At 36.3% G+C, this 139369-nt stretch overlaps 3 protein-coding genes across 3 annotated transcripts; 1 reads left to right on the forward strand and 2 right to left on the reverse strand.

The window, feature by feature from the left end:
* Nucleotides 1-5270: 5270 nt before the first annotated feature.
* On the forward strand, nt 5271-8663 carry LOC102218792 (heat shock protein beta-1-like). Its single transcript, XM_005803860.2, has 4 exons — nt 5271-6132; nt 6501-6564; nt 6760-6880; nt 8107-8663. Exons 1-4 carry the CDS (start codon nt 5832-5834, stop codon nt 8533-8535), a joined length of 915 nt encoding a protein of 304 aa, XP_005803917.1. The 5' UTR covers nt 5271-5831; the 3' UTR covers nt 8536-8663.
* A 680-nt stretch (nt 8664-9343) lies between these two features.
* Nucleotides 9344-21957, reverse strand: hspb8 (heat shock protein family B (small) member 8). The gene is made up of 3 exons (XM_005803859.2): nt 21289-21957; nt 17183-17246; nt 9344-11055 (listed from the first exon to the last, which is right to left on the reverse strand). The coding sequence occupies exons 1-3, from the start codon at nt 21713-21715 to the stop codon at nt 10881-10883; spliced, it is 666 nt and encodes a 221-aa protein (XP_005803916.1). The 5' UTR covers nt 21716-21957; the 3' UTR covers nt 9344-10880.
* A 629-nt stretch (nt 21958-22586) lies between these two features.
* On the reverse strand, nt 22587-83106 carry srrm4 (serine/arginine repetitive matrix 4). The gene is made up of 13 exons (XM_005803858.3): nt 82245-83106; nt 49889-50026; nt 40121-40210; nt 39015-39095; nt 38903-38929; nt 38609-38659; nt 36840-36926; nt 34573-34735; nt 30077-30402; nt 28524-28715; nt 28332-28433; nt 28061-28216; nt 22587-26438 (listed from the first exon to the last, which is right to left on the reverse strand). The coding sequence occupies exons 1-13, from the start codon at nt 82460-82462 to the stop codon at nt 26186-26188; spliced, it is 1884 nt and encodes a 627-aa protein (XP_005803915.2). The 5' UTR covers nt 82463-83106; the 3' UTR covers nt 22587-26185.
* Nucleotides 83107-139369: the final 56263 nt, after the last annotated feature.

The following is a 139369-nucleotide window of genomic DNA, read 5'->3' on the forward strand; positions in this document are numbered from 1 at the left end:
GGTGTGGAAATGCCACAGCTATCACGTTTTAAAGTGAGGCATCTCGTTGAGTCCTGCCTCTGTTCGTCCACAGCCCTCCCTCCAGCCTGCTGTCTCTCTTCATCTTCCTCCTCAGCCCCTCCGTTTTCATCATCATCCCCTTGTCCCCCACATGCGTCTGCTGATGGATGAGCTCATTTACTGCAAATCTCTTTCGAGTCAAAGCGGAACACTGCTGCTGCCTTTCTGCTACTTCAGTGGGAATAGAGATCTCAGCATATGAATACTATATGTGCGCACACAAATGCACAGACGAAATTCATGTTGCTCTAAAAATTGGTTCTTAAAGAAAATGTTCTGCCAAGTGGCTCTAAGCGTGTATTCAGCAGCTCTGAAAGAAGCAGTTAAGTATCACATTTGTTCTAACAACACTGTGAAGGGCTGATATAAATGCAATAACACACAACAAAAGATGGGAATTTTTTCATCTTCCTTTGTAATCTACAGTACTTGTGAATTGACAAAAATCCTGAGAGCACATTTCTTCAGGGAACATTGTTTTATGGTAAATCAAAGCTTTGCTCCGGATTGTTCGATTCATCCTAGCGACAATAAAAAAAGTATAACTCTGCTTTCCAAAAAATATATTTCTATAGATAAGCTACTCTATTTTGATGCGTCACTTTTGATACCCACCACCTCTCTTTATCCTCCAGGCCAGACAGCCGGTTTCTGCAACTGCTCCAGTCTCACAATAACTATGACGAATGCAACGTCCACAGGAGCAAAGCAGCCATTTGGCACTTCATTCCCCTTGATGCATTATCAACTAATATGCCATGGATCAGTGGCAGCTTGTCTGAAGCCTCCTGATTTGGTGTAACTGGCCTCTGCTGAGACCTCCCATGAACAAAGGTGGCTGTAATCATATCACAAATGGCAATGTCCAACTTCAAATGTATTTGGTTAGTGTGGGAGATCAGAGACAGAATCTCTTTTACCAATTAGGAAATAGGAAATAAGTATGTTTTACTCAAATCACAGAGAGGTTTTTTTAAAAGTAAACTAGTGTTCCAAGTGTACCTTTTCTTTTATTTGATTACAAGTCCAAAGAATCTTTTTCATCTAAGGAATAAAAAGAATCTGCAACACAGCCGATGTCCTCGAGAATGGAGAATGATCCGTATCCATTGAAACGAGAGGATGGATGCATGAAGCCGGTGGAAAGTGGGGGTAGACTGATGACTGAGAGATAGAAGCCCTGCCATGAAATGAAAGGGCTGACAGACGCGAAGAGATATAAAAATATCACCGGAGAGGGATTCAAGAGAGAGAGAGAAAGAGAAAGAAAACAGGAGTGACCATCAAGGCTCTCTGATGGTTAGCAGCTGCCAGCTGGGAAGAGATGAATCACCAACAATAAAACATGTATGGCTGGGAAAGAGAGCGTTTAAGGTTTTGCAGAATTAAAGCATTTTTCTGGGGTGAGATAAATAAAGCACCAAGGAGCTGTGAAGTTAATCCTGATTCAAGGCATCAAAATGATTTTATAATGATGTGTTTACATGGGGTGGCAAAACCCATGTGAGAACACATTCTGAGGTCTCTCAATCTCATTCACACGTCTTCAAACAAACCAACAAGCTGTCATAAATCTGACTTTAGTCTTATTTATTTTAAAGGGTAGCTAAGACAAAAAGATTTTCAAACTTATTTAGGAATAAGTTTGTATTTTGTTTATGGGTCTACAAAATAAAGGTTGCAGTCATTTCACTTTAGTCTGCTTTAATCGAACTCTAGTTCATTTGTCTCAAAATTCTGGTTTGTTTGGTAAGATGTGAATGCGCAAATGAACTAGAGGGAGAAATGGCTTGAGGCCCTTTACCAAAGACGAGAGAGAAATCCTACATAAATTCTGACGCTACTCCATTTTTATTTATATTTTGTGAAGAAGGAAGTTTCACTCATGTCTTCTTCAGAGGTTTTTGTGTCGCTTCCTTCAATAGTTCTTGGTGCAGCGCCATCACAGGCAAGAGAGGGAAAAAGTTTTTTCAAGTAGTTTGACGCAGTGCTATGTGAAAGTGAACTGCAGGAGCTGAAAATCTAACAAATGTACAATTTTCATCCCCAGAGTCTTCTAGACTCTATTCAAGAGTAAAAACATCCCTAGTGTCTACTTTCCCGTAACTTACCAGCTGTTTCACTTTTACTTCAGTCAAATCTACATGAATTGTGATGAAGACTAATTTAGCTCTTAATAATGGGAACTAGCACTAAAATTTCGACCTCTAAAAAAATACAAGACAACTAATTTAGTGACAGCATATAGTAAACCCTCATTGAATACTGATCCAGCATTCTTGGATTCATCTATTTGTGGATTTTTCTGTGGAATGTAACTCCAAATTATGTGCAGAACACCCAGTGCAGATTTATTTTTGTACAATATTCAAAATAATATAGCACAAGGGAATCTGACAGTTTGCTAATTTGTATAAATACAAATAAAATAGCATTTTCAATACTAATTTGGTATTAGATTGAGACAAGCATGATAATGGCTAACAATGAAATAGCCGGATTTCTGCCTAGAGTTTTGTGACAGTATATGTAAAAGTAAAAAACTTGGATTTGAAGAGGGGAAAGGGTTGCAGGGGAGTCCTTAGTTTTTCACAAAATATTGTGAAATCAGCATTGTGCATCTATTTAGAAAACAAAAACCCAAACATAAATTTTATGGCATTTGGCTTCGGTGCCAAATGTCATAAACTCAATTCCTGGTACCAGCTGGTACCAGGGAAAACACCAGGACAGGAATATGTAAAACTCGAGGATCATTAGAATCGCTCTGCACCAAGCATCACTGAGTTAGAAAAAATTGTTTTATTATTTCACAACACTCTGCTAGCAATTGTAGCTACTCCTTAAGCAATTTTCTGTAAAACAGTAAAAATATTAGTAGAATTGTACAGCTGAGTAAAAAAAAAAAAAGCAAAACAGACCATCACTGTAAAAAATAGATGATGTAGAGTGCTTTGTCTTGTCTCCCTCCGCCCCCAAATTTAAATCACCCCATTACATTAAAGTTATACTGAAAAACTTTGATTAAAATGGCTGAAAATAATTCAGGTCATATGTTTTTGTTAGAATCACCTTATTGTGCGATCAATCAAAACTACAAGTAGAGATTTATTTCAAAATCAATACTAATTTTCTGTTTCTGTTTCATAAGTCCAGTGGCTCATGCTTTATCTCCTGATCACCGCTTTTCTCATCCATGAAAGAAAACTAAACCTTTTGAAGGTAAACATTGAACCCAGATCTTTACTTTTCAATAAATATGAATACACACAAGTACCTGAGTGTTTTCTAGATCGACCAGAACTCTTGTCACTAATTAACAAGAAAACATTGGAGAAAGGAAGCAACCAGTGGCTTATTTTTGTCTGTAACCTTCATATGCTTCAGCAGGAAGTGTAAAAAATGTCTTTTTGTACTTCACACAGCTGCAGGCGCAAACATTCACAACATTTATCTAAAAATAAACCCCACTAAGCGTGGAGAACAGCAGAGATAAGAGGAGAGAAGGTAGGGGTAAAAATCTGAATTTTGAATATAAATTGGTACATTAACTATCTGATTCAGTTAAAGGGACAATCAGCAGCTTCCTCAACATTATCTTTTCATGCTCAATTTTTAAAATATGACTTGGCTGCCCTGAATGTCAGAAAGTCTTTATTGCCAACCAGAAAGACGGTTTATACTTTTATAGTAAGAAAAGCAAGTTTTTGATACAATTCTATGAGGAAACAACACAATATAAATCTATAACATAACACAAATGTAAAATAAGTTCATACGATGCCAATGAAAAATGTACATACACTCATCAATGGCATGAATTACTTTGGGGGTTTGTGCACAATTAATTGTAATTGATGTTTTTATGGACAAAGTTTATAAGTTTGAACTGCCAAGACTCAAACCAATCATAGAAAAGGATATTGCTGGAACGTCAGTGTTACTGTCCAAGTATTTGGTGTCAAGAAATGTATATGAAATCAATCTGGGACTTTTAAATGTAAGAAATTGCAGGGAATAATTAAAGTTACCCTGAAACTTCAATTAAGAGCAAGATTGTTGAAACATGGACAGAATTGAGTGTCATAGCATGTACGGTAGAGGCAGAGTTTATGTGCAGAAAGATGCTTTTTTGGGAAGATTTAATAAAAAGAAAATCTACATGTCTTGCATGAGGTTAAATGGACAAGGAACACGGACATGGCATTAAAATAGAAGAATCCAGCACTGAAAAACAAAATTCAGAAGCCTAAATATCGAGGAAAGGTTGTAAAGTGACAAGAGAACCAGAAAAACGCATTAGAAGAAATGTGGTACAGTTGTGGCAATGAGGAAGTAGGGAAACTGAGACAGAGGAGAATTAACACAGAGGAAGCTGAACTGAATCTCACAGTAATCTAAGAAAAATAAATTCAAATGTACAAGAAACAGAACACAAGAATAAAGAAACAAACCAAAGATAAGGGAATAAACTAGTATGGCAACACCTTGACAACGATAATAAGCACAGAGAACTGAACTGAATAAATGACCTATGGAACATAAATAACCCTAAAGAAAATGATCAAACACAAACAAACACTCAAGGAATGTGACACTAACAGGATAACAAGCAAGCATAATTATAATATGGAGTCGATAAAGCAGTGGGCTTCTGGAGAGTCCTCAAACACAACCATAAAACATTATGAACCAGGCCTGAAAACTGGCTCCATTCCAGGAACTACACTAATTTTTAAGATGTTTATCATTTCTGATCAAAGGTGATTAAAAAAACAACATTTTCTTCAAAGAGAGAAATTAATGCACTACAATAACAATACCTTAAATAATTTTGGGAAAGCCCAAATTGTTATGATCTATCGGATTTTGTAAGTTTTAATTGATTACATTTAATTTACATGGAAGCACATTTTTAAAAATAAAAATTCCAAATCAAGGTTAAAATTGAGAAAAAACTCAGAAAAAGAATCCTGACTTAGCCCTGCAGAGCATATCCTAGAGAAGCAGTGTTTGGGTCAAGCATTGCACAAAGTGTCAGAAACATCTGTTCCATCTGTTTTGTGCTCCAATGGAGAGTATGCCAAGATATCAAAGCACACAACTCCAAAAATGAATCACTGACACATCTGTCATACTTGATAAAAGCGGGAACAATAATAATCCTGTTGAAACGGCACAGAAAGAGAAAGATTGGGTTGGAATGCAGCTTTGTCCACTCAATACACATGCGCTACAGACACTGTGGCAAACCGAAATCCAGCCTTTTCAGCCTCTGGCAGAGGTATTTTATGCTTCAGACAAACTGCTGCCACTTTGTCCTTTGAGGGGTGAAACACATGGACAGTGTGTGTGTGTGTCTGTGTGTGAGGCTGTAAGACTGGCTCATGACCAGGCTAAGGAGCGAAGTCATCGCTGGCGGAACAGATTTCACTGGGATGTGACAAGTATGATCTTCGGGAAACAGATGCAGTGGTTCAAACACACCCCGGCCACTGTGAACTTCCTGCTATTTGCCATCACATCTTTAAAAGTTACAAATATAAACTATTACGTTCTCCCGGTCAGCAGGAGGTAATCGTTTACGATCCACGCCCATCACCTCATGCCTGCACACCCTGCTCTATATAAAACCCCTATGTACATTTCTCTGTCGGCTCACTTAGCTTTTGGGCACTTCCTTTATTTTTGTTTATCTTTAAATTCACAATCTACTCTCTGCCATTTAGCAAGGCTTACTTTGTTAAGTGTATCCATTTGAGTGAGCAGAAATGTCCTGTGGGGAGTATGACAGGGTTGGCCCTCTATACCCTCTGAGAAAATGGGTTTCCAGTCAGGATGTTGGCCTGCCGCCTTTCTTGGAGACTGGGGATTCTCGTTGGATCAAGAAGGGCTTGGCAGCCTGGTCCTGGCCGGGTTGCTTACCAGCGCCTCTGTTTGTGCCCTACATCTCTGAGCCGATGCCTCATTCCGGTCAGAAGGTTAGCAAGTGGAGGGTCAGCATGGATGTGTCTCACTTTTTCCCCTCGGAGATCTCCATCAGTGTCAGGGATGGATTCCTGGAAGTTGGAGGTACTGCTCTGTTAATTAACCCCTCTGAAAATGTCTGGCATAAGTGTTAATTAGTTTTACTCACAAGGCAGATTTTTAATCCTGATAAAGTATTAATAATCTTATCTCACATCATCATCTGATCAAGGAGAAGAGTCTTCTAAAAATACTTTCCCCGCACTTCACAGAATAAACGACGTACATCTGAAACCGCGATGGAGAAAAAGCTGAAAGCTACAAATTTAGAAAGCCGCTTAAATATTGTGCTTGGGGAAATTAAAATCACAGCTCTGTGGAAGAAATTAATTTCTGTGCTGAGTGGTTTCTCAGTGTTGGTTGATTATTCTGTGTCCTTGTGTACCTCCCTATAAACACTAATCTTTCCCCAGGGAAACACGAGGAGAGGCCTGACGAGCATGGATTTATCTCCAGATGTTTTACAAGAAAATACAGGTAGACAAAGAAGACGCAGGCATTAACCTGCTGATATTTAGGATTAAGCCATCACTGATGTTGATCCCCCTTATTTATTTTATTAATAATTGATTTCTGAAATGCTCAAGCAAGAAAAAATAAAAGAGATCTATATCTGTTTCAGTGTTATCAGTGTTTGGTGTGGTGATCTAAACAAAAGTTTGTGATTTGAAGGCTTCCAGGTCAAGTGAATGTTACCAAACTTGAGTCCTCACTCTCCGTTGAAGGTTTCCTGACTGTAGAAGCTCCACTTCCTGAAGCCTCAGCTCCTGCTGACATCGTCATCCCAATAAAGGTTATCAAATATGGAACATCTTTAAAGCTTAACAAATTGTAAAATATAGTTTTCATTTCTTGAATCTTGATTCTGAGAAGATAAAAAACTTGGATGAGCTGAAAACAAGGCCTAAGAATGGAAATAGCAATAATTAAATCTTATTTGTGGAAGTAATTTATGTCAAGAGTTGCAATATAATGTATTGTGCAAAAATGACAAGCTGCAATTAGCTTGAGAAATCTGTTGCCTAGCAACATTAACACAAAAAGCAAGAAAAGTTATGCTTTGCCAATTTGTTCCCTGCTGAAAAAGTGCTTTTTGGTAATAAATCACATACTGTTATAGTGAAAGCCTGTTATTTTGTTTTAAGTGGTACCACATTTCTCAGGAAAAGTGTGGGTTTTCATGGCAACAAAGTGCCATAAAAAGATTTAATGGCTTTCTTTCCAATAAGCACTTGTTGGATTGAGCCTGTTTCTTCTCGTCAGAGTGACCAACATTCATCATTTGTGGCTGACTTGCGACAACTGCCACCTGAAACTGGGATGTCATCCCACAGCACTGTTTGGCCTCATTGTTTCTAGGGTGTTCTGACTTCCAAAAGCCCCATCTGTTCACTAACTAACTTCCTAAAACCTGGCGTTTTTCACGGTCTTAAACTTCCACAGCGGGTGTTGGCATCCTGCCAATCTAAACCTCGCCATATAAAACTTACAACTATTAGCAGAAAGGTGCACAGATGCTGTAACACAGTGATATTTACTGTTAAAATAAAAGGTAAACATATTACAAAGTTTTGATGTGTTTTCACTACTGACCTGAAATATAGTAAAACAGGCTTCAGCAGTGACAGCCGAAATGCCGCCTTTAGCATCCAGATTACGTCTGAGGCAAACAGGAAGTCCGCCCTAAAACCAACCCGGAAGCAACGCCCCCCAAACAAAGGTTCCTCTTCGTCACTACTGCCCCCATCTCATCCTCAGGAAAGCAATGTACTGTAAATGCCATGCAAAAATGAAAACGAAACATAATTTGTTCATATTTAGAAATAAGTACAACAAATTGTATTTGAAAAAATATTTCACATATTTCACAACCAAAAAATAATAATGGTGACATTTTCATGCGCACACACATATCCTAATACTGTGGTTATTTAAATCGAGTTTTTTTTTATTATTACAATAAAGCTGTAAGCAACATATTCACTATGTATTTATTTTTATATTTGTCTGCAAATTCAGGTGGAGGCTGAGGGCAATGGAGAACCAGAAATAAAACAAGAAGATCAGCAGGAAGAGTCTCAATTAGAGGCCTGCAGTGATCAGGTCCTGCCCAGCAGCACCACAGCCGGCCTGGAGCAGGGAGACAAGGGAACCAGAGAAAAGCCAGCTGGACAGTCCCATTCTTCACTGCCTGAGGAAGATAAATGCTTAGAGAGCATCCAAAAGTCTTCTGAGCACCACAAAGTCCCAGAAAGCCAAGAAAGCATGGGTACATCCAACCTACTGGAACACAAAGAGCCAGTCGTGGATGAAGAGATCCAGGTGAAGGCAGAGGGAGCCGAGAAGCTCGCTCCGCCTGAGGAACAGGAGCTGGGATCAGCTCCACTGAGTGACGTCCAAAGCCAGGAGCTGGAGGCTGCTAACATAGAGCAACAGCACACCGACTAAACACAAGCATTAGTCTGCATTGTCTGCCTTAAACCAGCTCCACAGATGCCTTTTTGCCATTAGCTATAGCGCCATTAAAGCCTGCTGTGTTTGGAGCTCTAATAAAGTAGCATAATGTGAAAGTTAAATTTGTGTTGATCTATTACATCTACAGTTAACCACTAAAAACTACATGGTACAAGATTAAAGTAACTTAACCTCATTATTATTATTTTTTTAATCAGAAGTTGGTTATGACGTTGATGCAATTCTATTTGCACATCTTTTTCTTTGTCACTTTCACATCAGTAAGTTGCTCATTGAAAAGCACAATTCATTCGCGTTTGCCGTTACTATAGAAACAGCATAAGTGAAGTAAACACATGTAACCTAAAAGAAGTAAATGTAACAGTTCATGTGAGTGCAACACATCACACAATGTCTTTGCCAACACAGAACCAATGAGAGTCTTTTTGTCCTTTCAGAGCGCAGCTCCAGTTGGAAACTTTTTAAATTTGCACCAATTATCCCCCGTCGATTCCAGCACATAGAGAAGATTACATTATTTTGCATCACACAATAGGCAGTGGAACAGCCCCAATTTTTTCCCATCCTCATTCAAAAGCCCTGGCAGGGCGCATGAGTGAGTTGGGTCCATCCTGAAGCCAGTGCACAGCGGTGCCTATCTGAGCCAGCACTAAGCCCCTCTCTAAGCTGCCGCCCAGTTCCTATTGCTGTCCAACAATAACGTCACAGGTTCTCCAGATCCCTGGAACAAGGCCTGCAACTGGCATTGTTTTTTCTTTATTTTTAAAGAAAAACACACAGATGTAGGATGGATACTTTAATTGCATTTCTCAGTAAAAAGACATCAACAGAGAGGATTGCAGAAAACAAACTGCTTTTCACAAATAATTCAATTGTCCATCAAGCAATCATGCAATCATAAACAGAAAAATGCTCACTTCAAATTAATACATCAAACAATTTTTGCACCAATTAAAATGTATATATACAACACAGTATTAATGCATACAAAGATGGACCGTCCAGGTCCACTTTGTGATAAAGACATTAAGGCACAATCTTTCCGTTTCACTAACAGTTCCATGTTAAAATGGATGAATTAACCTTCTACTCAAGGATTTCTAATACACCAAGCTGCACACGCAAATTGTTAACTTACAACCTGATTTCAACACCCCCTGCAGTTCGCATTTGTAAACAGTATCATCAGTAAGTGGGCATATTATAATACCTGATTATATCTGATTATGCAATGAAGGCCTGTGGTACCTAATAGGGAGGAAAAAATCTGCTAAAGAGGTGTATACAGGTATAAATGCTACATTAATGCATTAATTTAAATACATTAATGTAGACATTAAAATACGTTAATATATTACCTGATTAATATGGGATTTTACAATATTGAGATAAGAAAAATCAATTAAACTAAATATGTAATCGATTTAATACATATCAGAACAAAGTTGAACAAGCTGAATTTTGGGTATCCTTAGGGTTTTTGGTCTTTTCAGATACTAAAAAGCATCAAAAAGTCTCTTGGTGTTTTCAGACTTAAAAAGTTTCATAAACCTTAGAATGTGTTTCTAATCGGTCTACAAACAATATTGAATAGTCCATGTCAGATATGATGAGTCTGACCTTTTTCTTTTCTTTTATCTTTTGAATGCTACTGATCAATAAGGCGCCCCTGACAGAGTGGCACCGTTGGTGGTGAGCCATATTGCTTATAGAAAAACAATATGTGGAGAAAAGTGTTACTTTTTAAAAATTGTTGGTATTGTTCAGTGCACACAGCGCAATTAAATCACATCACTAATGTTTTTTTCTTCAATTCATTTACATTTTATTATAAAGGACAAATTCTTCAAATAAAAAGCAGACATAAAATAAATTATAAATTATTTATTGAAAATATTTATTGTGTACATAAAGAAATAAAAAAAGTCAACCAATTTTCTTTATCTTTCTACTTATTTGGATTTTGCATAGGTGTTACAAAATAAATGTCTCAACTGCGACTTATTGATGATGCAATTAAATATTTTCTTATGGAAAATAAATGTTGTATGACTTGATAGTCTTAGTTGTACTCGAGGAAGAAAAAACCCAGAATATATTACTATAACATGCCTGTCAGGAAGAGATTTTTGTTGCATGAAAGTACTGTTTTATGAAATATTAACACAGACATCCAATGGGAATTCCCTGCCCTAATGTATTTCAGATTTTCTTCTCTAAGTGTTTAAATAAGATGATAGTTCAGTGAGCAGTTTTTATCTCAAACTCATAACTGATTATGCAGATTTATGTGATCATGTTAGTCGGGGGGTGCCATTTTAGACTGCTGGGGCCTCTTGGGGTTTAGGAGCCTCGACTTCCTGAATTTCCCCTCCTGGGGAGTCTTCACTGCTGAAGAGGTAGTACGGTGGAGTCTGCCGAGCCTCGATGATGAGGACACCCTCAGGCGACAAGGAAGCGAAGACTGTCAGGGGGTCCACATCGGTGGGGATCCTGAAGAAACAGAAGAGAGGGAATGTAAATGTGAGGGCATTTTTGGTTTAAGTTTGTTTACTTGATAGAAAGCTTCTGTGTATGTTTAGAATGCTGCAAGATATGTGGGAGACACAAAAGAAGCCGAATGGGGCGGAAAAGATGAACAGAGCAGGGAGTTCGTACAAAACTCTGTGACATTTCTTTCTGTGGAACCACTGTACAAACATTGTTCAGCACTGCAAGACTTTATTGCAACTTTGTCAATGCCCATAAAAACAACCTCCAGTTTGAAGAATTTTTAGTGCTGCACGTCTGAAGAAGATTGTTAAAAACGTTCACCGTGTCCTTGTTGGCTTTCACGGATTTTAGATGCTACAAAAATCTCTCATCCAGTAAATCTAGTTTGTAATAAAAATTCATCCTTGTTCAACCACTGCAGATAGCAAGAAAGAAAACAACTGCAAATTTCAGGAAATTAGGTCATCTTAAATCTAGATAAGTTAAACACCTGCTCATTTTCAGGACTGTGTGTTCTTCCCTCATCTACAGCTGTTATTTTCCAACGACAGAACTTAATAACTTGCTCTGAAAATAAGGTGAAACAGAATTGCAACATCGAGAAAATACTTTATAGTCTAAAAATTTACAGCAGACCAGGGTTCGATTGTAATGCTGCATACATAAACTCTAAAATCTGCTGCAGCTGCACACACAAACTTAAACTCCCCTCTTTGTCAGCCAGTATGGCCTAATATGGATACGGTAGGTGTGCTTGGTGAGCAGCCAACTGTTCTTGGGAAGTTAATATAAACACCGGGCTGCCATCAGGATGTTCAGCAGAGGAGGCGCCCGATCTACCCTCCGTTTAATTAGAGAGGACCCTCCACTGGTTTTCCACTCCTCTGTGAAATGCAAGTCAGAGTGGGCTGATGAACCTCAGACAGAGACATCACGTCATGTCTATTTCTGTGTTCAGATACCACATACTGTATTCCACTGAGATGTGAAGGTCCACTTCAGAGACTGTTTTTAAGATCAATGTTATCGTCTAAAATAAAATAATGATGCTTCTATACTCCGTACATCAACAGGGTTATAGCTGATCCTATTTTTGACAGCTAGGATAACAGCAGTCCCAAAGAGATAAAATGCAACCCAAGGGCAGTGGAGTGTCACTCGGGAGGATAAATGGGGGCCCACAGGCTTGACGACAAACACTGAGAATTGATGGGAAATACAGCAAAAGCACTGCAGCAACTGGAACTGAATATTGTTACTTTTTGTGAAAAACAAAAAAGGTTTTCCTATTTTCACAAACTCTGAGTCTGACATTTTGTGAGGTAAGATGCGAAAAACACTCTAACAAGCTCAGAGGAAAAACACTCTGTGGACAAATAAAATTCAAATATATGGATATAACATCTGAATAACCTGCAGTTTGAGCTGATTCCAATGTCCAAACTTTCACAGTAGGTGGTACAATTTGACACATTAACAGAGGAAAAAGAGAATCATAGGAAACAGTTAATATGGCACAGAACTCGTGGTCAGAGACCAATAATTCATTAAAAAATGCACATTTTGTGCTTTGAGAGACAGACAGCTAATAGCACCATAAACGCAGATATAAAGTGATAAGCAAGACATATTTCCTCAGTTAAGGCCTCATATCTTCAAATTGCAAACAAGCTTCATGCAGTCACTGCTAGTTTAAGATGAAAATTAATAATGTCAATAAAGATATCTAGACAACTGTTAACATTTCATGTTGTGTCATTATTGATTAAAAAAAAACCCAAAATATGTAACTCACTAGTTACTTTCATGCCTTTTTTAGTGAGACCCTTGGGATAGACTTGGGATTGAAAAGTGAATATAGATAAGGTCTTATCGGTGCTGATCTTGTTCAGTTCTCCCTTCTTAACAGAACATACTGAGCTGTTCACTATCCCATCTTGAAAGAAGCCACTATTTTTTGGTGGAATACCTGCTTTTTCACATGCCATCTCATCCGTTATAATTAGGACTGGACAACATGCCAAACATATAATTACAAATTAAATTGCATTAACTTTGTGATTTATCAAAATTCAACATGTAAAGACAGGAAAAAAAAGAAGACCAGTTTCTGAGTGCAAATGATGCAACTTTCAGGCAGAACTCCAACTTTCCTCTGCTTAAGCTCTCAAACATCAACACACATCTGCTTAAAAACATGTTCCCTTGACTGTCTTTTCCATTTTGAAGAAAGGCATAGAGAAATTGACCTCTCTTTATCATCATATTTACACCCCCAGAGAAACAGGAAGGGTGTAGGATATAACAAATGATTCAGTTAGATACTTCTTTTCAAGAGTTGCTAGTTGTGCCATTAATTGTGTCACATATGATATACAGTAGTTCAAATTTTCTTTTCTTACAGCCATACCAAAGTCAAAAGTTGATTTTTTCCCTAAATATTTCAGTGTGAGATTATACTGCTGCAGCAAAAAATAAATAGGAATAAGCCATTGCACACACTTTTCCACAGGCCTCAATAACAATGCAGAGCTCTTTATCTTGTGTACAGTAGATTTTATACCTCTTTCAATTATGTGCAAAAATACTATAGTCTGCATAAAAACTTACAGCCTAATATTACTATTCATAGACTCACTGTAGCATACACTCTGGTGGCAAAACAAGATGCAGCTATGAGTTAAATGAAGGTGGGTGTGAGCCAGTAAAGAAATGCTAATAACCTTTATGAGTTTACACACCACCCTCCTTCACCTTTCTTCACTCAGCCAATTTCTACAAAGCAAAGCCTTGACTTCTGACAAAGTCAAATGACTCTGGTGGTCCGTGATGTCGGCCCCGAGCACAGACCTCATCTGTCTCAGGTTTGGGGAGCGTGTTTGACTTTGGCAAGTGTACAGTTTATCTCAGGCATTGATTTTGTACAGCTGCCAGAAAACCATCAAGCAAGCTTTTACCTGGCAGAGATTCTGAACCCCGGAGAGACAAGATACAGAAACAGAACAAGGTGTGTTTGCATGTGAGTGGACCTATAACCTCTAGCAGACATTTCATCCAGGGTTATCGCGCATCTTGTTGAGACACTGTTATGTGTTGTTGGGGAAGTAAATGTCCCGCTACCTATGGCCCCAGCTCTGAACATTTTTTGGTTAATAACTGATGTTCTTCTTGCTTGTTTGAAACATGTTACACACAAACTTCATGGTTTGACTTTGGTCTAGGGCAGGGGGATCAGTTGATGTTGATAATTATTGATTAGCTTTTTTGTTCTAGATATCTGAAATACTGCCAAACTGGTGACATGGCCTTTGCTATTTTAATTAAAAATACAGTCTCCGCTGTACTACACATGTAACTCAAAAGTGCTTATCAGGCTATGTGTACAGTCTGTTTAGCCAGTGGATTTATGCATTGGGGGAAGTTATTTATACATGACCTGTTATAATCCCATCCCCCACTTCTCTCTCTTCCAACCTCTTAAATATTTAGCCTGTCACTGACTTGAGGTTCTTATTAACTCAGGAGCCATACTCAGACCCAATCTGACGAAGTTCCAATTTTATATATGAATAGCACAGGGCTGCGGGGCACCTGCTTAATTAGCTAGTAGAATATTAACAGAACTTAATTGACGAGCCTGTAAAAGGCTGATTCACACCAAGGATTTGGCTCCCGTGTTTGAAGTCCTCTTACTGTACAATTAAATGGGGCAAGATGCAGAGACAGCCAGGTTGAGGTAATTAATTGCCTGTGTTGCCAGTTTGGCTTGAAGGAACATGAGTACATTGTGGAGGAATCTCTCAATCTGCACAGACTTTTTAGAAGTCTGTGCAGACTTCTAAAAGTCTGCACAGGTCCTGCACAGGTCCTGCTCAAAGAATAACGTAGTTTAAATAATTGGTTGCAATGTTTCTTTGCTTTGTCATCTGGTCTTAAAGCAGAATCAAAGATATCCTTCGTTCTTCCCTTAGAGCAATTCTTTGAAAAAATTCCTGTTATATATAATCATATAATGCCCACCACCTCTCGACCAATGGCTGCTGGAAATAGGAACTAGTCCCCCTGCGCCACCCTGCAAGGATAAACTGGTTTAAACAATGGATGGATATTTATGGACTTTATGGACTTACAGCGTAGCTATCTTTCTTACCAATCCTTAAACTAGGCATAAGAAATTAACTTAATGAATGTATATATGTAACCTTTATTTAACAAGGTATGTCACATTGAGATTAATAATCTATTTTTTAAGAGAGACCTGACCAAAACTTAAACTTAAATCTTCATAAAGCAGACACTACATTGTGGAAACACCAACTGTATTATAACTGATGGATTTTATGTTGAAATGCAGCTCAGAAAATTGTAGGTGCAAGTTCAAAGGTTTTGCAGCGATGTCAGAGGCAGTGTCCCCAAATGAACGGAAGGACTGTTTTTCTTGAGCTAAGCTCCCCATGAGTAGGAATCATGTTACTATCCTGTGAATCTGAGGCTGTAGCATACACTATTTGATCTCCAACATAGCCAAGCTACCACAGATTCTTCAGACATGTTGAAAAATTATGCTACATGAGTGAGAAGACACTCAGATAACCCATGTTGCACATATGCTTCACTGCTGCAGAATTTATTCAAACGCTTCTCCAATGTCGCAGAAACGACCCAACAGATAATAACATGAGGGAATCTTTTGCAACACTATGTGCATAGTGTAGGAAAGAAGCAAGTGCCAAAAATTTGATTGCCCCTGCAGCCACACACTTGTTTAGCCCCTATTATTTCTCAATAGGTTTTCTTTAACAACCAAGCAAGAAAATAAATGTGTATAAAACCTTTAATTCCAGATTATAATTATCTCAGAAAATCATCTGAGGGGGGAGTTGATCCTTAAATATGAAAAAAAAAACTCAAAGCAAAGAAAAACAATAAACTGCAGACAATAATTTGCTGTAAAGCAGATAAAGACCACAACTTTTACACCTTTGATCCCAACATACATGCAGTATTCCAGAGTTGTTCAATCCCAGTGCTTTAGGAGTCAATATCCTGCATCTTTTAGATGTATCTCTGCTCAAAAATAGGTAAAGTTATTGACTGAATTACCTCCTCAACATGCCAGCAGGTTTGTAGAGTCCTGCATGAACCCTTCATCTGATTTAAGTGTGCTGAACTATGGAAACAGCTAAACAGCTAAAAGACACATTATACTGTCTCTGTTTGGACACACCAGCAGCATACAAATAGTACAACATCTAAAGGAACACATATCCTTTAGGGACATCACAGGAAATATAATTTTAAAAATCACACAACCTTTTTCTGACACTTAGACCCACATAATCTGTTCTTCGGAGCAACAACATACACAGTGTGCAATAATTAATGACAGAGGCGTGTCATTATCCTGTGACATTTTTTTGCCAGCTGTGATTTAACCTAGAGCCCTTATGAAACTTTTCCATTAGTAATACAATTGCAACCATAGAGAAAAAAGGAAACACAAATAAATTATGTCTCAAATCCCTTCACTGTCCAACTGAAACTTTGCACTTTCTGAACATTCAGAAATAACACAGAAAAGACTTTGGTGGCAAACAATATTAAAGAGCAATATTTATCTGACTTCTTCAGATAAAACTAAAAGTACACTGAGAGGTTGCATTTTAATTTTAAAATATAACAGGTTCAAAGAAAATAAATATGATCCACATCAAAGTTTGATTCTTTCCACATTTAGATATTTCCATAAATATCTAAATTCTAACAGTTTCCTTCAGTTTTTGGCAAGAATTGCTAAAATCTTACAGGAAAGATATCTGATTAAGGAAAACTAAAGCCAACATTGTTTATTAACTTCAGCATTCACTCAGTTTTATCTGTCAAACTGTGATATTTTTCAGATAACTGTTAAATAAAGTCACTCTATAAGTCATTAAAGCTCATCAACCTGTTCTCCACTAAATTGAGCCATACTTTTATTAAGGGAGGGTAAAACCAATGGGTAATTACTGCATTTTTTTCTTTTTTGTCATGCTGTGAAGTATAACTATAGCCAAACCCTCTTTCTTGACAGTGTGCAGACAGAGAGCTCTTATCATTAAAGATAAACCTTCTCGGTTATACTCACTGTATCTTCTTTGTGAAATTCTTCGTCACAATCCCGCCTTCCTCCTGTTTTTCTTCATGTTTTCCTGGTTGGGGAAAAACAAAGATCAGCAAGCTTGAAGATGCTAATTGCCCCCAAGGTCGCCCTCTTGTGGCACCACCGCAACATTGTCCAGTGATTACACAATCTCATGGACCGCACATTGGAAACCCAACACCTGTGACCATTTAAATTTCAAACATGGACGTCAGTGAAAGAGGTGTTGATTTAACTGAAGTTCACTTGGCACACACACTGTTTCCATTGCTCAATCCCTGTTCTGCTGTTGTTTTAAGCCAAACTACATCAACCCCGTTTTCTTTGATTCATTCTCGGAATGACTCTTCTGCAGACACAGACGCATCTCCTGCTGGGAGGAACATGCAGTCTTGGACAGACCCTGCTCCACCTTCTCCCTGTTCATTATAGGCAAACTGCTTTAGTTGACCAGCAGCTGCTCCTCGACAGCTAAAATGTCAACGCTGCTGGGAGGAGTGTGGCCTGTCACTGCACTCAGCCCCTTTGAGCACTTCAGGTTAAAGTATGTGTTACCCTACACCCCCGCTGTGACGTCTCTACCTGCTAACAGAGCTGCACTTCACTAGAAACTAAGGCAGAAGCCCCTGAGGAGGCATGAGTTATGATCATCAGTGAGGTCATAGTATTATTATGAAGAACTCTGCATGACTTCAGATGTAAAACTCATCCCCAGAGAAGGTTATTCAACAAGATTCTTCCTCCTCAATGTTTCCCGAAATGCCTCACTCTGTGTTTAGAGAGAGGGTGTTGCCAACATTCACAGTTAAAGAACTGATGTTTGTGGTTGTAAGTATGGCAAGCTCTCACTAGTCTAGCCCACTTAAGCACTTTTGTACACAAAACACTTCTTTGAAAAGGAATCCATCGGTTATGTTTGTGTCTTTACTGGACTTAAGACGAAACACAAAAAAAACCCCACACTGATTCAAAATACAAATAGAAAGCAATGGTCAAAAGTCTGTTACTCTTAGCGTGCCAGACTTCTCCAAAGCAAATGCTTTCATCCTTTCAAACTAATTAGTCAACATTCAATCAAAAGGCAAACTGTAATTAGCTTAAACAACTTGCAAGTCCAGATGCTTATCTTCTTTAAATAGCAGTCGATCAACTGTAATGCACGGAACGAAACAACTCAAGTCACAAAAAAATAGCATATTAGCATTAAGTTTCAGTTATTTATTGGGCTACTATAACCATAACAGAGTCTGTATTTTTTTTTTACACAGTTCTAATCCAATTTCATGCCAAACATAGATGCTTAGCAGATTATCTCCTAGGATGGATGGATGGATGGATGGATGGATGGATGGATGGATGGATGGATGGATGGATGGATGGATGGATGGATGGAACTAACAGTTATTTTTGGACAAAAGATATAAAAGATTGAGCTTTGCTTGGTTTCTTAAAAACGATGATCACAGTTTTAAGGATCAAGCTATATTTTAATCTGGAGGACTGTTTTGAACTACATACTCCAAGAATTTATTCTAGAAAAACAAAGTTTATAAATCAAGCATCTTTGGTGTTTTGAAAAGTATTTCAGTCCTGTTTGGGGAACTACATGCTTTCAAAACCTTACTGGTGCTTCTGATTGTTTCAAAAAAATTTGTGGAAATAGAATCGAAGATTCTCCTTTTACATACTACCCATTGCTGAAATGCAAAAAAACTGTAGATAGTGTTCTTTCTTTATCAATACCGACCACCAAAGTTTATGAAAAGGTGGTTGGGTTTCTTTTTTAGAAGGTAAAAGGAAAAGCGTATTAGGGACTAAAGTGTTGAGCACTTAAATATAATCAAGAGAAGTTCATCTCTGAAAATTGTGTTGTGCTTTAAAAAATAGGCACTTTGCTTGCTTCACCATCTATTCCAAACTTTCAATGAGATTTATTTTCGGAGTGTTGACTAATTCACTCTGTATGTAATGTTGCAGAGCCAAGAACTATTAGTTGAACAAACACTTGAACAGAGTAATTGAGAGCTTGAAAGCTCTTTCAGTTCCATATTTTTAATTCAGTTGATTTGAGTTAATTTTGCTAGGAAAGACAATTATGTCCAACATTGCACTTCACTCTCCTTTGTCAAAATGAGGCAGAACAATTGTCCTTATTTCTGAATTGAAGCAAACTCTAGATTATCTTTGCCTTTAACAGACTAAAAACATCTTTCCAGTTTTATTGCCTTCCCTGCCACAGATTTAGAACAGGTTGAGCAGACATAGGGCTGATAGAATAACCCAACTGACACACCAACAATGTGTTTATAAAAAACTCACAGCTGAATGGTCAGGAGGAAGGCAGCTGTCCTCAGTGCCCCCTTTAAGCCTAGGTATCCCTGGAATGAATCTTTTAAAGCATCAACAGGAGGAGGTTTCTGCAACTTACTCCCGCAGTCAGGGAGAAAACCTGTAGGTGTTTTGCTGTGTTACAGAACTGGCCCCCTTTTCCTTCCAGAACATTCTCTGAGTGACGTCAAGCTTCCCATCTTATTGTAAACAGAGACTGTTGTCACAGGCCTTGCCTTAAATCTAAATTGAGCTCATGAGCGGCTGAGGGAGTGATTCTCCAAGAATCTGAAACAGGTGTCCGAGCTTTATGATCTGCCAAACCACTTCCAAGTCCCAGATTCCAGAAACCTGTCTTCCTCTTTTATAGAAGGACTCAACAGTAATGCAGAGATCATTTTATACCAGTGAGGCCTTTTCACTTCCCGCACAGAGCCACGAAGCTTCTGAGAGAAGTCATAAGGTTGTTAAGGTTTCATTCAGAGCAACAGTTTGTTTTGGCCTTTCATCTGGGTGAAGACTGCTGTTTTTTTAGGTCTTATTTCATACATTTTCTTAGAAACAACTTTAGTTCTTATTTCTCAAATTTAATGTTTTTTTTTCTGATAGATTTCTTGAAAACAAAGTTTACCTTAAAGTGGTGATTATAGCTGCAAAGTTGAAAAGGCATTTCAGAATTTGTTGATCAAGTTCTATTAAGAGGTTATAAGCATCTTTCGTGCACATAAATCTAAATTTAATATACCAAATTAGTTTTAGCTCACCAAGGAAGTGGAGAAGCAGTACATCTGCTTCAACTTTTACAACTTCAACCTCAAAATAATCCAGTTTTTTTGCAAATGCTATTGGATTACCTTTAAGCCGTTGTCACAAAGTAATTCTTGCACAACATCTGTACAACAATTACGTTTTGTAGAGAATAAAAATAGGAGGCATTACAGCAGTGTACTGAAAGCAGAGCACTTAAAGTGTTTCTGGTCAAATTAACTGTTTAATAGGAAATAGGTCATTGTGAACAGGAGCATGGTAACATTCACATAAACCGTTATGGAACACAATTTTTAATCTGTACACTTCTCTATTTTCATATCAGACAATTACTCTGACCAGAAACATATTATGTCCTGTTTGCATTACGTTCAATACAAACCTGATCACAGTTTAAAAGGTCATTTGCAGAAACTTCAATGTGTGGACAGAGTGGTGGTGTTATAGTTTGTCTTATCCAACAGGCCCACAAGGTGATCAGAACCACAATTAGTTGAAACAAGGTGTGAGACGAGGTTTTTAGGAAATTGTAAACCAAAGTAAATTGCACAGATTTAAAGATTTTGATCAAAATGTTACTAATTCGGAAAAACAAAATATAACATAAACTAATGCAGTGGTTTAAGTGTGAAAAGTTCTGTTCAAGAATTTGACAAGTAGAAAAGGATAAGAGTTGGTCAGGGTTCAGCCAAGAAAGTTATAAATGAGATATTGATTCTAACTTTTTAACAAATCTTAATTTCAAAATTCCTTCCTCTACATTCCTGTACTTACACAATAACTCTGACAGTTTTCTACATAAAAATATAATTTCACTATTAAAGGTGAAAGTTCGTCACAGTGAAGGATTTACACTCTTATAAGCGTCAATATAGAGCAAAACTTGTAATCCCTGAGCATAAGATATGACAGTTCCAACCCACTGGTGAAAGGTTCATCTCCTTTTTTCAGCAAACCTTTACCCTAAACCATTTAGTTGGTCAGCATCATCTCACCTGAGACCTCTACAAAACCGTCTCTGGTCTTAACGTTTAACTCCTCTGGCTTGAAGCTGTGGACGTTCACGCACACCTTCCAGGGCTCGCCACCTGTGGTCGTGGGGGAGCTGCTTGGGGACGGCTCGCCGTACCTGCTGGTGTAAAGTGCGGGGCCTCCCGTGGAGTGACGCGTGGGGAACCCTGTGCGTAAACCGCCGCCAAAGGGCGACTGGCCGAGGCGCGTGCTCAGTCGGCCGGGCCGAGCCCAACCGGGCCAGTCCATCCCGAGGTCGTCGGGGAAAGGCGGCATCCCGAATTCATCCTCCATGAACCGGGATGCGAGCTGATCCCGGAACGGCGACTGATCCCGGAACGGCGATTCTCCAAACGGGTCTCTAGGAAACCGCTGCCGGTTTCCCATCGTGTAAAAGTCACCTTCTGCCATTTTCAGCCGACTTTCGACTCGCAAAAGTTCTTTGTTTGTAAAGTAAGTTGAACCTTGCACTCGAGTTTACTTTGGTTCTCTTATCTCTGCCTATGGTCAAACTTTACGCCTCCCGTTAAGCACGCACCACCTTTACGCAACGGCCTGCGGCTCCGTTAACTCCAAATAAGACTTCCAGCTGCTACAACTTTGAAGGAAAATTATTTCTCTCCTCTGCCTTTGGCTTTTATACTGAACTGGGACCTCCCAGCCGGCTGGTGCATAAGGGGCAAAAGACGAGAAAGTACTGGGAGGGTCTGGACAGCGTCCACACTGCAAAAAATATCACTTCACCACTTCAGTACCAATCGTTAAAATATTTTATTTGATGCTAAATAGTAGACAGTCTGAACCAAGTCGAATTCTTAATCCTTTTAAATGAATGAAATTAATTACACAACTTTAAAGGAGGATTTCAAGACTTTGTCAATGTATATTTTCTTACAGTGGAGACGCAACAGCTGACAGGGGACCAGCCTACTTTTTACCAAACTGAGTTGCATACAGTACACATGGTGGAGCCCCCTCCGCTTGATGACTCACTGATCTTTAATAGAAATGATCGCAGAGCTTCAGGTCCATTGCTCTGATGTCACAACATTGATACAACAAACAGACTGAGTCAACTTCGAGAAGACGGGAAGTGTTGACTCTGTTCTTAAAGCAGAAAGCAAGACTGCGATGGCACTTCATCAGCAGCAGGACTCTATATGGTTACAAGGCGTTGGAAATGTAATTATAACCCTTGAACATTTTCTCTGGAGTTTGTGTTTTTTATGAGACAAAGTGTGAAAAATTTCAACGGTAATAAAGACATTTGGAAGCCACTGTATATTATGTTGAGGTTCCAGTTGACACTTTATTACAATATGGACTTTACATTGACACACATGCAGTACAAAAAAATATATGATTTGCATGTTTGTAGATATTGAAAATAATAATAAAAATGCATCATTTCACAATGAATCACTATTGCTATAAGAGCTTGCTTATGTTTTTTTTAATACCCCAAATCATATTCAAGTACATTTAAATTGCCATTTGTTGATGCATTGTATTCTGAATGTTTACAATAGGCCTCCAATTGTGTGCTGTAAATAAATAAAAAAAAACACATTTTGTATTATTTACACAGTGCCTATTTACAACAAGGTAATTTCATATTCAGACTCCTGTTTGCACAAGAACTCGGAGAGAGGGCATCGCTGTCTGTCCAAGTTTATTAACACAACTGTGCAAATCTTCCCCCCAGCATACAGGTTCACATCTGCCACCATCAGCTTGTGGTATATGGATTATATTTTTGGCGCCAACTTCTTTTCTCTTCCAGCAGCACATTTCCCTCATTTGTCCAATTTAGCTGACATTTAGGGAAATAAGCTGAGAGAGAGTTGAGTGCATAGAGAGCAGCAGTCTTTCAGGCCTGGAGCAGACAGGATGAAGGAGCTGAAACCATTAAGAAGCATGACCCTTAATTATAAGCAAAAGCTGTTTTGGAGTTGGAGCTGCCATGAAATTAACTTTGAAGGAACAGTGTGACATTTTGGAGAAAATAGCCTGTTTTCTTTGAGCTGGTCAAAATATATGGTCTAATGAGGAACTGGTCTATGAAAGTACAGTAAAAATATCTTGAGATGATTAAGCGACTTTGTCAGGAAAATGAGATAACTCACTATCTCAAGACAATAAACTAATTATTGATAACAATCTGTCAGGTTAAGTCTGGGGTGAAACAAAGGATGGTTATGTGGAAAAGCACCTTGTCATCTCATATGTGATGCTATAGGCTTGACTTTTCCAAATCAGGATATTTGAAGTAAATATATCATATACTCTACCAGACAACTACAAATGGGTCATCACTAAGACAATGATCAAAAACACAAGGCCAAATACACCGAAATGGCTCATCAGGCAAAAAACAAATTCACAAAATTTCATGGAGCCGGTGGTTATATTCTGTGTTCATGGGCTGAGAAACTCTGGATGTGTTGTTGGTCCGTCACAAATATTGTATTAGACACAAAGCTGGGACAAGAACGGCTTCGATTGAAAAGGTTGCTGAGCCTTGTGTTAGAATCAGGAGCATCAGTGAACAGGAAAAACCCCAAAATACTGCCTAATAATTACCCTTTGCATGTCCAATAATTCTAATAGGTGAGCAAAAGTTAAGTACTGTAGACTCTTCAAATGTAATCATTGCCAGCTTCTTTTTCTAGTTTCTGTATTCTCATCCTAGCTTAACTTGCAAGCTCATAACACAGATGGGGAAAAGATAAGATTAAAATTGAAGTTTCAATATATATAACATTTTAGAATTAGTGAAGGCTTCACTGAATGTGGGATTTTACTCTACAGAAGATTATTTTGATGTTCTCAACCATCAGGGAGTCAAAATGTATTTTGAAAAGCTGAAATCAACCCAAAACTGCAAATATTTTCCATTCTAAATGGAAACTAATTTAACATTTCGATTTACTGAGTTTGCTGGACATCTAATTGAACCTTTGCATATATAGAAAAAATAACATTTTACAGAGAAAATGTGTTACAGTTGTAAAAGAAAATAAATAAGAGATAGCAGCATTACATACAACATCTGACAACTGCAAAAAAAGCACTGATACATTTTAAACAAGTAATAACTATGTTTGCTTATGCACAATAAAAAATGGCTTACAGGTTTTGTTCCAGTGTCGTATAAATCTGAAAGGAAATAAAATACTTGTGTTGGACATCAGTTAAATCATTTACCTGATTAAAATAAAGTTTAAGTGTGAGTATGAGTGAAAGTAATCCTCTGATAACTCTAAAAAAATCTGTTACAACCAGGTGGTTGAGTATTTTCATAATTTGTAAACAGTGCAGGTGTGTTTAAATGAATCTTAGTCAAACTACAGCTGCTCTGTGAAAACATCCAAACAAACGGCATCGTGAAGGCAAAGGAAGGAACACATTTATCTGAAAGAGAAGAGAGTGTGTAAAAACTGCAAATCTAACAAGACCTGATCATCAAAGACACAAGAAGCAGGGAAGAGGCAAATGGTAAATCGTGAGGAGCTGCAGGGATCCACTGCTCAGATTTGAGACCTTTTGACAGGACAAATATTAATAATTCTCTAATCTGGCCTTGATGTAAGAAGGAAGCTACTAATTAAAAAAAAATACAAAAAAATCCAGCTTGCAGTAAGTACAAGTCATGTAGAGGATTCAGAAAACATGTAAAAGAACTGATGAGACCAAAACTGACCTTTCGGTCCTATGTGTAAAATACTATCTGTGGCCTAGAGGACTAGCACTGCGAGTCCTCTGGAACACACTGTCCCTACGGTGAAGTATGATGCTGGTGGTGTGATGCTGTGGTAAGGCTAATCTACAGCAGGGACAAGACAGCTGATCAGTAAATCCAGGAAAATCTTCCAAAAAAATCTGGTAGAGTCTGCAAAAGGCTAAAGATTTTCAGCTGTTGAAATCAGCTTTACATATTGGACTTTATATTGACATGTTAAAAAATGACTAACCTCAGCTGATACTGATATCAATATTATGCATCCCTAAACTTTACTATTATGTGCTACTTTGTTTTGGACTACCCAACTGCTAATCCCAATGAAATACATTCATATTTCAGGTTGTAATGTAACAGAAACGGAAAAGGATCAAGAGGAAGAAATAGTTGTTGAAAATCTTCCTGCAATCCCATGAAAATATGATCGCCGATGTATTTTAGACAGACATTTTAAATTGTTTTCCACTTGATCAGAGGAGAAATTAAAGTGACATTTAAGCTGACAGGCCGTTTGCTCGCCGTCAGGCCACCTACGCCGAGGAAACATGTTTGTTCTTCGTCTTGTGAAGTGCTGAGATCAGAGCCAGAAGCCTTTTCCTGATTCCTGATAACGATCCCTGTGAAGCCGTCTGTGAACGCCGGGATCAAACAGCTTAAATGTTACCCCTGTACTTCATCTGTTGGTGTAAAATCAGTGTCACAAAGACCCGACAGAACAGTTCATGTTTGCTGCCCTGCTAAACATCAGGGCATAAACTAAATGGAATAAGTAATTTCAGTGCTTCATGGGCCTGGTTTTAACCAAATGGTTTTTTTCCACATTAATACATAATAACATATTAAGTTAATTCTAAGCATTAAGACACAAGAATTAGAGAGAAGTGCACAAACTTGCATCTCAGTTGGACATATTCAACATGGACGTTGGTTTGACAAATACGGAAATGCAATTTCTCTTGCTGGTGCAAGAAGATGATGTGCAGGAACAAAAAGTAAAAATGTTTATGTTAGAGCAGAAATATCTCAATGACAGATGGCCTTGAAGAAATGCTGGGATATTTTAGTCCAAGCATCAGTCCCTACAGCTTCTGTTCTGACCACAAATACAAATGTAGTTTCTGTCTCTGAACAGGAAAACATTAACGCCGGGCTTTCCTTCGCTTCTTCAAAGAACCCCGACTCCGGCTGCGACTGTGGGACCCAAAGATGGAGTTCCACGATGAGCTCCGGCTGTAGCTTCTGTAGGAAGAGTAGCTGCGACTGCAACTGCGACTGCGGCTGTGACTGCGACTGCGGCTTCGTGTGAAGAGGCTGCTCCATGACGACACGCTGGTGGAGCGGCTGCTGGCGGAAGGGCTGGGTCTGAAGTAAGGTATGGGTCGCTTCCTGGCACTGTGGAGATTTGGGAAACAAACAGAGTAGCAAACAGAAGAGTTCATGCTGGCCTGCAGTGACCCAGGTCTCTTGACGTGCTTTGTTTGTCCCACACATGGTGCTGAACATTATATAACAACCAGTTTCGCTTCAGTAACATATTGCTCAAGTCTAGTAATTAATTCAGAGGCAACTGTGTAAACCTGAGTTATATTGTCATAGTTCATTTAGCAAAAGGTTTTTCCTGGTATCCCTGCCAAGGAAGCCATACTTGTTTACTCTTTAACTTTGCTGTAATGAATTTTGCCATTTAACACGTGTAATTGATGTCGAGGGTGTCTGCGCATCCTGAAAAAGTCTTAAAAAGTCATGTACTTAATATTAAGGCCTTAAGCTGTCTTAAATTAATAAAATAAAGTGCAAGTAGGCCATAAATACATTCATCACAGGTCTTATATTTTGTTTTGGCAAGAATATTTACTCTAATGTAATTTGTTCTTGGTCTTTTTGGTCAGGCAAAAGTTTGAGTCCACTGCTCAGACATCTTTACAGTGCTCTGTGACTTGAGGCGATTGAGACTACCGCTAACTTGCTGCTAACACACGCTTGATAGCTTCTAGCTAGCTAGTGTTTTTGCGTCTATCATGGGTAAGTGTAAATTTGTCACCAGTTAGCTGGACGGTATTTGATTTTGCCACTGGCTTTATTTTCACCACTGTAGATGAAAGTGAAGTAAGAAGCACAAAGCCACTGCCAAGAGCCACAAACAGACCCCAGAAATTTTAGTTTTTGTTACGCTTGGTTGTATTACAATAGGATCCCCCAACCAATCCTTGTATTGTATTTATACTTTATTTTTAAATTTCATTAAAAATACCACCTTGAGTCAGAGATTGGGCTATGTTTAAAAAAAAAAAGTGACTATTGCACAAGCTAACCTTGGGGAGATTTTATATTTATTCATTTTCCATTTTTGCAGAATTGTTTGCACTGTAGAATAATGGAACTAAAAATTATTGCCTTTAAATCAATCAGAAATTGACTTAGAAACCTTCCCGGGCCGCTATGCTAAATTGGTGGCTGTTGTCTTAAGGCCTTAGCATTGCATTAAGGCAACCCTTTATACGACAAAGGAGCAAACTCAAAACCCTCTGCTTTCATAGTGGTTGTCATGGTTACTGGTAATCTGTTAATAAAAGTGGATATGATCAGCATCATGCGGCAGCTCTGGTTTCTGCTTATTCCTCAGTTTTTTTCCTATAATTCTTTTGCCAGCAACAGATATTTTATTTTTCCTGTGACTAAATGATGATTGATGTAAAAGGAATGCTCTGTTGTAACACCAAGTTTTAATAATACAGTGAAATATTTTGTTTATCCTGTACTTGTACTATATTTTTTCCTAAAGGAAGATTAAGTACACAAAAACAGAAAGCCGTCTTATCCAATAGTAAAACTTTATTCATTTTTAAAACATAATTTGGATTCAAATTATGTTTTTGTGTTTTCTTTTATGTGATTTAATTTCAAAGTTTGCATTAACATGTAACGTGTCCATCTAAGCTGTTAAAACGATGAGATTTTTTGGCAATGAAAATGTGCAGGAATAAAGGATCAGGGCAGACTAAAATCAGCTGTACCTTGTGATGCGGCGCGCTTCCAGATGGCTTGGAGAGTCTCTCCTCCTCTTCCTCATAGGAGAGTAGGACTTGCGTCTTCGTCTTTTTCCACTAACCTTATGCATGTGCTTCAGATTTGTCTCTCTGGAACTGGACTGCCGCTTCCTGTCTCGTAGTCTGGGGAACCAGATTCAACAGTGTGAACATTTAATTACCAACGTCAGCGTAGGTTTATTTCTGTACAGCGCTTAAAAAGAGACATTAGCAGCTGTAAACATTTAGTAAAACTCACCTATCAGCACTGTATTTGGAGTAGCTTCCTCTGGAGCTCAAGCTGACCAAGCTGCCTCTTCGCCTCACATCTGATGAGTTACTCAGGGAACGAGAGTACGAGCTGCGGCAAGAGAGGTGAGCAAATACTGAAAGTACTATCTCTGGTAGAATCCTGCTGGACAGCGTGTAATTGCGATATTAGATAAAGTACCTGCAAGAAGACATCGAAGGGCTTCGAGAATAGCGTCCAGAGTACCTGGAAGTCCCTGAAGATCTGCTCCTACTGCTGGAGGAGGACTGCGTTTTCCGCCGCTTTCGCGACGACCTGCTCCTCCTCTGCGCACATCGAGCTGCCTTCGGGCATCTCACAACTTCTTCCTCACATCCCAAGGTTATCTGCCCACTGCAAAGAAAGCATAAAGACATTTTAAGGGTTGGGAGTGATCAATCGTTAAAATGAGGTTTTAAAATTAGGTTCTATTAAAAGGTTGCAATAAGTTCTCTTACCTGCACCTTGATTTCTACGCCCAGTAAACAACTCTAGTCTAGAGAGTTGTCATAACTTCTTATGTGAACACTATTTTATGAGGTTTTGAGCTATGGTCATGCTCGCGTCAGAGGTGTATTTACAAAGAAAACTATGATTATTTACACAGAAAATGGAGATTGGAGAACACCAATAATTTTCTGTGTAAAGCACAAGGCAACAAAACATGTAGAGTGCTTTCAGTATCTTTTATATGAAGATGGTAAATAAAGCAGTGGTATTTTAGCTGCTGTTTTATTGAGTTTTATGTCACATTACTTTTCTAACAGACAGTTACTCTGAATGCAGTCGTCTTACTTGTTCCATTCTCAGTGTTTCACACTGGAAGGTCATTAATGGCACACAGCCTCTTACCTTTACCTCCCATGTAAATAATGATTGGTCTTATTAAAAATAATTGCACAATGCAAAAATACCCACAGTTTAAAGGCTAATAAAATACTGTTTGCAAAAAAGCAACTGTGATATTTTTAGAACTGCCTTTAGCATTAGCCTGAAGTACCAATTAATCTGGATTAGCACTAAATGTGGACGGAAAGAGAGCCATTTAGTGCCTGATTGCTTTTTAATTGAAAATCACTTCAAAAAATGTGAGCTACCTTACTTATCTGGTAAGTGCTAGTAAAGTAACCAGATATAGAAAACGTCAGAAACATACACTAAGTTCCAAAAATACACAGTAAGTTCTACAAAGTATGCTATGACTCCCTGGCAAGTCCCTGGTAAGTTTTAAGATAGCAACCAGCAAGCTTTATGAAGGTAAAAATACAAACAAGAAACCTTGCAAGTTCTGAAAACTGAACTCTACATTTTCAGCAAGTATCTGTAAGTTCCAGGAAAGTATCTGGTAGGTTTTGGGGAAATTACCAGTAAAATTAAGGAACATATTAAGTTAGTTCTGAAAGTTTGCAGCAAGTTATAGAAAATTAACTGTTAAATCCTATTAAAGTCCATTGTAGTTTTAAAACAGAAAGTGTTAAGTTCTGGTAGAATAATTTATAAAGCTGAGAAAAGTTCCAGGAAAGTACCTGCTAAGTTTTAGTAAAGTACCTGGTAAGTTCTTTAAAGTACCTTGTAGGATTTGAAAAAAAAAGCCTTTAATTTCTGAAAAACTGTGCCGGACTGGAAATTTCAAATGACTGTGAACACAGAATTTTTTTCCCCAAAGAATCATGGACACATTTTAATTGGTAATACAATCCAAACACAATGTTCACCTCTTGCTGTTTCCACTGAAAACGGTAGCAGAGAAGCCATGTTCCCCATACGGTTTGCATGAGGAAGCGTAGCTTGTCACAGAGTTCCCTGAATCGGAGCCGTTGTCTCTGTCAGCAAAGCGTTGCTTCTCAGGAGGTGAGGTAAGACGTTGACAGCAGTTCCTCTGGTTTTCAGCGACACTTGCTCGAGAAACACCAGTTTTGCTGGATGGAGGTGAGGATGTGTCGTTACCAGAGTCGTAGTCACGTGTACCTTCAGCGTGACTCGAAAAACCCTGAGCTCCTTTCCCATTTAAAAGCTCGCTTCCAGGCTTCAACGACAAAATCTGCGAACAGACAAAGAGGCAACAGCTTAAACCCCAATTTGCATGGAACAGAACCTGCTACCTGCTTTGATTTACTCTGAATACACTAGTGCAAAGGCACATATCCCATTGAAAGCACAGTAGAGATTTATTTTTTTCTTGGGACAAAAAGCTTTGAAATAGAAAGATATCATGCAAATTTGAAGCATGCGATTAACCTCGAAAGAAAGTTTGAACTCAACTAAAGTCGAAGAAATCAACAAGAAAACTGTTTTGTAAAAAGAACTGCACTTAAACAATTATATGGAAGGGAGAAGAAAATAGCAGAGAAGAACAAAAGAATCTATGTGTGAAAAAAAACTACCAGCTCTAACTCCAGTGAAGAGGAAAACAGAGTAAACAATAACCCCATTGAAAAGCCTCATTTAAAAAACATTGAACAAACATCACAAAAATGGGTTTATATAGAAAAGAAAAGGATTGCAGACTAAGAAAGATCCCACCAGTCTAACTAAGAAAGCCCTCAGAATAGGACAGATGATTGCTTTTCTCTCTCCTGTAAGAATACATTTTAAGCCTTCAGCGACCTACAAGTAAATCCCTGAATCTGCAGATAGCAGCGACTTACCAATCAAGATTTCCTCCTTAAGTAGGTAAGGTGTAAAAAAAAAAGGGAAGAGCGGGCAACATAAGTGCATCATTAGAGTCGTAAATTGCATAAAAAAAAGACAATAACCCTCTCTTCAAACTCAGAGCCAGTTAGATTTATGTTTTTTACATCGTTTTGTTGTTTTCTGGGGGTGGATATGCAGCTCCCTCCACACTTGGCATGCTTCATAAATGCACGTAAAAACCCTTCAATTACATCACTTTCTCTTCTAGTAGCATCATCTCAGAATGAGTAATTTAGAAGAAACAACCTTTAATTTCAGAATATTTAACACGCAGAACAAAAAAAAAAAAAAAAAAAAAACATTTTCAGTTTATTGGTAAAAGTCATCAGGTTTTAATTTCAAATGTCCATGAAACCATGTTTTCAAAAAGGTTTCCAGAGTTAAAAAAAGGCCACCAATATGACATCATCTCCTTTACTTAACGGTATTGAGTGTTTTGGTCTCATTTGAACAAACAGTAATTGGTCCTCCAAAAAATCTCTTTTTCTCTGTTATTGCTTTATTACTGCAAAGATTCTTGTCACTATTTCCTGATTAATACACATCTGCTTTACCAGAATGGTACGTTCTTTTGTCTTTCCTATTTTGAAGAGTGACTTCCGGAAATGGGACTTCTTTGTCACAGGAAGCAGGAAGTTAATAGAACAATCATCTTTTACTGACACTCTAGTCGGCCTTCAGAAGGAAAATTTGTTATGTTTATTTCAAAAACAAATAAGCTTAATATATTTTTTAAATATAGAACTTTTTTTCCCCACTGTACATTGTTCAAAGGTTGTATTTCTCTAAAGCGTTCAGACTGACAATATGTCTCTGCCATGAAAAAAGTTGAATTAATTTAAGGCTATTTGCACATTCAGTGCCTGGAACAGCTGCTAGTTTTTTTATGTATTGCAAAATAACAACAGATGCAAAAAGTTGGTGCAAAAAAAAAAAAAAAAACTTTATTGGGCCCTATCTTCCAGAAGGTTTTTGCAGTCATCAGTCAACACAGCATCCACAAGGGACACATAAACAAATCTTCTACCATCCTAAGAGTTTCACACAATCTGTTCACACTTGGGGCTAAAAGGTTTCACACATTTTAAACATAGACATTCTTCTATCAACACAGATGCCTTCCAGAAAATATTGACTCTTTTAAAAATCCCTGAGTTGTTCTTTTGTCAAAGATAACAAATGGCCATTTTTAAAAATAAATTTCAATTTATAGAGTCTGTAAATAAATGCATTTAGCTAATTAGATGTGTTTTTTTTATCTACTTGTAAACCGCTTATAAATATATACAATCACTATGGTGTATTACTGTATACTTCAGTGTGTAAAGTTCCCTTAAAGACTACAAAATAAATGTTGGCATGATTGGATAAATGAATTAATTTACTGAATTTCAATTAAAACCATTTGGTGTGTAATTAAAACATCCATATTTTCAATTAGCATAATTTAATGATTGCTGGGGAGAAATTAAAGATGTTTCATGCTTCACCAAGCAGGAGACAATTGGTTTAAGGACATAGCTGTTATTATAAGGCTCTAAAGAACCCTGAGAAAATTCAACATTAAGCAGCAGAACAGTTTCCAGCTGCTCACTGTGAGATTTAGGTAAGGATGGACTAAAGATGTTCTAAACTAGTAATATTTTTATAATTTCAATCAGAATACTGTTAGAGAACACCAAATTTAAGGCTTAAGAAAAACGTAAAAAACACTTTATTTAGCTTTGGGGATGATAGTTTCTTTCTTTAAAAAAAAGAAAGAAACTATCATAACTGCAGTAATAAACTTTTTTTTATTACTGCAGTTAGCATTAGCTTTTACTGAAGCAGAAGCCATATTGGATTTTGAAGAGGCAATTGGTGACAAACTTTTGACTTTCTACATCATAATCTTTATTCAGGAGGAGTTCTAGATGATTGTTCGAAATTAGTTCATTTCCAACTTTTACGTACAAAACATAAAAGCATGTATACATTAGACTGGTATTTGAAAAGCTTTACACTTGAAGGGAAAGGAGGTAATGGGGTTGCAATTTCCCTAGCAGATTTTCAGTATACATCATAAGAAGGCTTGTAAAGAAAGTGACTCATTATTGTATCACCAAGAGACGTTTGTGGAAAAAACCCCACCTGTTTTTATAAAGTTTTTATTTTTTTAATTTCGAGGATGTTTCAACAGTTAAGAATCAGCTTATCCTCCATCCATGGTTTAGCACTGAATACTGAGGAGGAAAGGAGAGCGCACACATCCAATGCAAAAAAAAAAGAAAAAAAAAGGGGGGGGGGATTAAATGATTGCTTGGTTTTGAAGAATACAGAAAATTGAAATAACTAGCACTCCAAAAACATATAAAGGTTTTAACTGTTGTCAGGAATGCTAAAAAAAAGAATGTATTCCTGACAATTGCAAGTAGCCGAAACGTGTACCTTTTTTACCTACATTAAAACCTTTGGAATGCTGGTTATTTCCTTCTTCTTTCATTTTGTTTGGCACTGAATCTTCGCAGGTGGTGAAAAAAATCAAATATTTGATAAGAAACCATATAAAACAACCTTGGTTTGAATTGAAAAGGTTGAATAAATGAAAAGTTTCAGTATTGTCAGAGGTGTTTCAAACTGGACCACTAAACTTTTTACCAAAACCCAAATAATTGTGAAACTATTTAATCTCTTACTAAAACTTTTTCTCTTCATGCCAGATTGGACCAAGGACTAACAATTGCCTTTTTCCCAGTAAAATAAAGGGAGAATCTCAGTATGTCTCACTGTTTAGAGGCTCCGTCTTCTATTAGACTAAATATAAATAAATATTTGAAAATGACCTGGACTGAACCTTCTACAGCACACACTTTGTTTGCAAACTATAGTAATAACCAACAGATAAAAAGCCTATACTTATGAAATCAAAGATTTTAGTCACTTTGTTCAAACAATATCTGCAGTTGGTGACACTGTAAAAGAAAAACAGATGGCCATTATGTTTCTGTGCTGCCTTCTAGGGTTTAAATTTGTCGCATATTTCTAGTTTTGGTAATTTGACTATCATTTATCACAGGTATATAAACATCTTTATATTTATGCATTTCCCACGTGGTTTATTTGCATGTTTTTTTTTTTAGTTCTGTTAAATCTTTATGTGCGGCTGTGAAATCCACTCCTGATGTTTTTAAATGCTTCAGGACCATTGTGATTTAGCACAGTAGTAAACGTAAAACACATCATTACTATCCTCCGCACCACTTCGGCTTCACACCTGTGTTGAAAAGCTTTCCTATATAAAGGTAAACAGCTTTTACATGTGATGCTTTGAGATACATCTTGCAATTCACACCTTAAACAGCTTTGTGTAATTGCACCATAAATATAGAAATCTAAAGCAACTTTAACGTAGTGAATTTTGAGATATGCATGTGAATATAGCTTAGAAAACAAAAAACATAAACAGTTTGACATGTCCAGACCAGAGGAACTAATTTGAACCTGCGGCAGCATTGTAAAACTTGGAAACTGTACTTACGGTGCCCGCTGAGAGGATGGAGCGATATTTAGGAGCCGTTTTACACACAGATTTAGATGCATGTCTCCACTTTGCTTCGGTGGGGTTCAGCGCTGCTCGGGTTTCCTCTCCAGCCCCTCCCATGGCTCTGAAAGCCTGACGAACCACAGACTTCTGCAGGTGTCTGTGGGGAAATGCTTTGGTTAGTTGACTCTACAACACAGAATTATGTTAGCGATGCCTGCGACTCGTCTTAGCTGACAAGCGCATTTGATGTTAATGAAGCATATATGAGGGTGCAGTTGTTTTTGTGGTAAAACACAATGTAATTACTGTTACACAACCGAAAAAGAAGAAGAGTTTCAGTTGTATTTTAAGTACAAGTTGTGAGATTTTAATTAAAAGTGTGAGGTTTGATTGTATTTGTCCCCAAAATTGTTGGCAACCACCGAGCTTTATAGATTTTGTTTTCTAATTATTTTAGCTCAGACAACAATAAACTTGTTTTACCTCATTTAAAATCTAGGTGTGTTTTAATAATAATGAGTTTCTTGTCGTGTTTTAGTTTAATTGTGAGGCCACCTTGTTTCCGTTTTCTGATTTGAATGCTAAATCAGTGCTAACTTCACCTGCTGTGTAGCTCATACATTGCAAAAACACAAAAAGCATTTTTTTAGTGCAGTTTCTAGTGCAAATATCTTAGTACACTTGAAATAGAGCAAAACTAACTCACAAGTAACTTTTTGGCAGGACATAGGAGCTTGCTTTAGGTCAGTATATTTTCCGCTGGCAAATCATTTAACTTATAAAAGGTAAAAATGTCCAATTATAAGTGAAATATTCTGTTAGGGTGACAGGTATTTTTTCATCAATATTACGGAATTAGTTACTTAAAACAAGCTTCAATGTCTTGCTGAATGGCTTAGTTGTAAATTAGTTTTGTCTTATTTCAGGTATAGTAACATATTTGCACTAGAAACTAGGCCAAAAGTATTAAGGTTTTGAGTTTTTGCAGTTTAACAAATAAAGTTATCCCATAGGTCTAAATTAATTATTATTTCTTTACAAGAAATCTTCACAGCTTGTTGTACGCATGTACTTGTGATTATTTGTCTAACAATAAGGCTCACCACCCAGGGTGGCATCTCTTTGGTGGCTGCAAATGACTAAGAAAAAAACATTATGTGCCAGTTGTGCCTGCAAAGAGTTCAGTGTTTCTTTTGGAGCATCCCATCAATTAAGGTCAAAGGTGGTTTAACATTTAAAGTTAATCTATTATATATAAGTGTAATATTCTTCTACTAAGAACAATCCAAGCTAATGTAAGTATATATGAATGTTCATTCATTGTTTTGGAATATTTTGTATTTATTTTTCTCAAACTTGTGTAAATCATTATTTTGAACCAGATTTTGTGATGGACTCATTGCAATTTGTTCAAATGTGTTTAAAACACACATGTTTCATATGTAGGGTGTTTAACTAGGAAAATTGTGTGTGCATTGCATTTCTTATTTTACATATTTTATTTTGGGGCTTTTAAATGAACATTTTGTTGCTTAACTTGCAGGATATGTGGCCTGCTTCACCTGGCAATGGAGCTTACAATAGAAATCCGTCCAGTTCTGCAATAAAGGGCGTTAAACCTTTTGTTAAATTTAAAATGTTCATAACTGTCTACTGTCATTTGAGAAATAAATACAGTAAATGTGAAACTGAGAGATGAATGCTACTGATTATCATACTACTTATTTAATACACGCTGCCTCACTATTTTGTCTCAATGTGTTATATATTTATAAACCTCTAGCATTCTCTTTTATTAAATACTGTACTCTATGTGAGTCCTGCCGTCTTCCCTGAGTTTTTATCCTGAACTCATTAGTCAGATTTACTGTTTTAAATTTTACATAAAATTTTACTGTTTTACATTTCTTATTTACAATACAACAATCTGCATCAAACTGGAGTTAAAGTGAAAGAATTACCCCTTTTATCCAGCAATTCCACTAGCAATTACTCAAATGTAATCAGAAAAAAAAGCCACACCACAGAACCTCTTACATATCACCGAAACCCCAATATTTCACTCTATTTCGTCCTAACTGAGTGAATTGATCAGAGAAGTGAATTTGTGGCCATTTTCTGTGAGGTCGTGATAAGAGTTGGGTATACTGGAGCAGGAGGAAGTCACCTCTGTCTTATCAGTTTGTGCTGCAGTGAGACCAAGACGCCTCACGCTGATAAGAAAGAAGTGTTGGGGTTGGAGGGAGAGAAGGGGGCCCTACCTGTCCCCCGGGAAGGATCTGGAGGAGGATGCGCACGACTCCGACCTCCTGTAGTGTCGCCTCCGACGTGAGGAGTGAGTCCGTGAACTGGTGGAGAGCAGAGAAGAAAAGAAAAAGAGGAGAAACGAGGGCTGAGAGTTGAAACAGAGATGAAACAGTTTAGAGATACTAAAAGAAAGCGGAGTTGTAGGGAGATAGAAAGGAGTTATAATAAGCAGCTATTTAAATTCTATGCCATGAAAAAGCTTAAACACCCCTTGAATCTTTTTCACAATTTATTTAGTCACAACTGCGAACTTTGACAAAAGAAAACTATATCTAGTTTTTAAATCTTTTCATTACAAATAAAGATTTGAAAAGTGCGGCATATGTGTATTTAGTATGGAAGAGGGTAAGGACACTGAAAAAAACAACAACAAATTCTGACTTTTTTCTCTGAATTTTGATTTTTGATTTCAAAAGATCAAGTCAAAATTCTGAGAGCTGTTTTTCAGTGCTACTAGCCCTCTTTCATAATTAAGGAGTCCTTATTTTGATCTAAATAAAATCTAGTCCAACCATTTTCCTCCAGTTGATGGAAAGATGGTTGGAAATAAATACAGGCTGATTGTGAAGGAAGATTTGACACTGCTGTGGAAGTTCACCTTTTAGCAAAACAATAACCCAAAACATTCAGCCTGAGCAACATTTGAACAGTTTACTTGAAAGGATAATCATGTTGGAATGGTTAGCGGGAATTCAGACATTAACCCACTGAAACAATGGATGCTATTAATTCAGCCTCACTCAGTCTGAGCTGTTTCACAAAGAATGTCGGGGAAAGATTAGATGTGCAAAGCTGGTAAAGACAAACAGCTCTGTGTTTACACAGGGAGACAAATACAAATGCCACATTTTAAGATTTTTATTTGTAAAAAAATCAAAAACAGTAAAACATTTTTGCTCCATCTGCATTTTCGCTCTATCTGGGTCTGCAGCTGATATACCTCTGAGGATCTTCCACATTGGCTCTTTATAACTCTGGATAAAAATGATAAAAGACCAACTAATGTTTTTAAGAATAAATACAATAAAACATGAAGATTTTTCAGAAGGTTTTCATTTTTTATAAGGAATAATTGCATAATTTAAAACTATTTTTGCCATTGGGTTCAAAACTATGTGATTTTGACAAATTAGCTATTCTCTTTTTACAATATTTACGCGTTTTCTCTTATTTTAAAACCTAACAAAAGTAAAAAGAAAAATAGTAGTTCTTTAAAAATAACAACATATACTATATAGTAGATATTAGTTTAAAATCACAATTTTTTCATATTTGCAGCTCTAAACAAGTTTTAGTTAACTGGACTGGTCATTTGAATTGTAAAGATTGAAGATCCTTGTTCTATTACCTAAAATACCAGTAAAATATATTAATGTTTGTGGTTTTACTGTGGAAAAAATAAGTCAATTAATTTATAAGGCACTGCTACAAAACAATAATCTGGTTGAAAGTCAAATTAGGAGAAACTGCAAAATCACAGCATGAAATTGGCTTCAGTTACCCCCTTTTGATATTTGCTTTACTCTCTTTGTGGCTTCGGTACTTTTCTCCGTGAGGGTTTGTTTTTATCGGCTTGAAGAAAATTTCAAAGCTGCATGTGTCTTTGGTTCCCCTGCGGTGCCCTTACATAGTTGTAACATCTATGACAAGCCACAGAGGAAGGAAGGAAGGAAGGAAGGGAAGGATACTCCAGATGATTCTGATGCAACAATCACAGACTGACCTTTTCTTGTGCTTGCGTTCATCCTTCCTCTTACGTTTTAAACTTGAAGAGCTGGAGGGATCAAAAAGAGCAGAATAAGCCGGAGGTGTTTAAGACTGACAAAGCCTTCACAGTCAGCCTGCCTTCTTGCTGATACACTAAGAATCAGGCTTTAAGGTGAAAATCCAGTAATCCTCCTGCATGCATGCCATTGTTACACCACATTTAAAACAGCAACGTATTCTAGATAAGTAGAATTTATTTTACTACTACAGGCAATACAAATATTAATGATAATACTAAACATAAAAATACCTGTGTTTTGACTTCTTAGAGGTATACCTGGAATGTAGAGAAAGACGATTTGAGTCACTTTTAAAAAAAATAAATCCATACTAACAATACTGTGATAATAAAGAAGAAATACCTATGATGCTTGCTTTTCTTAGTGCTCTTCTTCTTTTTCTTTTTCTTCTTCCTCGCTGGTGACAGACTGTGTGAAGGAGACCTGAAGGGAAATAAATGGTAATAATGAAAGATAAACATGAATTCTAATACTCCTTAATTAAGTTGAGTTTAATTCAGTTCACATTAAGTTGTTTTGAATATCAATATTTTACAACAAACCATTCAGTGGCATTACAGAGTTAGATTTGTGTCCATTGGAATCTAGATGAGTTCAATAAAATCATTTTCAAATAGATACTTTTTAAACTCAGTTTAATCTGATTAGATGAAGACAAACTGAACAAATTTCAGTACATTGTGTTTATTTCAGTGCAGTTCTGTTTACACCATAGTTATTCCTAATACATGCACCCGATTTCCATGCAATTTATCTTAAATCCAGTAGTAGGCTACAATCCAATTGTTTTCAAATTAATTTCCTATTCCTTTGAAAACAGGGCTTTAAAATATTTATAACAATAGTTGGAGCAATTTAATACATTTTGTCCTAGTTCAATCATATCATTTTCCAATTTAATACTATTTATTAAAAACAGACTAGTTCAAGTATAAATAATCCAGTTCATAATTCCAAATCCATTGTCCATTGTATGCCGATTATTTCAAATGAATTCCAGTGTAATCTCATTAAGTATAATGTAAGTCATTGTGGTTAATCAGACAATTAATTTAAAGTTGGTTCATTTAAGTTAAAACCAGTTTCATTCAAATTGAGCATTTCTACAGTTTCTTTAAAGGCAATAATTGAAAATAATTTGAAGTACCTGCAGTTTATTTCATTACAAATGATTGTGGCGCAATCTACAAAGATAAGTGAATCTAATTTTTTATAATTTATATATTAATTTATTTCAGTTCAGTCCAAATAGAGAGTGAATACAGTGCAAGTCACTACACTTATAAATTAATTTATATTATTAGTTTGATGCATTACAGTAAAATAGTATTATTAAAATGCATAAATACCCTCAAATCTTTGGTTTCATGGATTTACTGCATGTTCATTGTATTCTGCTGTTTCAAACACCAAAGGACTGCAAGAACTGGCAAACTTTTAAAACTCACCTCCTTCTTTTTCTCTTCCGCTCAGACTTCCTCTTCTTCTTCTTCTTCTTCCCTTTCGCCCGAGGGGAGAGGACACCATCAAAGGAGGGGCTGTGGGGCCGAAACAGAGGAGAAGGAAACATCTGCAGTCACTCATGAGACGTGATGGATGATGTTCAGCACCAAGAAGCCAACAGAGACTAGTATTGCAGATTAATCTGAACCTATAAAATAATTACAAACCCTCAAAGAAAAAAAAATCAGCTATTTATGTACATTAGAGCCACTTCAGGTGGTGTTCAAACAAGAAGTGCAGTCTTTAAACCTCTGGAGTAAAGATTTGTCCAGTTATAATAGGACATTGTTGGATTATGAAAAAAAGAAAAACCTGCTCAGCTGGTAACTTTTCTGGCTTGTTTCATTTCTGTCAGCTTGCCAACTCCATGATTTTTTCAAATGTGATGGCCGTTAGGTGCATGTTTCACCTGATTTAGCTGCTTATACTGAGATCCTAAACTGTAGAACCTAACTGCATTTGGTTTCTGTTTAAGGCTGTAATTGATCTCCATTTATCTGTCCTTCTGCAGACTGCCTTTTTTAAAAATACGATCACTTGGACTTTTTAGATTCTTCATGAGTGTGCCACTTTTCTAACATTTTCATTGTATACATTTTCATAGTTCTCCACATTTAATGTCTACCACTGCACACTGTCTTCTGCCTGAACACACATTTTCCTTCAAATCCTTATTATTCATCTTCCCCACTTTTACTCTTTTTTTGGACTGAATTTATCATTACACAGAAAAAGAAAACTGTCAAGTTCCTTCATGTGGTCAGATTGATTAATTTCCAGATGCCCACCTTTTCCCTCTGTCTGAAAGTGAGACATCTGAGAAAGGAGATGAAGGGCTTCAAAAATCACCGAAGGCTTACTGAGCGGTCCTTTCAAGGACAGGAGCAAAGGCAGTTCGTGAGCGAGCCAAAAAAGTGATGTGAACAGAAAGGAGATTACATCACAATGAGGCCTGAGAAATTGTCAAGAATATGGGATGATTTTAAAAGGACATAAATTGTATCCTCTGTGACTGACTGATGGAAACTCAGAGTCTTCTCAACAACATAAACACTCCTAAAATACCTGCTGAATGTCTGATCTCTAATATTTTAACCATTTTACATGAAGAGAAATCGTTAGTAATCACAAAACACAACGACGTTTAAGAAAATCCATCTTTAATGGATGAGTGAGACGGTCCTTTAAAATTTTTATAAGGATCCTGAGGGTGAGAGGATCAAAACGTTTGGCAGTAGACCCCCAAAAATCTTCCTCTTCTTTTAGCTCTAGATTCATGACAACACAAGCAGATCCTCAATCCAGATTAAGGAAATTAAAGATGCAAAGTAACCATTAAACAGTATCTGCACAAGAATGACTTACAGACAAAATAAACCCCACGTATGCTCCACGTCACAATCTTGTTTTTCATGACTTTGCAAGGAAGCATCAAACATATGATGATAACTTTAACGTCTAATTAGAAAAAAAAAGATAATCTATACAGTTGTGATGGTATTCTGCATTGCTATCATGACAAGGAGTCCCATAGAAAAAAATGTTTTCTGCATGGATTTGTTTCTACTTTTTACTTGAAACAATGGACCTTACCAAGCTCCGCCCACAACCGACCCACGTGACCGCAAGTCTCACAAGCAAAGCCTCGCGATTACTGCATCATTTCTACCAGATTTTCACAATATATCAGCTACTAAATGGACAGAGGAACTAACAAGTTCATGTCATCATCTGGGAGGAGGTTACTGGTTTCTCACTCACAAGCTGGTTGCAAACCTGAGGTCAGCAGGTGTCAGTCAGTTATTGTAGAATTGACATTTGGTTTGATGACGTCAATATGAGAAGCTACAGACTGACAGGAGGAACCAAAGAGCTCTGGAAAGGTAAAGGCAAATCGTCTGAAGCTGGGATATAATTCATTTAATTTCACATAATTATCGCGGTAGAAGCCATTTGTTTATGAAATATATTTGTTCTATTTGATGTTTGTTGTGAATGACGTAAACTCACAAATGATCGAGGTAATTAGTCCAACGTTTAGAAACAGCGGCTGTAATGCGCCACAGCAAAGGTAAACAAAGGTAAAATAACCCGAACAGGTGATCAACTCAAAACCGCTCCTACCTTTTTACGCTCTCTCTTTGTAGTTTAAGCACACCTGTTACCGTGGCAACCGCCTGCGCCCCGCAAGACGAGCAAAGATTACGTTAAAAACATAACATTCAGTCCGTTACAATATCAAGTTTCCAGGCTTGATATTTATTTCTCGATTATTAATCAGCGCTTACCTGAACACAGCGATGGTTGATTGACTAGCTGTACTTGGTGCTAACGTGGCTAACACGAGTAACAGTTTAGTCCAAAGCCTTTTCTGCTAAAATAAAATCTTTAGTGTATGTCAGATACAGACACATTGCATATTGATCTGTTTAGCTAACGTAAGACTGTGTAGCAGACAGGCTTCAGGGTGTAGAAGTTGTATCAGTTCTGCCATTATGCTGTACTTAGCTAACGGGAAGCTAAGTGTGTTTGTGAGACGGCCACGCACGTGACCACGTAGAATGGGCATCAGCCAATGAAACGCGGCCCCTCTGGTAAGGTCCATTGAGCTTCAGTCTGGGAGAGACGTCAAACCGTATGTGGAGATGCTTTCACTGGTGTTCCTCCTAAACTAGGAACAATTAAATGTGCTACACCACTAGTTCCTAGTTTAGGATATCTATCTATCTATCTGTCTGTCTGTCTGTCTGTCTGTCTGTCTGTCTGTCTGTCTGTCTGTCTGTCTGTCTCTCTCTCTCTCTCTCTCTCTCTCTGCCTGTCCACCTATTTGTCAATGCTATTGACAAGCTGCTGTATTTTGATTACAGTGTATGGAAAATGGCATTACCATGTGAAATAAACAACAAATGCCTTTATAATAATATTTCCAGGATTTGTCAAAATGTGTTTGACAAATCCTATTACTGCTCATTCAAGAGTAATGCTGCAATTTATTTGCAATTTTAAGAGAAAAATACCACTTTTTCCTGATTTTAAACAGGAGTGTTGGATACTGTAACATAGTGAACGCCTAACGGAAACATGCAACCACTAAACTCTAGAGACTGTGTGCCAGTTTCGCTGGATCCACAAGAGTGTCCTGTAGTAATAAATGGCCCTGCTTGGCATCGTCGGCAGTTCAGGAGCATTAGGAACTGAAATGCATTAGACCTGATTAGACTCAGCAAGCCAAAGTACCCTCTCCTGATAATGAGAACGCTTTGTCACTCATTAACACTTTGACCATTCTGGCCTTGTAGTGGGAGAGCATTTGCATTTCTTCTGGCCAGCAGAAACGGTTTCTCTTGATGAGATGGAGGGAGCAAGAGAGCAGTCATTTTCCAGCTATGTAGGAATCGCAACTCAGCGCAACAATTGTGAATAAAAATTGGGATTTGAGGACATCTAATAAGAGCTCAGATTCATTTACCTACGGAGTATTTTTATTTTTTTCCCCCAATGTATTGAAATACTTTCTAAACATGTCTTTATATGTAAGCTACACACTTTCCTTGGGATAAGTTGTGTTTCTAGGTTTCTGTCTAATGAGGTTTTTGACACTTGAGGTTTTTGACAAATAAATGCTTTAACTGATTCGCCTCCATTTTTGTTTTTTTTTTGTAATTTGGTGCAAACTGTTCCCCAACATCTTCACCCGCCACTGTGCTAATCTGGTCGAAATATTTCATGACTGATCGAGACTCAGCTCTTCTATATCTGACAAAAGAAAAATCACAAATGAGGTTCCTCAAGTGTCTATTCTCTGACCTCTTTTACTCAATATTTAAATGTTCCACTTGTTTACAAGATATGATTACGAAATCAGGCACGATTTCCTAATCATATCTGATGACACAGTTGTATCCAGATTTGGGTAGTAACTAGTTACATTAACTCAACTACACTAACTTGAGTAACTTAAAAAAAACACTTTTAGTGGTATTCTAACTATGCTGTAATTTTTACTTTTACTTGAGTAATTTAATTATGAAGTATTTCTACTTTTACATGAATACAATTTCTGGATTTTCTACCCACTGAATGAAGAACAAACATGTTTTAATCCAAACTTCACCAGACAGATTTTTTTTTGTCTGATTTTACTTTTTTGATATCTATATGAATTATTGTCATTCTCATTCTTAACATATTAAATTCCCACTTATGTCTATTTTTTAAAACATATTTTTAAATGTTAAATTATTAATATTTTGATTAGTTACTCAGTACTTGAGTGGACTTTTTACCAAATACTTTATTGCTCTTAAGTAATTTCTTGGATGACTACTTTTTCCTTTTACTTGACTTTTTAGGTCAGAAAGGCAATTGCTTACAGATCAGGATTCAAGTTAACTCAATAAGGCCAAAACGTATATTAAATATGCTTTGAAGGTTTTGGCTAGTTTGTTATATTCTTTAAAATGTTGTCAGAACAAAGGGCTTACCTTGGAAACAGAACACAGAAAAACTGAAGTTTGACTTTATTTTTAGCATGTTTCATTATTATACTGGTATTTTCACTGCTTTCTGTAGAAAATCAATCAGGCACCTGCAGCTGATCAAAATAATGCCAGCAGAGTTTTGGCCAGCAGCAGGAAATAATCCCAATCCTTAAATTACAACACTGGCTTCTTGTTTGTAAAGTGATTTAATTATAATTCAGGTTTGAAATGTACTGTAGACTCCTCAGGTCACCAGAGATATGATTACGAAAAAAATGAAACAAGGCAATACATCATGTAGTTTCTACTCCACAATACAATTTTCCTGAAAATATGTGCAGAAACTCCTTAAAAACAGGAGAATAAAGTGTTTAAATATTGTTGTTTCTTTGGTGTATTTCTGGTCTTTAATGTGATTTTCTCTACCTCGGTTCTTTTTATAAGGCATTCTGAAATGCCGAGTGTACGCTTTCCCTGAAACCTGCCTAATATTTGCTCATTAAATCTGACATGCTGTCTTTAGAAGAAGCGAAAATCAGTTTAATTTTATAACTAATGTTTGATTTCTCCGCTGAGTTGAGCTGCTGCGATCCAATTAGCAAGATAACAATCCGAAGAGAAAGTGCTTTTCCCAACAGATGACGTTTCTTTCTGGCAGCACTTTGTTATTGAGACAAAGGGTTTGGAAATTTATGTAGTTAATTAGCCATTGAAAAACATAAATAAAAAAACACAAACACAGTATTAATCATGCACTATTTGTAAAAGCTTTTGGGAAAAGCATGATTCTTCTGCAGTGCTTCCCGGAGACTTTAGCCAGTGAACCTGCCACCTTGCAGTCAAAGGCATTGGTGGAAAAAGAAAAACTTATATCTCCTTTTATTTTTTTATAACGCCACAAGAGATGTCCAATGTATGAATATACACACAGATTTATTATTACACCCAATTATAAATTAAATTAAGTTTTTCCCTCTATTATTTTTAATGCATCATAGACTAACAGGCTTAGGAAACGGACTTGAACAGAAAGGCAGGTTGTTGTTGGACAAATTTACAAATGGTTGTGAAGTGGTGAGCTGTGCAGTGCTGGCTGCAGGTGTTTAAGCAACACATATAGATGTCCAGAGTAGTTCGCTCTGAGCAATTAGGAGAGCCATAAAAGGGAATACTGTGACTGTAAATTTAGAAATAATAATTATTATGTCTATGTGTTTGTTGGGGAACTGGCTTCTGAAAAGGGATCAGGTAAAGGTTCAGTTTATTCACTTTAGACTATTTTAGTTTTTCCTCACTTAACTTTATTTTTTAAAAGTCTATTTTTTTATTGGACAAGGCTACAGAAGGTGAGGTAGAGTTTGAATCCAGAAGTTGCTTTGTTTTGATAAAACAAAGTATTACCTGAGCTCAACTAGAGTGCAATTACTTTTGTAATGTTTTTTCCCTGGAATACACTAAGACAGAAATGAAAATAATTAGATTAGCACATTTAATTGCCAGGATTTTCACGTTGGATGCATTTATGTTGTGTTGCATTTCATAAATTCACCTAAATTATCATCTTCATCTAATTTTAGTTTATTAAAAACATTTCAAATGTAGGACAAACATTAAATAACTGGTAAAGAAGATTTATAAAACATTATATATATATATATATATATATATATATATATATATATATATATATATATATATATATATATATATATAGAGAGAGAGAGAGAGAGAGCAGTACATAGCAATAAAACACAGCTTCAAAACAAACATGTATATTTCTCTTGGATTGCTTGTTGAGTGAAGTAATGTTTTTAAAAACTGGACACAAGCAGCTATGCTATTTGGTGAAAAGAATCAAAACAAATGTACAGGTGAATATCAGTAGATTAGAAAATGATTCAAAAGTTCATTTAGTTCAGTAACTCAGTTTATTATGTGAAACACATTATATAGATTAAGTTTTTATTTCTGTTATTATGAACATTTCTGCTTATAGCTACTGAAAACAAGGAGATTAAAATATAAAATCAGACAAGCTGAAAATATCCTCATCTTGTCCCATATTCTAATTTGAATGTTTTTAAATTTGAAGATTTACAGCATTGTCCATGTTAATGTTCGCATAAATGGGGAGAGCCTTTTATTCCCCAGCTGGAAGAAGTCTGTTTTGGATTTCTCCAGTCTGATTTTCTGTCACTTTGATTATGAGATCAGAATTTCCTTATGTTTATGAAAACTGTCTGTATTCTTAGAGATTAGACACTTATTGTCTACTCCAAAAACCCCACGTCACTCCATATAAGCAATATGAAAAATGTGTTGCTTAACAAAAACAAAAACAATCATGTGGTGAGACATTAAAGGCTTTAATAAAGAGTTCCATTTTACAAAAATGTTTAGCTTGTAGAAAGGTTTTACAATATAAACCCTTGAGTTTGAAAATGTTGTAAAAAAATAAAACGCCCTTTCAGGTGGAAAAATAACTAATCAGAGGTTACATCATTAAAAAAAAAAGGCAAGGCCGTGATTTTTCATGGAACTGTTCCAGATATGCTGTGTATGAAAAACATAATGTTTTCTCTTAGTGGTTGAACGCAGTGAACAGTCGGGTTCCAGACCACCAGTAATTTCTGGGTTGTTGGTAATGGAGCAGCAGACGGTTGATGGAAGATGGCCCTAAAACATTTTGTTTCCTCTAGTAGTATGTTTTGGACACATAGGGGGCCATTGTAAAGATATTACACACTGAGTGATGTGGCCCAATTTCCTGCCTTCATACCAGGCACAGTAGTTTGTGAAATAAGCCACAACTGTGACCTGTTAGGAATTTTAAACACACAGACGTCACAGAGGAACAATTTGGTGATGACGCAAAATCCCATTTCTCTCTTCGCACCCAGTTCTTTTCCCTTACATCCAGCTTTGTAAAATCACAAATGTTTATAAGAGGAGAAAGTGTAATTTTCTTAAAAATAGACATTTTTCAGAGCTACTTGCACAAAAAGTTGGGTGTATGAACAATTTTCTGGAAAACTGTTCTAGTTTTAAGTGTTTTTTTTTGCCTGCGATTTGGTATTATTGTCAATCATGCGTCATCGAAAAGATAAGGTGAACACAGTCATATTTCTTAACAAAAAGGCCTTTTATGGCCACAGAAGCCATTATAATGTGCACTTAGCTGGTAAATACTGTGCCTTCAATTGAGATGATCTTAGCAGGAGTTAATGGTGGCTTTCTGTGTAAACTGGGTAAGAATTAACCTCCTTATGCAAGATTAGAAGAGCATGATTTAATGGAGGTAGAGGGTGTGAGGGATAAAATGTAATGTTGCAGGAATTATATGCTGCTATACTGTGACATGGTGTATGACTTAGACTGGCTTAGGCATATATTTTCTCCCCAAAATGTTGCTATTTTATAATTTAATTTTGATGTATAGTGTCTGTTTTTGTCTCAGAAACTCTGGAAAATTTAGCAGTCATTTGGTTTCTCCTTGGTGATAATATTAAATAAAACTCCCACTAACGTCTGTTTACATACAAGGAATTTGTAACACCCACAACGAATCATTTCTGCGAAACATTTTCTGATTTTACCATGAAACATGAACCATTTCTAGAGATTTAAATAAAATTTCACTTTTAAACCAAATATTTGCCAAATTAACCAGGTGTCTTTGAGCTGTTTAGACATTGTTCAGAAATGGAAACGCTAACATAGTGAATTGAATTAAATACAATAATAATAAACCAATATTGTAATCCGACCATTGTTAAATTATAAGCTTCAAAGCATGTGAAAACCTTGTTAAATCCAGTTATATTGTATGGTTTTCTGGTTTAGGAGGCATTTTAATATTTTTTGTTATTATTTTGACAGAAACAATGTTAACTATTTTTCAACTGCAGTCCCCGGACACAAACACAACATACACCAAACAATTCAAATACAACTATACCCCAAAAAACTAGTGAGAGATAAAGTTAGCAAGTGTAAAAGAACGTTAGAAATATCTAAACGTCTTTGATATACAGCAGCAGTATGATTATAAAATAACACCAGAAATACATACTGAGAAGTGTTATACACTTTCAAAATGTATATTCATGCAGTTGAATTAATTATGTCTAGTTTTTTTTTCTCTTCACATATTCAAAGCACCAACACCACATGCTGAATTTATCATTGTTCACTTTTCCTTTAGTCAAAAGGCAGTTTTGAAGTGTGAAAAGCATACATGAAAACACATCAATCACATTGGTATAAATCACACAGAATCACACAGAGAAAAGTGTTAATTCCCACAGTGTTTCATAGTGGAGGCTTTCGAAGAAGTCAAGGCCCACTGGGACCACTTTTCAGCCAAAATGGATGCACCGCAGAGCTATTGCATTAGGCAGCTGAAGGTGCCAAGTATAAAAGAAAACAAAAATAAAAAAAGGCTTCAAGAAAAAAAACTGTTAAGTCGCATTTTTAAGAGGAGCAGAAGCTGGAAAAAGTTTTTTCCTCATACTTTTGGGGTTATGCCAAATAACTCTTAGTTATTTAAACGCATACGAGAGAAACTTTATTATCAGACGCCTGCATATCTCTGTGTTTTATTCATTGTAAAATTTTAATACCAACAGTTGCTGCAGGATAAAATTCACTGAGCTTTGTTACTGATGCAACCTCAAATGTGCTTCACACATCTCAATGTTCCTCCTGCTGTGCTGCTGCAAATGCTTTGAAGCTTTTATATTAATGAAGAGGTCCTTACCTCTGATTAAAAGAAGAAGAAACTAAAGGAAAAAGAAAATGAGCCTTCCAGGTTAAGATTTCCCTAAAAGAAAATCCTAATGATGCACAGTAAAGTTTGACACCAGATTCTTTCTTTGTGTCCTTCGGGGTCGACCTGATAAGACTTTTATGTTTCAATCCACCAGAATATAGAGATTATTCTGCTTTTTCTCACTTAGAGTCGGGCCCTGAAGAAATTCTGTGGATCTGCAGAAGTGGTTTATCATAAGCACTGTGATCTACAAAAGCAAAGCAGAAAAACAAAAACAAACCCCTACCATTCATCACCAGCTTCGCGTCTCTCTCATCAAAACTCCTACGTCTTTAACATGGATTGATTTCTAAGTCCTCTTATCTTTTCCCCAGCGCTTGTTGTTTGAGCTTAGGAAACCCTCTTGATGATTTTTGAAGCATTTCATTTTAGCATCAGTGAGAGCACAGAGACTAACTCACATTCTGGCCCTGCGGTGACTGTGGTGTTTACGTCCACTTCCTTTGATGCAGCCGTTCCTGTCTGCGCTGTCCACCCTCATGTCAGCAGCTTTCCGATCGTCTGTCTGAAGCGGCTGGTAGGATGTTGTTGTTTCTGAGCTGCACAGGAAACAGAAAAGAAAAAAAAAAGAAAGAACAGACACATTTAGACAGAAACATTTTTTCTTTGCGCTTCAGCAAAATGTCAACATTTGTGGGGTTTTTCTTAGTCTCCACAAGCCTAAAGCTTATATCAGACAACAGTGAAAAAGAGGATTTAGCTTGCTTGGTAATAGTTAATCCCTCCAGTTTACTAGCCATATGTTTTAGTCCCCACCTTCTCCTGCTGGAAGCTAATCTCCAGGAAAAACTGAGGTCATTTGCAAGTCAAACTGATACGTCAGTTGAAATGTAGTAATGTACATGCTTCAGCTGCCTTGACATTTAAGTATTTTTGTTTTTTGTTTCCAGGTAGAGGTGACGCAAGTTGTAGCAATAGATTAAATTCTTCACGTCTCTACTATGTTTTTTTTTTTTTTAATCAAACATAGCAAAAAACAATATTTGGACAGCAGGTTTTCTTTAGCTAGCAAAGTAAAATCATTAAATATTCCACGCCCTGCCCCCTTTTTTTGTAGTTTCAGTGGTTTAGCTGAATGCATGATGTAACAGTTGTTAGAAATGCTACCTTTCTGGGTTCTGGGTTTGAATCCCAGATGGTTGCTTTTTGCATGGAGTTTGCAAATTCTTACTAAATGTATCAAAAATCAAAGTAAGGTAAAACAAATTATTTCCTGCTTCTACGTATTACTGCAACAACCCTTCCACAAACAATGTTCATCCACAAATGATTTGATAAATTGAGTTATTTGATGTGGGCCCGCAGTTAAAGCCCTGATAAACATTCTCTGTTTTAGTCGCGAGAGATTTGACGGTAATTACAAATTCTCCTCTTCGGCGAGTGACTTCAGTCTGATTGTAATGAGAAGATAATCAGAGCAAGAGATTAGTCCATCAGCACCGTCTCCTCCACTTCCCGCCGCACCGAGCAGGCAGGAGCCGTCGCTATCTATCTTCCTCGCCTTCATTTTCGGGGGCCTCTCAGAGTCAGAGGAAGTGCCCCCTGACAGGGATCTAATAATGTAAAATGGCAGACTGCGTGCTTCGACATGATCCAGTGTGGGGAAGGTGTTAGGGGAGATAAGACAGCCACCAGAAGGATGATTAGTCTGATCAAGGAGGCTGATGAGGAAGACAACCTTTAAATAAAATGGTGATAGGACAAATTTCTCCTTGTAGGAGCAAATAAACGTCTGAAATGATAAAAATGTGTTTAAGTAGATAACATAAGTATTTAAAGAAGGTATAAATAAGTATCTGAATAATAATTTATTGAACATATGCTCTAAAGTACCCTGAAAAAAGAATGGAGATCCAACTTCAAAAAAACATGTTAATTGGTTGTAAGAAACTTTACAAACTTAATTTATTTACATTTGTTTACAATGATAACTTAATAAATTAACTTGAATAAACTTAATTTGACTAGTTGTGACCAATTAATGCAATATATTTAAGTTAAATCGCCTCCTCGTTTTTCACTGTATTTTTCTGAAAATGGATGTGACAATTAGTACAACAAGCTGAAAGAAAATAACTTAAGATTAAATGAGTGGAATGGAGTGCTATTTATTTGGAGGCATTGACTGGAAACATTGTAGCACAAACAGCTATTTACAAAGAAATAAAATAACCTCATTTGAAAACCTGCTAATGAATATTGTATTTCAGCCAACAAACAGTTTTAAATGTTTCACCCTAGTTCTGTAATGAGCTTGGTAATGTTGACTATTATTGCAATGCATTTTTCAGATAATAAAATCTGCAGGTATGTTTTTTTTAATCTCATGATCTAAAAAAAAGTTGTATTAAAGATTTTAAAATCCTATTTGCAAACCATTAAACATCCATCCATCCAGCCAGCCAGCCAGCCAGCCAGCCAGCCAGCCAGCCAGCCAGCCAGCCAGCCGGCTAGCTAGCTACAGAGCTAGCAAGCTAGTTAGCTGCTTCTAGGAAATCCCAAGGAATTAAGATTATCACATTTCTCCAGAAAGATTAAATTCAAATATACTTATTAGTCCCAAAGGAAAATTAAAAGATGTTGTAACTCCTCAGAGTTTTAAGCCAAATTAGTTGTAATTGACAATAATTACCTAGCAAGAATTAAAAAATTAATCAACTCAAAAAAGTGAAGAAGACACGCTTTATTCCAGCCTCTCCACACTGGTATAACTTACTGCACCACTCATTAATAAATACTTTTGAGAGAAATATTGTCTACAATCTTTTCTCCTCACATACTCTGTTAGCATTTAAATTTGATTAATTTAGTTCGCATAAAACTGTAACGATAATATTCTATAATATTGAATATTCCTGTTAGTTTTTCCACAATACTGGGAAAAATGGGACCGTGGAATTAATCATCTTGAAAACTGTTTTATTTGATTTTAGTGAATATCAGTGCGTGGAACAGCTCCACACCGATTTGTTTCACTTCCTTTAAAATACTTTTTTTTTTTCCAGCTCATCATAATAGCAGCTATGAAAGAACAATAAAACACTATTTTAAATCTTTTCTGATTTACTGTTAAAAGTGCTGTTAGCATTACAGGGGGGAGGTTTAATTGAATGTGGACGTCTTTGTTTGTTCTGCATGAAGATGTTTAATTATGTTAGAGCCAGTAGAAATAAAAGCTGCTTGCTTCCTGTGAACATCTGGACAATATACACACAATTATCTTGACACAGAAGAAGAAAAGGCAAAACATTTGCTGAGACAGGTTTGCTTTGTGTAGCTGAATAAAGACAGAATGGAAAGTGACCCAAAGGTTTCTCCTTTTATTTGACTTCTTTCTGCTTTTTTGTTATTTGCGACTAGTTTAGGAGTAGCAGTTGATGACTTCAAATGAAATCAATTTCAACAACAACAAATGTTTGCCCCTTCAATCTGGCCTTAGATGTTTATACCATGAGCCTTTCAAAGCCATAAACACTTTTTTGTATCTGTTCAGCAAATCCCTTTCTTTCACCTCTCCCTCATTCGCACACCATATTTTATACATCCACTTCCTCCAGTCTCTCAAGCAGCTAGAGGTATCGGAGGGGTCAATGCGAAGCACGTAGCTGACAAAAAGGCTTTAAACGAATGCAAGTAGGGAGCGGATTAAATGACAGCTCGCTTGATGAGGAAGAATTATGTGGACACTAATCCTGGAAAATCCGGGCAGGGTTTGTTTACCATGAAACAGCTTGAAGCAGGTAAAAGTGAGACTGTGGGATCAAGTCAGCCCCAATCCGCAGCCGAAATGCAGCTCGACAGAAATGTGTGCATGGAAAAGTGCAGACATGGGAAAACGTTCCACTTTCTGACTTTTTGACCCCTTTCTCTCAGAAGATGAGTCACGCTTAACTAGCACACCTCCTTCTGTGATGAGGAATTCTTTGAAAAAAGAGAAGTGATCATCCTGTCACTTCCTCTTGCTCCAGTCTTTGTCACAAGGGCAGAGTCCACCTCCTCCCAGTGTGATGCTCCTCTCTGCTTCTTCCCTCACCGCTGACGCTGACAAAAACAGATGGCTCAAAATCACGCGGCACACAGGACAGAGAGAGTGGGATTTTTCACCTCAGTGTGCGCTAACACCTAACCTAGCAAAACGTGCTGACATGTCATCACTTTTGCCAAATATATTCATACACTTTCAATTGACACTAGAACGTGTGATGTCCCTGTGCTGCATGAATCAACTTTCAGTTAAACCTAAAGTTATTTGTTTTCTTATTTATTTAATACAATACATTTCAGTTGTCGAAGGTTGAAGATTTTATTATCAGTCCCATATGAATCTACTGAAGCATTAATAGGTATAAAATATTTCCATTAAATATGTTCTCTAAAGGTTTTACCCCTTTTATTATTCCATGTTAATAAAAAATAAGAACCTTTTTCATTTTGTAGGATATCTGATTGCTTCAAATGGTTGTTTTCTTATTCCTTTTGGAAATATTCGCACTCGGCTTTCAGAAATGTACTAATATTGATGCTGTTAAAACAGCTGCTGCTTTTAATGAAATATACAGATTCCTGAATATTAAGAAAAATCACACCATTGAACTGATTTAGCAAATCATTTAAACAAAGGCTTCTAAATAATCAAAACTGCATTCATGTTTTAAATTAAGATATTTGAGTTACTAAATGTTTTTATATGGTTGTGATATTGTTTTTATAATTGCAACTAGTAAAATTACTAAGCTTTTTTTTTTATTTGCTGGAAATGATGTACGTGTTCGTCAGCATGTGTGTCAACTGTCTTTCTTTTTTTTGTTTTACCTTTAACCTGCCAGGATACTACAGATAAAAAATAACCCTGGTGGCTAAATCTGGTATCATGTTGATTGTTATTCCTTATTTAATAAATTTAAATTAATTTCCTTGTAATCTGTGCAAGGTTGAATTTAGAAAAGTTTAGAATTTTCAAATCTCAGAAAGTTTTGATGCAGTAGAATCTAATTTGTTTAGCAAATACATAGAAAACTACTTTAGCCATTTTTTTTCATAGAAACAAATGTGAGAAAAGTATAAAGATATAAAAGGATATAAAAAACACTTATGTATGATATACAATTGATTAGCGAGATTAATTCATTCTTTATTGATCGTCATACAGGTAAAATTACTTGGTTTTTTTTAATGTTTTTTGTGATGTTTCTAAGATTAATGAAAAGAAATGCTAATAAAAAGCTAATTAAGAGTATCTGAAGCTTGGATTCGCTGCAGGATCCAGCATTCGGAAATCCATTCAAGTTTGTGTCTCTGTTATCCTGGTTGCCATGGCATCCACACAGGTGCTCCATTGCCCTGATTGAGGTAGTCAAGACTCCTCAGGCCCATGAGAGCAAGTGAATAACAAACTGTGGCAAACAAGTCAGGAAACGCACCAGAAAGGATCAATACAACCAACGGTGAAGCGACAGCACAAAAAGAACATCTGGCTCTGGATGAATCAGATCTCACACGGTGGAAAATTTATCATCTGAACTGAATCCTGTGATCTATTTTCTTTTAGTAAAATTTCCAAATAATATGCAGATTATAAACCAATTTAAACTTGATGACTAGTTCATCCAAAAAACACAAAACAAATGATGACTCTTTTACTTAAACATTGCTATACGCAGTAGAGTGTTCCTCAGTCTAACAAGCTAATTATTCAAAAAAGGTTGCCAAGTTATCCGAATAAACATAGCTACGTATTTATAGACTTGTCGCACCTCCAGCGTCAGACAATGAAGAACGAGCTGTGGAGATTTAGGAAGGATTCATGTTAAGACGCTAAAAGTGAAGAACTGATGCACATATTTCTTTTTCTTCACTTCCAGTGGTAAGTTAAGTATTCCCCAGCCACTTGTGTGAGGTTGAGGGAGGCTAATAAACTTTTCATTATCCCTGTCAGGGAGATGTGGAACAATTGATCATCGTTATTATAGGAGTGATGATAGTTGAGATAATTACTAGGGAAAGAGATGATCTACAACCACAATTAAAACCCCCAACTGGGTGGTCCCAAGTCAAATAGCTTTAAATTACAGTCAGAATGTTTGTCCAAGTTCCAGATTAAAGTAAAGAACAACTTCATCACTGCTAAAAGGACGCGTGTAATTAAAGCAACACAAGGAAAATGAGACACATCTCTCACTTTGCTGGGTCTCAAAATCTGTTGAAATAATTTAGTGTGACATTAAAGTGGATGCTTTTAGGTCAAATGCAATTGATTACAAGTTAAGAGATTTTATTACAGTCATTCAGCTCAAGGAAGAACAGAGTGCTGCAATTAAGCAGAGGCAATCAATTAAGCATCTGACTAAAAGAGTCAACCACAAGATTATTAAGATTATCTTCAGATCTTGTGAAAAATGTCAGTAGGTGTCAAAACATGCTTTAGTATCAATGCTTGACATTTAGAAACTGGTAACCATTTTGAAGGCTACAGAGTGGCTGTTAAGGCTGTTGCCTCTTGGTAAAAAGTTCAAATCCCAGCTCAGGTATTTCTGAGTGGAGCTCACAAGAAATCTTTGACAAGTTTCAGTCTGCTATCTCAAAGTTTCAGTCTGCTTTACTTCAGTAAAGATGAAGTAATTTACTGAAAAGTTTCTACTTTTCTCTATATATGATGTATAATATGATCCCAGGTGACATTGGGAAACTCACAGTAGTGGTTCTGGTAGTTTCTCACATCTGATTTTGATAAAATATCAAATAGTACTTTGATGATCCAGCTCCAGGAAGCAACGGGTAAAGTGCTTTCACTTTTCTCGTTCCAGCAGAAAAGTTGTTTTTGAAAACAGATCATGACGACTGCAAAGGGCTTATCGTATGGGTCACCTCAGGATGTAGTACTGGGACCTTTTCTTCTTCTTTTCTTCTTTGTCCTCAATTATAGTACAACCAGACTGGTATTTTTCCTGGAATAGATTAATTGATATGGAACAAGCTTCTCTAAAACTTTGCAGTTTGGGCGCTAAGTTTGTTAAACATGGAGGGTTAGGCGTGGTTTGGGAATTAAGGTTACTTCTTCTCTGCTGGGGCTTAACAAACAGTCTTAAAAGAAATGGGGACATGGTAATATTTATAACACGAGATTGAAAAAAGCTGAATCTTTTTTTAAAATGATGCAGAATTTTGTATTCAGCTTTAAAATAGAAAAGAACAAACCGGATCCTCTCTAGTCAGTACAGAACGCTTGTTAGAGACTTTTAACAAATCCCCAGAAGAAACAACACTTTATTGCCTCTTTGTTACTTTGGCTACTGGAGCATTTTACAGTGCACTTTAATGCTGTGCTGTCAAGCTGCAGCATATACATCTGACCTTTTCAAACTCAACACCCCTTCCTCTGCTCTGATATCTTGTGGTCAAAGGTGGTCTGTAGTTTCACTGATATATTTTAGGACAAGAGGAAATAGCAGCAACCCTCAGAGTATGAGAAGCATCGCATTTGTCTTTACACTGTCTTAGGATTTGGGCTGTATGAGTCTTTGGAGATAAAGTAAGACAATCTAGTTTTGTTTTATATTCTTACTGTAGAGATTTATGAAGAAAACCTATTAAATGTTCTAAAAATTTTAAATTAATAACAACCCCGTGTCACATAGAGATGGTTGAATCATCTCTTTGTGAAATATGCTTGGGATCTTCATCTTTTTACCTTCCACTAGTTGCAGTACGCCACAATCAGGAGTGACTTTGAAGACAAGTGAGATTGGTTTATTCAATTATTGTGTCCTGATGATAAACTGGGAGCAACATAATGGCTTGATTAATTTCCTTATCACGGTGAGCACAAAGAGTAATTACAACCAAATCCACGGCTTGGTGAACCACACATCAATCAAATTAAAGCAGTCTCCGCTTGGCAGCAATCACTTTCAAAGACAACAAATGAATTTGTTGAATTTGTTTTTTAAGTCAGTACTTGAAATTAAGTATTAAATCACACCAGACTGACTGGGATTTTCTAATATTTGTGGTTAGTGAGCAGGTTAATTGATTTAAATAAGAGCGCACTACTCCCAGAGTGCTAGTTATATATAGGAGAATTGCACACGTCAAGTAGGAGATGAACCCCTTAAGAAAATAAATCCTATGCTTTTAGCCAGTGAATTACAGCCAAAGAGCTTCACTTGACTTGGGCAAACCTGCTGGATTTCACTGGCAGCTGTCGGTGTTTGCCTTGTCTCTGTAGAGCTAAAAATTAAATCACATCCACAGTGTGAGTGCTCAGATTTACAAGTGCTGTTTGCACTGTGGCTCATTACAGGAGCCACTACAGGCACAAAGCAGCGGGAGAGCAAGCAGGAAGGAATAATGATGTATGTTAGCAAATATAAAAACATCTTCATATGATACATTGCTGCTGGGAAGAATGCATTATAAGGGTAAAGCGTCTTGTTTGATTTTAACGTGCGAAATACATAAATATAGCTGTGGCGGGAGATAATTAGAGGGTGCTGCTTGCTTTTCCAAACAAGATGACAGCATTTCCTGTAGGTTGTTGCTTATCTTTCACACCAAACAGAGGAGTCAGCAGCAGCTGGGCATATGACAAGAATTTTAACAACATCCAATAAACAAAAACATGTACAAATAGAAACAAAATTCCTGCCAAATGCTTAATTAGTATCTCTGCCAACACTTCATTGCCTTCATTTCAATGCTTTCACTTTAAGTAGTGTCATTTTAATGATCTTTGGTTGAACTTTATAAACTAAGAACAACTAACATGATCTATATTTCCCCACATGTCGCCAAGAGCTTTTACTGCTGTTTTTTTGTATCATAAATCTTACATGTACATCAATTTCCCTGTTTCTGAACTGAGTGTGAAGTTAGGTGTGAGTGTGTGTAGGAGTGAGATAGTTGGGTATAATTAACAGCTCATGAGCCGCACATTTAAATCTTCTTTCCACGTGAAGGAGATCACTGAAGAAGACTACTGCAGATAGCAAAAGTATAATGTAGCTAGAAATAAAATCATAATGCACCTAGTGATTAATTAGCCTGAAAACTATATTGGGAAGATGTTTTGGTCTCAACTCCGTGGCTGGTAGAAAGTTCCTGGACACCTAAATGATGAAGTCTAAAGCTGGATTGGTCGCCATGTTGTTGCTGTGGAAAAACAAATCTGAATAAATTCCTGTGTCATTTGTCAAACAGGCAGCTGACAGATGGGTTCAGAATTAGACGTTTCTGCTGCTTAATTGAAAATGTGAAATTAGGACAGAATTTTTATTTTTTTTTCTAGAAACTAAACAAATAGTATCAACTTTTGCAGCACACCTCTCCCAATTAATTGGGAGTACAGGCAGGGTATAAAACTGCCATCTGGATGTGACTTAATCAGCCAATTAAACAAGCAATATTTCCAGCAACTGCAAAATAAACTGTAAATAACTTTTTCCATGACACTGAAGCTAATTTAAAATCTGCTTTGACAGACCAGCAGCCACATCTCTGTGTATTAAGGACCTCCTGAGCTGCCGTTTCTAACTCCAGCCTCCAATTATCCCCCATCACATTTCCATGTAGTTGCTCTGAGGGAATAATTTCTGGCGTTAACTAAATGGTTTCTCTGCACACCTGTCTGAATGCAAGGACCTCAACGGGCAAACAGATTGGGACCCATTGCTTCGCCATTTCAGTCTCCCTCCTCTGGCTTAATGAGCTGCCAGGGCTCCACCTTAATTTGTGTCAATAAACACGTTGGGTTTGCTGCCGGCCCTGACAGGTAGCATTGCTGAATGGGACAATCTGCACGTCGCTGCTGGAGTGGAAGAGAGGAAACTTTCACATGAGTTCAGGTAATTAACAAAAACTGTGAGAGGAAGATGAAACTCTTCCAAATCATCCCTTTGCTTTTGAAACTGCGAATCGTTTGGTTTTTCACATAAATTATTCACAACGCGTGTGTTATCTTTACATTTCTCAAGTTCCATCTGGAACATAGTAGAAAGAGTCAAGTGAACTCAAATGGATTATTTAGGTTTAGCTTTGTGAAGCTTTACAGATCTGGGGATCAGCAGCAATACTTGAAGCTTCCTTTATCTTGAATTCAGTAAAAGTAAAAATTAAAATTTCACTAACTTACTGTGTATTTTTACAAACGTTTTGTGTATTTGTCTCAAACTCGTTGTCTACTTTCTGGAACCTTCTAGGAACTAATATATTCCTTTCTTTGAAATGTTGATGGAAATTTATGAGGCTTTTCTCATAAATTTCTGGAACCAGGTGCTTTCCTGAACTTAAAGGTTACTTTCAGAACTTGCCAAGTTCCTTTTGGAATCAAGCTGATACTTTCCAAAAACTTTGATGGCAGTCACTATTTAGCTTCCTGACAAGTTCTGAAAGGTAAAGCTCATAAATTGTATTTTATTGTAAACTTAAAGGTCCACGAAATCATGGCCCAAATTAAGAAACGCACTAAAAAAGGAAATGTAACAAAATAGAAAAAAGGCAAATAAAGTGTACAACACTGTTTGTCTTTTTCTAAGAAATCTTTACAGTGCAACTTGTAAACTTCACAATATATTCTCTCAACTATGTTTTATAAGCATTAATACACATTAGCTCATTTAAATTACTCAAATATCTCTCAGCAAAATAAGACAAATTGAAAGAATTGATTTTATGGGACAAGTTAGAATTGGCCCTCAGACGCTTTATTTAGTCTGGTGGATTTGCACAACATAACAGAGCAATTTCTAGGTAATCGTTTTTTGTAATCATCTGTAAAGTTCACACTGTGTTTTCTGCATTTCTGTGCTTGTTCTGGCACAAAAGACATGAACAGGTGACAGATCCCCATGATTGCTCTTTCTGTTCTCCTCTCTGTTCTCTGCTTGCCACCTATCAGGTGTGCTTCACTGACAGATGGAAGCTCAGTATTCAGCAGAGATCCAGCACATCAACCTCCATTTTGATACTAAAAATGTGACTCTGTGTACTGCTAGCCAACCAGCTGAATCCCCCCCCTCTCTTCATTTGCTTGAATCAGGCCTCTGGGGTTGTTCGACTTTGTTTTTGGGTTGCTTTCTCCTTCTTATCTCCGTCTATTTGAATTCAATCCGAGAAGCTGAGTTTCCGTGTTGTGTTCCAGAGCGTTGCTTGCTGCCTGCAGAGTCAGGACCTCCTCCCACATCCTCTCCAAATGATGACATGGCCTCACACTGGTTTTTATTTCTCCTTCTTGTTCTGAGGTTTTGCTTGCAAATGTTTCTCTCTGTCTCAATGCATTCTCTCCAAGAAAATATGTAGTACTAACATACATTAGTCAACACATCATGTCTCCACACTGTGTGTATGATTTATGCGCAGAAAGAATGCCGACAGTAAAATTTGGAACATGTATTTTCATTCCACCCACTCCATACAATTGTGGACGTATGGATTTGTTCATGAAAAACATCTCTGGAGGAGTTGGTACATTGATACATCAATTTTCAACATCACAACCAGGCATTCACGTCTAACATAATCATCTTAAAAAAAGAAGAATGCGGCAGCAGGAGAGAGCAATCAAGACTCCCGCTGACTTTCTCTGCCTCAGCCCACTTCTCCCCCTTGATGCTAATCAGTGTGGGAGCTGCTGGCTGCCTTGATGCTTCATGTGATCTTAAGATAGGCCTTTAGCTTGTACAAAATAAACCTGCAATGTACCATCAAACATTTAACTATATCTAGGCAAATCTTTACTTGCTTCACTCCATCTGGCTAAAAACAGTAAAAATATAGATTTTTGAAAAAGATATATCCTGCATTTTTGGATTAAAATTTATGTAATTGGATTTAAATCTGTCTATATCACTGGGTTGCTTTTATTGATTGAATTGTTTTTTTCTGGATAGGAATTGCATTTGTTTGTTTATATTTTTCAAACCTGATGACCAAATGTGTCTTGGCTGTCTGTCTGTAATATGATCAATAGATGTTATTATGCTTAAAGGAACATATGAAGCATATGTTTATTACCTGGGTTATACATCATCACCTGCTGTGGAACGCCCTGACTGTCTGTCTATGAGGCTGAATTTGTTTATTCCTTTAAAAATCAGCTTAAGACACTTTAAGACACATCATGCACAAGTTTTTAGTTAAAGTTGCAGCATCTAACTTTAAAAAGATGTTTATTACTATACTATGGGACAGATAATGTGTGAAAATGGAGCTCCTCTGACTCCTTTCTCTGGACAGCAGGAGGGTTATAGCATCATTAGCCACCCTTTTGTATGTGCTGCTCACACCCCATTGCTTTCTTTCTGCTATGATACAGCTGGTTCATCACACTAAAGTTTGCCATGAATGTTCAGACGAGTTAGCACGATGGCAGATGAACAGTTTCCCTGAAACACAAAAGTGCTTCTCCATATTTAGTTTTGCATACACCAGCATGATTGACAGCACTCAGACCCTCTGCCTGGCTCTGATTGGTTGTTTTTGACCAGGTGCATTTCTTCTGCTCTGCGAGGAGGTGGAGGGTCTCGATCTCTGACTTGCTTACCTGTCTTGTAAAGCATCATAAGATTAAATGTGTTGTGCATAAGGTAGCCTAAAATGACAAATGTTGAATTCATTATTCATTATTCATAATCTGGTAGTTATGAAAGTAATCGACTTCTTACCTAAATTAGCCCATGAATATATCTTTAAATTTATGTTTTATTGTCATTTCATTTTATTTGCATTTATCCCTCTTTGTAAAACATTCTTATTTTTCTCAGCTTCAAGCTGGCAGTAAATAGAAATGTGCGCCAGATGGACACCTTATCATCTGTCTCCCCTCTCAATTAACAGGGAGATTTGTGTTGCAGCCCAGCATCATTATTTTAACAGTGTAGGACCCTGCACAATATGTTTAGTGCAGGTTGTCGTGACATAAAAAAGCCCCACCGTTCATCACAATTGACCGAATAGGAACTTGTTCTCTCCAGGGTAAAATGGAAAAGGTGTGAAGTCATTCAGGTAAAAGATTTTACCAGTGTGCTTTTTGAACCTTTTAATTTCTTCACAGATTTTTGAGGGAAAGAAAAGTAAGTGCTTTAATTTTAATTATGCCTACTCTGAAAGATTTAAACTGAAGAGGTCTGAATGTAAAAAAAAAAAACCCCTGCATGACTGGAGGTGACCTGAGTCCTTGTTGGTGCAAAATAATCATTTCCCTATGGAGGGAAACCGGTGATCAATGAGAGAGTAACCTTACCCTCCATGAGCACCTTCTTCAAAGTCAGATAATAAATTGGTTCATATCACCTCCCCTTTCGTCCCAGTTATTTAGAGGGCCATCTGAAGGAGTCCATTACCTTTTTATGGAAAGTAGGATCATTCAATTTGCTGGCAGCCCAATGAGAAGTTCTGTATGGATGCGCGGCAAGGGGGCTCAAGGGCAAGTGAATTATTCCATTATCTGTAATGTGTGGGAAGGCAAAAGCTGTCAGGGTCCTGGGGGGATCAATTTAACTTTACAACCTCTGTTCCTCTGGAAGGAACAATGAGGGTAAATAAAAACTGACAAACAGACTCCCTCATGTATATCTGACATTGTTTTAATTCAGCTACAGTAACCATTTGTCCTTAGTGTCACTGCTTTTATGAAACCTATGCTCATAATTTCTGCTACTGTGTGTGTCTACAATTGAGTTTTGTATTAGCTGTAAATATGCTAATACATATTTACCCATTGTAAATGGGTGTTGAACCCATTAGTAATAACTAACTTTACACATGTCAGACTGGTAGAGTTAAGGTGAAATAAATATTTAAACAGCAGGGAGGCTTTGTCTTCATATTATTTTGTTCTGAAAGCAGAACAATGTCATTTTTAATTAAAGTAAGATAATCCCCAAAAGGTCAAAATTGTGTTTTATGTAGCAATGTCATTCTCTGGGTATTGCATTTAACAGATGGCACACAAAAAAACTGTTAATTTGATTCAAGTGTGTTTCTTCTGTTAGTGGTGTGTGATACAAGGTAAAATCATAGAGTATTGAGGAGATAGATATAAAGAGCAATGTCCTCCACAACTATTGCTGCCTCTGATAAAATAAAGCCTGAAAATATGTCCCTGTTTTTGCAGTAATAACAGTTTTAGTTTAAAATCAGCATTGCCACAATTATTGCCCCTGATCAAAATTATTTCAGAAATGTATTAAATGTAACCTCTTCTCTTAACCACTCTTTAAAATAGGAAAGACAAGACAATGTGATTTACAAAATCCATAAATTCTGATCCACAAGTATGGAAATGGTTCCACGAAAACAGTAGGAACTGTATTAAAATGTTTTAAACAGGGTCGCATTTAGACGCAAATATTATTTTCACCTGGCAAAAATAATGTACAAAAGTATTTAATCGTAAAGACCTGAGTGTCATCTTGGTGGCCAAGATCAAAAAACTAGTTTTAAGGAATTACAATACAAATGGCCAAATGGAACAATAACCAAAGGGGGCACTGGTCAGATAAATAGTGAAACAAAAATTGCACTTCTGGCTAAAGTACGAATTTAGTAGCATCTATATTCTAATAGAGGCTAAACTTAATTGGCAGGAATAGCTAAAAGAGGGAAAATTTTAAAAATCAGCTTTTTTAGCTTTACGTCATGTTACAATGTTAGTAAGAAATCTTTGTATCTCTTGTGGCAGCCATTCAAGTGTGTTGCACATTTTTTATTACACCTATTACACTGAGTTAACCTGCTGCACAGCTGACATTTTGCTGCTGAAACATACGTTCATGTACAGCAATGTGTCAGCTGTGTCTAAGACTTATGATTTATTCAAAACTTCTTGCCTTTTTAGTTTTAAAAATACATATATCAGAATATACAATACACTAGAAGTACGTCAAAAAAACAGGAAGTCTTTTTAATAAGACATCTAAGTCAGGTATTATTTCCCAGCTGCTTGTGCAGTTCACAGTAAGTTCTTGCTTTGCTTCTGGTTCTATGTGCAGACAAATCCCAAGCGTTTCAGCATACGTAATAAGAGGGCTTACTGAGCACGCTAAATTTTAAACTATTTTAAGCACTATATTAAAGGAATCAGTGCCATACACCACAGGTAAACAAGCCATATATTATGAATTGCATGTGACACTTCGTTTCCAGGGCAACTGGGAAATAAGGAGTGTTCGAATATAATCTCTCGCGGCATGTATATGGCAACGCATGCAAAGCCTGTCATCTGTTTCAAAAGTTGCCAGCATCCTAACGGCACATTTCTGACACCTTCCTGGCAAACAAAAGCCCTTCCAAGAGTGAACCGGGCAGCCATGCTCTGGGTATAGAAGTAAACCCTTATTTCTTTTCCATCAAATAAATCTTATAAGTGCATTTTCTGAGGAAGAGATAACTTAAAAAGGGTTTGTTGTAAAGGTGTAAGTCACTAAGAGGTAGGAAGTCCACCTTGTCCTCTCCTGGGAACTGCAGAAGACAAAGTTTGGAAGAAGGTGAATGCATTCTAACTCATTTTTTAAGGAGTAAAACATGAAAGACAGAAAGGCTTTCTATTTGATGTAAGGTGGCCTGCCCTCTTCTGATAAGACTTTTCCTCTTTAACTGGTTCTCAACAAGTAACTTGAAAATGTGCTTGTAGGACCAACAGTCTAGTCAATACATCACAAGGAGTATTTGCTGGACTGAGCCTCACAGGAATTATCAGTCTTTTGTAATCTGGCTGTTAAAATAAGTTATTTTGTTTGTGTCCTATGCTGTTATGTTTGTCTGTTTTTGTGTAAAGTTGTACAAAATTCCAGGTTTTCCTACAAACACACTGGACCTGTTTCTAACTACATTTACTAGTGTTTGCCTGTGTTACGTCCCTCCATATCACACCCATTTCTGTCAGGGATTCAAAGAGGGAAATTTCAGACATTGAAATCCCAGCGACAGAAAGATGGAGTGAAACCTCAGAGTAATGTTTTACTGATCAAAGCAGCATTTTTGTCCAACAATTTACAAGGCCTTTAAAAATGATTCACACCACTCCTCAATTTTGGTTTAGTTTCCGCCTTTTTGAAGCAAACACAAAATATCAAAGAGAAAGCTTATTTAATCCTCATTATTACAGGGATACAAACAGATTTTATCCCCACTTGTAACCTAAGACAGTCGGACCTGTGCGGAAATACAAGCTGGTTACATACAAGCTCAAAATTGACCCAGTTTAGAACCCCTTTACTTATTGTTTCCATGTCACCCAGCTCTACCTGCTATTAAACAAAGACTGTAACAGCATACCTCTGATTGTGATTTTAGTGAGTTTTACTGGATACTCTGTGAGGAATTTTTAAAGAAATAAGAAAGAGCATTTCAAAACCATCTCACATCTATAAGTACAATCAGTCATGTGGCATTGGAAGAGAGAGTGCTTCAGGCCAGGATTAGAGCTCCCAGTTATTGCAGTTATCCACAATAATGACCCGAGGTGTTGAAAAGTGGTATGCTCCTAAACTGTTATTTAAAGTCAGCTCTTTCAATCTGATGTACCTTAACTTTGGTGGTGTTTTATCAATGAGTAAGTCAGTTTGTCAGGCAGGTGGATGGTCTTTTTGCCTTAGAGTTTATGAAAAAAGATATGGCGTCTGCGAGATTATTCGTCTTTTCCAATACAGTATAAGCCCCTAATCTCTAGCCTCTCTCAGCCCATTCTTGACAGGATGAGGAGACACTGAGGGCAGTCACAGAGAGAGAGGCATGTGGTGGAGGACTTTGCTGAAGGAGTAAATATGTCAATCACCTGAAGCTCTTAACGGTTTTCTCTAAGAAAGTCTATCCAACTGGGTGTTTTTCTTTGAAATATCTAAAAGTTAAAGCAATCTCTCTTACCTATTTAAACAAAACAGTGAGGCTTCATAATACACAGTGCCAGTCAGAAAGTTAGACATTCATCCTGGGTTTAAATGTTAGTTATTTTTGCACTTTTATTGAACCCTTTTTTTCCTGAGGAAAATGGTGAGCCACTATACAACTGCACAGGAACTTGGTGCACATGTTTAATTTAAATACATTTTCAGTTTCAACCTTGCACATATTTATACATTTCCAAACATCTCATGTAGCCCCACTAGCATTTAGGTAAATGTCTTGTTGTTGGTGTAGGTGTTATGATGAATGTTTGTAGAGAGGACCCAAATGCAGCAGGCGGAAACATCAAATGGAGTTTTTGTGATTTTAACCAAACAAATAAAAAAAAAAGAACAAACTTACAGAAAAACCAAAGAAGCCAAAAAGAAACACAAACATAAATCTGGGGGGACTGCAGGGAACAGAGAGGAAGAATAACAAGAGTAGATGAGAGGAACTGGCAAGGAGTGACTGAGGATACGGTGCTTAAATACTGGGGAGGTTGAACACTAAACAAAGATGTAGACTGTTTCTACGGTGTTTGATGGTTTGCAGGTGTGAGGGGAGAGCAGGAGTCAGACAGAGGAGAGGGAGAGAGAAACGTCAGGGGGCAGGGGAGAGTACACTGGGGAACAGGAAATAAGTCTAACACTAAAGAATAACTAGAATTGAGAAACATAATTAAACTAGAATAACTAGGGACAAGAAATAAACAACTAGCAACACTAAGAATAACTGAACTGAAGTAAAACAGAAACAAGACTGATCTAATCAAAGAAAGAGACTAAGGAATACAGAATGATCGAACTAGAATAAATTAATGAAACTCCAAAATGACTAAACAAACAAGCATTAAGTTTATTTATGTATATATATTATCTTGTATGTTTACCTTATTCAGCCTTTATGAGTTTAAGAAAATAAACTCATTAGCTGCACAAGAAATAGCTTGTGCAGCAAATTCTCATTTTTATAATTTATTGAACTTGCTAAATTGTTCCTCCAAATTAAAAAGAACTGTTGAATTGCAGTTAAATACAAAGATTTATGTAACATTCATATGTACGATAAATTTAAGTAAATTATGATAAGTGTGAGCTGTTTTGAAGTACAAACTCTGAAAATGAATCCAAGTACAGATAAGGGTTATCGTAGAAGACAACCAAACTAGGCGGATGTTCTTTATAAAACCTCATGATTATTTTTATCCAGTGTTCAGAATTTTTTTGTATTTTAAGCCTTTGAATTCTTTGGAAAGTGTTAAAGAAGTCATATCAGTCAGTCAGACTTTTTGCATAGTCTTAATAATTCATAAATCATCCGCAGTATGAGGAAGTCATTTATTCCAGGACAAAAGGTACTCCTCCATTGGCCAGGCCGGATCAAAGGCAAATCATTAATTCTGAGACGCTCATTTCAGTGAGATCTGCTGTTCCACTGTGACTAGATTTCCTTAAACGGTCGTCACAGTCAAAGACAGCGCTGAGACAAAGCAATTTTAGGGCCTCTACAAGGGCACAACCAAACGCAAGTTTAAATTGAATGGCCCAAAATAGCTGTTTAATTATGTGGCTATCTGAGAGGCTTTCATGTTTTCAAAATGAATCAGGAGCAGAGAGATAACCGATACTTTTATCAATGCAAAACTCAATGTCCCCCCTCTTCTATCAATCGTGATGGAAAGCCACTGAAATTAGCTCATATACCAGAGACATCAATTATGTTTCTTTTAATTAGAATATCCTCAGATCACCCCGATCCCTGTGAGATCATTTTAATTAGAGGAGAAACTCTGTGTCCATTGTATTTTTATGAGGCAGTCCTTCTGAGGATGGCATATTTTTTTACTTTTTTATGCTTAACAGTCAAGGACTGGCCAAAGGCTAACTCATGCTACAAGAGGAAATAAATCTGTAAAAAGTGGAGATTTTTTATTTATGATTTTATCGCACGGTTCTTTGAAAATGCTTATTTAAATTGTGAGTTTTCAAACAAAACAACAAAAACAATAATACTATTATTAATAATTAAAAAAAACATCCTTTGACAAACAATAGTCTGTTGCTATAAACTTCTCAAAACTCGTCAGAATCGTCGTATGGATTTAAGTTTGAACTTTGCATGACAGAGAAAATCTATCAGAACCCGAATGGGATTTATTTTGGCTTCCTATGGCTTATTACACTCCATGAATACAAGGCAGTCTTCTTCTGCAAAATAAGACTCACTTCAAAAGGTCTCAAAGTGAAAAAAAAACATTAAGTTGAAAACTAAAAAAAAAAACTCTCAGCCTCCATCATCATCTTTCTGTCTCTAAAGATCTCCAGGTAAAGAAAGTGGTGACATAATCTTAACACTGAAGCAACAATGAGTGTACGTGTTAATATTTTCTAATTAATGTTTAGTGCACCTTTGGCTGAATATAAATAATGTCATAGAGGTATTAATAAAAAATCAGAGCAAACTGGCACAATAATAAGCAATACATTTGTTAAATTGGATTTATAAAATCATTCATCCACTTATGAGCTCTACAGTTTTCAAATCTCCTGACGTGTTCAATGCAGTCATCTAAAAATAAAATACAACTTAAATCAAGTTTGAAGTTTTACTTGTTATGACATATTGTCAAATTACATGACACTTATAAGGTCTTGGAGTTATGCAGTACAACTTACAGTGAGCAAGAACAAATCATCCAAAGCAGTTTTTCTTAGTCCACATGACCCACAATTCCGCATGCGTTAGGTTTTTCCATGCTGTCTCACGCAAACAAATAGGAGCCTGCAGCACTGGATGGCATGCTGAGAAAGTAATGCAATCATTAGAATCAGGTGTGCTGGAGCGGAGATGCATTGAAAACATAAAGGAACAGGATGGAAAACTACCGACATACTGATATGTGTCATTATGTACTCAACAAAATCAAAATGCTGAAGTATTTTGTGAAAAACAAAGTCTATCCACTTTAGCTGCAAACATGACATTTATACAAACTGGTGTTGTTCATAAATATTTCAAATCTTTAAGCCATTGGTTAAAGATTTGAAATATTTATGAAACACTGAAGTATTTCAGATTTATACAAATCTGAAATACTTCAGATCTGTATAAATCTGAAGTATTTATACAAACTGGTGTTCATAAATATTTCAAATCTTTAACCCATTGGCTAAAGACTATAAAACATTCAAAAGAGTTACAGGAATTGTTTTAAAAGTGCATTATAGTCCAACAAGTGTGGCTTGCTTGAAAAGGTTGCAAAGAGTCACAAGTGACCTCGGCAGCATGACCTGACTTTCCTAAGTTGTGTTTGAACAAACTGCAAGACCTTTGGAACAGAGTCTTGCTGTTTTTTTTTTTTTGGTAATATTTTGAAGGGACATGACAGAAGACAAAAAACAACAACTTAAACAACTGACAAACTCGTGGTGAAATTTGGCCAGACTCAGTGGCAGTTTATTCAAATGTTTGTACTACATGAAATACTGTGGCTGTCTGTCTTTCAAATAGTGTTGGATTAGAAGGCTTCAAATTAAAATACAGCTCTAGATACCACCATTTGTAAATCATTTATTTACACACAGGCTCTGGCCTTAATTTTAAATGGTGTGTGTATAAAGTCATCCTTACTAACAGTGATAAATATCATTGATTAGTCAACAATATAAGCCCATTATTTGGAATACAACTGACTTTTTACAGAACCCAAAATAACAGAAACATTAATATTAATTTAGTAAAAAAGTACATCAAGCCAAAGAGGAACACATCTGCACATTGTTATGTATTGTTGTAGAAGGAAAGCAGATTTTTGATTTTACACCCTTCCATGCCCCCTTGCCCTCAGCATGCCCTCGTAGTTGGGAAGCAGCGACAAACCTGTCATCTCTTTTTTTTGTCCTTACGAGTTTTATTTGCTACAGGAATGTCATCAGGAATAACAGTCACACTGGAAAGTGGCACATGATGGACAGGGTTTTGGAAGTTGTCTCTACCCTTTACATTTCTAAGTTACAAGCAAATCCTTAACCACGGTATTGACCTCATTATGGCAGCATCTTTGACTCAATATATTTTGATCGTTATACAGATTTCTTTGACAAAAGAGACAGATTTATTTGACAGCAAGTCTAATTGTGGTCTATCAAAATGGATTTATGGGTGTATTTCCCATTATTTAAATTCATAACATGAACATTGTTTATTCACAACAAAAAGTCCCCAGATTCTTGTCAAAGTCAAATGCAGGTTGTTTATTATTGGAAAAATCATCACCATAAAAGGATAGACGTTTTTAAACCTTGTCTAGCACCTACTGATTAAATTAAAAGCAGTTGCGGTTTAAAATTTTAAACTGTAACATTATAAGATCTTACTAATAAGATGAAGAACAGACACAGCTGATCAAGGTGTCCTTCATTTCTAAGGCAACTTTTCCTGCTGCTTGAATCTCAAGAGTTGACAGTCAAGTTTCAAGTCAAACTCACTCATAGAAAGAAATTTTGAAACAAGCAGTAAACATTAAAACTGAGATTCAATTGTCCTCCCAAGTGTCTCCGTCTTAAAGAAGACACTATTTTGATATTTTTGAGATGAGGTAAATTGTTTTACTTTTCTGTATAATAACGATACATATGAAATGACAAAGTATTAATTACTTGTTATTATTCATCTTCATTCAGAGTCATCCTTAGTGGCACTTGAGCATCAAAATTCTTTGGTTAAGTTTCCAAACTAAACTAAGACCCCATAGCTTCTATAAATACCTAATAAATGGACACTTTCAAAAGCTTTCTATTGTTTCTGTGTTGACATTTACTCTTCAGAGTAATGCAATCCAAAACAGTGACTGTAACTCTCCAAGCTAGTCCAACTTCTTCACTTTAACTCAGCTTTCTGTCATTTAGGAAGCTCATTAGCTCGATTCCTGACTCATTACTTGTCTTTTGTGGACCAATTTGTACTCTGACAAACTGGCAAAGTAAAAAACACATAGTGTGTAATACACCAGTGTTAATAAGCTATGACTGGTTTCTAATTTTGGGTTCTCTGGTTCTATAGGTCAGCTTTGTCAAAACAGATCATTGGTAGTTTCAAAATGCACAAAAAATTGCAGTCATTTCCCAATGTGCTCATGCTATTATGATTCATCTGGTCTCTTTAGGCTGTTTTTAAATGCTTCTACTAATCTTTCTACTGGCATTATAATTTTATTGCTGTCATCACTGGACTTTTAATAGGTTAAAGACGTCTAAACTTGAAGCAACCACAAAAAGCCACGCATGTTTGTTTTTTATTTAGTCAAAAAAAGCCCAAAGAGGAAAATCAGTACACCAAATTGTGCTGAAGCAGATCTGGCATAGTTTTAGGTTTAGGTATGTAAGACATATTTGTGTTTTATAATTTGTAGTAATTCATTGGTCTGTGCCATACCAGTATTTTCATCACCAACTGTAACAAAAAGTCTTTTTTTAGATGTAAAACTGCTGCTCTGAAAGTCATATGTATAATTCTCTCAAAGCCTCATTGGTTGTAGGAATAATGTGGATGGTAATGTAGCGGAGAGTTTAAACCTCATTCATCAGTTTAAACACCAACATTAACAAGCATTCACTGCATCATTACAAAGGCACTGACCGTTCATCAAAATAAAAGCACTTCCTGTTTGATACTTGTAGAAACTTCTAATAAGTTTCTTTAAACAGTTTAGAATGCCAAATTTTACATTTTATTCATTTAAAATACCTCAAAGCAGTTAATAAAAACTGTGATACATGTTTGATTGTACTTTATAAATGGTCAAATGAATCCGACACAAATATAACAAATAAAATGTTTAACTTTTGGCAGACAACACAGCATCTATCTGGTTTCAGAACATGTAAACTTGACTTGAACAAAATTACTTGTGAACATCTCTAGTCTGGAACTTCAAAACTAATGATTCACTCTGACATTTGCCCCACAGTCTGTGAGACTGTGTCTCTCCACCACATCAAAATCTTTTCACAAGCAATGAAACCAGTAGGAAGATGTTGTTCTTGTCCTACAAGTAGCAGAAACTATTATTTATCATCAACTATCTTAATTTTGCAGCATGACGTGCAGCTGAAAAAAGTAAAGATTCTAATTCAGCCAACTCCTCTGATCCAATGATAACAGAAAATTCAAAATAATGCAAAACTGTTTTTCACTAGACATTCACCTCTGAAGAAGAAGCGTTGACAGCAAAGGTGAGAATGAAGCACAGAAAAATGAAACAAAAGCATCGGGCCAATAAATTCCTGTGCTACCGTCGTCGATTGAATTTGGGGAATCTACAGTGTGTCCCTTCACCCTGGCATCAGTTATGCAAATGGTGGCAATTTTAAATGAATGGCAGATCGTCTTCCCGAAATGAGGATGGCCAAGAAGCGAAAATGAAAAATGGAGGAGGAGGCTGAGACGTGAGAGTCGCTCAGCCTTGAAATGATTTAATTTAAGTGATGAGGAGTTGACTTTGATAAGTTTCCATTTTAATAATGAATACTACGACTGCTCTAGGGGTCCAGTTAGAAAGAAGCCAACTTGGTTAAAAAAGAAAATAAAACTGAAGAAAAAGACAAACGTGGCTGAAAGAAGAAAATTTAAAGCTAATGCTTTGATTTTTATTGCCTGCTTAAAGAGAAAAATTTACCGTTTTTCATCCCAGGAATGGGTATTTATAATGCATCCAACATGATGTCCATCTAAGACTTTTATAATTATAAAGCAAAACAAAAGCTCAACAAATCTGAACACTCACCTAGTGAGGTAAGGACTAATCTTGGGCAGATATATTGAATCTTAACAAAGATGGCAGCCAACAAAAACAGCAACTGATAACTACTAACAAACCAATAAGAATTGAATTGAATTAATACAGAGAATCAAGGCTTTACTGATGTCTTCTTCTAACTCTACGTTCTTCATGCCTACACATAGTGCATACTTTCTGTCCTTCAATAATTTAAACAAATCCCAAAACCTAGCCTGAGCTAAGAATAAAACATTCTACATATTCACAATGCAGGTTTTAAAAAGCACACAATACATTTTATATTGAAGTTAAAATGTATTTAACTTGAGTCAGAGTTTTTAACTATAAAAGATTTAAATGAACTATATTTAGGTTTGTCATGGTACCACAAAGATTGAAAGGTTGAGCCTAAAATTACTAATTAAATCAGAAAGAGAAAGGAAGTTGACAAATCACACACATGGTGAATGTTTATCATTTGGGCTCTTCTTGTACTTTAACAGAAGTAGTTTTATTATATTTAAATTCTGTGGGTAACAATGGATAAATGGCGGTGCAGTGTTTTATTATCAGCATTCTGACTATAGGACTTCAGGGCTTAAACTCAAATAAGCAGCAAAATATGGTTTTAAAAATAATACATCCGAATGTTTTCAACATAAAAAAAGCTTGTCTACAAACTTTATTGTCACAGCGAAAGACTTTCAAGAATCTTTCTGAATAAAATGTGAGTCCTGATTTGCAGTTAGTCAGCTTAGTCGTTTCCAATCAGTCACATTGGGAATCATGTATGGATAAGCTGAGCAGCATGAATCCACTTGATAATCATTTTTATTTATTAAACTTCACTGCCAAAAAACTAATCAAGACATAAACTAGTCAAAGTATTACAATAGTGGTACAAGTGGTCTTGTCATAACGCTTTAACACATTTAAAACACATTGTGAGAGCAGTGAGAAGAGAAAAACACACAGAGAGCATGAACTATGTTATACTGAGCTATATTAATTTTAAATTGAAAGTCATAAAGTCACTTCATCCTGAACAGAAAGGGAGAAAAAAATATTTTTCAGTGAACGGGCAAATTTTTTTTACACATATCCGATTAACATTTGTTGTTTCTCTTGCTGTCTCAATGCTGCAGGCAAAAATGACAAGCAGTTAAGATGAAAGCTGTCTCACGCTTTATTTTTATCTTGGAAATCTCTGCTTTGTGAACATCAAATAGGATGTAATCAGTGAGCCTTCCTCCTTTAGACCCACTATAAATAAAAGCATCAAGAATTGGTCATGTCTGCCTGTCTGTGAGATTTAATTTGGACACCAGTCAACAGGTTTTCTCTCTTCCCAGTCATGGATTTGAATCTACATAGAGTATGATTTTGTTGCATTTGGTAAAACTTCAGATGATTCATATTTTTGGACAGGAATGTAACATCAAGTAAAAAATGTAATCATTTTGGCTACACAGCATCCTGTCTTTTTTTTTTTTACCTTTCTTCCCTTTTTGCTGTCTCTAATTTTTATACTAACACTGCAACCATTTCTACTTAAGAGAGACACAGATCTGAAAAAATGTAGCTATTTTATCTATACCAATGTCAGCTACATGAAACTCCAGTATTTCTTATGCAGTGCATTTTGTATATTATTGTATGTAGGAAGGTACACAAAAATAATTGAAGCCAATTTTGTCTAATCTGTTGGGATTTGATTTCGCTGCAACGCATAAGTATAGACATAAATGTAACCTTTTATAGGTCTGGATGCAGTTGAAGCATGTTGATTCATTTTATTCTGAGCCAGCATTTGCTAGTATTTTCACAAAACACAAAATGAACAATAAAATGAAGAATTATTGTCAGTTTCTGTAAAAATTCAAATCAACATCTTTGAAATTTAAGCTATATTAACCAAGGAACTCAAAAGAGTTCACTTATTGCAGATAAACTTTACTCCTCAGACATTTTCAGAATCCTCCTTTTTACTTCAGCTTGTTGTAAATATTTTTGCAGTCTGCATTGAAAACACATGTTGCAATCCATCAACTTCATTTACTATGTTAATGGAGGTGAATGCCTCAAGTCTTTTCAAATGTCAACAGCCCACATTTCAGCTCAAAGTGAGTGCAGCAGGTGCAGATCCATAAAGCTGCAAACACCTGGAGTTCTTATAGACAAAAAATGCAAAAATCACAAAACCTTTCATACTGCAGATAAAAAAAAAAACTGCCTTTATGCATCGTCAGCATCACCAACATTAGACTACGACTGATTGATACAAACTACTTTCCCCACAGGACACTTTTCAAAAGTGTCCTGCACTCAGAACCATTAATTAAATTATTATTGAAAAGTCAATTTATTTTACACATTACACTAACTAACTATTACATGATGTAGGCTAACTTAATTATGATGATTTTACGCTTACTGTTAATGAAAACATTACATTTAAGTTACAATAATACCACAGACCAATTAAAAATGGGTGACTAATGAAAAGTATGCTTAATACCAGCTTAAGGGTTGTTATTTTCAAAAGTTACTTTTAATATTACAAATGAGCCTCAGCAGAAAACATTTTCTAATTTATTGAATATGACTGAGAGCCAATCAACACCGTCGACTGAAAGGTTGGCCACCCTACATTGCTTCTGATTGCGTCAGATTTTAGGGGACTATATCATCGATTGGCTAAAAGTTCATTATACATTAAAACTGCCACTGATCTATTAGAATCCCTTCAGAAAGAAAATACACTCAGACTACACAAAACATCCCAAATGAAGATGCACTCTTCAGGATGATAAGCGGCACACGTGCCACCAGGCTGCGTGTCGTTCAGTTTTCCTCACACGCTGAAGTGAACCATAGAAAGGGAAATATGTTCTCCTTGAGGGAGAATTTCACAGCAGCTTTGAGCTGATGTTTGAAGGAAAGGGTTTAAACTCAACTCTCTGCTTTGATTTTCTGGAGGAATTATCACACTAAATTCCAATTCCCTCCCATAATATGTGTCACTATACACATGCACTAATTTAAAATATCCCTAAATTAAATATTGATGTGTTTTACAAAAGATATACACATCTAAATAGCTGTATATTTGCTAAATTCTCCCCTCGTCAATCTTTACTTGTAACACGTAGTTCTTTGCAAAGGTTGCAAACAGAAAGACAGACGATTAACCACTAGATTCAGGGCAGTTCCAGTCTCTAATTCTAAAACCCAAACAAACAGGATTGCCCTACATTCTGCAGATGAAAACAAAAAAAGAAAGATTGGCAAAATGCAAATCAAAGGGATTTTAAAGCCCCCCATTCCAACGGGCTCATTGCTTTTAATCACAAACATCGGACTCATTTTGCTAAAACAGCTGAGAAACATCTCTTCAAAGTTAGCGCTGCAGCAACGTAATGCCTGCCAAAATCAATCGGTGTGTCAGTAAAGCCAAACTCATTTCTCCCAGCCAGCAACTTTCAGAGGATTAGATTGAAATCTGGAAATGTCAACGTGAGCTTCAACAGCCAGAAAAATAACTTTTTCAAGTAATCGTTTAGTTGTTGGCGTTCATCAATATCTCATTCAAACTCTCTTCCAGTGATGTATTACAGTCACTCTGAGCCAGTGAATGCCTTTGTCATTAATATGCTGCAGCTCTGTCTGCCAGTTTAAGGGTTTGTTAATGATACTGTAGTTTTGCTTTACCTCTTGTGAAATGGTTTAATTGGCCAGATGAAATGTGCTGGGTGGCAGTATTCGTCACTGCTAACTTTGGTTTTATTCTGACTGATTTTCCTCTGCAGGTAGCTGCCAACACTTACTGGATGTGTTAAAATGACAGGCAGTCATGAGTTTCCATCTTTTGTTTCTTTAGCTAAAGACATACAGATGAAATCATAAGTATATATACACCAAATAAAAAGACATTTTTTCTCACTGTCTGAAGATAAATCAGAGGAAATATCTCCTTATTTTGGATCAGTTAGAATTACCAAATGTATTTATTTTTGTTAAGTGCTACTGACAGAAAGATGTATGAGTCACTCGGAGTGACTCATACATTATGTATATATCATTGAACTTTTAATCTGAGAAGGTTAATCAATCAATGAGTACAAAAGATAAAAGACAAAAAAAGTGACTTATTCTGTTCTTACGCAATAGCACTGAATATTTTACACCCTTCATCAAAACACACACACTGAACTTCAATACCTATTTATCCTTGCCATGTTGGGGCGTGGATACACTCTGGACACTTTGCCAATCCATCATAAGGCAAAAACATAGAAAAATGAACCATTGTTTTTATTATTATTATTATTATTATTTCTGTTTGTACATTTTGCATACAATTTTTCTCAATGTCCATTTGCAAAACCAAGGAGGGATCATTTATATTTCTCAATTTACTCTGTTAGTGCACATTTGTTTCCATTCTGCAAAATTACTTTAACATTTTTCTTCTATTAAAATAAAACTATTATCCATTTCATTTTCTTTTTCATATCATTGATGCACCCTCCCAATTAGCATTTGTTTTATTCCCTCATATACAGAATGAAAAGTGTCATAAAATAAACATGAGTGCTGCATCGGGTGTTGAGTCAACAACAGTGGTGGGATTCTAATGGATTGGGAAATCAGTATGACATATGAATCCACTTTGTTGATAAGTACAATCGCTTCCCGGGGAGTTGGCATCATCTCGCGCTCTTTAGTGGGAATGCTTCAGCAGTCAGTCATTGTCCGTTTTACCCAGAGTAATACGACACGGACACGAGGAGGGCCAGTTAACACGCAGTGAAACGAAACCGGGAGAAATACATAGAGGGAGACATGTTGGGCAGAAGTGCTTAGCGCTGAAGAGAGGAGAAAAACAAGCAGAGAGGAGAGTAACGGTAGACAGACCCCTCATCCGCCACTAAATCATGTTTGTCTTTCTCACAGGGAGATCAAGAAAGGCAGAGATGCCTCATCTCTGGAGGAGCTCTGACTGCCTCTGCTTCATGTTTTCAGACTCGATTTCTTGTACTCATTTGTCCCCGCTCTGAGAACAGTTTGTCTGCATTTGCTTGTATTGTGCCTTTCAGCATTGATGCTGCAAATGTCAAAAGACTCTGAATTTCATCGGCAAACAATGCAGTCTTGATAAGGATAAGAGATAGACCATCAATAAAGTAGCATGTGAGCAAGAAGGGGGAGCCGAGGTACGGTGGCTAAAAGATGCACTGTAAAGGCAAAATCATTTTTAAATATTTTTCCTAAGATGCAAATTCATTTACAATGGCTGATGCTGACCTGTTAATCCAAACATGTATAAAAATAAAGTTAAAACAAAATACAGATATTCTCCATATCATGGCGGCATATCTCAGCAGATGATTAATTCTTCAGCTGCATTCAGAACTTGTAGTCAATGACAAGGCTGCAGCTGGATTGCTTTGCTCTCCACTCAAAAGTGTTCCTGCTATTCCGTCCGGCCTGCCTTATCCTCCCTCTGGTGCTGTCATTCGACAAGCCCCTCCAACCACTTCTCCCCCTCTTCCTCATTAAAGTAGCATCTGCTGAGGTAAGAAGCCTGAATACCCCCCTCCAACATTGTACACACACACACGCACACACCCACACACACACACACACACACACACACACACACACACACACACACGCACACACACACACACACACACACACACACCACCGCTTCCTTTTGCAGACACTCATGCCTGCCATCTGCCACAGAGTTGGACGAAGCCCCACCACCGGAGCAGCCGCACGCTCTCACCATACATCCACATTGAAAGCCCTCATTTAAAACACGCTCAATTGCTGGAAAACGTCTCAGACGCAGCAGACGTGCATGGTTGCACACAAACGCACTCGCTGACATTTGCACCCGAGCTCCAGGAATCTGAACGAGAAGTGCCCATGAAGGACAGCAAGCCCAACCTGCTGCACAAGCCCAGCAAACTCCTCCTCTTCTCTGTGGGACTCCAAGGGAAGAGGCAGGGGGGCCACGGGGGACGACAGCAAACTCTAATTAGTCCACTGTGGCCATCGGATCCCTCCAGCGTTTCATTTCAGGAGCACAGAAAAGGAGTGGAGCGGAAAGCAGAGGTGAGGACAGCGCAGGGAGAAAAGAACTCATGCTGATTGAACATGAAGCGTCCCCCTGTGGCTTCTTTCTCTGTCTCCTTCTCTTTTCTTTCCGTCTCTGCTTGTTGTACATAATGCCCTCTCGCTTTCAGTGCATTTGCTCGTCACCCCTCAGTTCTCCACAGTGAATAATAATGCTTCCTCTTGGAAAGCAGAAGGCAGAGGAGCGAGCCTAAGGCCATGCATTCTGATTGTCTAAGCATTCCCAAGTCGCTCTCTGTGCCTGAGCAAAAAATCAACAGTGCAGCAGGGGAGGGAGGCAGAATGCCTCTGTCCATAATCTCTGTGTTTTGTTTTTACTTTTTAGTCATTATTTACGATCTGAATCACCCAGAGGTCCTTCTGCCTCTCCTTCTCTGAGACAAATGTTGGACCACAGGGACACTCCTCTTGTCTTTTACGAGCTGTCCAGGAAAGTTAGCAACATTTTATGTGCTCTCTGGGGATGTTTGCTCTTGCCTGCCACGCTGCCATCATCGTCACTGTCACCCGGACAGAAACAGTGGTGGGGCGAAGCGACTGGAGGAGAGATTTCTTCCAAGAGAGGCTGAACTTGAAGAGACAGTATGGCAAAGCTCCAGAACCTCGGGCTATTTGAGAAAAGGCTGCTCAGTTCACGCTAGCGAGTCACATTACTTTGCTTTCTTTCTTTATGTTTGGTTTGTTTTTTTGCAAATTTCCTAAACTAGACTTAAAATTTGTTCCAGACTGGAGTCAAAGATGTGCATCTATTCGGTCTGATTGGAGGCCTGACATGTTCAGTCGCATTCTAGGAATAAAAAGTATTTTTAACTCTAATCCAAAAAGCTAATCAAATCTTTTCAAACCAAGCCATGTGCAGCGATATGCTCCTGCGGTAACAGAAGCTATTAAAGACCCATTATTTGGTTCACTGTGCCTTTCCACTGCCTGTGCCGATGTCAGATGAAATGGGCCATTCTAATCCTCATCAACATAGCTAATTTCACATAAGGGGAAGTTGATAGAGTGTCAAACCATTTAAAGGTCAACCAGGCAGGCATTTACTAGATTTGTATGTATATATAAGTAAGTCTGTTCAAATATTTTAACACTCATTCAAAATATTTGTGAGTAGAATCTCTTTTTATGCGCACATGGAGAGAAACAGCTGTCAGAGATGAGAAATCAGGTAAACATAGAGGCTGCAGAACAGCTTCTGACAAAAAAGGTAAATAGTTTAATGTAGACACGGAAAAAGAGGATGATCAGAAAAAGAGTTTGAAATGTTTGTCCTCGTTCCACCTCAAACGGCTGCTGTACTACAGCTAACCGTCACAGCACACACGTGACGGGTTGCTGCTTCAACAGAGACTCAGGCAAAGCCATGACACAGGAGAGGAGGAACGGGTCTGACATCAGAGGCAGGACGATGCTGTCACATGACCTTTAAACAGATATGTGTTTGGGGCGTTTGCCAACACGGGGTACAGAAGAAAACTAAGATGCCTGCTGTGTAAAATACTAAAAACTAGATTTGTTCAAGTTTCAGACTTTAAAAATGAAATATGTTTTCCAGTCACATGGTGTCATTTTAATGCACAATCAAGTAACTATTTTACCTTCTGTTATTATAAAAATCAAATATGACTTAAAAGAAATTTGGTTTTGTAACTTAGTGCCTTGAAATTGGGTCTTGGTTTCTTTAAGAGACTCTTGCTTTTTCTGACACTCTGCATTCAGGAAGTCATCACAACACCACTCCTCTATGAACCCTTTAACACTGTTATGAGCAATTCACTGAGAATTAGCTAGAATGATGAGCTCAGAAGATGTTTGCTAAAAGCTGCTAACTAGTCTGCAGGAGCGAAGTGGAGGAGTCACAGGGGAAGGAAGCTTTACGAGGCGGAAGTTTGGAAGCTTGCAGTGTTGAGGAGTTTCGAAGGCGGCGGTAGGTCCACCCAGGCGTGTTGCACACCTGCACTGTTGCCATGAGAGATTAAAGGATTTCTCAAACATGCATGAAAGAACAACACTTCAGGTATGTTTTAGATAAGGGAATAAAATTATAACATGATGTAAAGCTCAAAAAGGTTATTTAAACACGCAATACTGCCTGTTTAAATAAGACTGGTTAGATTTCTTCACGTGAATGGACGGAACTTATAAAATGCTTTTATCGTGTCATACTGACCACTTAAATAGAATCAAACTGACATCATATCACAATAAAACCCCTTTTTATACATTTATGCTTAAAAAGTCTTTACTGATAGCACAATTTAAAACATTCAACACATGTAAAGGGCTATAATTCCTGGGGGTTTTCAAAATACCTAATGGATTTGTACACATAATGTGTTTGTGCAGCATTAGGATATCATGTGAGGTGAAGTTATAGTTGTGATCAATCCACATTTCGTCAGACCTCTGACATCTTGATCCAACTCTCTCTGTACACTTTACTATCACATGTCAGGGTGCATGAAGAGGCTCCATGCACCAGGCAAAATATATTATATGCACTTGCAACTCAAATTCATGACACATGAATCTTTAGCCAAATAGACTGGGCAAAAACACATTGTGCTCAAAATAGTCCTTTTATGCAGATTCATAAAGCAAAGATAATATTTGCAACATATTGTTTATCTGTAATTCATGACCACTGTTACATTTACTCCAAATGTCAACAAGCATGTTTATGTTGAGATGTATTCTTAAAGAGAAAGTGCATTTTTGTGTGAAAACTAAGAAAAATTAAAACCATCCAAAAGAGGAAATGCATTTAAAATTCCAAACATGTCGACCTCCCCAGTGAGATGTAGCATACGTTCAGTTTGAATTTGTAATACGATCATTTTCATGATGTGTTAAACACCCAGATATCCTTGAAGACATAACAGTTATTTCCTGGTCGAGTTTCTTTCTAAACTACCAAAGTTTAGCAACATGTGAGAACATTTTAGAGAACTTACCCAGTCACCCTGCGGCGGGCGGTGATGCTCGCCACAATAACGCTCTCCGGTCTCGGTGTGGCCACAGCCTTAAAAGTCCCTTTCCAAAACTTCTCAAAGAGCTGCTTCTCTCCCAGCTGCAGGAAGCTGCCGGTTGCGGTGCTTCCCTCTGATCCCAGGGTCGGAGAAGGACCACTGAGACCACTGAGGTTGAGCTTGAGTGAAAATGGTGTCTGCATCTCAAGGTTGGGTTTTTTTTGTCTTTTTTGATCTGCAAGTGAGATGTGATCTTTAGTCCCTCATGAGCCAGACGCCCCACAGTCTGCTGAAAACACTCTCACACACTCTCTCCAGTTGTTGCTCAGGAACTGTCCAAGTACTGAATCAAAGCAAGTGGAGTGCAGCGGGCTGCTTTGCCGCGTCCTCTCCTCTTCGCTGCAGCGGGTCAACGTGTCAGCGCGTCTGTCTGCTCTTCAGTTGAGCTGCAGCCTGGGGAGAAGGACAAAAGCTGACCCTCTCCAGCTGAAGGCAGGGTATTGTTCTTGAAGACGGGACGGGGTGGGGGGCAGATTGTGTTTCTCTCTCCGCCTCTCCTTCTCAGTCACATCTGCTGCTCTATTTGGGATAGGGTCCGGTTCGGGGAGTCCGGGGAGCTTCCTTCTTTCTATTGCCACTGTCGGAAGCTTTACACAGTGTGAAGCACTCCCGTCCTACAGATGGAGGAGCGTGGCTCAGTCAGAAGGAGACAGGAGTTTTCTTGGTCAGAAGCTGTGTTTTGATTGTACTCCCACCCACAGCAGCTGAGCAGGTTTGAGGCAAGCGTGTCTGTAGGAAGGTCTGTGTGTGAGTTTGAAGAGTGTGTGAGCGGGTGCGTGAATGAGAGCTGAGTGAGGAGCTGAACTGTGAAAAAGCTTGTTTTGTATCTCTGCACTGGTGACGTCAAAAGGGGGGCTGGACTCTGGGGTAGAGGGACACCTCTGTGTGTAATGTGGGTGTGTTGTTCTTGTCTGTTAGTTTTGGAATTAGGGTTACCGCTCATCCTTACTTCCATGCATCCCTGTCTGTTTCTTTAATTGTCTTCTCCTTCTCCTCCTTCTTACTTCTTCCTCTTATTTAAAAAACTCTAAATCAATGTTTAATAAAAGAGTGCTTATATCAGATCACATAAAACCATGAATACCACAAGAAGACAGAAATAAATTCAACAGAATCTCTAAAATTACAACAAAGTCCGAGAAATAACCACAAACCACGTCCCACCACTCTACACCATCTAGTGAGAATACAATTGTCACACTTGCTCTGTTAGTTTAATATGAATCGAATATTGTTGCTGATGTTCTGTTGCCAAAATGGTTTCCCACAATCAAGACAATGCTGAAGAGTTCATAGTAACAAAATATAATGAGTTCATAGTTCATATATAGTTCATAGTTCAAAATATAATGAGGATTTACTGCATATTAAAATAAATGTATTGTTTTCTTTTTGTTTGTTTTTTATACAGATTAAGCAAAACTTAAGCACAGCATGTTTTTTTTCCCATATATGATTCATATCAGACTTTTTCAAAGCAGTGTAAACTTTCCAGTTCTAATATTTTCACCCCAATAAAAACCTCAATTTGTGCAACTTTCTATACTACATCAGATGCATAATTTTGACAATATCTGCAGTCTGAATGGTCATGTTGCAGTTCATCCAGCTTTTATGATGAATTCTGATGATGGTGCAGCATAATTCTTCCCCAGCAGAAGCCGAATGCTGTAAATCCAGATGTAAACAATGGCTAAAAATAATGGTGAAAGAACCATTATGTTTAATATCATTTTTCCCCTCTTTAATTCTTTTACTTGTTCAGTTTTGATAAAACATGCACATGCATTTTTTAAAATAAAAGTTTGCACAGAACTGAATCATTCTGCTTGCTAGTGTTACGTTCTCTATTTTACGTGTGATTAAGGTTTCAAATTTGAATACAGCCTGCTCTGTGTCTGTGTCAGTAGCTGTTGAATTTCTTTGTCCTACTCTCTTGGAAGCTCACACTTCATGTTGCTTAGACAAAAGGCTGGAGTAAATCAGCATAACAAAAGGCCCAGCTTAGTGAGGGCCGGTCAGGGCATGAGCCTGATCCAAACCTCCCTGCATTTTTCTCCAACTGTCGGATTCATCTGTTTGCTCTCTAGTCTGATTGGATCACACAGATCTGTAGGTTTGCTTCATTCTTTTTATTGTTGTTAATATTTATGTTAAATGTGTAACTTTCACAAAAATTTAAAGTTAAGTTGTATCGGATGTAGCAGAATTATAACAGAAATATTCTTATGCATCTCATGTTTTTTTTAAGTTTGAGTTCACTTTTAAGCTACTATCAGTTGATCAACCTACAAATCTTTTTTATTGCTAAGAGTACTTTTAAAACATACCGCAGATTAGTATTCAGTTTTCCACACTGCCTGTTACAGTTCTGTTAATTCAATGAATGAGGTTTTAAACTCTCAACCAAAATGTGCATGAACATTTTTTCATATTTTAAAACCTCTTTGCTACTGCTAATTCTGAAACATATTAACTGCTTTGGATATGATTTTGGGGTGGATAAAGTGACCTAGTGCCGTTTTATAGCACAGTAAAATAATTGTTTTACCTGCAGTTATTATGAAAATACTTTACATGTAAAAAAAAAAACAACTCAAAACATAAATGACTTTGAATCATAGATGTTATGATTCATAGAATCATAGAACAGGGAGAAATGTTTCTCCCTGTTCTCCATTGATGCTGTTAAAAGTGCTGTATTTTGAATGATAATTTCAGCCGACATTTCTCAGTAGTTTAACAGTTTGGTGGAGCTGTGTGGGGGAGTGGTGCTCTTTAATGGACTAAAGCTCCAAGATGGAGATTTGGGGAAATAGGAGGAGCTTTTTATGAGTGAGAGAACAGGAGCCCAAAAGGTTTCCACAGGAGATTCAAGGATTTCCAAAACATGCATGAATGAATCAAAGCAACACTCAAAGTATACTTTGATGGGAGAATAACATTATAAAATTATACCAAGCTCAAAAAAGTTGATCGTGCAGAATGCCCCCACCCCGGTTTAACTTTATCTCTCTCCTGGATGAAGACACGCAAGGAGCTACTGCTGAAAATAACTGTTTACTTTTTCTTTATATAACGTACTTATGATCCAGTGCTTCTTTTGTTGTTGTGTCTGCTCAATCTTGGAAAAGCCTCTCTGCTGCAGCAGATGGTGGCTCATGCTGGGCCTGCTTCTTTCAGAGTTTTTTTTTAAAGGAGTCAATCTTTTCTACTGTTACCACATGCTCAGAATAAGTTATTTCTACAAAACTTTCCACTCATTCTCTGCCCAAACCCTACATTTTGATGTTGACACCAATAGAAGGATACCATGACTTTCTGTAATGCAGACGAAGATGTAAGAAGTCTCATAATTGTTTACAGGCACATGTGCGCAAATTACTGCATCTGTTTATGTGCAAAGAATTAGAAACTAACAATGATGTACCAACTTCCTGACAGAAACTCTCATTTCACAGTTGAATATTATAAGCCTACATTATTTGTGGCTGTAAATTAAACAACACAGAATAGACTTAGTGCAGACTTTAGCGGCAAATAAATTCAAGACACCTTGTTTTGTCTAAAAGATTAGTTGATTAAATCTGTTTCCTCAGGGTGTGCAACTCAGCCGTAAGCTGTGAAACCATGACCACCAGCGATAAAACAAAACGGATTGAGTTGTTGTTTCTCAGTATATATAGTGAACAGGCTTCACAAGAGCTGAATATTTCTTTTAGATACATTTTAGTTGGTATTTCAGAGTTAATCTATAGCGTCAATCCTGTACAATGTTTCTCAAACTGCATTTTCAGGTGTTATAGATGTTTACCTTCTCAAACACACCTGACTTAACTTAATGGGAGAATTACAAGCTTCAGACACATTTGACATGCTGGCGATGTTATCCAATCAGGTGTGCTGCAGCTGAGACATATCTAAAACATGACGACCCAGGTTGAAAAATAACAGTCTACTCAATCTAGATAGTGTATTTATAATCTGTTCTAGAAGCCATTGTGGAAATTTTAAGGCTAAAGCGCGTTGATTATTCACCAAACATCAAACTGTTTAAATTTAACTGAAATGTTGCCACTGGCCATAGAGAAAACTTCAACAGAAGCAGTTGTCTGGAAGGGAGGGAAGTCCAAATGCCTTAATGGTTTTAAAGAGACATTCAGTTTTTTCAGTGTTGGCTCAAAAGCATTCTCAGATTTAGTAATAAAATGCAAAAAATATCATTGTTATAATTTCATCTGTATATCTGTTATTCCTTATATAAGAAAAAAATAAAGATTTATTAATATTTTCTGGGTTTTGTTTCAGTCAGCTAATTTGAGCTGCGTTGAGATTAAATTTAAAGTGTTTTTTATTTATCCTTAAAACTCACAGACACATCCACAACCCTGTCTGTTTTGAACTTATTTGGTTTACGAATTTCAGGAAAACCAAATAAAATCAGGCGAAGATCTATTTTATTTCCACGTGGGTAAAATTAAAATACCTGAATGTTACGTCATTGTCAGTGAATGCAAGACATAAAGAACAAGAGTTTTAACTCTTTTTTTTTCATTACTAGGAGGTAAATTACACTTACAAAGTCATAGGTGGAGGTGGGAATATCTTTCCTCTAATATGTATGCATAATGAAACTGCTTCATGCCTCATCGGGACTAATAATGCATGTATTAGTTGATAACTTGAAACCTTGATGTATAACACCACCACTCGCTTGATGATAAGTGGCTGCTTCATCAGTGTGCTTTGCATAAAGATGAAACTGAGGTGCTCTCCAATCAAACCAGGGAGCACAAACAAGAAGGGAAATGTTTTCATCGTCGTTGGGAATATTAAATAAGCGTCGGTGCCGTCGCGTTAAATATCGGAGGGTGTTGCCGAGGGCAGCGGGTCGGGCTTCTGCAAGACAGATTTTTTTTTTTTATGAAGAGCTTTTGCTTGTATAGATTTTAAATAAAGCGCTTAGTTGAAGGACATGGGCTGTTATTGAAAATGTTAATTTGTGTGGAGATGAGAGAAGTTTTGATAAGTGGAAAAGCAATTAGTAAAAGCTGCTAAAATGTTTAATGCAAACAGATTTCGAAAGCTGTGGACTCTTGATCCTAATTGGCTGTTGATATTGTCATTGAAAATGCATTAATATGATAGAAAATGTTGCAATAATTAGTGGCTGACATTTATTGTGTGCATTTCTGCTCTGAAAACAGTCTAAAGCCCAATTATTCATGAAGGAGTCGTCTTTCATATTTGTACTGGCTGACAGGACGCAGCGTGAAGAGCCTCCACTGAAGGTAAACAAGAAATTAAGCAGACTTTTAAAAATAGCCGAGGGAAATATGGGGGAATGGATGCAGACTTTTTCGTGTGTGGTGAAGCTGCATGACTTTGTGTGCTCAGATCTCCTGCTGACAGTAATTGCTTTTGTTGGAGCAGATGAATTTCTCTTAATGGATTTTTTTTATTATTATTTTCAACAAAAAGAGGGTCTGCAATTACTGCGAAATGTAACTTTTTTTCTCTCTCCTTATCAGCAAGAGCCAATATGTTTTTTTTGTTGTCAATTCTTCATCTGATGCATGGTTTAAAACACTGGAAAGCAAACCTTCAACCTGCTGTCAAAGCCCAGAGCTGTAAATTCGTTTTCATTTCAGCGAGCACACCTCCACGTTTCTAACAGGAATCCACGGCTGCTATTGTCTGTGGATGAGCTGTCACCACCGCATTCAGTGCAGACAAATCTTCCTTTTCAGGACAGTTTTCAGGGCATGTGGTGCCATAAGAAAAATCAACTTTTTTCCAATACTTGTGGAGTTATTGTGTGATTTTAAGTCAGACACTGTGATCCAGAAAACAAACTAAGTTTTGTTTTCTAATTTTAGAGAAAACAAAACTTATCTGTCAAATCAAATCATTTACAAATTTGTAATGATTTGACAAAAAATAAGACCCAATGCAGACCATACTGTACAGATGAATAAATTGTGTACTTTTTATAAACAATTGACCAACTCTAGTTGCTATACAAGTTTAAGGAAAATCATTGGTCTAGAAAATTATCCATCCATTATAGAAGAAAACTGGAAAAAACCTTAGATAGGGGAATCTCAAATAAGACAAGAAAACAACTTTAAATTCAGAATCAACCTAAAATATGCATTAAAACACAATCTGTTTACATCTATTTTACAAAATAGACCTACTGTTTATTCTTTAAACCTATTTTTAAACATTAGTATAATAAAGAAAACCTTTTTTTTCATAGACCAAAATGATCAAAAATCTACATTTTTGATCATTTTCTGTGGAACATCATGTCTTGGATCTAACTACATTTAAAATATAAATACTAATGACTGTAATTGTTGTAAGAGCTACAGTTCTCGCTGGAAACATCATAACAATCACTGACTCTGCTTATGCTGTCATTATTTATTTGTCTAATTGGCTGAAACAGTTACTGTTTATTTACTTTGACAACAAACAGTTGGAAATATACTGTATGTTGCATAAGTTATTATTTTGTGAAATCGGAGCCGTCAAGCAGCTATTTGCTGCTCTATTTAACTGTGTACAACAATTTACACACAAAAAAAAAGGTTTTAAGTGAATTTTCCTGGAGCAAAACTTTGAGGGGTTTTTTATCACAAAAATCTCTTTTGAAAGAAGGACTAGAGAAGGAAAGCAAAGCTCACTAATACTGATTTGGAGGACAGAGACTGACTTCATTTGGTAGGATGGTTTCTTCTGAATCTCTTTGATAAATTGTAAGCTGTGAACTCTAGGTGCTTTGCCCCAGGCTACGCAAACCTGATTGTTTGATTTTCAGGCAGTAGCAGTGATTTTCTTCAAAATTATATTTTGATCATCTCTCCATGTACCTGAGAGCAAAGAGTTGTGGCCTTTAACTGCAGTGTAATTTGGAAATGAGGGTTAAGGTTTGGGAAGGAGATCTATTGAATAACAAGGCATGAATAAAGAAAATTATATTATAGTTTGACATTCCAGCATAATGACTGCAACAGTTTAGGAAGCAACAGCATGCTCATCCTCGGCAAAGAATAATACATTAACATAATGAAAAATTGTGATTTTGTACATTCTTATGATTTAATAATTGTCAGTGTTATCAACAAATCCTAGTGGTTTGGACTGATTTGTTTTCGCTTTTCCAGGTTTTAAATCCGCATTTTAATTTTTTGATTCTAATGCAGAGAAATCAATATAGTATTTTTAATTAGCCTGAAAATGGAGGAACTTGTGGTTGCTATGGCAACAACCAACATTTCTATGTAGAGCCTGGCTCACATATGTCTGAAGTAAAAGGGAAAAAAGAGGTGCTATGACATGCAGAAACTGACTTACTTTTTTTCTTGTTATAAAGATGACAAAGTGTTTTATTTCAGTTTTTGCTAAATTAGAAAAAGAAAAATACATTTCCAGTCAGTCTGCACTCCCAGTCTGAGAGTATTTTTCTCTAAATCAGTAGTTTCTGAACTTTATTTGTTCAAGATGCTGATCAATTGTTTCTCTAGTCAATGTGTTTGAAAATGTGACACTGCAGCCACTGTAAAAGTTTATAGAAATGTCAATATCAGCAATTACCACGATACAGTCTGCGCATCAAATAATCATAAAAAATGCTCAAGACTACAAAAATTCAGAGCAGGAAATATTTTAATAATTTCTGAGAAAATATATGTGAGAAGATAAGAGCTGCTCTGAACATCAAGGGTTCTTACGATTCTTTAAATGAACAAAACTGTCCTTCCATAAGAAATAACGGTAATAAAAAACTTCTCGCATATATTCAACATTTCTTGGAAAATGTCGCATTTACACACATTGGCAGAAATGCAGCAGACTGGTGATCTGTTTATTTCCAGTTCTCTAAATTTCACTTAATGTAGTAAATAGTAGCTCTTTTAAAATAAATTCACCTTCATAACTTGTTAATTCTTACAGGTAGGTTAGGTGATGTAACCAAAACAAATCATTCTTGTAATTCTTTTCCATAAACTTGAAGCCTGGATTGTTTTCCTCTCCCCTCAGTTTCTTTACAGTATCTGAGACACACAGTCTGTGCAAAGTGTCCTCTGACCCCGGTCAGAACAACTGTGAGTTTTATAGAAGTAAAACAGAACAACAATAGTTTGGAAGGTCAGCAAAACCTTCATTATTTTGAAGAACAGGCTTTTTATTTTCAAAAAGTGGCCAGACTAAGGGTTTGTTTTGACTAAATCCTAAAATCTATGTGACCAGCTACGGTGGGCAGGAAAGCAAAGAGTCTGGGGAGGTCAGGTGAAAGTTTTACCACATAATACTTTTTATGTTCTCTCACAAAAACATAGAGATGGGACATAATAAAGATACAAAAAGATAAAGGGCAACAATAGATGGAAGACAAAACATTTAAATATTAACTAGTAAACTGACATTTTTTAAATAAGATATTTGTATTTGGGTCTAACCTATATTTCAATAAACCAAGATAAATTATTAAATTAACAAAACAAAAAAGTAAGCATGAAACTGGTTAAATAGTAAAATATTAGAGGCTGTAAAACTTGGTTTGAAATTCTAGTGCAGTAATGATGGTAAACACACAGTCACAGCTAGCAATTTCAGTTTTCAGGTGTGCAGAGTTGGTGGAGATATCCAAAAGACTAGTAGGAGATACAATGCAGCAAAAGAGGCTCAAAGTATCACACTTTTCAGATAAAAAAACCCCCTGAAAATCTAAAATATTTTTTCTACCCATTCACAATTATGTTCTGCTTTGAGTTGGTCTATCAGAAAGAAATAGATGAAAAATATTCATGTCTGTTTGCTATGAGACATGATGTGATGAAATTCAAGTGGCGCTCTGCTGCTAAAATAAACTCTGAAATAAATAGCTGAAATATTTATTTTGACCTCAAATGAATTGAAAATCAACATATTTTAAGCCTGGATCAAAGAAAATAGATAAAAACACCAAGTTTGAAACTTCTTCCCTGTCGCATTACACCTTTCAGGAGACATGCACACTGACAAAGTTTCCCCTTAGGGACTTAGCATAGTTTGGCAAGTAAGTAAGTAGATGGCCAGCGTGGTGATGGTAAGGACAATCTGACCCACACAGGGCAAAGATGAGAGGACAACATCTTAACTAATTAAATCAGAAGTCTCCATCAGGGCAAATAAACCACGGGGTTACAGGATGACGGAGCAGATCTGCTTCTGCTCTGTGCCTAGAGGTTACACAGAAATGCTTATGCTGATTTTCAAGCCGGGCAACGGAAAGTTACAGAACCAAAAAGATGAGCTGTCATCTGAGAGGACAGCAAGCATGTTTTTGAATCTAATCTGAATTATGAGGTTGTTTGTCTCAAAGACAGACTAAAATTTTGTGAGACTTTTCAAAAACTATAGTTTGAGTTTTATTTGCTTTTTACTTTGGTCATTTCTTGCATTCTGGAGCATCGCTGACTAAACTAACTGAGTGAGTTCTTACAAAGTAAAATTTTAGCTGGTTTATTTGCCTATTTGTCTTTCTTCACCAAAAGGCAGAATTTGCAGTGAAACTAGTTTGGCAGCTTGCGATGATGTGCAGCTCTGGCCTCCATGACAGAGTCCTGGGTAGTCATAAGAGTCTGGAGGGCAGCGCTGTACAGTAAATACTGTTTGTAATTAAGAAAATGTGTTAAGTAAGTGATGCTACTTTCCTGCTGTTCATTTGGAGTTTGATCATTTCAGTTGGTCTAAGAGGAACTACTTAGCAGCACTCCAAGATGTTTAGGTGTGAACACGTCCATAAGAAATTACAATTAATCAACTTTACATTTTTACATTTTACATTTGCTTCACAAACTTCAAAAGTTACTTGAAGAGAGTCAAGGTCTTTGCAAATTAAGAATTTTTAAAAATACTTTTAGGTAGAGTAGGCAGACCTTCTTTTTGCACATGATAATTAAGCTTGCAATGCATTGTGGAGTCAGGCTGAAATCTGCCCCTATGCACTCAGTGGTTTTGGTTTCAGTCTGTCGATCTATTGTGTCTTCTTCTCAAGCACTCACACAAATATGAAGTGCAAAATACAAGTTTTTTTTAGGCAGTAATAGAGGAGTACTTTGTAGTAACACATTCTAAATAACAACATTTTTAAAGATAAATACTATCCTTTCTAAAATATAGTCCCCACAAATGGAACTTTGAATATTATGTAAGAAAGATTTGGGGAAGTTGCATCCTTCCCCAGGTCAGGGAATTGCTCAAATGTTCTTGTCTGATTGTAGAAACAATACATTTATATTTATGTTGATCAGAGAGAGAATTTTTATGAATAACTTGGATGACCCTGTGGCTGCAGTTTGTATAAAAGTGCTATAGCTGCAGTAATAAAACATCTGTATGTCTTTACACTTTTCATGTCAGTTTTATTTAACAATCATAGTACTCAGTGTCTCTTAGCATGAGCATGTTCCAGTCTCTGGTCCAATAAAAGCTGAGAAATACATCAATATTGACTTGTGTCCCTCACAGTATTTAGCAAGACAAAAAGTACTGACACTGATCATGAAAGAAAAAATAAGTGAATTCAAACCCAACAGAGAGGCAGGGAAAGGCAGGGAAACAGAGCAATACCATGAGTCGTTGCCTTTTTTCAACGTACTCCTGTTGGTATTCAGTGCCTGCCCTGTTTGCTACTGTCTTTAGAAACAGCAAAATCAATATGGCTGCCGCTCTGACCCTGCAGCAAGAGGAAGCCATCAGTGGCCTTACACAACAGGTTCAGGATGGGCACAGACTGTCTCAGACAAAAGAGGCTTTTTGCAGGGATATGTTTTGGTTCAGTGCTCTGAAAGAGCTTCACTCAGTGGTCTTACTGCCTCACTTTTGTACAATATCATAAGTGCATGCAGCAGAAGAGAGGAAATAAAAAAAAATAAAGCAAGATTTTTGGGAAATAAGAATATTAGTTCAAAAACTGTAAATAAACTTCTTACAAAAACTTGGAAAATATGGGTTTTGCTGATAATTTGCCAAGTTTTCCATGGTTGTAATGTTAATAATAAACCCTGATTTACAAATTTGACAAATTTGTCACCCTCAAAATGGAAATTGGTATGCAATTTACAAAAGACTTTGATATAACAAAGTAATAGAATCAATCAAACATAAATTCCCCTCCTTTTTATGAATCCAGCAACATGTTGTTCCTTTTCTTTTGATTTTTTTCTGTCCAGTTTGCACACCAGTTGACATTTTATCTACAAATTTCACATTATGATAACAATTTAATTGCCATTGTTACATTATGTTGCTGGTTATGAAACAGTGGTTACTCTATTCTTAATCTCTCTTTACAAATTTACAGCAAAAATGCAACTTACAAAATGTTTTCTCAATGCATATCATCAGTATAGTCAGATATTCAAGGCTGTATTTCTTTGCTTTCTTAAAACCAGCCGACATTATTTATATCAGCCATTAAGCACCAGAACTGTTCAAATATATATTTTTTTATGGTTCACACTCATTATGTGAACTCTTTTGGGTGGAAACTGAAAGACACAAAACTTTCTCCGAGGTAAAATATAACCGTACTGACAGTTTCCACTTGGGGAGTTCAAACAGTTCTCAAACAGCACAAGCAGCAAAGCTGAACATTATTCACAGCGAAACAATCTTGTTTAAGTCAAATCTATTGTTTCCCATCAATAAAATTAAAGCTGTCTGCTAATTGTGTTTGTCAGTTTAAAAAGTACATATAGTTTTTTAGAAATATATAACTGCTGCCTTAATAAAAGTAGACAAGGGCTTACATGTTTTATTATGAATGATTTTGCTCTTAGTGCTTGTAAATAAAACAAATGAACTGATAAGAACTTCTAAATGCACCTAATTATAGGATTTTCTTTCATTAAAAAAAGTGAAAAGGGCTGGTAGCAAAAGACACTTCAGGGCAGGGAGTCATGTTTGCATGCAGTGTATCTACCATCTGCTTCCTATGACATCTGACAGAACCAGAACTAAATATATTCCTTTGACGAAATCTACTGTTTTTATTTCCAAGACAGCTAACAGCAGGCATACTAAAACCAGCAACCCCAAAACACTGGCCGCTCAAAGATCCCGATGGAACCTTGGGTTTATTTTTGATAGCATGCCTTCCAAACAAAGCGCTCCATATCTGAGGTACTGAGAGGGTTTGAGTCCATCATGTGCCACTTCTGTGCATGTAGGGAGGAGAAAGAAAATGGGGACGGTGATGACTTGAGTGAATCGGCTGTAACTGATGATTCCCTTGGCCTGAGGGTGTATCTGCTAGGATGTGAGTGTGTGTACATGCGTCTCATAAAGTGCACTCTGATTCTAGGCAGACTAAATCATTGTAATGTAGCTTTTATGCCAGGCGAACTCCGTGGGAGAGGACACTTACAGTAGAGAAAGTCATCTAAAGGCAAATTGCTTCTCTGTGCTTTCTCTCATTTAAATGCTGCGGGGATGGAAGGTGTTGTTTCTTTATGCTTTAATGTCAGCCAGATAACACCAGGTGCTTAGCAGCTGGAGATCAAGTTATTCATTACTACAATATATCCTTGAATGATTCCCATTGAGGACCAGCTCGCATTCTCTTCCAGTAATAAGTGGAGTTGTTTAACGAAAATATGAATTTCAGAAGGAATTTGAGAATAGTAACAAGGGCAGAATTTACTTCAGTAAACTGGGGGGAAAAACTTTTATTTCCAGGCCTATATTTGATATAGCTTAGAAAAAAAACCTCCCATGCAACATTAGGGCATAAAAATCTCCACAAGGTGGGACTTGTGCCGGGCAGGGGAAGAAAGAAAGAAAGAAAGAAAGGAAAAAAGAGAAAGAATAAAATAAAAATCTCAATTACTGGAACATTTTCTCTTCTGATTTCTTTCAAAAGAAAGAAAGAAAGGAAGAAAGGTAGAAGAAAGAAAGGAAGATAGAAATAAAGAAATAAAGAAAGAAACAAAGAAAAGGAGTTCAAATTTGTGTGCAAAATAAAAAACCAAGCTCCACGTATGTATTGGATGCACACACAAACGCAATCACACAGTAACTAAAATGGCAGTCTTGGTTGAAATGCAAATTGTTTTCCTGAAATGTGCTTCCATGACTGTGAAAATTGTGGTTCTTCACAACAGTAAAATGCTTCATCAAAGGATTGTAAAGGGAAGAAAACCAGTTTTATGTTGTAAGTTATTCTTTTATCATTTAGCCAAAGCAAAGATCAAAATCCGCATTTTGCTTTGTAGCTGCTGCAATTTCGAAATCTTAATTTAAAGTAAATTCATTCACTCCCAGTGATTTGTTCACTTTATAGTGAGAAACTATTAAATGACTGCTTTCTTACAAGGTCTTGCAGCTTTGTTGTCCACTAGATTAACCATCAGCACTTATTCTGTGGTGCACAATATAATTGCTAACGTCATAGTTTCCACCCACACATTTATGCAACATGGTTTTATCTGAAGAGGATTAAAAAGCAAATTTCAAGCCTCAAACATTTTTCTTCTTACCTGTATTCATCAAGCTCTTGTTTTTCAACCACTTTGGAGCCACGTTATCTCAAACAAGCTCGTCAGTTTGGGTTTAGAAATGACAGGCATGTTTACTATATGTTCTATTTTATTTTCTCTCATTAAGCTCAGAGGAAAATATGCATTCAGTAATGAATAAAAAATTTTTTCACAATATTTACAGTTATATTCAACAGCTTTAAGAATTAAAAAATAGATATATAAAATTTTTGTGCATAAAATGTTAGATATATACATATCTGTTTATATATTGAGTTTTATGCAGATAAATTGTTATCAAGTTGGCAATGCTGCAGCAAAACAATACAAAAACACTTTCACATATTTTTCTGTTAGATCCGCAACAGAGGGTGAAACCTGGTTACATCGGACAAGGAAGTACATTACCTTTTCAAGTCTTAACAGCAAAAGTTGGACAGCTAAAGATGTTTTATCCCACCTAAATAGCATTACTAAACATAAAGCAAATTATATCTTTTTATATGTGGCACCGGAACAAAAAACTGTTTAAACCAGATCAAACAGCTAATTCTAATTAACTAGATGAACTGGATTGCCCTATCGAAGGATGACAACATGAAAGACAATCTTGTAAGTTTGTCTCTGTGAAAAAATCTGAATATGACATAGAATTTGAAAAAAATATATAAATCTTTCTTTAAGCAGTAGCTCTACTGCATATACAACAATACTGCAGGAGGAACAAACATGAAAGAACACCAAACTTTCTGATTCACAAACACTTTTAAAGTTCTTGTTAAATATAATTACCTGTGATGGACTCGTGACCCGTTTCTTGCACGATGAGCGCCAGTCTGCATCAGATAATGGATAGATGAATAAAATTATCATGCAGATGTTATTAGATATACTTAAATTTTCCATTCACTTGCTTGGGGAGACAAACAAACATATACAATGATGAGTAAATGGCAACTCAGACTAACAGGAAAAAAGGAAAGTAAGCTGTAAGATTTGTATTTGGACATCATGGAAAAAGTTTACATATGACTTGCTTTTTCACCATGTTTTATTAAATTGTTTATTTTTGCAATTTCCACCATTTAATGTCTCTTATCTAATAGAAAATAAAAACACAATGTTCAAATTAATTCTAAATTTTCCAATTGTCTCCTTTAACTTAAAACAATCTCAATTACTTCAATATTTTCACATCATCTTGAACAGAACTCTAGCTGAAACGCAGCTTTCCTGTAGGCGAAGAATTTTAATGTGTTGGTAAATGGTACGAAACTCATCCCAAAGAAAAATTATTAAATTATCAATATCTCCCTAAGAACCCATTTAACCCCAAAAAAAGCCTTTTTGAAGACAGGCAAAACATCCTTAGGAATATTAAAAACACATTTTCTTTCCGATAATTTGTGATTCAATTAGATTTAGCTATTTCACATATATATAATTGAAGCTGCACCAACTGGAAACCATTCCATGCCAGCCAAGCTTTAACCAGCCTGTTGCAGTAAAAGGTAAATAATTTAAGATAAAGTTACTAACTAAATGGAGTTTTAAACTGTGTATTGTCAACAATATATTTGCTAAATTCTTGTCTACCACACTAGATGAAATACATAAAACATGTTCTGCAGTGCATGATAGCATATGAGAACAGCATTATGCCTTAGCAGCATATTTCTAAGCCAGAGCCTTACACTGAAGGTGTTTTCACACCTGATAGATTGGTAGCCTCAGTTCGAAAGGGGACCAAAATTGCGCATACAGTTCGCTGTCACACTGAACTGTGTCAAACAAATTAAACTCTTTAATTTTCTGTCCACCTCTCACTTGCACCAAGGACCACTGAAGGAAAGAAAACTAAAATCTCTGAACAAGACACCGAGCGCAACTTCCTTCTTCACAAAATGTAAGCAAAAATGGAGTGGAGTGAGATTTTAGTAGTTTCAATATTTGATGAAAGACAATGAGCCATTTCTGCTGTTAGACGTTCATGTTTATTTTGGTTGTATTTACCCAGAATGCATTGCACTATAGTCCACTTCCTGCTTTTGGAGTGGTCCCACTTGCATTCACATATGGATTCCAACTGTGCCAGAGTTCACTTCAACTGAACCAAAACCTGTTTTTTTAGGAAGAGTTTGGTCCATATCAGAGATCAATTTTGCAAACTCACCTCCCCAAACAAACTGGACTTTCTAGGCAAACAAATCAGAATTTGACTAAAGCCGACTAAACAGGGCTGTTTTACTTGGCTTGCTCAACCTGAAAGTGAGCAAATAAGTTGAAGAACATCTGAACATGTTAAAGACACTCAGAGCTACAGACTGCTATGGGAAGTTATTGTCTTCGGAAAAGGCTGTGCTGTACATAGATGCAGCTGTAGGTAATGAGGTCATATATGAGAAGCTGAGTGTGCGTATGTGCTTTCTGTAAGCCTATTAAGAGACGCTGTGTTCAAAAAGTTTCTTTGGAAGTTGACCATTTCTATCTTCAGCTTTTTGATTATTCCCAAAATAATCCTCTATACAGATAAATCTTTGTCTCTGAATCTTCACTGGTGCAGTGCAGTACAGAAGCATTTTTAAGGGTGACAAACATTCCATTAAAAGTCTATTAATACATTTCAACACTGTATATTCACTTACTGACTGATTTGTTCAGTATTCCTGCAAGATGTTATATTCATTGTTTGTAATGAAATCCCACTTTCCAAGGAACTCAAGAATGCTTTGAATGCAGGTCCAGTTGCACTGTACACAAAATGAAGTATAATTAAAATACAACTCAGTTTAGTTTCATTTATATAACATTAATCCACAAATGATTGGCATATATCTCGAGAATTTAAAGGTTATTTTGGCTAATAGGGAGGACTTTTCCTGTACTGCAGGCATCTGATATAAACCTTTTGTAACACTGTTTGGAAGTTGCATAATGAAGTGATTTGTACTGTAACTGCTGTGCAAAGACCAGTTCAAAGACTAAGTGAGAACCTGCTGAGCTCCACATGAATACTGTATCAGTTGCTATGGAATTAATAATATGCTGTAGTTGCTTTCACAGAAAAACCTTTAATGGCATTGTGCAAGCTGCTTATTATAATTAGCTGCACATTGCCTTTCTGCTCAGAGTGCTGTTGAGCTGTTTTGGAGTTTTAAGGCAGTGATGGAGAGCTTTGTTGTTTACAGCTTTTCATGTGCTCTGAATTCAAACAGCAATAAACTTCTATAAAGGGCGTATATCAATGGCCTGGCAACAACAAATAAAGGTTTGCTGTCACAAACCAATCTGAAATGTGACTCAAAATGAAAGAAGAAGTTGCTGTCTTTAAAGAAAAGTTACGACGTAAATTAGTAATAACAACAATCCACTTTCACAGACTTTGGACTATTTCAGTTGATTTGTTATGCTGTCAGAAGAGCTGAGCTGGTTGTGTTGTAAAACCTCATAGTTAAGCAGTAAGAGGCAGAAAGGACATTGTCAAATCTTATATTTATGAAAGTTGTTTCTTACAATGGCAAACATTCAAGCTAACTCATTGCTTGTTTCTTTACAGGATTATATAATCATTACAGTTAATGATAGTTTAGGATCTATCTATGGCTGTTGTATGCCATACTGTTCAGTACAGTATACTGCTTTACGGTGTTAATCTCAATTAAAAAAACAATTAGCAAACAGCTGGTGAGGTTTGAGATTTGTGGCATGTTGCCTTGTCCTCAAGTATTTTTTTTTCTGCTTTTTGAATGATTCTATCTGTGAGTGAAACCAACCAGAGGAAAAAATAGTCTGACAAACTTCATCCAGGCATTTAAAACTGAAGTTGATCAAGTGTTAGATCAAATTGCTTGGCTTATTCTCCAAATCTAAAAACAAATACCCATCGGATTCCGTCAAACAACAACAATTCAGGCTAAATATTCTAGCATAAAACAGCTTAGCCCAGAATAAAATACAGCTGGAGCTAAGCTTTTTGACTGGGCAGCTGACCCAGATTCAAATCCCAGCCTGATCCCAGTGAGGCACACGGGCTTTCATCCAGTCATCCATTTTAGCAGTTTACTGCTAAAAAATAAAGGCAACAAGAGACTCAAAAACCTGTCAAATGTGTTTTTGAAACTTTTTAGATATTAATGCAACATATTCTTATCTTCTAAAACTAAACATAAAACACACCTTAAACAATTAACATTTCTTTACATCATCGTAGTTTATCTACTGTCCATTTCCTTGTCACATCATGAAACCAACACAAGGGCTTGTGTAGGGATTCATTTGATTCAGTGTTTTACATTGATCTCTGATCCTGAGGTCAGGATCTATAAAGTATGTATGTCTGTTGTTCTCAGAACAAGAAGCTGATGTCCTAAATTGATCCACCATGCCAGGTTTCACTGTAATACAGGATTTCATTTTTGCAAAGTTTTAACCAGGAAGTTTTTCATCAGCAGGATTTTTATAATTATTTTAGTACATATTCAAAGTGACATTCTAACTACACTACTGACATGGGCATGAGAGGGCACTGAGGAACATAAGAAATAAAGCCAGTTTTATATGGATTTCTAATCTGTAATCAGATTTTAAATGTCATCTAAAGCAAAACATAAACCCCATTTGATCTTATCAGTCAGCTTCAGGATTATGTTTATAATAGTATCTCCATACTATTGTACAGTTACATCACTTTTTTTAGTTGTTGTTGTTTTCAAACAACACACTAAGGGATTTGGGCTTCTTTTCTTTTTCCAAGTTGGAAATCTATGATACAGAAAAAAGTTAATCTTCGTTCATGGGAACTGTGTTCTGTTACCTTGTGGGTAAACACAACCCAAACAAATGTTTACCAAGACAGCTGGAAAATCTGCATAGTTAAGACAAGACAAGGTAAAGGCTGTGATAGAAATTTTGCTGACAAAATATCAGTGTTTTGTCGACACTGATAAAACACTGAAGCAGGAAAAGGAGAGCATCCAAAAATAGCATTTGAGAGAATTCAATGGCAAAAACCACAGATGACAATGGTACCATGAAACAGAAATTCATGGTACCATGAAGTGTGCCTGTTTTCTTTCTCTAAAAAGCTGTGTTACTTTCACACCAGATGTAATGATACTGACACCTACCAAATATTTCCAGGAAATATTTTTCCAAAAGTCTTTGGAATCATGAAGTGGTATTTTTTTTTTTTTTTTTTTTTTGGCAAATGTGAGATGAGCTTTTGAGTTTTTTGGTCATCTGTGGTTTTTGCCATTGAATTCTCTCAAACGCTATTTTTGCCTGCTCTCCTTTTTACTGTTATTTCATAAACAATCACTTGAATGAAGGCAAGTGCTTCCTGCAGAGCTGAATGAATCATTGATGCTCTCCTGGAGTCATTTTGGTTTCCTACTGACTCCTGGGAAGGGTCAACCCTGTTCCATATTTTCTCCATTTGTGGAAAATGGCTCTCACTGTGGGTCACTGGAGTGCCACAGGTGTGGAAATTGCTTTTTTAACAGTTTCCTTTAGCAGATAAATGTTCAACTTCAAAAGATTTTCATTTGATTACATTTATTACACAAAACATTCATGTTCAGTTAAAACTGAAGCCCAACTGAATACAGTTGAGTAAATGGAAGTCAGAGACTTTGCCTAAGCTCTATGTACGTTTATACCTCTGTTTCACAACTCAAACTTTTCAGAAGAATCTTTGTCTATTCCTCACCAATGTTATACTTCCAAATGGTCCCTGTTAAATTTCTCCTGGTTTTACAGTTTCTGTCTCCATTTTGTCATTTAAATTGTGTCCTTATGCCCTCCCTTTGGGTATTTCACAAACTAAAAAAGTCATGTCATTGGTACTGCTTGGCACCACCTTTGTGTACCCATTTTCAAATCTACTTTTTAGCATTCACCAGTAATTCTCAGAGTAGCTGCTTGGAAATAACTTAATTCAGACTCCAACTGGTGTATAATTCTGAATCTCAGAATGCAATTACCACAGGGGCCATCCTTGTTATTTCTCCTCCATGGTAAAGCTTTTCTCTGAAATGAGAAGATTGGATGATATGAGGAGCCATATAATGTCTTGTGCATCTTATATTAGAAGCAGAATTCACTGCATGGACCCGTAACTTGGACAAGAGAGGGATGAATGAGTGTTAAAATGTGTTCAGTCTACGGTGTGAGACTGCTTTTCTTAGAAATGTTGCAAACTTTTTTTTACTGAAGAGGAAAATCAATGTTGAATTTTGGGGACTTGATTGTATAGAGAATACTTCATTAACAGTGACATAAAAAGATATATTTTGCCACAATTGTTTGCAGAAATCGTTTAACTGTTATTAAAATCATTTCTCAAAGCAAAAACTGCTCTGTTTACCTGACTTTTCTAAGTAAAAGATTGTTGTTTCAGCAAATAAAGTAATGTTATACTGTCTGGTGTAATACTGAGTTTTTCAAAGTGATAAATAGTGTCTGTGTTCATAAAGTTGGAATGGTTTATCCATCAAGTATCATTATATATTCTGTATTATATATTGATGACATAAACATAAATGTTTCCTCATATGTTTGCAAAAACCCAAAAGCAGAATGAAACAGAAACACTGATGCTGGTTTTAAAAGAGGCAGGTTAAGTCACTGAAGGTAGAGTTACTCTCATTTACTGTAATTCATCTTTTAATTCATCCTGTAGACCTGATTGTCTGTGCAGTTCTGCAGCCTACCTTCAGCGGTCATTGGACAAAAAGATAAAAGAAAGAATTATAGGACTTTATACTGTCCTTATACTTAATTTGATTATTTTTGCCAAACAATCAGGTGCACATTATGGTTAACTGTTGCCGTCAAGCGAGAAGCTCTTGGGTTCAAATCCTAGCCTAGGATTGCATGGAGTTTGATTATTTTCCCTGCAATTTGGTTTTCTCTGAGTAGTTTTGCTTTCTTCCACAGTCCATAAACATGAATTTTAGGTTAATTGGTCTCTCTAAACTGCCCTTAAGTTTCTAAGAGTCTGTGCATGCATGGTTGTTGTCTGGTGGCAAACTGGCAAAATGTCCACGTCTACTCTGCATGGATTAATGGGTATAGATAAAGTCAATAGCTTCTGTTTTTGTTTGGCTAAATTGTTCTTTCCTGTTACTTACAATGTGGGTAAGATGTTACCTTGCTCCTAATTAAAATAACAGAAAGATAGAAGGTTCTAATGGTGAATACTTCAGCAAGTTTCTAACACTCTTGAATCTATCCAACTCTTTGAAAACTTTTCAGTTAATAGCTTTGACCTTTATACTTGACAGAAGCCATTGCTGTTTCATAATGACAGCAATCTTGCAAAGCTGTTGAAGTACCCAGCATCATAAAAACAAATTGCAACTGCTGCACAGATTTAAAATCAGTGTTAAATTTATTTCACTTAACTTACTTGATTAAGTAGCATCTGTCCACAGTAGGCAGTATTCATGTTCATACGTTTTGTTTAATGGCACAGGGGAGAAAGCCGGGAGGCAACAAACCTGTTGCTTCAGAGCATCAACATTCAAATACATTCAGTTTTCTGAGGATGTTTTCCTTTCAATTTTCAGCCTCTGTGTAGAAAAACAAGAGTTAGAATTGAGGCGGCGAAACCAGCCAAGCGTTGATGTTTTGGACATTTTTAATTCACTTTGTTTTAAAAGTAGTCGTTACCATAGACTACAGTTTTGGCAGTGTCTGTGATCTCTGCTTTATGCCAATGATTTGATCCTCTTTAAACACACTAACATATTTTTCACGACTACTGGATGCGTCTTTCAACATGGTCGTTTAAGAAATGAGAGGCCACTCATTGCATCAGCTAAATAACTTTTTTCTATTATTATTTATCTATTATTGGGTATGTGTTTTTAATCCTACATCATTTCTAATGATCAATAATTGAACAACTTTAAAAATCAACAAGTAATGATCAAATTTAATCATTCAGGATTGGTACTCCATAAATTTATTCATACACATATAAGGGAAACAGTGATAAAATTACTTATCACCTCCTTTTTACTTTCTGCTGTGCTATTTTATACGGTTCTGCCAAATGCACATATATTCTTTTCATATGACAATCAGAATAAAAACGACACTTTTAATCAGACAAAATCTGTCAGAGAAATTTGAATTATTTGTGTATTTGATTCAGTTGGTGGTCAGGTTTAACTCTATGCTGGCCTGATCTAGTGTCCAACGTCATGACAGAGTTTATTGTTGATTCTCCAATGATGTTGTTCATAGCGGACTGTTTCACTGAGATGACAGAAGCTCTGAAATGCAATCACTCTCCTGAAGTATGGAGGGAATACAAGAGCTGAGTGCCTTCACGCTTAATTTCTTCCTATGAAGGGCAAACTTGACAGTAGTGGTCAGCATTAATCAATCACAGAGCACAAACGGATCGATCCAGGATGGCACGGCTCCGTAGACATCGCACCTAAAGGAAAATGGATCTGCTGTCAGAGGTAAAATGTCTGGCCTTCTCCTTCAGTCTCTCATAATTATTAAAATCATTAAGTAAGTATATGTGCAGCAGTCCTTCACAGGTCTGGAGTGACTGGTACTTCAGACTCCATTACACGTTTGGGTTTTTCTGCATCATTTCTCAAAAACTGATAGATGAAGCAAATAAACTGACAAAAAAAATCTCTTTTGTTGTTCCTAATAACTGTCTAAATTTTTTAAGTAGTTTATAGGTTGCTATACAGGTTGCTATGTATTGCAAATTTTTGCTCAGGTCCCTCTTGAAAATGAGATCTATATCTCAACGGGGTTTACCTGATTAAATAAAGGAATATATACAGATACCAGCTACTTTATATGCTACAGCTACGTATGTAATTATTGTTTATTAACACAGATAGTAAATTAGCCAATCACGTAGCAGCTGCTCAATACATTTATACTTCTAGACAAGGTAAAGAAAACTTGCTGAAATACAAATTAAGCATCAAAACTGGTAAGAAAAGAAAATAAGATAACCTTGAGTGATTCATGGTTGTTTTTATCAGAGGATCTGGTCTGAGTATTTCAAAAACTGCTATTTCTAAGCACAACCTTCTGTACGTTTTCCACAGAATCCATACACAGAACATGCTTTGTTGATGTCAGAGGAGAATGGGCAGAGTGGTACGAGAAAATGGAGAAATTGCAGTAGTTAAAATAACCAGGTGTTACACCAAGGTATGTTTACACACCTTCTCTAAATGCACAAAATGATGATGTGTTAAGAGCAACACAATATGATGCTTCACCATTCCTTCTGTATGGGTTGACGATGCATCATGAATCTGCAATTGACAGATTAACAGCAATTACATGGTATAGCATTATGTCTCATGTTATCTCATTTAGATTTAGCCTTTTGCCCATTTTTCATTCACATTCCCATTTATGTGTTACAGACAACAACACATTTACTATCCAATTACCTCTGCACCACTATAGTATTTGCATTCATCCAAGGCTTTCTTTATAATCATATCCTTCAGTAAAGGGTTCATTCTTGGGGTTTCTTATGCTAGTATTATATTAAGAATGTGATGGTTTTTTCCCCACAGAAATACATTGTATGCTCATGATTTGATGCACTTCAGTAGCCGGAAAAAATAATCAAGTTATATTTGAGCCCCTACAAAGAGGAAAAGGGAATTATATTATTGAAAGGTGTTACATTGGACACTCAGCAGTTGAATAAAATCAGCTACATGCCCCTTAAAAATGTACTTTTTACACTTTTTATCATAAATGATTGATTCTAGGTATCTTACTGCAAGAATTTGTCTTAAAGTATAACAGAGACTGAACTTGGCAGTTGCTTTCCATCCATTCATAATAAGGAAGATGCCAGTCCAGAATCACTTAAATTTTAGCGTAAGAGATCATTATTTTAATTCACTTTGGAACTTGCAGAGTTTGTCTTATCTTTTCTATTTTTGTCTTAACCCTTCATCCCAGGTCAATCTCAGTAGAGATCTATTCACTTCCTGCCTGTCTGTCCTGCATTGTCAGAGTCTTCGGTGATTATTCAAAGCCTCTTTTCCATCTGCCAGTCATTGACAGTCATCAGAATTTTCCAAACAGCTGCACAGTTCAATGTAAGAATTTTGCTTTTACTTTTAATTCAAGTGTTTAAGACAAGAACACGTTTAAAAACTAAAGGTGCCATCAAGGACAGACATCATCTGTTTTAACCACATGCTGCATATCTTCCTCTTTTTTAGTGTATTACAGATGTTGTGTTGCATAAAGGACTCCCTTGAACATTGTTTGTACATTCTTTTGTATGATTGCAGACACTTCTAGAAATGAAATGATGCAGTTTTCATTAAGATTTTTTTATAAAGGACAAATGCAAAGATCTTTAAGACCTTTAAGACAAGGTCTTAAAGTCTTGATCATCGTGTGTAGCTGTACAGATGTAATATAATAAGATCTTGTGGCACTAAATCTCTAAATGTTGAAACAGCTCAAAATTTATTGTTGGAAATTTATCTTAGCAAATGACATCCAGTTGCATGCATGCATGTGAATTGTAATCGTAAGCTAACCCATGACCCAAATGTACTGTAGATCTGGGCCTGACACCATATTGTATGAGCATAAAAAATAATTTGAAGTAAGAAAGGAAGTTGTTCTTGGGTTTTGATTTTGTGCTGACAGAGCTCAATTTTCCTCTTGCAAAGATTTTATAAAATTTTACTTTGTTCCTTTAACAAGCACTGTAAGCGCTAAAAGAAAATCATATTTGAGAAAACAAGGAAACTAATATATGTTTCTGAAATATCAATTGTACCTTTTTCTTAGAAAAGGGTCACTTCAGGAGTGGAAAAAAGCTTTAAAAAATCTATCTTGGGGCGTGCTGTGGTGGCGCAGGGGGTTAGCACGCCCCACGTTTGGAGGCCTTAGTCCTCGACGCGGACGTCGCGGGTTCGACTCCCGGTCCCGACGACCTTTACCGCATGTCTCCTTCCCTGTTTCCTGTCAGCCTACTGTAGAAAAAATATGAGCCACTAGCGCCGTAAAAACTCTTTGGAGAAAAAAATAAAAATCTATCTTGTCTTTCTGTGGACAGACCTATTCATATTGTCACCAGGAGTTCTTCTTCAGGAGATAAGGCCTCTTGCGCTCCCCCAACAGGGCCTCCATATCAGCAGATTCAAAACTCAATCAGCCCTGCAGACGGCCAGAAATACCTGGGGAGAAAGAGGAAATCACTACCTTGCATGGTTTCTTCTCTTCTTTAAAGGATTTCATCTGATCTGTATCACTTTCTTTTACCGTGAAAATATGTTTCAGGAAGTCAGTGCAGCGGCAGTCTTATCCTCAGCTGTTTCTTGCCTGAATAGGTGTAATGAGGGTGCTTTGCTTGGATCTGGTGACTTACAAAATAGATCAGCTCAGCTTAGTTACTTTGCTTTGTCTCATCTACTCTAGAAAATATTTAATATCAAAGATAAAAGAAAAGGGAATCACAGCATTCATTTTTACTTTCAAATCATTCCACATTCACATTTACGTACACACATAAATTATCGAACGCCAGGGTGAAACTAGTCACTTTCGCAGGAACGTAGAATTTCTCAAATACTATTCAAGTCTCTAGTTTTCCTCCAGGTGCATAATGATTAATTTCCAGACTTTTCTAATCTGCTCTGATGCTGCAGATGTGCTCGGCTCTTTGCCATCGGTCAGGATTGTTCCACGCAGAGCCAGAGGAGGTAACAATCAAACTGGTGAGGTTCAGAATATTAATAGGAAATCTGCTTCCATATGCCTTACTTTTCTTTTAATTTCTAATCCACCACCAAAGGAGATGCACTAAAACATTATTTGGGAATATAAGCATCAAGTGTGGGGGTGTGTGTGCGTGTGTTGGCATGTGAAAAGCAGCATTTGGTGTTGGCTGTGTTTGCAGTTGCAGTGAAATGCACAGACTGCAACACAGAGAGAGCGACATTAGAATCTGGTGAAACTAATCCTTTTACAGTGTCTGGAAATGTGTCTCCTCTTGCAAGCTGTAACCTTGATTCTGCTGAGGCTGAGTCGCCATGCTTACAAAATCTGTGTTTCTTAGCCTTCCCTCTGTTTCTCCTGCCTTCTTTTGTCCTTTAATTTTATCTATAGTTGACACATGGTTCCTGTCACTGGGATTCCTTATCAATGGCTGACCAGAGCCCCACCCTCTCACACCCCCCAACCGTGGCCACACGAGCGAGCGCGGATCGCTGCTGCTGCACACACGCACACATGCACACGCCCACACACACACACAGACACACAGTGCGAGAGGATGTGGTGGGAGTATAAACACTATTTTGTGCTCTAAAGGTTTGAGCGAAATCCCAGCTCAACTCCACCCCTCATTTCACAGCATGAAGGGGCAAAAGAAAGGCTTGTGTTTGAATTATTCACACCACGTGATTTCCTGACTAAAGTGACCAATAGAACACTTGATAGCAGCAAAAAGATACTCAAGCAAAAAAGAAAAATGATGTTGATTGTCAGTGCACACAAGAAAAACACACATTACTGGTAAGCGATTGCTCTGCTTATAGCAGGTTCATCTGTTGTCTTTCTTGTGTGGGACTGGAAACTGTGCATTGTACGGAGCAAATTCAACAGGAGCATCCTTAGAGGAGACTTTTACTGTTATGCTTCAGTGGTTTTTGTGTATTCTTCACACAATGCTGGACACCCATTCATGTTAGGTGTGGAGATGGCAAAAAGGACCAAAATGCTTCTGTGTTTTAAACATGACGGAATGAAAACACAAATTAAACTGGTTCAAGAGCAAAAGTGAAAAGATAAATGACATGGCAACAACACATAAATGGTGTACTTATATAGTTAATATATATATATATATATATATATATATATATATATATATTAAAGTTTTCTGATAAGACCTGTAGACATGTACACCCTAATATTTGTTCTAATATGTCCTCTTTGTACAAGCTTCATTAACATGTTGGCTATTGGATCTTTAATTATTAAAACAGAGGTAAAATATGAAAAACACACAAAAACTTATTGTGTAGAACGTAAATAAAGTAAGAACAAATTATTCCAAAACTGAGTGAACTTTAAGTGCCTTTTAAGTTCTTTATTTAAGGCTCAGTAACATAGTGACTGTTTTCCAGTTAAATAATTTGGGGCTCAGATGCCAGCCATACAAAGTATATATTTTGGAAAGATGCTGAACCCTTAGTATAAGAATGACTGTAAATATTTTTTCTGTGTTTGTTCTGCCAAAATAAAGCTCAAGATGCCTGATTTAAAAAATGAAAACTAACTGACAGTAATGTTGTGGTTGCATTTGTATTGTGGGAATAATTGTGATTGAGACCAACAAAGAAAGATAATAATTCAATAAAACTGCCATCAAATGAATGGCCATGTGATTGCTTTAAACAAATCAAAATGACGGTGTTGAAGCAAATAGAGGTAATTCTCGATATCAAAGCTTTATAGGACACTTTTCATGGGTGTGACATGTTGCTATAGTGTCTTTTCTGTAAATACAGTGATCAAACTTTATTAAGATGCATGTAAATTAACTAGAAATCTATTTTTCATCACCTTATTTTGTTAAGGTGATTTATCTTCAAACTGAACTGATCTATTAAAACCAATAATGCTTTTGACTCTGTTTTACTGCTTTCAGCGACAGTTTTTGCACATAGAAACCTGCCTCTCAAAGGCTTCTCCCCGGCTTCAAGGAGTGTGATGGCGGCCTATTATAACTTCTTTTCGATGTGCTGACTTCAGATAAGCTTTACTCCAGGCTTGCAGTGATGAATGTTGGAGCCAATGACAAATGACAGGTGGGGTAGCCCTTGTACGAGCTGAGTCAGGGACCAGTCTCATCCCAAATGATGAGATTTAATTTTGACTGGTGCTTTTTTGTACGTTATAGTAGCTGCTGAGGTAATTATCAATACGTCTTGTTGTCACTTTCTTCTCTCTCCATCTTCCCTGTCTATCCCTCTGTGCTATTTTCAGTGTCCCCTAAATCCATCCTCCGTAGAGCTCATCTGCTTTTGCCCGCTTCCTTTTTTCCTCTCTGTATCCCATCGTTCTGTCATCCATGACTCACCACAGCACATATCGGTGGATAACTAATGATAATGGACTTTGCTCCCTGATGTGGGAATTCTGCAATCAGCCACTCTGCATGGCACATCTTTGATGGCCTTAATTTTCTCAGACTTGAATGCCCCTCAAGATCATCAGCAGCGAGGAGACGGAGCACACAAACAAGCGCCGCTAACAAAGAAATGGTGATTAATTCTGCCAGAGACGACGCTCCGCTTTGATGCAGCGGTGATTCAATCAGCCACGGCAAATACTCTGCATGTAGAATAAATCCTGCTTATGACCTCCCAATCTTGATTTCTCTCTCATATCAATGCTGATTTCACAACAAAGATACAGACAGCAATAGAACATAGTTTTCCCACCAAAGCATGACTCAATTATGAGATGTTTCTGAGAGATTCTTTTTCTCCCAAGCTTCATCCTTTAAATGTGTCTGGAGCAAATACGTTTTGATGAATCATGCACTTTCCTACGTGGACAGAGAATGAATTTATCAAGAAATGGTATTTCAGAAGTAGTAGTTCATCCTTGGTGCATGAAAATGAAGCATTTAGTCATTTTGAAGAGCTAATTATGTGCTTAATAAATGACAAAGTAAACAAACTAATGATGCTACCACTCATGGAAAATATTCCACTCAGTTTCCTCCCACAAAACATGATGTCAATCATCATTTTTTTCCTCTTTAAATTCCAATAACTGAAAGAAACCAGAGTCTGTTACGCTCTGGTACAGTACCAAACATTTTCTCCTTGGATCAGCAATGAAATATGACTCAGAAAGCCGTCATCATTATACAACTGCTATCAAACATAAAAAACATGTCATACTTTTTTAATTTGTCACCATCACTTCTGATAGCCTCTATAGACAGGCCGCATTTGATATGCGTCCCTTGTGGCTATAACAGGAAATAAGACATTAGAGTTTTAAAGATGATGCTCTTTTCCTATGAGAAAGTTTTCTGTGACTCAGTAAAACAAACTTTGTGGACGGATGAGTTGTAATTGAAAAAAAAATATCACTTTTTCTTTGTTGAACTGTAGTAACCTGTGGTTAGTTTTTAATAATTTTTAAAATCAGATTTAGAGATTTAAATTTTTATTTTCTGCTTTTCAGATGTCTGTTTATATTTACAGTATGTGGGCAAATATAAGAAAATGTACATTTTGAATACTTTGTTCAAATTTGATTACATGGTAATATTTTGTGGTAATATTTATTGATTTTGAGAGAATGGTTATATGTAAGACTGCAAGAAAAATATGTTTCATTTTTTACTCCACAATGATTTTTTTTTCTTTTTATTTAAGTAAGGATAATTAATCATAAAGCATAAATAATGTAATAATGTTGCTTTTGAAGCACTCTACATAAAACTCTAATACTCCGCATCTTTCCCCAGTCACTGCAGAGCAGCACCTGCGTCAAAGCCAGCTGTTTTATGCAAATCTTCCAGCCCAGTCTTGGAAGAATCTGGTCTGCTTGACCAGCCTGACTGTGTGATCCAACCTGAATCTGTGGCTGTTTGGACAGAGAGGAGGCGGATTTCTTTCCCATGCATCATTGTCATGTTCTGTCTTTAATCTCCTTCATCATTCCCCGTCGCTAGTCGACACGTCACTGGCAGAAAATAACACTTGACGTACAATCAACCTTGGGAGGAAGCAGAGAGATATTTGTAGTACCGCTGAGAAGAAATGGCAGCTAATCAGAGGCATCTGCTGCTCTCTGGGTGCCAGCGTCATCTAAACACAACATTAGCCAAGGGTTTGATGGGTAAAAATATATTTTGCACATGGTCATTTTTTGGCTTGTCCTTTTCAATATTATCTGTCTATTTTATCAAGTGTTGCTTTTGTTTTTGCTGCCAGCCATCAAATCTCAAAAACAAAACCAGAAGCCTAAGCCAGAATGTTATTTCTCACTGAGACACTAAAAACACATGTCCATGTTTTCACAATGCAGTTCTCGTTGGATTGTTTGTGACTATTTTCCTCCTTCTCAGTTCATTCCCAGAAAAAAAAAAAACACTTATAAGATCTCAGCTGAGAATGTTGGAAGACAGTGAGATAAACTTTCAAAAAATCTTCAGGGGTGATTTATCGTATTATTTCCTAGGAAGGTTAAAGGGAAAAGGTTAAAAATACACCTGAAACATATGCAATATTTTATTCCACTGTTTGTTTATGATAGAAAATGAGACATTTGTCATTGTAATAGAAGCATTTCTTCTTTAATTTATATCTCATTAAAACATTAACTGTTAAAAATTATTTATATACTTCTTAAATCTTGGGGGGGGGGATCTTCATTGGCATTGCAGAAATCAATTAGTACTATTCAGCACTTTATCTGCAAAATTTGAGCTGTGTGCCCCAATTTCAGAATTAATTATATAAAATCCCTATGTGATATTTTTTATAACCTCTGAATTATAAATTCACAATTTTATGTTTGAAAGAATATTTATTCTGTAAACTATTGAGATTTACATTAGAATTTGACTAATAAAAGTAGATGTGCTTTTCCTAGGACCATGTTGCTGTCAGATTGATGAATCTCTTTCTCTTACATGCAACATCCAACTCTTCCTGTACCAGCAGCAGCACAAAGCAGGAGTCTGCACCAACATTTACGTAATTTAATTAATCAAAACTGCAAAGCTTGAAACTTTATAACCTTGTTTGTGGGTTGTGTGTCTTCCAGATTTGAATTTCCAATAAAACACGAATGAAACCGATGTTGAAAGCTAATTTATCTCGCACAGATAAATGCCAAACATCACTATACAAGCTTACCAATGAACCCTTTCTTAAGGATTTTGGTCTGAATAAGTATTTCCTATAGTCAAATTACTGTTGACCAAAATAATGTTTGTTGCCAAATCAGCTTAAGCATCCACTTTGACTGTTTTAACCATTCAAAGTAGCATTACAGTCTTTCTATGTTTAAAAGGATCACATTTATTACCTATTGTGTTGAACAGTTGCAGATAGCTGCATCATGACTTATAAAAAAAATCATGCAATAACTTTCAATTTTTAACAGAGCTTTGCAATTTGTAGTGCAAATGCTACAAAGGTAGAAAAGGCTAAGATGAGGATTTTATTTACCTCATTAATTAAATTTGATATGCTAAATTTTATGCTATGAACAGCATTTCCTGTCAAAGAAAGCTGCAGTTTAGTTAGGAATGGTTTTCTTCCCCCTATAGCAACATACACACAAACATTTATTATCTCGACATTAATGCGACTAAGATGAATTTCAGTCATATTTTTGCAGTTATTTCAGCTATGAAAACATAAATACCATAAACATCAGCAGCAAAGAAATGTAACACTAGATTTTATAATTATCATTGTCAATATAAGGCAACAGAAAGGAAAGTTGCAAAAACATAAATACCATAAACATCAGCAGCAAAGAAATGTAACACTAGATTTTATAATTATCATTGTCAATATAAGGCAACAGAAAGGAAAGTTGCAAAAAACAACATAGTTGATTTTTGATGTTCACTACAAAAACCTTTTAAATGGTAGAATGTTTGATTGTATAGTGAAGTTTGGATACATCTATTTTAATACCATTAATTATACAGGATTATACAGTATAATCCTGTATACTGAATACCTCAGTATACAGGATTATAGCCTGCCTGTGTTATTGCTGCAGCTAATTAATTCCAGTGTGGTGAGTAACAGACTTATTGCAATGGTAAAAAAAATTTTCACACAACAGTGGTCTACACCAAGTCCCATCAAATTATGTTTAAAACAAAAATTAACCTCCAGTAGGATAAGAGAAGTGGTTTCTGTTGTTTGGAGACGTCGCTTTTGTGGAAGAAGTACGGGGATACCAGAAATGATAGTACAAAGTTATGAATCGGGACTTTAGTATGTTAAAAAAAAATGCAATTAATTGCTCTTTAAAAAAATTAACACATTAAAATCTATGTGATTAAACAATCAAAATTAAAGCGTTATTGTCCCAGCCCTAATAAAAACACAGATTTTGTTGCTCAGCTAATAAAATGACAAAAAGTGGAAAAAGTACCCAATTTTAAAAAAGCTAACAATCTCCTACAAAGCTCTGTGATAGACTGCTGACCTGTACAGGGTGTAACCCGCCTCTAGCCCAATGACCACTGGAGCTAGGCACCAGCTCCCCGAGCAAGAGTAAGAGATTATTGTTAAATAAAACTAAACAAAGGTGTCTAAAAGTCTGACATTACCATCAGAGACAAAAATAGCATCAGAAAAACTCCTTTTGGCCCCAAGTTACAGTGGATATGTTTAATGACCTAATGATTCATCAGTTCTTACTGCAGTGTCACATCGCAGAGCACAGATGGTGGTAAGGAGAAAACAGTGTCTTCCCCACAGTTTTATGTTTTAATCTGGTAGGAAACCAATTACGCTTGACAGATTTAATATTACAAGATTGAGCAGGACTGAGACACAATGTAACTGCTCCCTGTGCATTCTGACACGCCACATTTGTCATCACATCCAAACTGTCCCTCGCCAAAAGGCAATATTTTCTGACTCTGGTGTTTTCGGATGTCTCACAGAGTGAATAAGCATCAACTAAACTTATAATAAGACAATTTCCTCAATTGATTTTTATTGTTAAGCCAAAGGGTTCACTTTTAAAATCCTTTGGTTGCACTTTTTAACAACTGACAAACCAATCTGACAAATCTGGAAAAGCAATACCTACAAAAGCTTAAGACTTACTATGCCGCATAGACATTGTTTCATTTAAAATCCAATGTGCCAGAATCACTGCTTATAAACTGCACTGCTGAGAGTCTGTAAAAAGAACCATAAAACATCAAAACAGCAATTCAAGGCCTGGAGGAAAACTAAAGCTAAGTGTTGTGCTGTAGGCTTAAATGTAGATATATTCACTTGCTTATTCAGCAAACAGCTTCAGATGCTTTCAGAACTAATAATATAGTCATTTCTTATGTTAGACAAGTGAGGACTTGTAATAAAACTCTGGAAGACCGTGTGGTGGTAAAATGCAAAGTCAGAAAGCTGAGTTAAGGTGTAATGGATGGAAGGAGAAAGAGTTTCTGTTGGCAGCAATGGGTGGGTTGTGTTTAGTGAAGGTATCACAGGAAAACAGCATAAATACCCATAAAGCAAATGTTTAGATTTCTTTTCTTTTTACCTGTGATTTATAATGTAGAAGACAATAATTAGCGTTTCCAATGAACAATTCCTGGTTTAAGTCTCAGACTAATATATTTGCTCAACACAAGAAAGCTTTCCCAAACTACATTATTTATTTAAAATGAAGCAAAATGTACAGCAACAAAACTAACTAATTTCAATAAGCAACGGGTGACACTTTTCTAACTTCCTGTATCAGTTATCTGTGCTTTAGTGCTAAAAATAGCTTTATACACACAGTTGAGCAGACATGTCTGTTGTTCCCAAACTCAGATCAAAATTCTGAAAAACTGTGAGGACTAAATGGAAATATTGTCAAAATTCTTAATTGACAGAGATGAAGTGTGTAACGTTTAGTATGATAAGATTTAGATGTGTAAATAAAAGATTTTCTTCTTTTTGTCTGGCAAAAGCTTCTATAAATGCAGCTTTAGGGGAATTGGCACTGAATGTAAATGAGGAGTCATATAATTTATGAACAGCTCAATTACATTAATTACTTGGAAAGAACAAGGAGGCTATTTAGCAGACAATAAAATCCTCAGCATTTTTATTACAGTGCAACATTAAATTTGACTGACAGCAATTTTTGTTGTTGTACACAATTTTTTTTCATATTTCCAGTACTTAACGCCAGATGAAGAAACAAAGTTTTGTAAAAACTTCTTTTCTGACCCGACTGTCAAACGCTGATTAATAATGTAATTGATGACTAATGAATCGGTTCTTGCCGCCGTATTACTCAGCATGCTCGACATCAAGGACAAGATGGCAGTTATGATATTTTCTCCACCAAGTCTCCCTGGGACAGTGTGGTAGATCATTAATCTGTGAGCAAGCACGTTTTTGAATGAGTTGCAAATAGACCCTAACTGCCTCCCTGCAGTCGCTGCCACAAATCATTATCACTGCACCGATTAAAGCAGTGAGTAAGGCAACCCCCCGGGGGCCATCGCTGTCTGTCTCCTCCGTCCTCGCCACTGACCCTCTTGTTAGGCCGATTGTGCCCGGTGGACAGAGGAAAACAGGATGTGCCATCGGTTGTGTCTTTGCCAGGAGCTGGTTCACTTTTGCACAGTGTGAGCATAAGAACGTCCTTCCTGGACCCGTTTCATCATGATGGTGTGATGTAACAAAATGAGATTATCATGTTTTTTTTTAAGTCTGTTTCAACATCATGTCAAGACAAAAACAACAAACAACCATTAATCTCAGTCCCTGAATTTAAAGCTCACACACACTACATGTTTAAATACAGTTCATCCAGTGACCAACTTCATGAACTGGCTCATTAGCAGAATACTTGAGGATGGTCTCATTACTCACCACCACACTTAGTCAGTTTTCTCTTCCAAATCTCTGAGTGTGTTTTTTGGAGTGTGAAATCATTCAAATGAATTGACTCTTGATTTTTTTTCTGCAACGTAATCGCTGGATAATGGGCTGAGAGCTAAAGGCGTGCTTGCTAATTCCACATCAATTAATGCTATTCAGAGAGAACCCAATAATTGATTGCTGCAACACCAACAAAACCCAAACATACTGCTTTCATTTTCAGTGCAATTAGGGACTTGGGATTTCAGATCTCATCATAAATCTTAATAAGGAATCCCTGCTTTAATAAATGGTGAATAAAACCCTGCATGTATTTTTAAATTTTTTTATTTCTGTTTATACTGTGGATCTAAAAAATGCACACACCCCTTTTAAAATGTCAGCTTTTGTAATGAGACCATGATTAATTATTTAAAAACATTTCTTGGTGTTCATTTGGCATAAATCCCAATCCAATTTCACTGACTAGTTTGGGAGGAAACACAGAAACTAAAAAAACTTTCAGTAATGTGGTTGCAAAAGTCTCCGCACCTTTAAACTAATACTTTGTTTGAGCCACCTTTTGATTCATTTAAACATTTAGTCTTGTTGGCTAAAAGGTTAACATCTCACCTTCAGCTGTTCTTGTAAAATTTTCCAGTCAATTGCTGGAAAATTTTTATATCCTACATCAATAGATTGTTGACAGGTTATGAAGAATGAAACTAATTGCAACAGTGAAACCCATGGTGGTGGCAGTATTATGGTCTGGGGTTACTTTTCTTCAGAGGGAACTGTTTCAAGTGTCAAGTCATGAATGTTTTTTGATCATTGGTGTTAGTTCAAGTATACTGCCAAATCAACAAAAGAATGCCTTAAACAGAACAAAATTAAAATGTTGTTGAAATTCAATGACAAATGAGACATGAGATGTTCTCACAAATATTAGCACGTCAAGATGTGGGATGGTGACAGTCTCTGAATCAAATTTTATTAAAAGGTGCCATAGCAAATGTACATACAGTACAAATGTATGTAAACTTTTGAATTTGAGGAAAGTTACAAAGAAAATCTCTCACCAAGTTTTCTGGCATTTAGCAAGTAAAGAAACAGCAGCAAATGGATTAAATCATATAGCTTGGGGAAAAAAAGATTTAAAAAAGATTTAGTTAGGCAGCATTTGATGCTGTGCCACATTGTATTTTTTCCTTTTTTCAGACTCAAATATTAAGGTAAATGAGTAATTCCTCTCAGTGGCTATGATAAGTCAAAAATATTATAACGACAATCACCCAGACAGTTTCAATAAACACCTTTCAGCCAGAGTGGTCAGCTCCACTGAACAAAATAAGCAATTATTAAGCACTATCATAGTACTGTTTTTCCTTTGTAATAATAGAAAATGGCATCAACTACAGGTTTATTTAGATTTTTCATCCTCATTTTATTTGCTCTAAAGTTTATATATTTACACTTCAGGTCTGTATGCTGTGATCATTTGAAAATCAAAGTCAAGCGCCTTGTTTGTTCACACAATCTTGACAAATAAAGATGGTTTTCGAAACAATCCTGCTTTAGTTTCATGAACCACACAAAAGAAAATTCTGATCCAAATTCCTTCAAAAACAAGAAACAACTACAAAAGAAGAGAAAAAGAACATTCCACTTTTCTGATTATTCTAAATTTTCTTTATCAGATCCAGTTTGCTGACTGAACTGTGCTGAAAATAATACAATTAGATGGTGGCAAATAGATTTGTGGAGGAAAATCTTGTTTTGCTGACTATTTCAAAGTCATGGGCAAAGTCCCTGAAGGACAGATTTAACACCTAGGAAGAAGAATGGCCATCTCTGGTGCATTCACTAACAGGGTGATGAATGAATTACAGCTCCTAAATTTAGCCAGGCAGCCTACCTTGAAATCAGGCCAGACCTCCATCTTGGGGACGAAGACAGGCTGCATATTACGTCAGAAGCCGCGACCTCCATTTCTGCATTAAGGAAATAGAAAGATTGATGTCTAAACAAGCATTTCATGGCTGCCTGGATAATATGTGAGAACGGTGTGTTGCTCATACATTTGTCTGACTGACTGGTCATGGTAAACAGCAGCATCAGGATGTATAACATGAGTATAAATATAGTTTTAATGTAAAATTTTACCTCTTTTGGTTAATATGTAATTTTCTTTTCCTTCTGGAAAAAAAAATAAAGACAGTGAAGACCTGCTACAGTGAGTTAATAACAGACATGATTAAAGTCCTATTTTCTCTTACAGTATCTTGTAAAACTGTTCACACCACCTAAAAGTTATCACATGTTGTCATATTGCAAACAGCTAGTTTTGCTTATTAGACCGAATACATAATAAGTATATATACACACTCACATTGGAAAATCATAGTTTTTGTGTGCTGCTGTTTTTTATATATATAATTTTTGCATATCTGTTGAAAAGGAAAGTCACTTCTGGCCATTTACTTCAAAAATACTTTTTTTCCCTTATTATCACAGTAGTTTAAAAATATTATCTTACTCTTTCCTATTTTTTATGTCTGCTGTTGCTTTTTCTTTGACCCTGGAAGGTGAGAGTGAGGTTATATTTCATTTTACAGCATACATAGTGCTCCACTCGTTTTTTTCCCCCTCGACCTTGAGAAGAGAAAGACTTACAACACACCTATACAATATACCTGAATATATATGAGGAGCTGGCTGTTTAAAGCTGTCCGGCTCTTAATCCAGGAGACTACAAAGGGAACTTCCCCAGCTTGTGATCAGATATGGTACTGTTGTAAATTCAGCAGCAGGGACATTCTAGAAGTCACCTGCAGAAAACATAAATCTCTCTAAAGCAATGTATTTTATAGGTGCATCTGTATTCTTTTAAACAATTCCTGTATGTAATGCATAAAACTAACTGGTGGTATTTTCTGGTTGATAAAATAATCTACAAATTGAAAGAGTGGTATACCAACGATATAAAAATGTGTGCATTGTGATATTCAGGCAACACACTGTAAAAACACAAAATTTTACATATTGTTGACTTAGTTTATAGTGTAAATATCTTAGAACACTTGAAATAAGACAAAATTAACTTGCAAGTAACTTTAAAGCACAATGTAGGAGTTTATTTTAAGTCAATAATTCCTTAATGTTGATGAAAAGGTACTAGTTATAAGTGAATTATATATTTTACTTTATATGTTAAAGCTTATAATATGGGAATATACTAAGTATTTTTGGCCTACTTTCTAATGCAAACAGAAATTAGAAAAAAATACTTAGTAAGATTTTTTTTGTTTTCCAATATATAGCAATGTCATCATTGTACTTATGTTGTACATAATGTTTCAGATAAACAAACAGGAAAAGTATGGCAAATAAAAAGATAAATAAATAGCTTTTTGCACAACAAATGCTCACTATTCCTTTTTACCATCAACTGTCATTGACTGGGCCATCCATTCATGAGGTTTTGGATTTCTATCCAACCATCTATCCATCCATCTGCCTGCTACACCCAAAAATTCTCAATGAAAGAGCAATATTATTTTAATGCATTTTTCTTCCATGGTACAATACAAAAAGGAAAGTGAAAAAATGACACAACGCATGTCATTTGCACGTATTTCCTTTGTAAAAATGTTATACATATATTGCATGGAAATGCAAAGGAAAAACTAGAGTTCATGAAGAACCATTTCTGATTTAAAACATTACTCAAATCTTTAATATATCTGGCCAAAGTTTTTAAGAACTATTGTGAAACGTCTACAGAGCCGCTGATTGCAGAACCCTTTCCTCCATCAACTGTCCAGTTAAAGCAGTAGAGAAATGACAGAGCAGAGAGCTGTCCCAGTTTGAATATGAAAATAAGCTGTTCTTTGCACATTCTTCTTCATTTTAATTTAAAAAGGCTGTCTGAAACTGAAGTGTTGTATGAGTAAACCAGTTTTATCTCTTTCTTTGGTTTCTGATTTACATTTGTGCTTCAGGGTTACTTTTCTCAACAAAAAAACATGAGTTTACATAGAACAATCAGCAAATACTGAGTGGTTTCCTGAGATTATGCATTGGCAACACTTTGAAATACAAAATGTAATTTTAATACTTAAATCTGCAAAGTAAGCAGACAAAAGAAATAATAAGACCTGAGAAATGCTGCTAAATAAATATTCCCTTTGAAGTGAGAAATACAAATAGGTAGAGGGAAAGAATTTATGTTTTAAATACATGCAGACTGGATAAAATGGTTTTGTGTTTTACATACAAATTTATACAGTTCAAAGTGATCATATGCTGCATGATTAATTAAGAGAAACTCTGCAGAATTCTACTTCATAATATTAAACTTCACATTTTATACTTCTGCTCTTAATCTTCTAATAAATACAAGACGTAAAGTACTCCAAAGCATTAAGATTTCATGCACGCCCCTCTGAGGCTAAGGAAACAACTTTAATCCAAATTGCTGTAAGACTTCCTTTTCTGGAATCATCAATATGTGATTATTGTTGCTGCCAGGGTGACAGTGTGTCTTATGGGACGTTTCTGAATTTGAAACCTCATGGAAATAAAGCTGAGTCTTTAATAATAATCTGTCTTTTGACATCATTCATAAACACAGTTTGGTCATTGACAAGACTTTGGTCAAGTCCAGAGTGTACCAGCAGTAATTACGTTTAATCTTTTTTGTGTCCGGCATGCTTTTGTTTGACATCAGGCTAATCCCATAAAAGCATCTCAACAGTTCGAGTGTAATTACAACTCAAAGTGTTTTGATCTTTGAAAAGCACGCAGGGGATTAAAATATACAACAAACATTATAAATTAACTGTCATGACTGAGTGACAGAAATTGTTTTAGACCTGTAGTATCTTATTGATGGCATCCAACGAAAGGGCCATGTTGCCGTTTCACAAATCAGATGGATTTTATAACATCTTAGTAACACAGTGAATGACGATAGCATGTTAATATTGGATTAAGACATTAACCTACAATCATTATTTTTATTGTCATTCTCTTTGACCTGCAGGAGCTACAGTGCATATAGAAAGTATTTACAGCTAAACTAAATATGCTACAAGATCTCAAAAAAGAGTGCATACTAACCTCATAAGATAAATAAATACTTCAAGTCACTGTATTTTATGTTACTTTAAGAGCTTAAATAATAGGTTACTACATTGTTGATGATTACAGACATATTTTGGAGGAATTTTAGGTTGTAGACTGGCATTAATTATATATATTATAATTATATGCATATATCATATGTTAATATAATTAGATTTTTGTTTGTTTGTTTGTTTGTTTGTTTGTTTGTTTGTTTTATGTTTCTTCAAATCAAATTGTAAAACAGTCAAAATTAGGGCACTGGATTTTATTTATTTCCAAACTAATTTTGTTTTATGCTTAAAAAGAAAACCATAACAAAGGGTATTAGTCCAGAATGACTGAATGAAACTGAGCAGCTCAAACATCTTATGTTGTCTGAAATCTTCTTGGATTTGGATGTGAAATAAAAAAACTTTTCTTTGTGTCTTCACTGTTGGGTGGTGAGTCAAATACTTAAACTACAAATGAAAAGGGAGAAAAGTGAATCTCCATGAATCAGCAATGTCTCAGCATGTCTGAGGACAGAAAAGCTTCTTCATGGTTGGCTAGGTTTGAGATTCTCATATTGAATAGGGTTCTGCCCAGGGCTACTAAATCATAGTGAAGAGGTCAGTATTCAGTAAGATATTGTCTTCAGTTTGCAAAGATGATTTTTCTGTGACTCTTTAAAAAGAAACAGTCAAAGCTAGGAAAAAACAAAAGCCGATACAGTTAATCCTGGCTGTAGGCACACCAGGCATGCTAAGCAAATGTACAATGCTGAAAGACAAACTGGTGGCTTCTTTTCCATGTGGTGCTTTGGGAGGTGACACACTTGATTAGACCCTACATGTCTGCATGGGTATTACAGATGACATTAAGAAAGCTGCTCTTCATCTCTATCACCAAATCCACACAGACGTGACTCACCAGAACCCCCAGAATGCATTGTGCCCGAGGCCTGAACACCCCATCCAAAAATAAAATAAATTCCCTCCACTGGCCTGAAACAGCAACAACAACAGAGGTTTTTATTCAGTTTGAGGCCTCAAAGCTCTGCTTGCAGCGTTCCAGGCGATGAACGCTGTCAGCTGCAGCAGCAAGTGAGAGTAGAGATTTCCTCTTGTGTTGGGCATCGTTCCGACCATGGAATGGGCTTTTCTATGACACGTTTACACTCCACTGGGTTACGGTGCTCTTAGTCCTGATTTAGCGCTGCAGCCTTTCTCAAACATTTCATATCCTGCCAAGAACATGTCGGCACGCTGATGTGTAAAACATTGTTTGACAGAGAAACACTTTCTTTTGCTGAAAAGAAACTTTAACGTGACACAAGCGTTCGGCACTCTTGAGTCGAGATTATCTCCTTTTAGGACGTTAATAACATCGAAACAAACCATAATTCAGTGCGTAACACCCGTTATTCTGAAAACAGCAAATCAAACTGAATAATGCAATGACTCACAAAGCACAACTGAAATCCTTTGAGAAACAAAATAGGCTTATGGGTGTATTTCTGCCTCAAATGATTATTTTATGCATTTCTTTTATTGTAATCCGAAGGTATAATCGGTCATTTACACAAACAACAATATATATTTTTGTAACATGAGCGATGGGTTGCATTGTTTCTAGATTTAAAAAAAAATACCTTATAGATTTTTGCCATTAGTATTTACAGTGTAAAAATGCTTTTTCTACAAAGCATTTTAACACATCCTGGGGTGTCTTACAGAGATTTGTCTCTAAGAATTAAAATCACACTAAGCAATGCTAAGAAGGAATATATTATTATTTCATACGACGTTTACATCATAGTTCTGCACCAGAAGAAGTCAGACGCAGTAAATTTGAACATAAGCAATGGATGAACTAAGCAGCTTTTTCATTTTTTTAAACTTTTTTTAAAAAGTTGTCATGAGCTTGTCATCATGGTAATGTCAGCCCCCATTGCCCAAGAACTAAAAAAATCAATTAATAGATGGTGGTATCCATTAATACTTCCATAAACAGTGCACTGTTGTGGCCAAAAAGATGTCACACAAAATCTTCCTTAAAACCTTCATCTTTCAGAGTCGTTTAAGCAGTCAAAAAAGTAGACACAGTTTTTACTTTTAATGCTTTATTTCCCATCATACGTTGCTTATATTATAAACTAAAAATTATAGAAGAAGCAAGATTTTTTATCCAATTGAAGCTCTTTTTAAGGAGGAAGGATACATCGTCTTGTATGAGGTTTAGTCATGAAACATTTGTCACCAAAGGTTTAAACAAAAACATTCAATGTTAAAGAAAATTGCCGAAGCATAAATCCTGTAACACAAAGCAGGCAAGTTGTGTTTCATGTCACTGAATCCGTGTCTCCGACATAAAATAAGCTCCTTTATATTTAAAGCATATTGTCTGCATCATTTTCTTCTTTTGTTCAGTTTATTCAAGATTATTACATGGGGAATCTTTTAATGCACTTTATTCATCAAAGTCAAAACGCTGTCTTGGGTTGACTTTAAGAGTGAAACCAAACAAACCAAGCTGTTCAGACATCACTCTAGACAAATAGCCCTACAAGGCACCTTTAATGTTTCACAATAAATCATACAGCAAAGAAAAGGGTGGCAAATGGGTGCACACTTCAAAGCCCTTTTAATGGTTTGACATCTTTTCAAATCACTACTGTCAACCTTTCAAAACCGCTATCATTATTTCCAGCAGCTTTTTTGCTGAAGACGTGACAGGAAAAATACATCTAGAGGACAATTTTCTCCTAAAAGATCGAGTCTTTGTCACTTTCTAATGTTTATTCATCCAGATGAGTGAAAAAGCAGTAACCTGATCAAACACGCTGAAAGCATCTTGGAGTCACCTTTTTATGTTTGAAAGCTGCACACAGCCTTGTCAGCTTAGTTAGCTTCCCAGTTTTTATTGCAGTTGCATTATTTGATAAATGTAATGAGCTAAAATCAGTTTCCATCATCAAAGCTATTGTAGCAACTTTGAGGAGACTGTAATTACCGCTACACAGCTTTAGTTTCTCTGTTTAGACACTTGATGAAAGCTTATATCAGTTTGATAGCTAATGCAAGTGAGAGGCAGTGTTATAAACAATATGAGAGAATAAGAAAAACAATTCAGATATTTTATTAGATTGAGTCTAAACTGAGGCTCAACTGAAAGTATTCCTTTTGTCACTTTCTAAAATGTTAGATGTAAAAAGGAAAAACTATACATAATGTATTTGTTCAATTCAAATCCTTTTTTGATCCCAAAGGCAAATTAAATATGTGCAGCAGTAGCTTAGTTTGAGACAAAATAATATTCTTTTGCCCAGCTGTTGAGAAGGAAGTGGGACATTTCATCATTTTAAATCAATGTTCGTAAAACTTTTAATAAAAGTTCTTATATTAATGTAAACTTGATGTCACACTGTTAATTTTTTAAGATGTGAAGAAACAAAGTACATTTTGTAAAACATCAAGTTCTGACACACCTACAGAATATTTGTGCATTGGCAAAGAGTGTGTATTTATTTAGCAAAATGTTGTTCATATTATCTTGTAATGTCGCTGTACCTTTAAGTAGTTTTTTTTTCATAATGTATTGTTTGTTTGACCATCTGGGGGTAAAAGGTCAATGCTCCATACACATTAAGGCAGCTCCCAAGTGGCCACATTTTTATTAGCTGATTTATTCAGAATATAGGACAGACCGTCATTAGTTGGAACCAGATTTTTAACCATCTACAAAGGAGGAGCATTTTCTTGGTTTCTCCCCTTAGTTTTGCCTTTTTATTTAGTGGTTACTTTATACAACCGGGTTTGGTAGAACTTTGGACTCAGACCTGAACCTGTACAGACACATAAAGACAATTACAAAGACAGCCTTTTATCACATCCTAATGAAGAACATTAAGTTCAAATGATCTGATGTTCCAACAAGGTATAATAGGGAAACACATCCATGTGTTTATCTTTTGTTGAGTTGATTACTGCAACAGTGTCTTCATAGGTTTGTCTGCAAAAATCTGAAAGCTGCATCTGATGCAGAACGCTGCTCACATTCTCACTAAAACAATAGAGCGCATCATCTCAGCTCTAAAGTCTCTAAACTCGGAGTATAGACTTGAAATTATTCTAACGTGGAAATTCCTGGATGGCATAGCAACAAAATATATTAAGGCTCTTTTGTTGTATAAAACCATCCAGACCACTCAAGTCTTCTGGTTCAAGTCACTGATTGCACATTGTCATGAACACATGTGATTTGTTTTGATTGTTTTTGTAGTCATTCAGGAGCTGTAATAACTATACAGGGTGAGTTTTCCCAAAATCTAACTAAACCTGAAGAGTTTGTTTGACTTTATATGTTCTAGAGTCTCATCTGACTGCCTGGATGCTTTGTAAGATAGCAAGAAATCTGTGTCTTTAACACATTCTTTTCAATAAATAATAATTAAATGTGTTTGTTCAAAGAAAGATGTGAAAAATTCAGAGGCTTTTACTTGTCACGGGTAAATCTCATCTTAAATACCATGAGGCAATTTAACTAAGGGGAACATATTGAACTATTCACTGTAGATTGAGCAGAGAAAATGATTCTCAATAATTCAGTGAATAGTTTAGTGAATTACCCATCTGTTTTGAAATGGCCTCCCTGTGGTGTTGCTGAGCATTTAGCGTCACAACATTAAATTCATGCTTTTCTTTTCTTTCCTGTAGGAGTTCTGGAATAAATCAGGCTTTTTGTATGTCTCATACTTGTGTGATAAAAGGAAGCACAACATATTGTCAAAGCTTTTATGAGTTCTGATACTTAAAACATGTCGGAATTGCTTGTTTTGTTTCGCCGTCATCGGTTGAATCATAAAATGAATATACATGTGATTTTTAGATTAACTGGAACTGTTGTAATAATTTTTCTTTGGTCTTTAAGGGAAAGGAAAGAAGTGTTTTTGCTAAGGCTCAGTTTGAGGAACAGATTATATGTTTGTGATTAAAGAGATTTAATTTAAATCTTTCCCTGAATATATACGTAACATAACCAAGATTCTGTTATCTAACAGGTGATCAGAAGGTCACTGGCTGAGCTGTTGCTGCAAATAACCTCATGTTCTGTTTCTGAGGGTAATGCAGGTGGCCCTGTTTATCTTGTTTAACCTTGTCTCTCTCCTACACAAAGCAACTAAAGAGGCTACTGCTGTTAATAACATTTTGATGTGATAGGTTTTGCTACCAGCTGAGGGCTAAATAGGAATCTATCCATATTACTGGATTGAACTGACAGGATATTTCTCTGTATACTTTTTGTAAAGCGCCTTGAGACGACATTTGTTGTTGAATTGAACTGCATATAACACCTTATCTAGTTTTCTGCGTAGGTTTCATTTAAACAATTCCAACTGAGATTAGGATAGTCAGAACAAAAATCTATAGTTTGAGGGTTTCTGTAGCCAAATTGATGCAGAAGTACATGTTTACGTCAAAATGGAAAATGAGAAAAATAGTTTTAATGACTGAAGAAGATGACGCGGGCAATGGCCTCGCTCAGCAATCAGTTTAATCTGTTTAAAAGGAAACCTTAAGTAATGCAGCCTTTCCTCTCTTCAGAGCTGACAAAAGCCTCCATAGAAAAATAGCCATTTAAATTGAGTCCATACATGCAGTACAATAATTGTTAAGACTGGAGACCTTGAATAAATCATTTTAATCTTCAGTAAAAAAAATAATAATAAAATGGCTGATACATGGAGCTTTCACTGCTAGCTAGCCATAAAAAAAAATCTTTCTCATTTCTTCTTTTTCCATTTAAATGGGACACATTAAAGACGAACAATCATATGTTGAAATTAATTATCATGATCAAAACATGTATATCAGTCTTTCTTGGTAGACTGAACAAATTAATTCTAATGTGAGAGCATTTTTTTTTTACGTCATCCTGTGGATTCAAGACAGATCTGTAAGCTGTTGCAGCTTCATTTGTAACATCTCGACATTTTTTACAGAGGATTCAGCTTCTTATCAGCTGGAACTAAGCAGGGCAGATAAGCAGAGAAATATGGTCTGACAAAAATTTAACATTGGATGGGAGTTTTGTGGCTGCCAGGAAATTCACAGTTATTTCTTTTGTTCTTTGGGATGTAAACATGGGGATGGCAGTCAGTGAAATAGTTTCTGAGGTCTGTTCAAATCCAAATCCCCAGTTTGGAAAAATAGGATTTCCAGCTCAGCTTTTCAGATCAACAGTAATAAAACTGGCAACAGAGGACTGATACCATGACAAAATATGAATCATAGCGAGGGTATCTAGCAAAACAGAAACCTCCTAAAAAAATGTTTTATTGGTCATTTTAGAGAAAAGAAAGCATTTCCATGATTATTAAGTTTATTTGAAAGTGAGGAAAAATGTTGGTTTCACACTATTTTCAGTTTTATTTTTATTTTATTTATATTACTTCAGCAGTATTGGCTCATGTTTGTCCTGTAATGCCTGAACTTCCTCTACAAGAATCAATAAAGGCACATCTTATGTAATTTTAAGGGCAAAAGTGTTTTTTTCTTTTTAATTTAGACAATCTGGCTCGCCACCCATTGTGGGAAAGCCTAGGGAACATCACAAGCACTTAAAAGCAAGTTATCTGTCACCTCTGCTCCAAAAGAGGTTTTACAGCTTATTTGCAAGTCCAGTCAGTTGGGAACAGTCATCCCACTGTGTTGTGCACAGTGCCGTCACTGTAAAAAGAATATTTTAGCAGCGCTTAGTGGGTAATGTTTTTTGAGTTAGTATCTGATTCACAGCTTCGTAGCTGCTGCTAAATTAAAAGGCAGTTTTACTGTTTTAACATAATCTGGTCAGGGTTTTTTGTATCTATCTGTTCACCTCTCAGATGGATTATTATGCTGTAGTTGGATATTCTTTAGAGGATGAACTTAGAATTAGAATTTGCTCATTATGTTTGGTGAAAATGACAAGTGAGCTACAAATTTATAGACTTTGGTATTGTATTGCTAGTTCCGCTATTTTACTATTCCCTTTAATCACATTGCCTTCTTTGTGATCTATGCATTTCTGATATATGGTTTTTTTTGTTGAAATTTGACAAAAAATGCTTCTCTAGGAATAAATATTTCCTGATATTTATCTATATCTAGTTCAAGTTACATAAAACTAAATCTAATCAAGTCAAATTTTTTCATTCTTAACAAAATCAAAAGTCAGATTTGTTTTGTTGTTGAGAGAATTGTCAGAATGCTTAGAAAGAGAGACCTGCAACATTATTACAAAACAATTGCAGGAGCATTTGTTTATTCAGAGATAGTCAAAATATAAACATTACAAAACCTTAGATTTGAAATTATAACAATATGCAATATAGGACAAGAGAGTATTATAATTACATAGAGACAGCTTAGCTCTTAAAGAGAATGTCCTCCCAAATCTGGCCTCATGGGTCATCTTGTCTTTTTTAAAGAAAATCTTAGCCTGTGATTATGTTACATGAGGGCTGCTGCTTCTGAAAAATAGCTCTGAATGTGATACTGGTATAACTAATAGTTTTTAGGTGTTCTTTCATAGCATGTTGGCTTAAAATCAATTGTAAATGACAAAATGCTGTCAAAACAATCTGCACAACCGCTGACATCCCTTCAAATACAAATACAAAAACAGAATAACAAAAACATTATTTCACAACCAAAATATAGACGCATAAAAGAAAAGCTAGGAAACAGTTTCATTACGTTGCTGATTTAGGTTTCAGATATAGTTGCTATTTTTCTAGAACGTATTGTATTCCTGATGGAACATTGTGGATTTTTTGAGTTAAGTGTTAATATTTAGGTTTGCTAGTATGAATAAATGTGAAATAAATGTCATGATGCCATTTAACAGTTGCTAAATGTGGTCAAATTTTGACCATCTTTTTGAGAAAAAGGAGGGGTGAAAGTAGTGTGGGTTGCTTCTGTGATTAAAATGTATAAACTAACACATTTGGTTTAACTCTGGTTGGATGTAATGCACAGTTTCTTTTAACATGGACACAGCTAGGTGATCTAACAACATAATGATCCTCGGCACACATAAAATGTAGTTTTGGAATATACAAAGTAAACTAACATAAAGCTTCTGGAATAAATCTAACCTCAATTCTACTGAAAATGCATCAACAAACTCATCAACTTTATTGAAGTCAACTTTTTTGTACATTCAACTTTAATGAATGTACAAAAAAAGTACAAAAAGTTGAAATGTACTTTTTTTGTACATTTCAACTTAATTCTGATTTTGACTGGAGTGCAGTTCATATCAAACCAGCAGCTCTGGGAAGGATTTCTGACATCCTGCAAAGAAATTCAAGCAGAAACTTTCCACAAACTCACAAATTCAATGGATGCAAGAATTGTGCTGTGATATCAAAGAAGGGGTCCTATGTTAACATGTAATTTGGTCTGTTAAGATGTTTTTGATCGAAATAGCTTTTGATTTTAGTACATGTGACCACTTAATTCTGCACATTCAAAGAACGACCGTCTGCAGTTCTTTATAATCCATAAAATGTTTAGAAAATCTGCTGTGCATAATAATTTGTAACAGTGCATTTTGAGTTTTTGATTTTTGAAAAAAAAATACTGTTCTCATGGGGAGCTTTGTTCAGTGAAATTTGATTTATACTGTAATAGTTCATGACTTAAAAATTATACTGACCATCATTTGCATTGACTATTTAAGAAAATCTGAGAAAATATCACTTGCATAATAATTTGGAACACGGTGTATAAGGAAGATGTTTGGTCATGAAGGATGATCAAGAATCCTTTTCTCTTGAACGTCTGTTTTGCTTCCCAGACTCTTGAGCGTGACCAAGGAAATATATTTACTCCTGCTGTGTCGTTGACTGCAATGAGCTTTGAAGGATGAAAGAAAATCTCCTGTGTCAGGGAAACAATACAGAACTGAAAAATAATTGCTGTATTGTATGATCTCTGTCATGCTGAGATAGCTGCATGATTCTGCATTTCTCAATCTGAAGTTAACCTTCAGATACACATTAATGTTTTCCACTTATAGAAAAAAAATACAACCCCACAGATGTTGCATGCATCTATCTGTTTATTTGCTCTGGAGTTTATTGCTTTGCTGGTTTTATGACATGGTGTTGGGACTACAAACAGCCCTGCATTACACTGCGTTTCTTGGGGGAAATGAAGCCTGATGAGGGGAAGTGGAAAAAAGAAGGGAACTGTATTAAAATAAGAATAGAATAAAATAGGCAATTCCATGGAGTGTGAACTCTAATATGAAAGGGATTTTTTTTTTTAGTTTCTTGCCATTAGATTTCATGATTCTTTGTCGTTAAAATTACTATAGCTATTAATAATAGCAGCTGTGTTTAATGGTAGGTTGAATGGGCGATCTACTAGATGCTCTGTAACTGGGACTTTAGGAAATCCAGATTTTTAAAAAAAAATCTGCTTCACCATATGCAGAGGTTCATGACTTCCCTTCTTCCTGTCCAGTCACTAATAAATGAAGACATCTAGTTTAACAAAACCTTTAATAGAAAATAGATCATCCTTCTGAACAGACTGAAATTGATACATGCATTATTTCCTTTGTAGCTGATGATGTGTTGTTAAGCTCTTTGTTAGTTGTCCCACAATTAGTTTTCTTTAAATCTTTAAAGATGATGCCTCTTGTCCATTTTTTTCAGTTTCATTTTGTCGTTTGTATTTCCACGATTGAAGCCACCAAATAAAATTATATCTTCCTTTCTTTATTGAAAACTATTTGATTGTGTATGTAATTGCATAAGTATCATGATAAATAGATACACATTTGTGTTTTCATTCTTATAAGTAATACTGTTGTGCACAACTCATGCCTTCTTTCTTTTTCTAGCACCCCAGTAGCAGAATATCAAAGGTTTTTTACGGTTTTGTTTGGTGTTTTTGTGCTGATAGAGGACAAAAAGAATTTGTGGTTACTAGAATGAGTTGAACCAAACAAAACAGGGATCTACTCCCACTAAGATGCACCCAAAAAAACCCTCAAATGGAGATGTCCATGCAAGCTTAATCTTTTCCATATAAGCCCAGCCAGTATACAAAAGATTTGTGCATCATCTCTGGCTTTAAATATAAATTCATTCAGGTATATATGCAGTGACAAAACTGCAAAGCCACCTGTTAAACCCACCAAATATAATTTTTGATATAAACAGAAACCTTGCTAAAATCAGTCACAGCTCCTGAATAAAATCCTCTTTCATGTTCCTCCTGAACAACCAAATCACGCTCTACCTTAATGAACCACAGAGAGCAACAAAAAAAAACAGCAGTTTCGGCCTCTTCTCTTAGTTCTCGATAAATCAGGGAGACAGACTTTGCCCTTTTTCCTTTGCAAAGCAGAACGCTGTCATTTTCTTGTAATTTGATTGGGTTGTTCCATGTATTCCTGGATGATGACACAAGTGGCTATGAGCATAATGTGACCTTATTGTGTTTGACACATATCTGAAATAATTTTCTTCTCTCACTTGTTTCATTAGGATCTTAGAGTGTGGCAGATTTTCATCCTTTGTGATTGTCTTATCACTATACAGAGCACATTGCTGCCCGCTGGTTATGATTACAACTAAACCTGCTCTGACATTTTCTTTTGTCCCGTTTCTCTGAAACAGCCAGTGTTGATGTATACCTGTTAGTGACGGAGGTTTTATGAGACAGATGACAAAATGTCAGTGCTGTTCTGCATGGAAGAGTTGGATTTTTTCATGCAGTTTTGAAAGTTTCCACAACTCGCTCGATATGTTTTCAACCCAAAAAGCTACCACTTAAGAGAATAAAACTCCTTTCTAGCAAACTATTTTAAACCTCCAATTCATGTGAAGCAAATTAAGGCTTTTCATGTGTGCATAAAACTGAAAAGTACAAAAAATATATCCTTTATGAGAAAGAACTCAATGGGCTTAATCAAGCCAACTGCTGACACAAAGGTACCATGGGGCCCATAAACAGTGTGCAGTGGGAAATCAGCTGCTGAGCTGTATTTATTGATTTTGTCCAAAGAATATGTATGGCAAAACTTAAAAGAGAACATAATTGTTTATTGCTTTCATAAGAAATTACCTTAGGGGAAAACCTTTTTAAGATATCTCTTTGTGTGGTACTTCTTTGGATGAAAACAATGATGTCTGTAACACTGTACCATAATAACATATATATCGAATTTTACTTTTAATTAGACTTTCATCTAAGAGGAACTTGCTAAATGTTGATCTTGGGACAGCATGAGTAAAATATAAAGTATTTCCTTTCTTCAAAGTAAAATATGTAAACCTCTGCTTAATTGCTTGATTATGACATTAAATTCATTTAATTTGCTGTTTGTTGGACAAGAAGGCCAAGAAAACAAAAATATGATTAAATAAACAAATCTGAACTCTAAGATGAAGAAGTTTACCTCAATCTGAAGATTATAATGAATGGTAGTTATATTGCTGTTGACTTTATATTCTGTTTACTTATATTATGCCATTTCAGAACAAATGTCTAGTTCCAATCCAGTGTTTCAGGAATCCCTGATTAATCATGGAATTTCTTTGAAAAAAAAAACTTTTTTAATAATGTGTACACTGACATTAGCATTGGGGACGTCTGTGATTGCTACAATATGTTTTGCAAAAAACAAAAAAAGAACCGTTGTCTTATAACAATTCATCTACATGAGTGAAAAGGAGCAGAAAGAAGAAAAACCTTATAAAAACACCTTTCTCAATAATTACAAAGTAAATCTTTTGCTTTTCATGGCCGCATATGTAAAATTAGTAATATAACTTACAAACAATATATCGTTCTCCTCATTGTTAACTCAAAAGTGTTTAAGACTTAATCATTCTTTTCTTAGAAAGTATTTTGAATTGGTTTAAAGTATTACATTTTTTTCAAATCCTCCTACAAACTGTTTCTTAATTTGACTACATGCACCGAAATGCACATTTGTTTTAAAGTATAGTCCCCACAATTTTACTTTTGAAATCATACTTCCTTCGGTTATTTCTGTCACTTGAACTTAAGACAAAAACTTCAATTAAATGGCAATAATGTCTTTCTAGCTTTAAACATAGCAGATACAATTTTTAAATCAACCAAATCCCTTAATTTCAAAATACTTGATTGAATAAACAATTTATTGGTATGTTCTCTACAGACTTCTTATCTTTCTTTTGTGTCACAAACAATGGCCTAGTGTTAGTTTTATATGTATTGCCCTATACATCGATACAATATGTCACATATGGAACAAAAATTAATAACATGAAATCTGCAGTGTTTATGTCACTTGTGCATCAGAATAACTGGCATACCAGAAATTCAAAAGTAACAAAAGCTCTGCTCTAGTAACTTAGCTAATAAAAAGAAAGAGTAGAAAAGAACACCAATTAATCAAACTAACAATATACTTAAATGCTTTGTTGTCCATCATTGTGTGGTTGCTGATCTTGCTTATGCATTACCACAAATGCACGAATACAAAAGTTTCTGTTGAAACTAACATCAAGGAGCATCATTTTCATTCTTTGCAATAACATTTTTATTATTATTCTGTTCTCATTTATAAGATTTGATTATTTCCGAGCAGGACAGAAGAAAAAAAAATGTGAAAAGGTTCAGATTTGAGGTGATAGTGGCCACTGCACAGGAGAAATGTTGTAATTAAGCCAAAAGCATCAAATCCTTCAACCAGATCATTTGCTTGTTGAGACGATATGTAATAATGTGACAGCCAGGCAAATAATTTTAGAGGTCAAGAACATTTATTTAGATTATGTAGTGCAGTTTCATCTTTTACCAGAACTAGCTTTTGTGTATAGCATAAGAGCGTGGATTACCAGCAGAAATTTGTATTTTCACTGCACAAATCCTGAACTAAATCTAACCAACAACATAAATAAGGTCAGAATAATGTAGAGGTCAACACATGCAGAGAGCGAGGGAAAATAATGAAAGCTTTCTGAATTCATCATTCCAGATTTGCAACATGCTTAGAGTGGAAATAAAGTCAAATGTTCCAGACATTTGACTTTATTATTGTTAAGTCAAAGGGATTGACTTAACAATCCCTTAAAAATGACTTATTGTTAAGGGATTATTGTTGCTTCTGTTAAGTGTTATAAAACTAGAAAGACATCCTAAGATATTTTTACTCCTTACTGGAATCACGCAGAATTATCAAGTCAAATTTCATCTACTGTCTACAAAATGGAACTGGAAATATCAAAGAACACTCCCAAAAAGGTTTCCAACCATAAGGTGTTGTGCTTAAGTGATTAACCTTAGAAAATCAATGTCAGAAATTGAGGGAAAGTTATGCAACTTACCTGTATGCAGGTACTCCCATCAGGAAGAGAAAACTGTTGTATGTGGGCTTTTTGTGGAGCTTTAATATATCTAATAATGTTTTTGTTTGATAGGAAAGCAAACTCTTTTTCTGTTGTGCTTCAGTATGGCAGCAACCTTTGTCTGAAAGCACATTGTCAAAGAAAATCTAACGCTTGCTTGTCTAGAAATGTTAAATGGTTTTGCTCTCCATGGCAAGGAAGTACAGTCTGAACCCCTGGCCTTTGAATGAAGAGCTGAAAGTGAAGGAGGCAATCAGGGCTCATTTGTTCTGCTCTAAACATCAACTTTTCTTTTACCTTCCTCACATGCAGTGTGCTCTATAAAATCGAGGGAAAGTGTGCAAAGGAGACACACAAATGCAAATATATGCAATCTATGTTGAATAGATAATGATTTGAAAAGAAGAACTGGGAAAACATAAAAACTAACTGCTCAAAAAACAGTCAGATATTTTCATATTTGAAGTATTTTTCTTATTCATGTCAGTGGTTGTGGTGGTGTTGCATCAAATGGAGGCAGGAGGTATTGTGTGTTAAAACATAGTAAAATATCTAAAAACCAACATGAACAGAGTGAAATGAAACTATTAGATATACTGAACCATGATCGTTACAACTGTGTACCATGAAGAAACACCAAAATAACAAGAAATACAAGGCCAAAAAGTAATTCAGGGAAGAAGTAGAAAATGCTGCGTGGAAGGAGAAACCATCTTATATCTTTTGTATCTGTGCAGGAATGTGCGGGGCTCTTGTCTATCTACAGCAGTCATTGAATAAGAGGTTGCATACACGGACACAAAGGACTAACAACCACACACACATTCACTCCAAAAGCCAGTTGCGAAATTAATAACAATTAACCAAGCATGATTATTTTTGGAGTACCTAGAGAGAACTCACACAATGTTAGTCTGAGCAGGAAGACGCCTGGCCAGTATTTTAACTCAAAGCCTCAATACAAGATAACAGAGCTAACACACTAGCTCCACCACACAGAGACACCAGACTACCAAAAATAAAACACAGAATACCACTCAACACGGAACCAAAACCAACATATAAAACCCAAATACAAAGCTACCATTTATTATGCCAGGATATAAATATTACACAGGGAAATGTACTTATTCCTGAGCAGAAATAATTCATTTCTTTATATTCGAAAACTATTTCTTTTTCCACAGGCTGATTTAAAATCCCTCCAAAGAACCACTGAGGGAAAACACATCATAGAACGATACATCACAACAGGAAGACAAAAAATAAAAAAAATACTCTAATCAACTCAACATAAGACCAGACAAACACGACAAAGCTCTCAAAGGATAAGTATTCATAATACTTTTTGTCTGAGATGTAGTGGACAGAATGCTTTCAGTTAAAGCAAACAAGCTGTTATTGTTAACTTAATTTTGTTTTAAGTTCTTTTCTAGTAGAAGTAAAATAGTTGAAAGGAAGCTGAGCAGTAGATTAAGGATGATAGGTAACGCTGTGCTGTGATCAGACATTTTAAGTCAGACTGGCTCATGAACAAACCTGAGATCCTTTCAGAGGTCAAGCAATGAACCATGGAGGTTTACTGACTTAATCAAGTTCCTATTAGAATCCTCAGTAGGAGCTGAAAGCACCAAAAAAACCATTATCCTTGGTAAGACGTGTTTTATTATGTGTGAGGTAGAAATTTATAATGAGAAACCATGTCTTTCTAAATGCCAGCTGCAGAAAATATCCTGTTTACAAACGCCTTCTAAAACACTCTATCCTGTCTTTATATATTAAAAATATACAAGATAACATGCATATATATTTTTAAATAAAAATACACATTTCAGACAAATTCTGACTTATCATATGAAATATGCCAGAGCCATAGGCTTGAATTTTCTGAATAGAGCCAAACTATTATTTTTCTCTATCAGTATCCTTGCTGCAGTTTCTTGTACATGTAATCAGTTCTTATTCATGAAGACAGAGAGCTTTATCAAACAGTTTTTAAGGTAGGTATTAATTTTGAATGTATATATATCATCCACAAAACAGTTGCGAGATGTAGCTTTACATATTTAGTGTGGGGGCAAAGATTTTACAGTAAAAGATAATTATTCATGTCAGGTAAACATTAGTAGGATTAGAAACTGTCAGTTTCTCACATTGAAAGCAGAATTACACCTAAAGATCAGAAGTAATTCTAAAAATTGTTAATTCTCCCTGTTTCAAGTTTGTACCATTATTCCAAAACTGATGCAGGGTGATATCTTTTGAAAATTATAGCTTTAAATGTTGAGCACAACAATTCTGGAGTGCTAGTTCACATTATGAAAACAGAAATCTGAGGGAGCTCCCCATTCAAAAAAAAAAAAGATAATGCCAGTGTCTGATCTGATAAAGTTGTACATACGTTCATATGGGTTCCTCTGGAATACAAATTTCTGTTTGTTTCATTAAACCTTAAGTTAGCATTCACCCAAGTTTAAGGTAAATTTGCAAGGTATGCAATGTTTTCATACCTTGTCATACGGCACTACACTATCTGATGATTTTCATCAGCAGAGATCCTTTCTCTTCCCCCTATTGCTTGAAACCTGTGGTCTGCTTAATAATGTGGAACATCCTTATTAAGTGGATTTCCTTTAATTGAGCTCATCAGACTAACTAATCCAGCTCTCTGAAATTAATTATAGTGATTCAAAGAGCCCTGACACACAATACCATCTATAAATTTAATAGCATAACAAAAAATGTAATCTTTATGACACTTAAATCCAATTTGCAGAATAATTTGGAACACGGTGTAAAAACCAGACCTGGAAATGAGGGCAATAACACAAGACTCAAACTTGATCTTTTGACTGTTAAAGCGAAATGCTCTTAATCTTAAATTGTAAGAAATTAGGAAAATAAAAGATTATATAAAGACAATCAATACAAAAAGAACCTTTTGCAACAAGAAAAATATGTGCTATTGATTAGCAGCTCAAACACATCTCTATGCTTTGATAACATGTGCAGCATTGAAAGGATGGTGAAAAAAGACAATGCAGAAATACATTACAAACAGTTTCTGAGTGCAAACCCTTGTCGCTGTCCAAGGTGCTGCAATTACTGAAAGAGCCTCAGCTCAAGGAAGGAGAAGTGCTCCTCTTCCTCCTGTTGAAATGCTTTAAGTACCTCTCATACTTCACAAAACTTTTGCTTGCAAGCTGGAAAGTATGCAAGACATTTTCTCCAAACATTCAGCTTGAAACCTTGGAACAAAAGCCAAACTTAGTTTTATTTTTGTTCCAGCAAATGCACAGATCTTCCCTGAACTGCAACATTAACATGAACTAAAGCGTTTTAGGCTTTTCCATTTAAACTACCAAGAACTGTTTCCCTTCATATTGGAAACACTTGATAAATATATTATGACTTATAACTGCAAATTCATAAAAATATGCAACAAGAAGAAAGAATAAGAAATAGTCTAATTTGAATTTCTATCAACTGATGTTGTGGCACTAATTCTCCATGGCAGTTCCACATTAGACTGGCACAAACTGTTTTATATCTCTCCAGATAAGCAATTTTTGAAGTGCCATTATTTTTCATCTTTTCAATGGAGAGGCTTTTTAGCCGCCAATTATGATAAGTTTCTTTTCAATAACAGTAAATTTCACAGTGATCTAAGCTGGAATAAGCAAAGGAAAATGGACAGATGGATGACCTGTTCAGTTAAATTAACATTTCACTCATAGGTTCAAACAAAACATCTAAAAAAGGAAATTGCACATACACACATTTAATCCTTCACATGCCTTCTGGGGGCCCCACTAAAAAGCCTGAAAACAGCATTCCTAATCGCCCAACTGTTGTTGACTATTATAGCACTTTCATTTATGCTTTGTCTAATATATTTTCATATTTTGTGAATGGAAATACCAGTTTATTACAATATTGGCATTGGGATTTAGCCCAGCATTCAGAAAGCTGCATCTACACACATGATCAGTGCTGGAAATGTTGGGACTGAAGTTTTAATACATTCAGAATATGAGTGGAATAAATTACTTTGAATTGCTTGCATTTCTTTAGAGAAATCACCATCAAATGACTTTATTCTAATGCAGCACTGGTAGCTACTACTGCATTTTTTTTCACTCGGTTTTTTGTACCCTATATACATTTGACATACACAATCCTCTAGATGTACCATAAAAAGGTTCATGTGTATACAGTTCAAAAATATTTCTCCCTCCTTTCTATTTTTTAACTAGACTTTTTTAATATATAAAAATATTATTTTTATTAATGAATTTTGTTTGTATAGGGAATCAGGCTTGCTGTTGTGTGTTTTGGGAAATATTCCAAAATTGTTGCATGCTCAGTTTGTGGAAATGCTAAAGGATTGTGCGAGCATAC

Source organism: Xiphophorus maculatus, chromosome 12, assembly GCF_002775205.1.
Source record: "Xiphophorus maculatus strain JP 163 A chromosome 12, X_maculatus-5.0-male, whole genome shotgun sequence".
In the NCBI taxonomy this organism is placed as follows: Eukaryota; Metazoa; Chordata; class Actinopteri; order Cyprinodontiformes; family Poeciliidae; genus Xiphophorus; species Xiphophorus maculatus.

Excerpts from the sequence above, each read along its gene's own strand:
- LOC102218792 (XM_005803860.2), top strand. The coding sequence starts at position 5,832 with ATGTCCTGTGGGGAGTATGACAGGGTTGGCCCTCTATACCCTCTGAGA. Across the intron at positions 6,133-6,500 it reads TGGATTCCTGGAAGTTGGAG|GGAAACACGAGGAGAGGCCT; the intron begins GTACTGCTCTGT and ends ATCTTTCCCCAG. Across the intron at positions 6,565-6,759 it reads TGTTTTACAAGAAAATACAG|GCTTCCAGGTCAAGTGAATG; the intron begins GTAGACAAAGAA and ends TGTGATTTGAAG.
- hspb8 (XM_005803859.2), bottom strand. The coding sequence starts at position 21,715 with ATGGCAGAAGGTGACTTTTACACGATGGGAAACCGGCAGCGGTTTCCT. Across the intron at positions 17,247-21,288 it reads CGGTTTTGTAGAGGTCTCAG|GAAAACATGAAGAAAAACAG; the intron begins GTGAGATGATGC and ends TTCCCCAACCAG. Across the intron at positions 11,056-17,182 it reads AATTTCACAAAGAAGATACA|GATCCCCACCGATGTGGACC; the intron begins GTGAGTATAACC and ends CTGTTTCTTCAG.
- srrm4 (XM_005803858.3), bottom strand. The coding sequence starts at position 82,462 with ATGCAGACACCATTTTCACTCAAGCTCAACCTCAGTGGTCTCAGTGGT. Across the intron at positions 39,096-40,120 it reads CGGAAGAGAAAAAGAAGGAG|GTCTCCTTCACACAGTCTGT; the intron begins GTGAGTTTTAAA and ends ATTTCCCTTCAG. Across the intron at positions 28,434-28,523 it reads CCTTCGATGTCTTCTTGCAG|CTCGTACTCTCGTTCCCTGA; the intron begins GTACTTTATCTA and ends CTCTTGCCGCAG.